Here is a 144,179-nt window from a genome sequence, read left to right on the forward strand (position 1 = left end):
CAAAATGTGCGACGTCATGAGCATCCGCCATGATGGTGGATCTACAAAGTAATTAGGATGGCAGCTGCTGAAAGCGTGTCTGTAAACAATGTTGAATTTTCTCAGTATTACCACGATCTGAACCAACGAGCGAAGATTTGATACAAAGAGAAGATACACTACCGTTCAAAAGTTTGGGGTCACTTTGAAATGTCCTTATTTTTGAAAGAAAAGCACTGTTCTTTTCAATGAAGATCACTTTAAACTAATCAGAAATCCACTCTATACATTGCTAATGTGGTAAATGACTATTCTAGCTGCAAATGTCTGGTTTTTGGTGCAATATCTCCATAGGTGTATAGAGGCCCATTTCCAGCAACTCTCACTCCAGTGTTCTAATGGTACAATGTGTTTGCTCATTGCCTCAGAAGGCTAATGGATGATTAGAAAACCCTTGTACAATCATGTTAGCACAGCTGAAAACAGTTTAGCTCTTTAGAGAAGCTATAAAACTGACCTTCCTTTGAGCAGATTGAGTTTCTGGAGCATCACATTTGTGGGGTCGATTAAATGCTCAAAATGGCCAGAAAAATGTCTTGACTATATTTTCTATTCATTTTACAACTTATGGTGGTAAATAAAAGTGTGACTTTTCATGGAAAACACAAAATTGTCTGGGTGACCCCAAACTTTTGAACGGTAGTGTAGATATGTGTGGTTTTGACCCATATTATTTAAAAAAGTCAGACTTTTCTGAAGATAAGATGCTTCTACCAATCATCGAGTACGGATACAGGTCATTTCATCCCATGACCATTTCGTCCAAAGCCTTTTTCATATGCACTATCAGTTATTTTATATTTCAGGTATTCATTTGTTAGAAAAAAGGAGGAATTCTTAATGGAATTTGACCGGAGCAAAAGACATTTTTGTAAAGCAAATGAGTGCCATAGTATGGATCATATTAAATCTTTAGGCGCCGAGCAATGCTCTCACGGGGGCTTCGTCTGCGAATCCCAGGCTGAGGCACGGTCCTACCGCCCCGAGACCATGCATTTTCTAAAGGGGAGGCTTAGAGGGAGGTGTCGGTCAAATTTGGCTTTGCTGTGAGCTCCGTTGGCCAGGTTATTAATTTTTTAAAGCCGGCTGGATCATGTTAAATATTTAGGCGCCGAGCAGCACTCTTGCGAGGCTTTCATTTGCAAACACAGGAATATATTAATTGATAGTGCGTCTGAAAAAGGCTTTGGACTGAATGTCTTAACTATTGGATGAAATGGTCATTGGACGAAGTGTCCTGATCCCCTCGTCTCCTCTCCGTATTAAGCCTCAGAGTTTCCTTGCCCTATTTCCGAATCACTGACGGAATTCTAAAAAAGCAGAATGTGCCATGGTCACGAGTACTGTTATGACCACAACCATATACAACACAAAGATATGGCATAGCTAAAAGAACGTTTAAAGCAGTGGAAAAACAAAGAGAGTTGTGCATGCGTGACTGTTTTGTATGGAATGTCGCTTGACCCCGCATTTGTATATCCATCAACATGGCCGACATCCGGGTTTCTATTTTGCTTTGACGTCACTTGCAAGTCAAGAATTCTGCCTTGGACATTTCAGTCGTGTAATTTTCAAATTTCTTTGAGCTTTTGAACCAATCTAAAAAAAATTTCAACAAATTTTAAAGCTTCAAGATGAAGAATGTAAACAAACCGGCAAAATGACAGTAGCAATTTGTGAAAATGCTATAATAATAATAATTCTTGAAAAAAAAATGTTCTTACCATCAAAGACTTTCATTCCATATTTTGTTGCTTATTTTTGTTGCTTTTTTTTGTCCTCGGTTGGTTCAGCAAAATGCTCTGCCATTTTGTTTTTCTCTACTCATGGTATTGCTGGGTTTCACGTGACGTCCCATCCACCTCATTAGTTGTTCAAAACTTTAGCTGGTGGTCAACCAAAGCTCAGTTGACAAAGTGTTTGTACGGAGAAGGTGCATTGCTCGCATGAAAAATGCCTTACGTTTGCGTTGTTTGTTTTAGGTTGTTCGAATCGATCAAACCGTGAAACTGATAAAAGTTTCTTCAGGGTTCCCCGTGAACTAATAAAGGGTGAACGAACACAGGATTTCACAAAAAGACGTTGAGAAAGGTGGTTTTTGAACCCCTCACTGAAATCGAAGGGAGTCGAGTCGAAGCATGTTCGAGTTTGCAGTGATCACTTGGTGAAAGGTTTGTCTCTCCCTCTCGGCTATGGCCTTAGTGTTTTCCAAGTACTTTTCTTGCTATGTGTCGTTATTTTACGGTACTTTTTTTAGTCATGAAGCGCTAAAGTCCCCAGCTGTTTCTTTGTTCACTCCTCACAAAGTCCATATGCATGAAGGTCATGACAAAATTCTTCCCCAGCCGTACAGTTACAATGCGCCGTGATCACTTCTCCGTCTTGTTTAACTGAGATCCAGGTCTTTAAAGGGGTTTCTGATGATCTTTGTGAATGATTTAGCTGAGAGATAAGAGGCAACACAAGTGAGAATCAAGCCAACTGTTGTTTGTTTACACTTCAACTTGCAGCGCTTCGTTGTAAAGACGCGAACAAAGAAAGCTTTAAAAACCATACTGTACTTACACAGGCAAAAACAATACAGGATTCATTTGGCAGTGACTTGATATCGAGGTCCTTTACCCAGCCACATAGAAAAAAGTTGTAAGCCTCCATACTCTTCCACACTTTCATCTGTTTTGCGGTGTAGAAGGACGTCTGCAACACCAGATAGTTCGAGATGTCGGGGAACTCGACTGAAGGGTAGTTTTTGAGATCGTATGACAAATCCTTCTTTCCCAGACTGTACGGGTCGATTCCATTGAACATAGCAATTTTCTGAATATATCTAAAGCGAGCAGTGGCTTCTAGATTACGAGTGTACTCTGATAAGTTATCGCTAGTTGTTTGCACTACGGCAGCTGTTTAGACCACCAGCTATTTCACTTCCGGTAAAACCACTAAAAAAAGTCACGTGACTGAAACCCAGCAATACGAGCTGATAGCCTAGTAGTAGAGTAGCCAATCAGAGCATGTGCTTGCTCATATCCAGTGAATGTGGATAGAATATCATCAAATAGTGTATGAGATTTCATGATGTGTTCTTGCACACGGTGTGTTTGGAGGTTTAATCACTTTGTGATTGGATTGTGATGTGCCAAATGTGTCTGGAGGGCATGAAGAATGTTTGGCAGAGCATTGTTTTACAGTAATTATGTACAAGTCTGTATTTTAATACATTTAATATGGATATAGTTACATCTATATATTTAATGTATTAAACATGTACAGCAGACGACTACCAAAATTTTTTATACTGGATTTTTTTATAATGCATATTCTAACACCCCTTCTTTATGCTTTGATTTTCAGTGTGATGTGTCTCACATGCCAAGGTCAGTTTCTTTAAGAAACCATGCAGAGATTTTTGCTGTCTTGCTGCAAAGAGAATAATGAACTCCTAACATTAATATTGTACTTTTAAGGATTTCTTGATTTGTCCTGTTGGGAGAACTTTTAGACTGTTAGAAATAGGGGTACAGTAGGAGTCCATTTCTGTTCCCCATGGTACAATCTACACTATTGTACGGCTTAGGGATCATTATTGGAGCTCAAGGTAACTGTGTGTACCTTTCTAGGACCAAAAACGTACATACAGTGCCTTGTATTCATCCCCCTTGGTGTTTGTCCTGTTTTGTTGCATTACAAGCTGGAATTAAAATGGATTTTGGGGGGGTTAGCACCATATGATTTACACAACATGCCTACCACTTTAAAAGTGCACATTGTTTTTTTTATTGTGATACAAACAATAATTAAGATGAAAAAACAGAAATTTGTAGTGTACATAAGTATCCACCCCCCCAAAAAAAAAATAAAGTCAATACTTTATAGAGTCACCTTTTGCTACAACTACAGCTGCAAGTCTCTTGGTGTTTGTCTCTATTAGCTTAGCACATCTAGCCACTGGGATTTTTGCCCATTCCTTAAGGCAAAACTGCTCCAACTCCTTCAAGTTAGATGGGTTGCGTTCGTGTACAGCAATCTTCAAGTTATGCCACAGATTCTCAATTGGATGGAGGTCTGGGCTTTGATTAAACCATTCCAAGACATTTAAATGTTTCCCTTTAAACCACTCCAGTGTAGCTTTAGCAGTGTGTTTAGGTTCATTGTCCTGCTAGACCATGAACCTTCATCCGAGTCTCAAACCTCTGGCTGACTCAAACAGGTTTTCCTCCAGAATTGCCCTGTATTTAGTGCCATCCATCTTTCCTTCAGTCCTGACCAGCTTTCCTGTCCCTGCAGATGAAAAACATCCCCACAGCGTGATGCTGCCACCACCATGCTTCACTGTGGGAATGGTCTTCTTAGGGTGTTGGATTTGCGCCACACATGGCATTTCCCATGATGGCCAAAAAGATCAATTTTTGTCTCATTTGACCAGAGAATCTTCTTCCATGTGTTTGGGGAGTCTGCCACATGCTGTTGGGCAAACCCCAAACGTGATTTTTTAAGCAGTGACTTTTTTCTGGCCACTCTTCCATAAAGCCCCGCTCTGTGGAATACATGGTTTAAAGTGGTCCTATGGACAGATACTCCCATCTCCACTGTGGATCTTTGCAGCTCCTTCAGTGTTATCTTTGGTGTCTTTGTTGCATCTCTGATTAATGCACCCCTTGCCCGGTCTGTGAGTTTTGGTGGACAGCCTTCTCTTGTCAGGTTTGTAGTGGTGCCATGTTCTTTCCATTTTGCTATAATGGATTTAATGGCGCTCCTTGGGATATTCAAAGTTTGGGATATTTTTTATGACCCAACCCTGATCTATACTTCTCCACAACTTTGTCTCTGACCTGTTTGGAGGCTTCTTGGTTTTCATGTTGCTTGCTTAGTAGTGTAGCAGAGTCAGGGTCCTTCCAGAACAGGTTGATTTTATACAGACATCATGTGACACTTTGATTGCACACAGGTGGAGCTTAATTAACTAATTATGTGACTTATGAAGTGAATTGGTTGGACCAGCTCTTATTTAGGGGTTTCATACGAAAGGGGGTGAATACCTATGCACATGCCAGATTTCTGGGGTTTTTTTTCATCTTAATTATTGTTTGTGTCACAATTTAAAAAAAAAAAAACAATTCGCACCTTTAAAGTTGTAGGCATGTTGTGTAAATCAAATGGTGCTAACCCTCCAAAAATCCATTTTAATTCCAGCTTGTAATGCAACAAAACAGGACAAACACCAAGAGGGATGAATACTTTTGCAAGGCACTGTATATGTTCCAAAGCAGTATATAAAGGGTACAAATAAACACCTTAGAGGGTCCTCCACCAATGACAAGCCATTGTACCCCTAAAGGTACAGTAATATACTTTATTTTCTGAGTGTGTAGACTGTATATAAAACACTACTCACTTCAACAGAAAATTCGGAAAATGTTCCTATTGAGAAACCTTGAACAGTTTAAAAAAAAAAAACATGGAGGAATAATTTTTTCTAACAATGGAGTTTGTTAAAGTTTTGGTAAAGTTGGTTTAATCTAGCATCCTGGGGTGTTCTTTGGTTTTTCCCGTGAATGAACCCTTCAAATGTAGAATCTTATGATGCAGTCCCTGAACAGAAGAGTTTATAACTTTGCATTTGCATCTCTCAGAGAATCATTTAGAGAAATATATCTAGCGTGCAGACACGGTGATCAACATGGTTGTTGTTCTGCGCAGCTTGACAAGTACCGGTCTCATAAGGCTGTGATTCTTGACTTTTCGTTCTTATTTTGTGCCATGATTTCACAAACATGATGCTGAAGTGAAGACTCTAGGGGTGAGTAAACAGACCTGTAACACTGACGCAAGTTTATTGAAGTAACTCCATAAATAAGATGTATTCATTCAAGAACTGGATTCATTTGAAATACATGATTTGCTCCCGTAGTTTTATTCATATTCATGTTTCATTTTTATCTAATTAATTTTACACCGTCCTTTTAAAAAGTGTGGTGGCCTAGGAAAACCTTTCACATGATGAAATTTGGACATCTACAGTACTATATCGAGTTCTGAAATCTACACACTTTCCTGAACTGAAATGAGGATTTCTCCTCGTTTTTCTACCATAAGGAAAGTTATAATCTGGTCCGTTTATATCCATAATTGCATTTAAAGTTTTGATTCTGACTGTGGCGCTGGTGCATCATGGACATTTTGACAGCCAGTATCTGATTACTAACTGCACTGAGTCAGATTAAGTCCATTTTTGTGACTTTCACTATGTGAAGAAATCTCATAAGCTTGTAAGGTTTTAGACATATTTAGACAGGCTGACTGTTTTTACCACCATTTTGTCTGTCCCTTTATGTACCTAATGTGATCACTGCAGGAATCCTAAGCAAATTTAATCAAAAATGCACATCATTTTTGTGATATTTATGTTTTTGAAAAGGTGTTAAATTATGTTATACGCAGAATCTCAATTTCGGCTGAATTCAGCCTGTTCATCTAACAGATTTTCCCAGGCGACCATGCAATTATTTTACTTTACTTAAATTTACCTTATTACCCAGATGGAACTTGGTAAAGAGAGCAACTCTTAGTATAGTTATTTTTCTGGCCTGTAGGTGCAAAAGAAGGCAATTGGACTTGCTTGGAATCCTTAAAGATGTTTCACCTCTCATCCGAAAGTCTTCTTCTTCTGTCTGACTAGTGGGGAGTTCCAGGTATTTATCTTCTAGTGGACCAAAAGCAATCCTAAGGAGAGTTGTTGGAAGTCACATGGGTCGTTGACCGTCTCAGCCATCCTGTAGGTTGTTAGGGTCACTGGAGGCCAGGAGTGAACGGTGTTAGCAGCCTAGAGGGGTTATTAGGGTGATCTGTGGGTCGTTGGCTCTCTCTGCCATCTTGTGAGTCATTGAAGTCAGCTGAGTCTTGGTGTGGATGTGTATTTATTTTTCTGGGGATTACTGGGGAGTTGTCCCATAGGTCACCCTAACGACCCTCTGGGCCGCTAATACCCTTCACTCTCAGCCTCCAGTGACCCTAGAGTGGTGCTTGAAAGTTTGTGAACCCTTTAGAATTGTCTATATTTCTGCATAAATATAACCTAAAACATCATCAGATTTTCACACAAGTCCTAAAAGTAGATAAAGAGAACCCAGTTAAACAAATGAGACAAAAATATTATACTTGGTCATTTATTTATTGAGGAAAATGATCCAACATTACATATCTATGAGTGACAAAAGTATGTGAACCTTTGCTTTCAGTATCTGGTGTGACCCCCTTGTGTAGCAATAACTGCAACTAAATGTTTGCGGTAACTGTTGATCAGTCCTGCACACCGGCTTGAAGGAATTTTAGCCCATTCCTCCGTACAGAACAGCTTCAACTCTGGGATGTTGGTGGGTTTCCTCACATGAACTTCTCACTTCAGGTCCTTCCACAACATTTCCATTGGATTAAGGTCAGGACTTTGACTTGGCCATTCCAAAACATTAACTTTATTCTTCTTTAACCATTCTTTGGTAGAATGACTTGTGTGCTTAGGGTCGTTGTCTTGCTGCATGACCCACCTTCTCTTGAGATTTAGTTAATGGACAGATGTCCTGACATTTTTCTTTAGAATTCGCTGGTATAATTCAGAATTCATTGTTCCATCAATGATGGCAAGCCGTCCTGGCCCAGATGCAGCAAAACGGCCCCAAACCAAGATACTACCACCACCATGGTTCACAGATGGGATAAGGTTCTTATGCTGGAATGCAGTGTTTTCCTTTCTCCAAACGTAATGCTTCTCATTTAAACCAAAAAGTTCTATTTTGGCCTCATCCGTCCACAAAACATTTTTCCAATAGCTTTCTGGCTCGTCCACTTGATGTTTAGCAAACTGCAGATGAGCAGCAATGTTCTTTGTGGAGAGCACTGGCTTTCTCCTTGCAGCCCTGCCATGCACACCATTGTTGTTCAGTGTTCTCCTGATGGTGGACTCATGAACATTAGCCAATGTGAGAGGCCTTCAGTTGCTTAGAAGTTACCCTGGGGTCCATTGTGACCTCAACGACTATTACATGCCTTGCTCTTGGAGTGATCTTTGTTGGTCGACCACTCCTGGGGAGGGTAACAATGGTCTTGAATTTCCTCCATTTGTACACAGTCTGTCTGACTGTGGATTGGTGGAGTCCAAACTCTTTAGAGATGGTTTTGTAACCTTTTCCAGCCTGATGAACATCAACAACGCTTTTTCTGAGGTCCTCAGAAATCTCCTTTGTTCGTGCCATGATACACTTCCACAAACGTGTTGTGAAGATCAGACTTTGATAGATCCCTGTTCTTTAAATAAAACAGGGTGCCCGCTCACACCTGATTGTCATCCCATTGATTGAAAACACCTGACTCTAATTTCACCTTCAAATTAACTGCTAATCCTAGAGGTTCACATACTTTTGCCACTCACAGATATGTAGTATTGGATCATTTTCCTCAATAAATAAATGACCAAGTATAATATTTTTGTCTCATTTGTTTAACTGGGTTTTCTTTATCTACTTTTAGGACTTGTGTGAAAATCTGATGATGTTTTAGGTCCTATTTATGCAGAAATCTAGAAAATTCTAAAGGGTTCACAAACTTTCAAGCACCACTGTAACAACCTACAGGATGGCTGAGAGGGTCAACGACCCATGTGACCCCAACGACTCTCCCTAAGGGTTGCTTTTGGTCCACTAGATGATAAATACCTGAAACTACCCACTAGTCAGACAGAAGAAGAAGAAGAAGAGGAGGCCTTTTGGATGAGAGGTGAAACGTCTTCAAGAATTTCAAGCAAGTCCAGTTGCCTTCTTTAGCACCTACGGATTACGATGACCTGGATGACTGAGAACCTTCACAGACATGTTTTTCTGGCCTTTACCTAGAGAACATGTCAATTACCAAACCTAAGAAGAAAAAAGCTAAGAAGGAAATCGATGGAGTGAAAGAGTTGGAGGGTAAAACCATGTCACGTCTATTAATTTTTTAAACATTTTCCTAGTGAGCAGCCAAGCTAAAATTGTTCCTGATCAGTTCACTATGGATTTCTAGATATTTACAGTGTGTCTTTCTGTGTTCTGCGAATATGATTGACCTGTCTAGAGGAGACAGGGCCTGCTGTTGAAAAGGCAGAGTTAGCAAGCTGTAATCCACCTGAAAGCAAGGATGCTCTTTCCCCTGAGCCTCATGACATTCCACTACACAAGAAGAAGAAGAGAAAGAAGATGGCAAATACCTTTGGTAATCAGTTTAAGTGAACACCATGAACTTTCCCCCTCATTTTTATGTCGTATTTATTACATTTGTCTTCATAGATATGGAAAGTGAACAGCAAGACCTTGTGAATGGAGACACACAAACGTCACCCGCAGACAGAGAGGAAGTTACGAGGAAATCTCGACGAAAGAGGTGAGAATGGAAGGAAAAAACAAAAGCTCATCTAATATTTGATTTCCCTGTGATGAACAGAATCCAGTTTCTCAGTAAAAGACAAAATGAATGAACTGAAAATGAAATGCATGTGGTCAGTTTTTACTGTGCTGCGTTTCTTATAGAGTCATATTCTCTCTGTAGGAAGTCTAAGATAACAGAGAATCAGCATAATACCAGTGTGGTAGAGGATGACAATGTCGTCACCGATGCACATACTTCTATCTCTCATCGTTCGCTGTTTTCTGCCCCTCTGGGTCATAGCCAGTCTCTCAGCAAAGTGTTTGTGGAGAGAAACCGTGAGTTCTTCATTCATTAAAAATAAATCACTACAATATCTGGCTCATTGCTTTGTTTGCTAATGTAAGGATGTGAGAATTACTTATTAACAAAATTAATATAATACAGAATCCATCATGGTGGTGTAGTGGTTAGTACTGTCGCATCACAGCAAGAAGGTTCTGGGTTTGAGCCCAGTAGCTGATGAGGGCGTTTCTGTGTGGAGTTTGCATGTTCTCCCCACGTCTGCGTGGGTTTCCTCCGGGTGCTCCGGTTTCCCCCACAGTCCAAAGACATGCAGGTTAGGTTAACTGGTGACTCTAAATTGACCGTAGGTGTGAATGTGAGTGTGAATGGTTGTCTGTGTCTATGTGTCAGCCCTGTGATGACCTGGCGACTTGTCCAGGGTGTACCCCGCCTTTCGCCCGTAGTCAGCTGGGATAGGCTCCAGCTTGCCTGCGACCCTGTAGAAGGATAAAGCGGCTAGAGATAATGAGATGAGATGACAGAATCCATCATGGTGGTGTAGTGGTTAGTACTGTCGCCTCACAGCAAGAAGGTTCTGGGTTTGAGCCCAGTAGCTGATGAGGGCGTTTCTGTGTGGAGTTTGCATGTTCTCCCCACGTCTGCGTGGGTTTCCTCCAGGTGCTCCGGTTTCCCCCACAGTCCAAAGACATGCAGGTTAGGTTAACTGGTGACTCTAAATTGACCGTAGGTGTGAATGTGAGTGTGAATGGTTGTTTGTCTCTATGTGCAGCCCTGCGATGGCCTGGCGACTTGTCCAGGGTGTACCCCGCCTCTCACCCATAGTCAGCTGGGATAGGCTCCAGCTTGCCCACGACCCTGTACAGGATAAGTGGTTATGGATGGATGGATGGATGGATGGATGGATGGATGGAGAATCCATCATTTCTTCATTAGTCATGAAGGGTTTTTTCTGCCTCGAAATGTTTTCTTACCTGGAAAAAAGTACTTCTTTGTAACTAGGACCAGTGACGCATGTCTAGTTTATCTCAGGGAGCATTCTCCTATCAGGACGGTTTCAGGCAACAGATCGTCTGGACCTGGGCCATGAGCAGGTGGAAGAGTTCATGGAGGTCAGATCCACGTGGAACACACGAGATGTTGCCTTAAGAGTTCACAGTGGTTACAGGTAAGAGAAGAAGTAGGAAGCCACACCGTTATCTACTGAATCTCCAATCTCATTTATAAACATTTGGGTATTAGTGATTTGTAGTTATGTGAATTTAAATCCCAAAGATTTTAAAATTCTTGGTAAATTTCAACACAGCTACTGAGTTTACCATCATACATCATGTTGGTCTTTTTGGTTTGTTTTCTGTAGGATCATTGGACTCTTCTGTCATGGGTTTCTGGCAGGTTATGCTGTATGGAACATCATTGTTATTTATGTTCTGGCTGGAGAGCAGCTGAAAACACTTTCAAACCTGTTACAGCAATACCACAGCTTAGCAAACCCTGCTCAATCTCTACTGTACTTTCTGCTGGCTATTAGCTCCGTGTCTGCCTTCGACAGGTATGTGTATTTAATATCGGGCATGATCATGTATTAGGACCAAGAACATCATGGTATCTTGACTGCCTGCACTAAATTACCAACAGTGGGCCCAACAGTGACTATGGGAGTCCTCTGATTTGATCCTGCAACCAAACCTTAATCACTGAGTTACCAGTGCAACCTTAAATGCTGAGCTACCATTACTATATTTCAAAATATAAGGGTCCTGTTCCACCTGGGGTGGCATGGTGGTGTAGTGTTTAGCACTGTTGCCTCACAGCAAGAAGGTTCTGGGTTCGAGCCCAGTGCTCGACGGGGGCCTTTCTGTATGGCATTTTCATGTTCTCCCCGTGTCTGCATGGGTTTCCTCCGAGTGCTCCGGTTTCCCCCACAGTCCAAAGACATGCAGGTTAGGCTAACTGGTGGCTCTAAATTGACCGTAGGTGTGAATGTGAGTGTGAATGGTTGTTTGTCTCTATGTATCAGCCCTGCAGTGACCTGGCGACTTGTCCAGGGTGTACCCCGCCTCTCACCCATAGTCAGTTGGGATAGGCTCCAGCTGGTCCGTGACCCTGGACAGGATAAGCAGTTATAGATAATGGATAGATGTTCCACCTGGATGGTTGCAGGTTCGAATTCTAAAACTGTCAGTGTCACATATGGGTACTTGAGCAAGGTGAATGTGTCGATTACATTCCGCCTCACCTGTAATAAAAACATCTGCTAAAGGAATACCAATAACAGTATACCTTGCACATGAACACCAACATCATATCTTTAGATTTGGGGCTCCTGGCATGGCATGTTCTCAGTTTTTTGTGTCCTGGCTTGTCAGTAGCGGATGAACTTCAGTCCAACCGTCAACATCACTTCCTCAAAGCTCTAAAGACCTAACTCTTCACTTGATAGCTGGTGTTACAGTTCTTTGTATTCTTACTTTTTCGTGTGTGCAAAGCACTGCTTTGTGCAAGCAATCATACCATTGTTCTTCTTAAGTTTATTTATTATTCCTGTTCACGCGTTTTTTTTTTGGCACCACTACTTCTCCTAGAGCTTTTGAGATAGCAACACAGTTCCTACTCTGACATATCCATCCTGAACTGGTGTGGTGTGCTTGTATAAATCTTTATATTATCTCCTGTTGTTCTTTTGTTATTGTCATTTTTCATCCCTCTTTTTTGCCACGAAGATGAATAGTGGAATGTTGGCCCATTATGGTTGAACACCCTTGCTGGCTCGCTGCAGTACAATGTTTAGCTCTGCCGATCCCACTCAACACGCTGTTTTGTGCTTGCATAAGCAAGCACACTTTTCTTAAAGCTAGACGGCCTTTCGATTTCATAAAACCGGTGAAATGACGTTCTCTCTGAAATTTGGTCATTGTGATATATGTTTATTTCTGTAATATCTAAAAACAAAAAAATGCCATTCTGTGGCTGGGAAGTTATTTAATTTGAGGGGATTATTTCCCTAGCAAATAATGTGCATGAAATCATTCACTTCATGCAGTCAAGCAGACAGAGGAAGTCCGTATGCGCATACGCAGGTTTACCTTCTTCTTCTTTTGGATTTTACAGCAGCTGGCATCCACAGTGTTGCATTACTGCCATCTACAGGTTTACCTTTGACCGTGCACTGACAGTTACATCATTCTGTCGCTAAATGAACAGCTGATCACACCAAGGTGCTCGCTGACCGCCGATATTTATTAGTTTGGTCCTGCGTTTCCTTTCCTTCACAACATAATGTCTTTTCTTCTCACTTTCCGTTACTGTAGTCGGTCTTTCACGTTTCATTCACACACATCCTCCATTTTTCTCTCCTGTTTCAAATTTGTATCCCACAATACCTTGCACGAACAGGAAAAGCCCACCATGTGATGCATGACATAGTATCTTGAATTGGGTCATGGTGAAGCAGGAAAAAATAGTGGAGAATTTAGGGCCACGTGGCCCGAAATTCATTAATTGTTCTATTTTTTTTTTTTTTTTAATCTAAAAAATCAGAAGTCTGTGATTTTGAATTCAGTAGCTTTCGGCCCACTAAAGAAAAATAATTAGGTGTCGGGGAAAATTATTTTCATGACATACACTTGAAAAATCTGAAAGGCAGTCTAGCTTTAAGTTTACTTTATTTATTACTAGCAGGTTACCTGGCGTTGCCCAGGTTTTGCAAAATTTTGGGTTGTCCCCAGACTTCCATGTCAAATTTGGTGAAGATCCGCCGAGAACTGATGTTAACCCAAGACAAACAAAAATCCAAACATCCACCACCTAGGGACCCACCGGGGATCCCCTGGAGCCCAAATATGGAATTTCTGAGTTCTGCCAAATTGTGGCTATCTCCTGTAACTATGTGCCAAGTTTAGTGAAGATCTGTTGAGAGTTTGTGTTGATAAATGTAACGTGAAAGGCACTGAGGGAGGGGGTGGGTGGATGTTGTGCCTCCCAGGGACTTCCCTGGGGGCCCGTACATTAATTTTGTTTATATCTGTAAAATTCCGGGTCATCCTCGGACCTACTTGCCAAATTTGGTGAAAATCCGTTGAGAAACGGCGTCGTTAGCTCAAGACAAACAAACAAACATTGCCACTTATTATGTAGATTAATGTGCTTAAAATGCACAGTTCTCATGTCTGATCCAGTTGGTGACCCTCTGCAACAGCTGAGCAAACACACTTTGCATTTTCTCTGCAGAAATGCAGTCTAGTTTTAAGTGTCTCTTTTTTGTATAATTTGTTTTTCTAAACTTCCTAGTATTTGTTGTTTACACGCTTAACCATGTCTCCACTTTTAAATTTTTCTTTTTCGCTAGAGACGAGACCATTCTAGCACTGATACAAATCAGCTAATCTTTCTTCTCCCAGATAATGAATCCTTACAGATTCTCCAAGTAATTTATATCTCTGTGGTGCGGGTTTGGAGCTAGAGTCTGTCCCAGGAACACTGGGCATGAAGTGGGAATACACAATGAATGGGACGCCAATCTATCACAGGAAACACCTTCACACCTAGAGGCAATTTAGAGTAGCCAGGTCACCTACTGGCACGGTGGTGTAGTGGTTAGTACTGTCTCCTCACAGCAAGAAGGTTCTGGGTTCGAGCCCAGTGGCCAACGGGGGCTTTTCTGTGTGGAGTTTGCATGTTCTCCCCGTGTCTGCGTGGGTTTCCTCCGGGTGCTCTGGTTTCCCCCACAGTCCAAAGACATGTGATTAGGTTAACATGGGGCGGCCTTAAGCTGAGGTGCCCTTGAGCGAGGTACCTAATGCCGCTTTTCCACTACAAACGCGGCTGAGTCGGGCTGAGCCGTGCCGTGCTGAGTCGAGCTGAGTGGGGCTGTTGGAGTTGCATTTCGACTACAACCGCGCTGAACCATGCTGGCTGGAAGTGGGTGGACACATTGGGTGGAGTTAGCGAAAGTGGGTGGACGTCACGTGATGTCGTTAAGCAGCGCAAACAGTGACATCAGTGAGCTTTTAAGCGGTAGTCTCACGACCCGAATAGTAAACAATAAAACATGGAGGACATGGAGTCGTTAGTGTTGCTGGTCTAGGTTCTGTGGCTTGTTGTCACCGACAACGCCAACAGATACTGGCAAGAGCGTATAGATGAGGCGAGGCGCATAAGGCTTCATAATTCTCGTAATTCGTAATTCTCCTTCTTCCGGGTTTACGGAGTTTACAGATCCCAGCGTGCTCGCGGGGCGTGTGTGGGCATGTGAGGACACTCCTCCTCATCAATCAGTGCACAGGGGAGTGTCTGCTCACGCCCCCAGCCTCACTTGGCACGGTTTGGCTCGCTTCAGCCCCACTCCAAAACGGTGCGAGTTTTAGGGGCTAAGCAGGGCTGAAGCGAGCTGAGTTGTGCTGTTTTTTGGTAGTCGAAATGCGAGCCGTGTCGGGCTGAAGTGAGCTGAAGCGAGCTGAAAAAGGGTAGTGGAAAAGGGCCATAACCAAATGTTCCCCAGGCGCTGTAGCATGGCTGCCCACTGCTCTGGGTATGTGTGTGTATTCACTGCTGTGTGTTCAGATGGGTTAAATACAGAGAGGAATTTCACAAGTGTACGTGTGATGAATAAAGTTGTTCTTCTTGTGGGAGCTGAGGTTTTCTGACTGGCACACTCTTCTCTGCAGGGTGAATCTAGCCAAGGCCTCTATGGCTCTGAGAGGGTTCCTCATGCTTGACCCAGCAGCCCTTGCATCATTCTGTAAGCATGCCTGACAACAGTACCTGTAGTACTAGAGCTAGAAGATTCTCTTCTATGTGAAAATGTGCATTCTGTATTTCTAGTGTACTTTGCAGCCCTTATTTTGTCTCTGAGTCAGCAGATGACTTGCGACCGCATCAACCTGTACCCCATAGCCAATGAGTCACTGTGGTGAGCATGTACCAATTACTCCTTAGTATGAAAAAGCACCTGGTTTATATCATGCATTTATTCACTGATTATTTATTTAGCCTATATCTTTCTCCAAAATTTGCCTGTAAAGAATTACAAATATCGTAGCACATTTCACAATTATAACAAGATGAATCAGAAATAGAAAAGTTGGAGCATATTGTACAGTAAATGACAACATTTCCCGACATGACAGAACAGCATGTGCAGCAGTGGTGTTTTTACTGTTTTTATTTCAGGCCTCCAGGCTCTGAACACCAGATTCTGCAGCCCTGGATTGTGGTGAATCTGGTTGTAGCCTTACTGGTTGGACTGGCCTGGTTTTTCATCTCCACCAGACCTGATATGGACTACACAGAAGGTAGGTGTGGGTGGGCACACTGTCAGGAATAGTGGTACAGTCGGAGTCCATTTCTGTTCCCCAAGATACAATCTACACTAAAATACCCCCTAGGTCTCATTATTGGACCTCAACATAGCTATGTGTACCTTTTTAGGGCCAAAAAAGGACATCTGTGTTCCCAAGCAGTATATAAAGAGTACAAATAAGTACATTAGAGGGTCCTGGCCCAGTGACAAGCCATTGTACCTCCTAAAGATGCAATAATGTACTTTATGAGGAAGTTTCTAGTAATAATCTTCCACTAACATCTTATTCTCATGTTCCACAGAGTCCTTACTATCAATGGAGATAGATGACTATCTACAATACAAGGACAAATCAGAAATCCCCTCCTGAAAATCTCAGACACTTATTGGGACAATGGGAATCTGTGTTTCTGAAGCATAAAATATCGTAGCATTGGCAACAAAGCATTGTAAAAACAAAGCACTTGCTCTTTTATTAGAAAACAGACACTAGGCACAGGCATAAACTGGCAAAACCCACCATCCCTGCAAACCCTGACCAGAATAAAGCAGTTCTGTTAATGAACAACTTAATATATCTCATCTCATCTCATTATCTCTACCCGCTTTATCCTGTTCTACAGGGTCGCAGGCAAGCTGGAGCCTATCCCAGCTGACTACGGGCGAAAGGCGGGGTACACCCTGGACAAGTCGCCAGGTCATCACAGGGCTGACACATAGACACAGACAACCATTCACACTCACATTCACACCTACGCTCAATTTAGGTAGGGTTTACATTAAACCGTATCAGCGGATCATCAGATTAACGTTTTTAAAACGATTAGCGTGCACACAGCAACACCAATACACGATTCGCGTACACACAGCAACGCCAATACACGGATATGCTCGGCTCCGCAGGCATCCTGCGCTCCAAATCACCCCACCCTGAACAGCGAGTGCCCTCTGGAGGGTGCGCACTCCGGCCCTGCGCAGCTCACAGAGCGCGCGAGTATAGCGCACGAGCAGTGATTCGGGACTGAGCCGCTGTGTGTGTGATCCCAGTGTATATCACTTACCACTTGCAAGTGGAAGGATGGCAAGCCTAAAGACAATCATAACTACACAATGGGCAGTATTTGCATCAGTATTTGCAGTATTTTCATACTTTTATACTCTTTAATGAAAGGTGATACAAGGCGGAAGTCCACGCCGTTTTTCAGCAGTCGCGTCACATGACCAATGCCAGCGAATCAGGAAGGTGGATGTCACAGTGACGTTATCCAATGACGACGCCAGCTAGAGCTCAGCACAGCGTATCCGCGTATCCTCAATGTTTACACAGCACCGGACCAGACACGATCTGGATTGAATACGTGGTCCCTGGCGGATTCCCGTTTCCCGGCGTTTCCAGGCGTTTTAATGTAAACGGACAGTGCATCCGCAAAGAAAACGAGACAGATACGGTCTAATGTAAACTTGGCCTTAGAGTCACCAGTTAACCTAACCTGCATGTCTTTGGACTGTGGGGGAAACCGGAGCACCCGGAGGAAACCCACACGGACACGGGGAGAACATGCAAACTCCGCACAGAAAGGCCCTCGCCGGCCACGGGGCTCGAACCCGGACCTTCTTGCTGTGAGGCGACAGCGCTAACCACTACACCACCGTGCCGCCAACTTAATATATGTTTACTGATAAAGTCAAGGCTAGAAAATTAGGATTTGTTACATAAATTAGGCTATTTATATTCATATTATCCTGTTTTGTGTACTATATTTCACATTATAACCACTTTGTCCACTTTTAATGTTTTGGTCGTGTAACAGTTTAATAGTAGGAGACTTGGGACAAGTTTTCAGCTTTTGTAGATTGTGTGAAAGTCTTTGCACGTAGCATCACATTCGTATTGCATTAGAGCGTATTTACTATACCCTCTTACCACAACATTAGTTTCTCAGCTTGTCACATAGACTGGCCTTCAGACTTCACTTTTTCTGTCATTGTTTTTTACAAGGAGTCATGAGACATTGAGCGGAGACATGGGACATTATGTTGGGAAACATGGGACACTATGGGGAGACATGGAACAAAAATAAAATACCGAGGCCTACATGTTTAATTTTTATTTATCATCAAAACTTGTAACATATGAACTGTATGAACACACCATGCTGGTACAGCGATAGAAAAATGTCAGTTTACCCAAAACCTGACAAGACAAAACAGCTCCGTTCTCAAGAAGGAATTAAATAAGCTTAATCCTCATGCAGGTACACGCCCACATTTTTAACAAAATGTTTTAAACAATTTTATTTTTGTAAACTACAAGAAAAACCTGTAACATGATGAACTGTCCCAATTCTCCCCATCTGGCCATTTTGGGGGAAAAAAAATCCTTTAATGTTGTCCCCCCCCAGAATATGAGTTTAATAAATAATGCTATATATGGTAACTCTAGGCGGCACGGTGGTGTAGTGGTTAGCGCTGTCACCTCACAGCAAGAAGGTCCGGGTTCGAGCCCCGTGGCCGGCGAGGGCCTTTCTGTGCGGAGTTTGCATGTTCTCCCCGTGTCCGCGTGGGTTTCCTCCGGGTGCTCCGGTTTCCCCCACAGTCCAAAGACATGCAGGTTAGGTTAACTGGTGGCTCTAAATTGACCGTAGGTGTGAATGTGAGTGTGAATGGTTGTCTGTGTCTATGTGTCAGCCCTGTGATGACCTGGCGACTTGTCCAGGGTGTACCCCGCCTTTCGCCCGTAGTCAGCTGGGATAGGCTCCAGCTTGCCTGCGACCCTGTAGAACAGGATAAAGCGGCTAGAGATAATGAGATGAGACATTACACCATAGAATGGAGGTGGAGGCGAAGTAAAAAATACATGTTTTGGTTGAATAAAATATTGAACTGCACAAATCTTACTGCAGTGTCCAGCTTCATGGCTCCAAAGGAAGTCGGTTACTCTAAGGGGCAACATCTAACTTCTGATGGAATCTCAAACCTGATTGGTTGAAATTAATTTATTGGAATACAAACTGTCCCAAGTCTCCCTGCTCCCCCCCATAAGCAGGCCTGACCAAACCTCACATTCACAAATTTCACTTGATAAGGAATAAAGAAAATTTATTTATTTGTTCATCAGAATGATCTTTTTTTATTGTATTCTAACTCACTTGTAAAAGCATCAGCCAAAGAAATAAATGCAAATGTGAATATAAATTGCGGTTGTCACACAGGAGTGATTATTTCAAAAGTTTTCAAAATAAGGCAATTGTATGGCAGAATAAGACAGAGCAAAATATGAAAGTGATAGAACAGTTTTTTTATTTTTAAACTTTGTTTATCAGGGACTAAGAGAGTAAAAGACTATACAAGGGCTCTCCTATAATCACAGCATTGATTTAATTTGAAGAATTTTAGGTCAGATAAGCGCAAATGTAGATTTCAAATGGCGGCCATTTTGAATTCCAATATGGCGGACATGAAGAGAGAATTCCGAGTGGCTCAATATCTGAAAATGTTCGCCATATGTCAATGTACATTTGTGCCAAATTTGGCGCTTGTATCACAAAATGCACAATAGGTTAGCTATGCTGCCCCACTATATCAGTAATATCACTTGTAAAATGATAAAGAACACTTATACTGTCATTCTGTGCACACTGTATACTTTATATTTATTTAACTATTCCATACTTGACTTACCTGGATTACTTTGCACTATGCACCTATTTTTGTTGTTGTTTGTTTGTTTTGTGTATACGCTTTTTTATCTGTTTTGTACTATGAGAGCTAAGTGAACCGGAGTCAAATTCCTCATGTGTGTCCACATACCTGGCAATAAAAGTGTTACTGATTCTGATTCTAAGCACACAAGTCGTTCTACCAAAGAATGGTTAAAGAAGAATAAAGTTAATGTTTTGGAATGGCCAAGTCAAAGTCCTGACCTTAATCCAATGGAAATGTCGTGGAAGGACCTGAAGCGAGCAGTTCATGTGAGGAAACCCACCAACATCCCAGAGTTGAAGCTGTTCTGTATGGAGGAACGGGCTAAAATTCCTCCAAGCCGGTGTGCAGGACTGATCAACAGTTACCGCAAACGTTTAGTTGCAGTTATTGCTGCACAAGGGGGTCACACCAGATACTGAAAGCAAAGGTTCACATACTTTTGCCACTCACAGATATGTAATACTGGATCATTTTCCTCAATAAATAAATGGCCAAGTATAATATTTTTGTCTCGTTTGTTGAACTGGGTTCTCTTTATCTACTTTTAGGACTTGTGTGAAAATCTGATGATGTTTTAGGTCATATTTATGCAGAAATATAGAAAATTCTAAAGGGTTCACAAACTTTCAAGCACCACTGTACTTCTCATTACTGTTTTTGTTAAAATGGCAGGTAAAGTAGTCTGGGAAAACACCTACAAAACCACTCTGCAGCCGATATGTACAATACAGAAAAGAGCAATAAGGACAATAAACAAAACAGGATACAGAGATCACACAAACTCACTATTCATAAAATCACACATGTTGAAATGTATGGATCTGGTCAAATTCAGAACAGCACAAATAATGTACAAAACAAGAAATAATCTATTGCCGAAAAATATACAAGGAATGTTTAGTGAGAGAGAGGGGGGATATAATCTCAGGGGAGACCTAAATTTTAAAAAACCAAAGGTTCGAACAAATATGAAAAACATGCGTATCGAGCTGTGGGGTGACTTTATGGAACAGACTGGAGACAGAAATAAAACATTGTGCAAATATAAATCTGTTTAAAAAAAGGTACAAAAAATATTTTTAAACAAGTATATAGAAGAGGAAGTATGTCAACGGAGGATGATGAGGGATAAATAGAATAGGGTTGATTGTTATATTAGAACTAACTTAGTATCTCATCTCATCTCATTATCTCTAGCCGCTTTATCCTGTTCTACAGGGTCGCAGGCAAGCTGGAGCCTATCCCAGCTGACTACGGGCGAAAGGCGGGGTACACCCTGGACAAGTCGCCAGGTCATCACAGGGCTGACACATAGACACAGACAACCATTCACACTCACATTCACACCTACGGTCAATTTAGAGTCACCAGTTAACCTAACCTGCATGTCTTTGGACTGTGGGGGAAACCGGAGCACCCGGAGGAAACCCACGCGGACACGGAGAGAACATGCAAACTCCACACAGAAAGGCCCTCGCCGGCCACGCGGCTCGAACCCAGGACCTTCTTGCTGTGAGGCGACGGCGCTAACCACTACACCACCGTGCCGCCCTCTAACTTAGTATATGGTATATATTTATTTATGGGGATAGTTTATATCTTCATATTTACAGGGATAGGTATGTAGTAGATATTTAGTTTTGTAATTATATATTTATATAGATATTTATGAAGTGTATATATGGTATATAGTATATATATATTTTTGTAATTATATATTTATATAGATATTTATGAAGTGTATATATGGAATGTAGTATATATTTAATTTTGTAATTAAATATTTATATAGATATTTATGAAGTGTATATATATGGTATGTAGTATATATTTAATTTTGTAATTATATATTTATATAGGGGGCGGCACGGTGGTGTAGTGGTTAGCGCTGTCGCCTCACAGCAAGAAGGTCCGGGTTCGAGCCCCGGGGCCGGTGAGGGCCTTTCTGTGCGGAGTTTGCATGTTCTCCCCGTGTCCGCGTGGGTTTCCTCCGGGTGCTCCGGTTTCCCCCACAGTCCAAAGACATGCAGGTTAGGTTAACTGGTGACTCTAAATTGACCGTAGGTGTGAATGTGAGTGTGAATGGTTGTCTGTGTCTATGTGTCAGCCCTGTGATGACCTGGCGACTTGTCCAGGGTGTACCCCGCCTTTCGCCCGTAGTCAGCTGGGATAGGCTCCAGCTTGCCTGCGACCCTGTAGAAGGATAAAGCGGCTAGAGATAATGAGATGAGATGAGATTTATGAAGTGTATATATGGTATATATTTTTATAGGTGTATTAATGTAGTTTGGATTTAGGGGTAGTTAAAAAGGGGTGGGAAATTAAAAAAAGTATTGTACTTCTCCTCACTCCTTTTTCGAACAATGTGCGGTGTATTGTAATGTCTGAGCTCTTTATGTTATTTTATTTATTCTTTTTTTGTCACTTTCTCGTTTTCTTTCTTTTGTATGTACAAATAGTTACATACATTTTTTTTATACATGTTCGAAATAAATTCATTCATTCATTCATTCATTCATTCAAGTTATTTATACTTTTTTGGGGGCAATGAATTTTAGACCAATCAACCCATCAATTAATGATAATTAAATAACATTTCCATAATATCTTTCTGAAAACACAATATCTTGGGTCTCATTTCCTGTTCTGTGATATCGCGGTTTACCGAGCCAAAGCTCTCCAATGGGCTCAATCCCAAACTCCGCTCTAACTCCCTTACGAGTGTGTACTGGGACGCGTATGGAATCCTATCCTGTTCCCTCAGTGTAGTGCACTCGATGTCCATTCCGGGGTGGTTGAGGATGAGCCCGCATGAATAATAGGAGGTGAAATCTGCGCTTCCTGCGGCTTCCTGTGCGCGGGAGCAGAGCGCTCGAGCATTAACGCGCGCGCGTATATGTGTGTGTACGTGAAAAAAGCCAAGCCGTAAAAAAGATGTAAAAGATGGCGGAGCTACAGATGCTCCTGGAGGAAGAGATTCCTGCCGGACGGAGAGCTTTGCTGGACAGTTTCACGAACCTCGAAAGAGTCGCTGAATACTGCGAAAGTAACTACGTTCAGGTAATCCGGAGGAACGAGTTAATGAGGTGTTTTTTTAAACTTGGTCAAGTCGCGCTAGTAGTGTGGGAATACATAACCAGCTAGCCGATTAGCATCGAGCTAACTGACTGAGGTTTAACGGCTGCTCTGGTTCAGTGGAGTCGCGGATCTGCTCCTGGACTCCTTCTGCCCTGCACGGTTTCATGTTTGGCAGTACTTCCTCAGAATATCTGTTCCGACTACAGAAATGTCGTGCTGAGTGAACTAACTCGTGGTGTTCGAGCAGGAGAAACTCCTCAGTGTGGTAAAACCTCCCGTGGAGTGGGACTGAGGGCTCGGTCTGTCCCAGTCCCAGTCTGTCCCACACGGCGCAGGACAGCAAACTGTTGGCATCAGAAAAGTTAAAAAGTTAGTTAACTCTGACTGTGTGAGCGCTGTGTTTAAATTCAGCAGCTTTGTGTGGCTCGTATCTCGTTGTTTTTGCTGTTACAGATAAGAGTGATGGTGTATATAATCAGAAACCGGACCGCTTACAGTACCGGGTCTTACAGTACCGGGTTTGTTTTATTACTCTGATTGAAATCAAAACTATCCACAGGTCATGGAGTTATTTCACTGTTTGACTGGTCACTTGAGTTTAATGACACTAATCCAAACCTTGATAACTCAAAGAGCAAGAGGTAATAGCTTTTATTTATTTATTTATTTATTTATTTAAAAATCATCATACAAAATATGTAGTGCATGCAGAATTTATTATTTTGAGATTGAAAACTATAACTGGAGCGGTGGCTACAATTATCGACAGCTTAACGATCTTTTGGCCGTTGCAAAAGTAGAAAAGACTTTTTTTCAATATGTAAATTGTGCATGAATAATTGCTCAAACTTCCACTGGGGAAAAAAACGAGTTGATTCCCTATTATTTAGCATATCCGATCACATTATCGACGCCCTTTGTTCATGGTTATCGACACCGTTTGTTCATGGTTATCGAAACCATTCCACGGTTATCGACGCCCTTTTGTCCACAGTTATCAAAACTGGTCCACGGTTATCGGTGCCCTTTGTCCACAGTTATCGAAACCATTCCACTATTATCGACGCCCTTTGTCCACGGATATTGGTGCCCTTTGTCCACGGTTATTGAAACTGTTCCACAATTATCAGTGCCCTTTGCCCACGGTTATCAGTGCCCTTTGCCCACGGTTATCGGTGCCCTTTGCCCACGGTTATCGAAACTGTTCCACAATTATCAGTGCCCTTTGTCCATGGTTATCAGTGCCCTTTGCCCACGGTTATCGAAACTGTTCCACAATTATCAGTGCCCTTTGTCCATGGTTATCAGTGCCCTTTGCCCACGGTTATCGAAACTGTTCCACAATTATCGGCGCCCTTTGTCTACGGTTATCGGCGCCCTTTGCCCACGGTTATCGAAACTGTTCCACAATTATCAATGCCCTTTGCCCACGGTTATCGGCACCCTTTGCCCACGGTTATCAGCGCCCTTTGCCCATGGTTATCGAAACTGTTCCAAAATTATCAGTGCCCTTTGTCCATGGTTATCAGCGCCCTTTGCCCACGGTTATCGAAACTGTTCCACAATTATCGGCGCCCTTTGTCCATAGTTATCGGCGCCCTTTGCCCACGGTTATTGAAACTGTTCCACAGTTATCGGCGCCCTTTGCCCACGGTTATTGAAACTGTTCCACGGTTATCGGCGCCCTTTGTCCACGGTTATTGAAACTGTTCCACAATTATTGATGCCCTTTGTCCACGGTTATCGAAACCATTCCATAGTTATCTGCGCCCTTTGTCCGTGGTTATCGGCGCCCTTTGTCCGCGGCAGGGCTTTACATTAACTTTTTTGCTCACCGGCCACTGTGGCTAGTGGTTTTCCTGAGTCACTAGCCGTTCAGCCTTTTCACTAGCCACAATGTTGTTGTCAGGAAATCGCAGTTTTTTCTTCACCATGATGCGTTAAAGTTCGGAAGATCTAGATTTACTAATTATGAATGGCAGCGTATAATGTATCTCTACAGTAGCACTCAAGTATTCAAGTGTTAAGGTAGCTCCCTATATGGAAACATGCAACCAATTCAGACAAGAATATAAACAGAGTATTCTGTTTACTGAACTCAAATTCAAGCCCCTTACAATATGAAATATCGTATAATATGAAAAATAACATTCAGTACAACTGAACTGATTCTAATATTAAAAGTCCAATTCAAAACATTTATCATTGAAAAACATTTGATGTTTTTATATGCAAGTATTATGTGTATTATTATGTATATTATGTATTAACTATTAATAGTGTGTGTGAACATGTGTAGAGAGAGACATTAAATGTCCTCATTGCATTCATTCATCATCAGATGAGTCTGATTGGTCCGTGAAAAATGGTCTTCATGACCTGAGGCTTCCAGCATGCCATAAGTTGATAGCTGGGGCGGATCAACTTCTTTCCAATCGCCTGAACGTTTCTAAACAGCAGCTCCATCCTCTCCAGCTCAGCCAACTTCATGACAGCCAGGGACTGAAAGCAATGCTGTCCTGTAGTGAACCAGCCATCTTCGCCTGTTTTGATGTTATAGTACTGATGTGTGCATTTGACTTTTCATGGTCCTTCATAGTTTCGAGTTTAAAATTACTGGTGCCTGTCTTTGCCAGACTTTCTACAGCCTTCGCAGTACATGGTATTTTCGGTTTTGCTATGAACTAGCCAATCTCGCCCGAACTTCCATTTGTCATTGAATTGCCTTATCTTCCTATTAGCGTCTTGTTCATCTCCATGGCCGTAGCCAACTCTGAGGCCCCCGCGGTCCTGACCTCGGTCATTTTTAAGAGCTGAAAATACATTTGTACGCTAAATATTCAACTGGATAAAAAAATAAAGAATAACATTAAAACGTCTCCGTAAAAAGTGCATTGTTAATTATGTTAAACGCTGATTCTGTCTTCTGTGTCTGTTTCGTGCGCTCGGCTCTGAGACCAAGAACACAAACGCGAATGAGCGCACGACTCGGGGAGGAACGCAGTGCAGCAGACACGGGGTTTCCATGGTAACCATCAGCGCACTTTCATCAAGCTGTTCAATTTACATTTTCGAAGCAGTGCAGTTGCAGCCTGCCTTGTTTGTGATTTTAAAAATAAATCATTCGATAAGCCAAAGCAATAGAGTGGAAAGTTTCAACTTTGCCTTGGATAACTTTGCCTAAAACATGGTGGTGTATACTGATTTTTTTTTTTTTTTTTCCCCCCAGAATTTTTTTTTTTTGTGCAGGTGTAATGGATGCCAGATTGTTAATGTATCTTAGTTACATAGGCTACATGGTGAGGGTATCTCTTGTCCTCATTGCTTGGGCCAGATCAAACCATTAAACAAGCTTAAATTATTCTTACTCTTGCCACATACATGATTTTTTTTTTTTTCCCCCAAAACTGACGATATTCAGTTCAAACACCATTAAAAGTAATTTCAGGAATAGATCTCTTGTGTGGTGTGTAATTCACCCCTCTCGTTTAAATATGTCGAAAATTTTTCGGCACGCGCTTTGTGCATCGTAGACCTCGGTGATTTTAAAATGCTGCTCCAGCCCTGCTCATCTCTGCCCCTTTTTTCCTGAGCAGCAGGGTTTGAAACTCCAGCCATATGCCGCCACATAGTGCGCTTGTCAGTCGTCAGCAACTTTGTTGTTTCGTTCGTTAATCGCAGGTTACCATATCATTGACTTTTCTGAGACGTTAACGAGTGTTCTAAACAATTCTAACATGTTGTCAATGTTTATGCAGGTGTTCATGGGAGTTGTAGGCGTGTAATATTACATTGTAATGCGTTTATTATATCAGATGCCTTCAGAGAAAACTACAATTAAAGTATATTGTACCACAGAATAAACCACCCGCCAAAGTGGCTAGTGGGACTAAAAGTCATTACCTGCCAAAGCCGAATTTGACCTGCATTTGGCGGGTGGGCGGGTGCTAATGTAAAGCCCTGGTCCGCGGTTATCGGCGCCCTTTGTCTGTGGTTATCAAAACCGTTCCATAGTTATCGGCGCCCTTTGTCTGCTGTTATCAGCACCCTTTGTCCACGGTTATTAAAACCGTTCCACAATTATCTGCGATCTTTGTCCGCAGTTATCAAAACCATTCCACAATCACCGACACCCGTTGTCTGCTGTTATCGACACCCAGATGGTTATTTATTAAAAAAAAAAAAGTATTTATTTGGGTCATGATTTTCATTGAAATGCTCCTGTGCACTGCACTTTTTTGTGCAAAAGTAAAGCTATATGCTTGACCGTTTTTATTAAGAATCCAATTTAATTAAATGCATTGAATATTTTTAAATAAGAGTGACATTATACAATTCTGTTCATCTTTGTTTGATTCCATATCTATTTATTCACTGTATTACACCCTTAAGCTGGCTGGTGGGCAGATATACAGTATATTGGGCTTGTGCCCTTGTTCAGTTTCTCCATATTGTGCAGTTCAAAAGATCATAACAATCCTGCTCTAACTGCACAAGAGTCTGTTGGCATGAAGGGCAGAAGGCATTAGTTTTTCACACTGCCCTCCTGCTCTGAGAATCACATCCTCACACTTGTTGTGCTACAGCATCCATCTTGGCACAGGGGCATGTGCTACATCTCGCGTCCACCTCGTCCCTGAAACAGATCCTGAAGCTCTGCCATGATGCAATAAGTCCTTTCGCCATATGGCTGCTTAATCACAGATTTGTTGTGTTGTTGTGTTTGACTAGTGGACAGTGTTGTATCCTAATTTAAACACCGTCAGGTTATATATCACTTGAAAAATGTCTGGGTTTAAGGTCTGTAGATCTTTTTAACAATCATTCCATGAAATCGAGTCGTTCATGAGCTGGCTATCAGCCATGTATGACGAGATTGAGTGGAATAATTGTTTTATTCTATCCGCATTTGCTGGATTTTGAGAAATGGAGCATTTTTATTTTTTGCAAATTCGATAAATAAAAACTTTTTATACAAAACATCCGACAGAATCATTTCCGCTTAGAATGTCAACAAACTGGCGAAATAACGGTAGCAATTTGTGAAAAATGCTATAATAATAGTTCTTGAAAAATAAAAAGAGATGTTCTTACCATCAAATACTTTTATTCTGTATTTTGTCGATCTTTTTTTGGGGGGGGGGTTGGTTTTAAGTAGAGCTTTTATTTCGTCCTTGGTTGGTTCAGCACCATGCGCCGCCATTTTGTTTTTGTCTACTTACAGTATATGAACTGATATCCTAGTAGTAGAGTAGCCAATCAGAGGGCACAATTGCTCATATCCAGAGAATGTGGATAGAATAATAGCAGTTATTCCTAGTTTTGATTCTCATCTTTTGTATAACAGTTGAGTTCACAATAAGGAGTGCTGTATAAATAAAGATGATTTATATTAATGATTCTGAGCATTGTGGGCGGTAGCCATTTAAAATTCTTTGTGGCATTTCAGTCTTTAAGCCCTAGTGCAGTGATTTTTGGTCGTAGGTACAATAGCTGTACAATAGACTGTGATCTTCAGCGTGCACAACTTTACCACTGAGTATGCTTCGTGCTGCTCTGAATGTCTTTACAGGTTTGATGAAGAGTAGTGTTTGTGTTTGTTACTTGTTGTTGTGGTTAACTTTGAGTCAGTAACATAACTTGTTAGGCATCATACTGGATATAACCTTTGAGCTAGAAAGGGTTTGGACTGGCTCACACCGACCAGGAGGCGTAGGGAAGAATATCCACCAGGATAATTTTTTATACAAGAACTACATAATGTTATGTATTGTTTCTCAGTCGTTAGCAGTATTGTAGAGTGTTTACAATATCATAGAAGGCTGCAAATGAGCACTCGACTTTTTATTGTGGTCAGTGATTGTGTTTTGATAAATTTGTTCATTCACAAAATTTAAATTATAATAACATTGGTTAAAATAATGCAGTTTTACCCCTTCACCAGTTTCACTAGCTTTTTGTGTTGTATTGAAAGGCATTTTGCATCCCTTTTTATACTAACATATTTAATTATGTTAGCTTTGGGAGGATTCATTGTATGCTCATTTTGTTTTTGTCATTTCATTCCTTCCTGATGCTGTGATGTTTTTAAACCTTTGCCTTGTTCCTTTGATTTCTCAGCGATGAGGTAATACAAGCTGCACCATGTGGTGTCCCCTGAGATGATGGTGATGAAGCTTTATTTTGTACTTTGGAACGGTTCAGTCATCAAATCTTTAGTGGCTCATCACAGCCATGCCGTTGTTTTAGGGGCAAAGATATATCAACTAGATAATTTTTGTCAACTTTTGTTGGAAGTTTTTCCATATGGACCATATCCAAAGCTGTTTAGGGATTTTAAAACATTAATATAAGACGAGTTAAGGTTAATCGTACCTTCATCGATAGCACTTTATTAAAAACGGACATATGCCAATTGGTTATGAGCGAATTGCTGCATAAATCTGTGTAGATTTGCTATTGTCATTGTAGCTTCATGTACTGTAAATAAATTTTTTTATTTTTTTCGCGGTCCGGTTTCCATCAAATTCTGCGCTCTGATTGGCTGGCAAGCGGGTCCATATCCTACGGTACGGACCCTCTGGTGACTCGCTTGTTCACAACAACAAACATTGTAGCAATTTTTGTCAACATTTTATTTTTGCATTTCTCAGGAGAATAGCATTCATTTTACATCATGGATAGTGATAACAGTGTTCACAGCGAAAGCAAGTTTTACTACCCTGCGGAAGAAGAAATAAAAGAAAACTTTTCAGGAGGAAGCTAAAAACCTGTAACTTGCTAACGCCGAGCAAAAACATGGCTAAATCCTCATCTCATCTCTCATCTCATTATCTCTAGCCGCTTTATCCTGATCTACAGGGTCGCAGGCAAGCTGGAGCCTATCCCAGCCGACTACAGGCGAGAGGCGGGGTACACCCTGGACAAGTCGCCAGGTCATCACAGGGCTGACACGTAGACACAGACAACCATTCACACTCTCATTCACACCTACGGTCAATTTAGAGTCACCAGTTAGCCTAACCTGCATGCCTTTGGACTGTGGGGGGGAAACCGGAGCACCCGGAGGAAACCCACGCGGACACGGGGAGAACATGCAAACTCCACACAGAAAGGCCCTCGCTGGCCACGGGGCTCGAACCCAGGACCTTCTTGCTGTGAGGCGACAGCGCTAACCATGGAAGTGCCATGGAAGTGCACTTGTATACCAAGGAGGAAGCCATTTGCATGACAGCCGTGAATGAGGATTCAAAATGGCGGCTGTCCTTGGCTCGGTTTTCCCTTTCGGGCGTTCTCGTTTTCTGTTAGAATTTGGTAAAGAAAAAATAAATATATTATTTACCAGCTTAAGGTCGGTCCGTATGGTGAAATACCGTGACCTCGGCCTTAAATACTGACCTCGGCCCAGAGGGCCTCGGTCAGTACTTTCAAGACCTCGGTCATGGTATTTCACCTCCCAGCTGGTAAATAACATGTACAGTATGTATATGAAGGCTGTATCATGTTGCGTAGTATAGGCTCTGTTCTGTAGAATTGCAGCAGAGTGACAAGAAAAGTGCAGTTTGTTAGGTCATAAGCAACATGACTGATGGCAGTTGTGCTTGGCTGGTTATTGGTCTTTTACACATTTGCATAAGACGATCAACATGCCCCTCCACACTAGGATATTGAGTCATAAATATTGGGCATGTTTAATATTTATGATTTTTAAATATTAAATTAAGAGGAAAAACACTAATCTCTGTAGGGCTTGAGCCTATTAACTATACACACATTTAAAACTGAGAATTTAATGCATGTTTCAGTCAAAGTCCCTCTCATGCCAGAATCTGGTCTTCCCAGGCAGTCTCCTGTTCCAGTGCTAACCAACTCCTTAAGGTGCATGGGTTGGCGCTGATCTCCATTTCGATAGCCTTCGGCCTCTTGCCTACAGCTGGGGTTACAGTGGGGGGGGGCTAGTCCTCTGGTAACTGCGAGAGTTTGACGTCCCTATTCATATCTGTATTGCAGCGTGCCTTGCCAAGCAGTAGTAGGTACCATTTTTATGATGGTCTTCGGTACGACCCGACCGTGAATAGAACTCTCAATCTCCCGGTCAAGAGGTGGACACGCTAATCACTAGGCCAACTCACGGTGCATGTTTCAATAAGTGTTAGTAAAAAATCCATAATATTTTACATATAATATTTAAGTTAGCTTCTATGGGATGTGATTGAAACTCTCATGCTCATTTCTCTGCTCTTTGCTGGGCTAATTTGTCATCAAGCTCACTCAGAAGCATCATGACCGATCATTTATCTTTAAATAACACACACGCATGTTATTCTGTATGTGGTGTTAATAGAGTTTCAGCACAGAAGAAGGGGAAAAAAGAGCATTGATAATGTATTGATTAGATACACTATACGAGGTGTGTCAGAAAAGTGACAGGACTTGGTGTGCTTCTTCGATGTGAGGGGTATCGTCCACGTAGAGTTCTTGTCACAGGGCCAGATGATCAACTAGCACGTCTGCAAAGAGATCCTGCGGCGTTCAGTGCGCAAGAAGAGGCGAGAGTTGTGACAGGATAACTCGCGACTGCTTCACCATGACAACGCCCTGAGCATCCGGCAGTTCCTTGCTGAGAAGAACATCGCCGTGCTGGAGCAACTTCCCTACTCACCCGACCTGGCTCCGTGTGGTGATTTTTTTTTTTTTTTTTCCTTCCTTTTCCCCAAGCTCAAGGGGGTCATCAAGGGGACCTGTTTCCCGGACGTGGAAGCCATCAAGAGGGCCGTGATGACGGAGCTGCGGAGAATCCCAGGAGAATCTTTCCAGGAGTGCATGGAGATGTGGCGGAGAAGGTTGGGAAAGTGCGTTAGACTCGAGGCGGGAAGGGGAAAACTTGTAGTTTGGATTTGACAATTTTTTGTGACCCCAGTCCTGTTTCTTTTCTGACACACCTTGTATGCCCACAGTATGTGGACGCCTGGTGTGGTTCTTCCCCCAAACTGTTCTCACAAAGTTAGAAGCACACAATTGCATGGGATGTCTTTATATACTGTAGCATTACAATTTCCCTTCTCTGAAAATAACGAGCTTAAACCCGTTTCAGCATGGCAAAACCCCTTTTCAATAAAAAGGAAAAGGGTCACTGCTGAACACCTTTGGGATGAACTGGAACACTGACTATAGACCCTTTTCAGTCACGTGACCTTCGTAAACACGACCGCCATTTTGGACATGTAGTGGACTTTGGCTCGAATCGGTTTGAATGCGAGGAAGGCGACAAACAAAAGAAAAAGGAGTGAGATGCAGAAAACTGTATTTACTAGTTTACTGTAATTATGATCTGGCAGCTATTTACACCAGATCCAGTATAAATAGCTGCCGGAGCCAACGTCCGAGCTTGCCGGAGCGCGCTCCGGCCGGCCGCGAGCTAGCGCGCTCCGGCCGGCCGCGAGCTAGCGCGCTCCGGCCGGCCGCGAGCTAGCGCGCTCCGGCCGGCCGCGAGCTAGCGCGCTCCGGCCGGCCGCGAGCTAGCGCGCTCCGGCCGGCCGCGAGCTAGCGCGCTCCGGCCGGCCGCGAGCTAGCGCGCTCCGGCCGGCCGCGAGCTAGCGCGCTCCGGCCGGCCGCGAGCTAGCGCGCTCCGGCCGGCCGCGAGCTAGCGCGCTCCGGCCGGCCGCGAGCTAGCGCGCTCCGGAACCTCGGACGTTGGCTCCGGCAGCTATTTATACTGGATCTGGTGTAAATAGCTGCCAGATCATAATTACAGTAAACTTGAATGGAATGTTAACAGCAATGTAATGCCTTTTCTGGCTAATTTTATTCGTCTTACCTCCAACAAAGTGGTCACTACACAAGCGTTGGTATGCCGCTATCCATCTTCTCCGTCGGTCAGCATCTACCGGGATCCGATAAAATGATAACCCTTGCCTTGTTTGTTGATGGTTACTACATCCAGGTGCACAACAATATAGTGGCATGATGGAAGTCTTGCTGAAAATAAACACTTTCTTTGCTGCCGTTCCTCAATGTTGGCTGTGGTAAACTACTGGTAGTACATGTCCAAAATGGCGGCCGCGTTTGTCGTGACGTCACGTGAAAAGGGTCCATACCTGAGGCCTCAGTCAGTGCCTGACCTCACTAACGCCCTTGCGGCTGAATGGACACACATCCCAACAGCCACGCTCCAAACTCCAGTGGAAAGCCTTCCCAGAAGAGTGGAGGTGGTTATAATGGCAAAGAGGGCATTAAATCTAGACTGGCACGTTCAAAAGGCACATATGGATGTAATGGTTAGGTGTCTGCAAAGTTTTGGCTATATAGTGTATCTCGTAATTGTACAAGTCTAAAATCACAGGAAGCAAATGAGGTCTAGTCAGTCGAGCAGTACGATTAGTTAACCTTGAACATATCTCGAATGAAAGTTTTATCTGCGGTTATTGTAGTGCAATCATTCTGACGTGTGCTGTTTGATATTCTGGAGTGTTTTGACTGCATATGACTGCAATTTCCCTTGCCTCCCCAGAGTTGATCGTGCCACTTCCCATGACTTGTCTGTGTGAGTCATGGGATGCACTGTTGAGCTGTGTGTTGTGGAACGACGTCCTCCACCTCCAGCCTCATGCAGCTGGTTTTGGTTAGCCAGTGCTGAGCATAGGGCCACAGGTAATTAGAACCATGTTCGTCTGCTCGAAGCAGTGTGTGGTTTGGAGAATTCTGATTGGGCCTGAGAACATCAGGGATTTCAGGAAGGAGTGGTGTTTCTAGCATGTTTGTTTGTATCACCACCATGGAGACAGTATGACCCATACATATTTTCTCAACACTGTATAGGTGAAGTATTCCTTTTTGGATCAATCCGTGATGGATAATTAAACTCTGTACAGGGCACCTTTTCATATATGAAAAAGACAAAGCAGGTGAGAGGAACTGTTGAAAGGTTCAAGATCTTTTTTTTTTTTCCAGTGAAGCCAACAATGTTTATCATACAAAAACGTAGCCTTCCTAATTATGGTTTGACTGATCCTCCTTGAAGAGGAGAAGTCTTCAGTAAGTTTAAACTTGTACCCTATTCACTATTTTGGGAAGTTTGACCTTTTCTAGTTGTCCTGGAAAATATCCAGTGTGCTCATGTAATGGGTAATAGGCAGTAATGCGTGGGCACTACTTCACGTACAGGGGTTGACTAGAGCTGAAGGGAATGTATTGCCTTTGACCATATCAAGACAAAATGTAACTTTAAATTATTCTGTGTGACAGCAGAGATTTTTCATTTAAACTTCTTTAGCCTTTTCTTCTTGCCAAACAGCATTTAAAAGGGAACTGAAGTCTTTTTTTGGATATTTTTTTTGGGCTTTTTTCACCTTTATTGGATAGGACAGTGTAGAGACAGGAAATGAGCAGGAGAGAGAGAGACGGGGAGGGATCGGGAAATGACCTCAGGTCGGAATCGAACCCGGGTCCCCGGATTTATGGTATGGCGCCTTATCCACCTGAGCCATGACGCCCCCCAGAACTGAAGTCATTTTTAAACTTGCTTTATTTCTTAATTAACATGTTATTCAATTATGTTTTCAGTTTCAGTAACCTTATGTCATGACTCATATCGGCAATTAAATATTATACTTATCGGCCTATTCGGTTTTTAGCCATGTTGAATGTAGTTCGTTTGGTCCACAGCAGGCGTCGCTTATCCACGCAATCTTCACCAGACTTGTGCGAGACTTCGAAACGTGAAGTGTCAGCCAGGTGTCATTTTGAAAACTGTTTTCCAAACGAAATATTCAAAAACGAGTTTAAATGATTACTGCCTTTTTTTTTTTTTTTCCCCTCCAAATTTTCCTGACTGCTATCAAAACAAACAACTAACTAACTTCCGGCTTGATTACGTCAGCATTCGAAAGAGGGCACGCGCGTCTTTTGACAACGTTGGCAGATGTCGGTCACTTTGATTTCCGCTGTACGTTTTACTTCCATCCTGCGATGTCTCGCACAGGTCTCAACGAATCTCATTTACAGCCATTGTTTTGACATATGGACTGATATATTACATAGCATATTTCAAATACTCATAACTTGTTATAGCAGTGACAAAATAGCTATCAAAATGCATTCCGATATTTAATAAAATGAGAAATATAATTTTGATAAACATTCGCCTTCAGTTCTCCTTTAAGTTTTCGTTTCACTGTAGGAAACTAACTACATCCAACTGAAAATTATTGGTGAAGCATCAGAAACAGTAACATTTCATTGTAGTTTATGCAAACATATACTGGTGTGCCAGGCTAATAGCCCCCAAGCTTAACTACGTCATCACTTGTTTACTGCAGTGCATTGTGGGGGATAGCCAGGGTCGGTAGTTGAGCGATATGACGGACGTCAGATTAATTTTACGTGAGAGCGAGGCGAGAGGAGCGATTTTTGCCATGCTCTGTTGTGTAAGACAATGAAATTGATGAGTTAAAGAGGTGGATAACATGTCGCGGGTTTACAGCAGGAATATCAGAATCCAAATCAAGCTTGGTGAGAAGGTAAGAGTCTAGACCGAGTCTAAGGCCCAATCCCAATTCTAATTTCTACCCCTCCCCCTTCCCCTCCGCCTTCCCCTTGGCCCTTCCCCTTGAAACTGAGCTACAAGGGATAGGGCTTGAAATTCAACCCTTACGTATTGGGATAGCCCTTCAACGATCGCATACGTCATCGCGTACCTCCGTCAGCGTTTACGTTAGCAAAACGCGACCAAATGCGTCATTGGCTGCGACCAGCCGCTACAGTCAGAGCCAGAGGCAGAAATCTCTGCTGGCAGGGTGTGATTTGTTAACTAACACCACTGAATGGGATATCTTTGGCGCTTCGTGCACCACATCCGACAGAATGAGGTGTCAGAACACTCATGTAAACAATAAAAGCGAGAATAACAGAACAAAACGTACGCAGTAAAGCAACCGAAAACAATACTCACTCCCAAAGCTTTTTAGCAGCAGCTTGGATTTCAGAAATCGCTGCTCATTCTCAGCTCGAAAGCGAATCAAGCGGCGTGTTTCCTCTGGATAACAACTTAAAACACCTAAATAATGGAGAAAATACATTTATGACAATCTTTCGCCGCGGGAACCGCCATCTTTCTGAAATCCGCATGAAATCTCGCTGAAATCCGCATGGCATTGTGGGAAATCACTCAAACCCCTTCGTTCGGAGTCAGCTCCAGGAAAATCTCCGTTTGGAGGGGTACAGAAGCCCTCCCCCTTCCCCTACCCCTCCGCGTTAACTGGGATTGGGATACCCCTACCCCTTCACGTGAACGCGCAAAATGGAGGGGAAGGGCCAAGGGGTTGGTCCAAGGGGTGAAATGGGATTCGGCCTAAGATTGCTTTGTGATCCCAGGCCCAGATGAACAGCATCAAAACATTTATAAATGAGTGATTTTAGTTAAATAAAACTTCATATCAGGAAGCATTACAAAAAAAATATTTGGAAACCCACTGATCTGCTGTGTCATGTTCAGTATAAATGCATTTTCTTCTGTTTTCACAGACGATGGTTTTCTGAAGTGTTCCTGAGCCCATACAATGATTTTCCACTGTAGACATGTCTGTTTTTAATGCAGTGTCTCCTGAGGGCCTGAAGAGATCACAGGCATCCAGTGTCAGTTTTCAGCCTTGTCTCTTGCAGACAGAGATTTCTCCAGATTCTCTGAATCTTTTAATGATCTTATGGACCGTAGATGATGTGATCCCCAAATTCTTTGCAGTTTTACATTGAGGGACGTTCTTAAATTGTTGCACTGTTTGCCCACGCAGTCAGGGCCGTAGCCAGCATTTTAAAATCACCAAGGTCCGTGATGTGCACGCAAAGCGCGTGCCAAAAGATTTTCGATGTATTTAAATGAGAGGGGTGAATTACACGTCACATGAGATCTATTCCTGAAATTACTTTTAATGATGTTATAGCCTATTTAAATAAAAACCTCAACCTTTACTACAAGGCCAGAGCCATGTCCAGATCATTTCTACATGTGTCACTGTCAGCCTTTTATATTTTACACCACAGCAAAATCAAGTCAGAACCTTTCTTACAAATATTGCTTTGACTTACCGAATGATTTAAGTTCACAAACAAAACTATACTGCTTCGAAAACCTGTAGTCTAAATTTTAACAGCTTTATGGAAGTGCGCTGATGGTCATCATGTACATGCTCTAGAATGAGCGCTCGCAGTGTCTAGAACTGTGTTCTTTTGGGGGTTGCACTCGCGCACACTCATAGCCTGCCCTATCTTGTTGTGGGTTTTTTTTCCCCTCTGTTCTTGCTCTCCCACGCACGCAAGCTACAGACGCAGAGAACCCAATCCCACCAAGATCCTCTTACCCTCTCTAATATCACAGGGCAAAATTATCCAAGGCAAACATAAGTTGAAACTTTCCACTCTATTGCTTTGGCTTATTGAATTATTTTATTTTTAAAATCACAAACAAGGCAGGCTACAACTGCGCTGCTTCGAAAATGTAAATTTAACAGCTTCATGAAAGTGCGCTGATGGTTACCATGAAAAAAAACCATGTCTACTGCACTGCGTTCCTCCCCCGAGTCGTGCGCACATTCGGTTTTGTGTTCTTGGTCTCAGAGCCGCACGCACGAAACAGACACAGAAGACAGAATCAACATTTAACATAATTAACAATGCACTTTTTACGGAGACGTTTTAATGTTATTCTTTTTTTTTCTTTTTTTTTATCCAGTTGAATATTTAGCGTACAAATGTATTTTCAGCTCTTAAAGGAACAGTCCACCGTACTTCCATAATGAAATATGCTCTTATCTGAATTGAGACGAGCTGCTCTGTACCTGTCTGAGCTTTGCGCGACCTCCCAGTCAGCCAGACGCAGTCAGACGCGCCGTCACTCCTGTTAGCAATGTAGCTAGGCTCAGTATGGCCAATGGTATTTTTCGGGGCTGTAGTTAGATGCGACCAAACTCTTCCGCGTTTTTCCTGTTTACATAGGTTTATATGACCAGTGACATGAAACAAGTTCAGTTACACAAATTGAAACGTAGCGATTTTCTATGCTATGGAAAGTCCGCACTATAATGACAGGCGTACCAACAACTTCTGCGCGCTTCGGCAGCGCATTGATACGGAGCTCAGATATCAATGCGCTGCCGAAGCACGCAGAAGGCGTTAGTACGCCTGCCATTATAGTGTGGACTTTCCATAGCATAGAAAATCGCTACGTTTCAATTTGTGTAACTGAACTTGTTTCATATCACTGGTCATATAAACCTATGTAAACAGGAAAAACGCGGAAGAGTTTGGTCGCATCTAACTACAGCCCCAAAAAATACCATTGGCCATACTGAGCCTAGCTACATTGCTAACAGGAGTGACGGCGCGTCTGACTGACTGGGAGGTCGCGCAAAGCTCAGACAGGTACGGAGCAGCTTGTCTCAATTCAGATAAGAGCATATTTCATTATGGAAATACGGTGGACTGTTCCTTTAAAAATGACCGAGGTCCAGTCCTCAGTGGCCTCATTGCGTGCATGGCTGTAGCCAGCTGTCTTTCACAGACTGTTGAACCCCTCCCCATCTTTACTTCTGAGAGACTTGGTGCCTTTTTTTTTTTCTTTACACATTTTCCAGTCTTTTGTTGCTGCTGTCCCAACATTTTTCAAACATGGTGGCACTAAATTCAAAATGAGCATATTTAAAAAAAAAATTAAAAGCATTTATGTTGTCTTTGTACGATTTTAAATTAAATATAGGGTTTCCATCATTTGTAAATCATTACATTTTTTGTTTTTATTTCCATTTTACACAGTGTCCCAACTTTTAATGTAGAACATGTAGTGCTCACGGCCCTGATGCAGGCATGGCTGACATTATGCAGTGTGAAGGATTATAATTATGCACCACCGAAGTGTTATTGTAACACTTTTCAACCACAAAAAGATTTTAGTCTTTGTCCACTGATGAATATATATTCAAGTTTTCATTTGAGCTCTGCTGTTCATATAAACTAGACTCGTTTACATTAAACATCTTTGTGCTCTGTGTAAGGGAGACAAATTACACCGTGTAAATGCTGTAATTACAGCAGATGTGCCACCTGAACGTTCTGGCGCAGGATGGAAGATGCTCAAAAACTGTCTTCCTTTTTTATTTTGCTGTGGCTATGGTCACGGCTCACCGAGATGAGGGAGTGTATAAATTATCATGATACTTTCATGATGCACAGTAGAACAGTAATTTATTTGGCAATAGCAAAACTACCTCATTTACAACAGAATATGAGAGAATTTCCTTTTTGCGTTCATGTTTAGAAAACCATTTTTAGCAAAACTTTTATTGCAATATTGATTATACAGTTGTGGTCGGAAGTTTACATACAGTGGCATGAATGTCATCTTGGATATGAATGTCATGGCAATATTTGGGCTTTCAGTAATTTCTTTGAACTGTTCTTTTTCTGTGGCAGAATGATTGTACAGCATACATCTTTAATCTTTTTTTATTTCCGTTTCCGGTTGAGAGTACGTCATGCGCATTCTGGCTGCCGCTTCTCACCGGAGCTGCTGCTTTTTTTTTTTTTCTCCGTTTATTTATTTATTTTTTTTTCTGTGTGTTTGTGTAGTTTGATGTTTGAGTGTTTTGTCTGCCGCTTGTGGTGTAGCTCCGGACCCAGTTTTGGGCGTCGGTCCCCTCCAGGCCTTGGTTCGCTGTGGGTGATGCCTGTGCTCCCAGCTGTGGACTGCAGTGAGCTCATTGCTCATTTTGACATCATGGTTGTCCAGCACTCTGTGCTTGAATGCTTGGCGTGATGTTCCGGGCGATGTTGCTTGGTGGCGTCGCGGCGGCTGTGCAGGCGGTTTGGGACATGCCAGCGCTCTGCGTGGCGGTGCTTCTGTGCTCGCTTTGTGGATCCATGGCGTAGTGTTCGAGTGATGTTGCTGGCGGCGTCGCGGTGGCTGTGCTGGTGGTGTAGGACTTGTTTTTGTGCGCCTTTTGGTGGGACTGTGGCTGCTACGCCACCTGGAATTACATCCTGACCCCTATTTGGTGGCTGCTTTTTTTTTCCCCTGTCTATAATTGTAAAGCGTCCTTGGGTTTTAGAAAGGCGCTATATAAATTGAACCTATTATTTATTTATTTATTTATTCATTCATTCATTCATTCATTTTTTAATTAAAAAAAGAAACGCTAGAATTTGGTGCAGAAGTTTTAATTTTCTTTGGGTTTTCTGAAATCAACACAGTGTCAAAAATATACATACAGCACACCTAATATTTGGGTAAAATGTCTCTTTGCAAGATTCACCTTGACCAAACATTTTTATTTACCATGAACAAGCCTCTGGCAGAATTCTGGTTGGATATTTCACGACTCTTCACGGTAGAATTGATGGAGTTCAATTAATTTTTTTTTTTTTCTTGGCATGGACTTGACTTATAAGCCCAGTCCATACACTTTCAATAGGGTTGAAGTCAGGACTTGTTTTAAGGTAAATGTTAGCCTGCTTTATCCTCCACAACCAGCTCTGATGCGTGTTTGGGTTCATCGTCCTGTTGTAACTCCCAAGTCGTGTTCAAGTTTCTGATGGTTTATGCTGAAGAATTCTGAGGTCGTCCTCCTCCATTATGGGTTGTTTTACAATCAGGGTACGCAAGCTAAAAATCACATTTAACACTTATCTTCAATACCAAAAGGCTTGACTAAATAAACTTGGTTGTTTATTGTAGCCCTGTGATAGCTCTATTTACCATGCAAAAAAAAAATTGGTGATAACGTTATTTTTGGTGAATGTATGGCAATATATGTCATATTTAGCAAAATTACTCGTGTCATTTAGAAAAAGTGCTTTTTTTTTTGACCACAGGTAGCTCCAAAAGGGATGCACTTAAATCATTCTTTATACCATAAAACAAATATTTGGTTCCATATCATTGGAAACATAGTTAAGTTTTAATGTTGAATGGCAGTAAGTTTTCAGACTATTTTGATCAAATTAGTCTGTAATTGTGTCAAAAAAAATGTCCTCTCCGAGACAGCTAATTTTTCAATATAAAATAACATATCTAAAATGATTATTTTCATCCTAAAATGTGGTCAAGATATTGGGACATAAATATTAGAGACAACTAACACTATGGAAGTAGTGGATTCTGAATTGTCAAAAAAAAAAAGTCCTCTCCGAGAATCACTTCATTTGTTTCTCCCAGCCCTGCTACACTTATAGCAGATTACACAAAACTACCATACACAAAAAATTACCTGAAATCTGTTCTTTAACTTGTCCTTCACTTAAAAACTGGTACAAGAACCAGTTTGAATCAATTTGAATTTTGGACCCCTGTGACACAAACTTTGTACCCTGATTGTAAAACAACCCTTATTCCATCCACTTTGTGCAATGAACCAGTTCTACTGGCAACAAAACAGCCCCAGAGCATGATGGTCCTACCACCACCACCAGCTGGTACAGTGTCCCTCTGTACATGGTGGTCATTGTGGCTAAACAACTCAATCTTTGCCTCATCTGACCATACAGCTATCCTCCAGAAGGCTTTTTCTTTGTCCATGTGATCAGCTTCAAACTTCAGTTAAGCTTGAAGGTGTCAGTTTTGGAGCAGAGTTATTTCTTGGATCACAGCCTCTTAGTCCATGGTGATTTGAACTGTAGATTCATCAGCTTCCAGTTCATTGCAGGGTTGTGCCATGGTGGTTTTCTTGAAGCAAAGTGAGTACACCTCTCAATAACTTGCATATGATTGTTTGAACTGCTCTTGGAATTTGTAGTTGTTTAGAAATGGTTCCAAGAGACATTCTGGAGTTGTGTACATCTGCGATCCTCTTTCTCAGATCTGCACTGAGCTCCTTGGACTTTCCCATTTTACTGTGTGTTGGTCAATCCGATGAGTGCTGTAAACAAACCCTTTTTATGAAGGCACAGAGAAGCGACCAGCTGTAGTCAATCATGATCACTAACAGGAAGTTAAGAGACCTCGGCCTTGGCAAGATAAGAGACATTTTGGAAGTTTCAGCATCTCTGAATTAATAATCTAAGTGAGCGTGTGTAAATTTGACCCTGTATGTATAATTTTGACCCTGTGTTTTGATTTCAGAAAGCCCAAAGAAAATTAAAATTTGTGCACCAAATTCTAGAGGGGTGGTGTGTGTGTGTGTTTTAAATTAAAGATGTATGCTGTACAATCATTCTGCCACAGAAAAAGAACAGTTCAAATAAATTACTGAAAGCCCAAATATTGCCATGACATTCACATCCAAGATGACATTCCAGTCACTGTATGTAAACTTCCGACCACAACTGCATATTGGAGTTTCAGCCATGCCGAGTACATGCTTAATCTTGTGTAATGTCATTTCATGTGTGAAGAGGTGGAAATGTCTATCACAACACTGAAGCTTTATCTAGTATATCTGCCATCAGACAACATTGACAGAAATCAGGTTTGGGTTGTTGTGTGGGTGTGAGAGTTTCTCTTTTTTCCTCCTCTCCCCCTGTGGGTTAAAGCCATTTCTGATGTTGATCTGTTGGTTTCAGCAGGGTTGGAAACGCAGGGTTGGCAATATAAACAGAGGAGACGGTTTATTGGAAAAACCATCTGTCCTTTTAAGGTAAGGGTAGCAGTTGCTTTCACTTGTGGGCATTTTGTGTTGGCAGATTTAGGGACATCATGGTGAAATAAAGAGAATGATAAATCACAAGATTTATGTATTATATGGTTTTCTACCTTTCTGTTTCTTATGGTTTGTTACTGAAAGGTGATCCCTGTATCCGAGTGTCTCTATTGCATCGAATGCTCAGAAGTGCTGCAGGCGAAGCCATCAAACTGCGCCTTTGTGCAGAAATGCAAAATGTTTTTGGATATTAAAAGCACCTTCAAAATGAAATATTTCACAATGATTTTGTGCTTTAGTAGCTGTTCTTGATTTACATTGCTTTATACCAGTGTCTGCTGAGCTGCGGTCATTCTTTCACAGTTGCACGGCTATTGATTTGTAATAACCTTTTAAAAACATAAGTGGAATTGACTTGACTGACTTTCTCATTGTGCACAGGGAACAATAAAGCAGCGTGAGCAGAACTGTCAGACTTTAGTGGCACTCAATCTTAAGTAGCTTGCAGGAAGAGAACTTTATGGTCCCTTTAGTCCCTCACTTGGAAAAGTTTGAGTCATTGGTTTAGTGGGTACAGCATAGTTTTAATAACCGTTTGGGTTTAGATCAGTACAGTTCTTAATTCTAAGATGCTGGGGTGAGGTTTGACGTCGGTTGCTCAAGGAGTCTTTTCTAAAGGTGCATATGTACTTCACTTTCCCCACGCACATGCATGTGCATGCAGCTGCTACACCGGGGGTGGGCAATTATTTTTTCCATGGGGCCACATGAGAAACCGAAAATCAGGGTTTTTTCTAGAAAAATTTAGTATGAGGGCGCTCACCATAGCAGGGGGGGGAGATGGTGCCGGTTGTGTGCCCCCCCCGCCGTGCAAAGCCTTTGAAAAATGCTCCAATGAGACATTCTGAGGCTATCTGAGAGGGAAATTGTAACAAATTGTCTGTCAACATTGAAAAAGAAAGAAGTAATCTTCTGCCCCGGACAGTCTTTGGCTTTCTTCCGTTTCGTGCCGCGGGATGACATCTTTAAATGCCCAAGTGTCAACAAAAACAACTCGCGAACTCCTTCTGTCAAAAGCTCCCGCGCCGGTGGGTGAAAGGTCATTCAGTCTCGAGAAATCTCGCTCTACAAGTCAGCTGACCTTGTATGTAACCCATGTCAAATCTCGCAGTCACATTCACCCCAAAACACAATAAAGACATCACAATATTGTCTTTCTACTCCGAATATCAAGCAAGATACATCATATTATAATAATGATGCCCACATTTGTAGATTAATCACCTCATTTGGTGCTTTTCGCCGGAGATCGGCTCCGGCGCCTGCTGGTGACGTCACACGATGTGATTGGCTGGACCGTTTGAAGGATGACGTACAAGTTTGTGGTTGGTCTGGACAAATTACGGAAGTAGTTATCGCGGGATTAGGTTTCGTGGGATTTCATGTCGCGCGCATTGCGTTTTTGTTGAACACAACTTCAAAATAAAAGCAATGCACATTCAGTCCATGCATGAGGTAAAATTAGAAAATACGTTTATTTTGTAATTTCTCATTAACCTTACGCGGGCCAGTCAGAATGAACCAAAGGGCCGGATGCGGCCCGCGGGCCGTAAAATGCCCAGGTCTGTGCTACACGAACAGCATTGTACTCGCTTGTGTATCAATGTAAATCTGGATTAAAAGTGATAGAACGTCGGAGCCAAAACATCTGATGGTCTGGTTTTCGATTAGAGTTGGAAAGTTTAGCGAGTTCATGTGCGGAGATGTTAGACCGATGAGCTCTGTTTCACTCGAAAACTTTCTGCTGTTGGTATGATTTGTTGTAATTGGGCTGTGTCTCAATGCAAAAACCTTCACCATACTTTTAAAAATGTTTACCAATCTAGAGAAGTGCGATGCTCAAAACAGTCCTTTCGGTAGGAAAACCGTTCTAGAATAGCACACAAGTATGCAATTTGAGACGTGACCTTACTTTGTTTGTTCAGTTGTGGACACAATCACAGGGTGTTATACTGCCTCCAGTATCTCACTATGTGGACGTGTTGCATTAATTTCTCAGGATGTGTATAGGCAGCATGCCAAATGACCACAGGATATGTGCAGCAGCCTTCTTATGCATGTGCGCATGTAGTTAACAGCAAGTAAAATTCAGCTTTAATTCTTTGACCTCTGTACTCAATGATTAAATCTGCGGGCACACACCTGAGACACTCGGTCTCTCCACCAGATGGAGACTGAGGGAGGGCAAGTTGGGTAGAATAATATTAACTGGTTTATGATAGCCTGTTGGCTCCTGCTAACGGTTGATTTTAAAAATGTTACACAAACTGTCATTGTGTAAAACGGTGCGAAACAACAGCTATACTAAGCACTTCCTTCCTCTTATCTCCCAGAATGATGTTACTCCCAACCCTGTGCTCTTATTGTCTAGTTGCCCATGCTTCCAAGATCTACATGAACTTGGTGAGAAGTGAATTTGAGGTGTTGGATGCAAAATTAACCGCAGTTGGAAGCATACGTCTTTTTATCCTGTATGCTTCAATTAGTGTGTGCTGCCTTTAATTAAAGATCTTTTAAGAAAGTGGTTTATACATACACTCACCAGCCACTTTAATAGAAACTTGTTCTTGGCTGGCAGGAGTGGAACCCAATGTGGTCTTCTGCTGTTGTATGCAAAGGTGCTTTTCTGCCCACCACGGTTATAAAGAGTTGCTACGAGTTACTATATCCTTTCTGGCAGCTCGAACTAATCCGCGATGGGTTTCCCAAAAGCCTCTTAACTCTAAAGGCCAAGTTATGCTGACAACACAGTCCTCGCAGATAGCGTCTGCGTAGCCCCCCCACCTTTGCAGACGCTCTGCGCGCACCTCCCAAAAATTGTGACCACCGCAGAAGCCTCGCAGACAAGAGGGCTCTGATTGGTCCACTCTACATCCGCTGTACACGCACTTCCGCTTCCCTACTTTCCCGGTTTGTTTTGTTTTCATGACCGCCATTTTTAAAAACACGAGCGAAGATGGAGCAGCACGAAGAGCGGTTGATCGAGGAAGTACGTACATCTATACAACTCCAGTTCTAGTCACTATAAGTAACCGGAGGATAAACACTCCACTAACCACACCCACCAACTACTCCTAGTGATTTCGCGACTTCGCACCCCCTTGCGTTGTGGCAGTGAATAACATCGCGCACGCCTATTACTCCCCGCTCAACAATAAATTACAACTGTCTGCGAAATTAAAGCTATCTGCGAAAGCCTTGTCGCAAGAGCATGCAGAGGCCCTAAGAGCGTCTTAACTAGGAGAGTGTGTGTTCATTGTGCTGCTCGTGCTACCATTTAACGATGATCTTTGTGCTTTGATGCTTTTGGGAAAACCACCCCTGGCCATTTTCCTCTGACCTCTCTTATCAACAAGGCATTTCCACCCACGGAACTGTCGCTCACTCAGTGTTTTTTGTTGCACCATTCTAGACTCTTGTGTGTGTGAAGACCCAAGGAGATCAGCAGTTTCTGAAATGGGTCTGTCTCAGAAACTGGGTACTGTGGGGGTAACCCAGTAAATATACTTAGGCTACATCCACACGACAATGGCAACGAGATTTTTTTTTTTTAGCGGGTAAAAAAAATATCGCGTCCACATGGGCAACGGATCAGTAAAATATCAGGTACATATGGCAACACAACGCTTGCTGAAAACGATGCAATACACATGCCACACCTCTACGTGCGCTGTAAGACGGTCCCATCGGAGACACCAGAACAATAGAACAAGTAGGACGCATGTGCATAAACCCCTTCTTCTACCCGGCGTGAATGAGTGAGTGCTGCTTGTTCTAGTCAAGTGGTTGTGATGTCATCGTAAACAAATCCGTTCTACTCATCCAGACGACTTCGCAACGGTGCCGTTGCCAGATTTTTCCACTCTGGAAACCGTTCTCAAAAAATATCGTTTTGGGGCACCTAAAACGCCGGTGCCGTGTGGACGCCAGGCCGAAACGATAAATTTTATCAGATTCACCTGAATCCGTTGCCGTGTGGACAGGGCCTTAGTCAATAAACTATACGGTTTTGAACGGTGATGTTGGTTTTAATTTGAAATAAAATGATGAAAGAAATAATACAGATAAAGCTAAATCTTTGTGAATATTCAATTCAGAATTTGGCAAAAATTCTGCAAATTTGTGGAAAAATGGCGGCTTGATCTGGGACATGATAAATGGTCGACTACATCGCATTCCCGTAAAAAGGTTGTAGTCCACTGAAAAGTCTACAGTTATCACTAATTGTATTTTAAGTTGTAACTTTATACACCTAAGGATCGGTGCGCTCACAGAATAATCATAACCGTAATAAAACATCATGCAAAATATTTGATCACCGTTGTAACTCCATTTTCCGCATACCCAAAACCAATACGATCGTGTGTTTCTGATCTAAATGGAAAGCCTCAGGGTCAAGGTCACGACCTCACCAAAAGTAGTAACTTAAATTTTTATATGGTGTAGTGATTTTAGTTATAAATCTGCAATTTTGTTTTTTAAAACGAAAGCTGAAAGTTAGGTATAGAATATGTTTCTTACAGAATATGTTACGATGGTAGCTGGTCTTGTATGAATTTCTGAGCTATAAAATGAGTTGTGGTCTATTTTTTACTGTAGCGTGTTATTTGTGTGCGGGGAAGGACACGCATTAACAATCTGCATGTGTAGAATGGAATTTTCCACTCCAACAGTTAGAAGTTGATCGTGCTTCCATTTGCGGTCTTTCTGTTACGCGAGTGATCTGTTCGGACGTTATTGCCGAAAAGGTGAGTTTTATTTTGTTTTAGTCTTGCAGTATAAGGCAATAGAATGTTTCTTTTTCATCCTACTTTCATATTTTGTAGTGTTTGCGTATTTTTGGCCAATATTTTGCAACCATGGTCAATTTAGATTGAACTTTTGATAGAATCTACGGCCAGTCATTTTGCCCCGCCCCCGCCTCGCGCTCCGTCCGGTGCGGTAGTGATGTCCCGTTGCTCGCATGCTGCAGCAGAGACCCGCGCGACCTTCAGCCGGTACAGTCGCTGTTCTTTTACCACCGCCGTTATTCTCATCTTTCCGGTGTGTTCTTGATGTTTCCATTGTGTCCTATTTCGCCATATCAAATACCCAAACTGTATCATATTATTCATATTTAAGTGAATAATCAATTCAGTCATCATAACTTGGCATTTTTTTTAACCCAAGCAATCAGAGGAAATTTATTCAATATTTTCACTCCTCTGTGAAGGAGGGGCTTTAATTCTTCATGATGTAGTTATTTTATATGTAAATTAATTTTACAAAAGCATTTGAATTGTAATAAAAAAAAATTTCCACAGTGGAGGCCAGATAAAGCAAGATACTATCTTTATTCTTATTAAACATGACAAAAGAAACATTGAGTGTTGGGTAAATGCAAAAAAAAATAGTAAAATTAGAAAATTAATTTTTTGACCATAATGTCCCAACGGACCCAAACACTCAAACCAGTCCATCTGGCTCAAACCAACACCCATGCCACCGTGAAAGAAAGTCACACACTGAGATCTGTTTTTCCCCATTCTGATGTTTGAAGTGAACATTAACTGAAGCTCTTGATTTGTATCTGCATGGTTTTATGCATTGTGCTGCTGTCAAGGGATTGGCTGATTAGGTAACTGTGCAAAAAAAAAAAAAAGTGTGTATGGGTGTACCTAATAAAGTGGCCGGTGAGTGTATATGCAATTAGGGCTGTGCGATATGGGAAAAAATGAATATCCCGATACATTTTCTCCATTTCACGATATACGATATATATCTCGATATATTTAAATCTCCTCTAAAGGACCCCATGAAATCTAACTTTTACTCTTTACTGTTTTCACTACAATCCCTGCAGATTAAATAACATTCTTGGTTAACTTTACAGGTGGTTTTCAACAACACATTTTACATTTTCATGTTAGCGATTAATCACAATTGAGTTGAAATAAGACTATTTTTATTCAACAAAGATGTGGCACAAACCAATAAAGTGCAAGCTCAACACTGAGAAAGCCATTTAGCCTAAATAAGAAAAGTGCTCTTTCATTAAATTATTTAAAAAAAATAGATCTCCAAGCTGGGCGGCACGGTGGTGTAGTGGTTAGCGCTGTCGCCTCACAGCAAGAAGGTCCTGGGTTCGAGCCCCGGGGCCGGCGAGGGCCTTTCTGTGTGGAGTTTGCATGTTCTCCCCGTGTCCGCGTGGGTTTCCTCCGGGTGCTCCGGTTTCCCCCACAGTCCAAAGACATGCAGGTTAGGTTAACTGGTGACTCAAAATTGACCGTAGGTGTGAATGTGAGTGTGAATGGTTGTCTGTGTCTATGTGTCAGCCCTGTGATGACCTGGCGACTTGTCCAGGGTGTACCCCGCCTTTCGCCCGTAGTCAGCTGGGATAGGCTCCAGCTTGCCTGCGACCCTGTAGAAGGATAAAGCGGCTAGAGATAATGAGATGAGATGAGATCTCCAAGCTATTAACCTGACTACTGAGAACCACTGGAACATTCACAATAGAGAGAGAGATTGAGGGAGAGAAGAGAGAGATCTGCAAAACATCATTTTTCTCTTTGCACACTTTTGAACTGAATGTTTTCTGGCTCTGCCTCTCAGATGTGTATAATTCCGGTATTGCCTTCTCTGTAAAATGTCTGCGACCAGGCAACTCATGTTTGGGATCGAGTGTGTTTAGTAATTTTTGGAAGCCTGGTTTTTTCACTATACTAACTGGGATCATGTCTTTGGCAATGAAGTTAGTGATTGCATCCGTTATAGCTCTCCATCTCTGACTCGGTTTCTCATATGGGGGGGCTTTGGAGAACGAGGCCGCTATGGTTGTTTGTTTAGCTTGTGGGGGGTTTTAGCTCGTGGGCAAGTAGTTCGGAGTTTAAGAGACTCTGCATACTGTACCGGGTGAGTTTCAGGTGATGGAACATATGCTGCTGCCTTTCGTGATGACAGGTTGTTGTTTTTTTTTTTGCACACTTTACAAACTGGCATTTGCTGTTCCACGTCCTCCTCGCGATATCCAAAAAATGCCAGCTGACTGACCCCTTACTAGTTCTTTTAGGAAGTAATTTGTTGCTGAAATTGACAGAGCTTACACGGTAGCCTATGCAACACCAGCGATTGCACGAACTGAGTCAGCGCTGTAAACCGGAACCAGGAAATCTTCCCGCCGGCAGTGTTGCCAGATACTGCTGACGTTTTCCAGCTCAAAATGTGTTCAAAACCCGCCAAAATGCACTTAAAACCGCCCAATCTGGCAACACAACCGAAACTAGAAAATCTTCCCGGAAGTTCCTTTCAGCACCGAGATGTCGCCCGGGATTGGTTGGCGAGTGCGTGACGTTATTGTTTTCTTTACCCTTAGGCAGCCTCTCACGTTACTGCCTGAGGGACAAGGAGAAAACCACCGGGAAATGTTTTAAACAAACACGAAACGAACGCAAGTCGGAAGATGACCATAAAATACTCAATAGTTACGATATAATAATTTTATGTATCGCACACAGAATTTTCATGATATATCGAGTATATTCGATATATCGCACAGCCCTATATGCAATATTTTTAGTTTGAAGCACCCGATGGTGTAAAATGCAGATGGTCATGTTTAATTCACAGATGTTGCTTTCTCAGTCAAAGCAATTCATGAGCTGTGTGTTCATTCTTAATCTTAAAGTATTCAAGAGCACTAATATTTCATAATGTTTCAGAATGCCACACATGGCAGCACTGCTCATGAATAATGCAAATAACCCCTTGCTTTTCAGTTTGCAGTGATTTACCACCTCAAAATGATTATGAAACCCATGTTAACTGAGGTGATGTAGGAGGCTCTATTAGACTTGTCTGTGAGCAAAAAAAAAAAAGTGTCATGGCTGTTGGGGCGGCAGCACTTGAGGGAATAGATCTGTAGAACATTGTGTTCTATGTTTTATATGATTTCATTGTTTATGCTTTTGTCGCACTTCACGTTCAGGAAACGGCACACCGTAAACGCAAAACTTCACAGAAATCAAATACAAATCCAACAGCTGACTTTTTTTGTGGAAGAAAGACTATAAAGGGGCAGATTTGGATTCAGCATGTGTAGTCAAGATTTAAAAAAAAAAAAAAAAGGTGCAGTTGTAACCAGTATTAAAACCAAGGCATAAATTTTATCTCGGTGCATGTTCTGCTGTTGGCAGAGGTGGACTGTGTTTGTCTGAAATCGTCTGTGATGGAAAAACAATAGCCTGGGACCCAGTACCCCGATAGCTAAAGTTAAAGGGGTACCAAATATAATATATATAGTTGCTGATGTGACAAAGTAACGTATTCTTAAGTATTCTATCAAATTTATATACTAGAAAACAACGAAATATCTTGGTAATTGTAAATATAATACTTTATACGCTAAACCGCACAAGAGTCGCCATTTTTAAAAGACCGTGACGTCAGCGCTACCCACTGCACTAGCGGAACTCTCCGAAATAGAGGAGATAAGCGTGTAATCATGGCGTCGGGCGCATCAAGTGAAAGCGACAGCTCTGTCGAATCATACGAAGAGATCCCGCAAGACACACTGCAAGCAGGCTATGGCTTAGAAGGGTACCAGTTTGAACCTAGGAGAGGTACTCTCGACTCCGGTGATGAAATAAGAGAAGAAAGCTCGGATGACGGCGAGGATGAGACCGATGCTGACCATGGGCATGGCGAGCGTGGGGCAGAGCGTCTGCGTGCAGGTGACACGGCGTGGTGCTCGTGCGGAAAATGTAACATGGAGTTGCTCACGAGTCCAGCAGAATTTATTTGCTGCAATGAGACAGGCGCCACCCGTGGACTTGCGAAATCGTCGCAAGAGGCAGAAACAGGTATTTCACACGTGCTATTCCCAACCTCAATGAGCCAACACAACTGGGCACATACATACGTCATGAGTGTTACGCAGAGAAAATGAACGTGCATTCTGATTGGATAAAATTAATATCATGGTGGGCTGTTCAAACTGCGGAAATAGTTTGCTCGAGCTGCTTTCAAAACACTACAACTTTCCAACCTTAGAACAAAAAACTTTTGTAAGTCTTGAATAAGGTTCGTTAATGTGTGTTTTATTGTTATATTTACTCTATATATTGCCCTCTGTTCCCCTTTAATGATGTTTTACATTATAAGGTTTTTATGGGACGAAATGACGACACAAAAAGACAAGCATTTTATAACCAAAGTTGTCTCTGTAATTTATATTTTTAATCCACGCGCAGTTTTACTCTGGCAGTCAAATAAACTGAGCCTGTGACGTGTGCCTCAGCTAGACAGTATTGTGTTGCTTGCGTTATATTTGATCGTTATTTAAATCAGTAATGTGGTACTTATTTATTCTGAATCCTCAATCATTTGCAGCAGTTGATGCTCACAGTCTCAATACTTGCACTTCAGTACATTTAACAGTGTGAAACGACTCTGAAGCCCCATAAATGCTTTCCTGTTTAAGTGTACTCTTAAGGTGAGAATATCGTGCTGATAAAATAGGGTCACTAACCATAAGACTGGGTGTACACTATAATATAACATGGTGAGAGAGAGAGAGAGAGAGATGGGCCAGGTCCAGGCTGACTTATTTCGTCTTTATTGCCTCTTTTACACCAGGACATTGCTGGTGAGGAGCCAGTTCTGCCTTGGTGCCTTTTGAGAACCGGCCCCAATTTCGACAAGTTTGAGAACTGAACGTTACGTAGCAGAAGTTGGTTATTTCTGTTGAAATGTTTCCAGGGTAACATTTGTCTTTGGACGCAGTAAAGGAAAATATCCAGGCTCTTCACGCACAGGCGGATGGTGCAGAGGAGCACACGCTGAGCCTTGATTTTTTTTTTTTTTTCTTTTTACCATGTCCAAGAACAGTACACCTGCCATTTTGTTTTTGTTTATTTTTTCTGTTTTGATGCAAAAAGATGAATAAAAATGAATTTAACTGAAGAAAAAAACAAGTTATAATGTATGTCACGGTCTATTAAAAAAATACAATCTTTAAAAGGTCTGTTAAACTGAACTTGGATACGAGTGAAAGTAATGACTAAAGGCCTCTGCATGCTCTTGCGACAAGGCTTTTGCAGATAGCTTTTCGCAGACAGTTGTAATTTATCGTTGAGCGGGGAGTAATAGGCGTGCGCGATGTTATTCACCGCCACAACGCAAGGGGGCGCGAAGTCGCGAAATCGCTAGGAGTAGTTGGTGGGTGTGGTTAGTGGAGTGTTTATCCTCCGGTTACTTATAATGGCTAGAACTGGAGTCGTATAGATGTACGTACTTCCTCGATCAACCGCTCTTCGTGCTGCTCCATCTTCGCTCGTGTTTTTAAAAATGGCGGTCGTGAAAACAAACCAAACCGGGAAAGTAGGGAAGCGGAAGTGCGTGTACAGCGGATGTAGAGTGGACCAATCCGAGCCCTCTTGTCTGCGACGCTGTTTGCAAGGCTTCTGCGGTGGTCACAATTTTTGGGAGGTGCGTGCAGAGCGTCTGCAAAGGTGGGGGGGGCTACACAGACGCTGTCTGCGACACCATCTGCGAGGACTGCGTTGTCAGCATAAATTGGCCTTTAAAAAAGTTGATAGGAATGAGACTTTTTTTATTTTATTTTTTTAAATAACATTGTTCCCAATTCCAGGGTAACATCAGTGGGGGGAAAAATCATGGCAGATTGAATGCATTTGCTTTTGCCCCCCCCCCTTATTTATTTATTTATTTATTTATTTTTTAATAAATTTAACTTTTAAATTCATTACATCTTGCATATTATGGTTGCCTGTGTAACGATTTCTGATTTTGCTCATGTTTTATCAAAGTGGCAGCGTATTATTATTATTATTATTATTATTATTATTATTATTATTATTTTTATTTTATTTTTTTTTTAAGACAGCCCCTCCCATAGCCACTGCTGTCACTGGTTCCAAGTTGGGACCAGCAATTTTGTGGTGCCGTGCCAGCTTTTTGGCACCAGTCTTTTTGTTTTTGTTTTTTTTGGTTGAAATGCATGGAACCGGTTCTAGATGAGGCATTGGCACCTTGTTGGTGGAAAAGGGCTTTAAAGGGGAACTGAAGTACTTTTTAAACTTGCTTTATTTCTTAATTAACCTGTAATTCAATTACGTTGTCGGTTTTAGTAACCTTATATCGTGACTCGTATTGGCAATTAAGTATTATACTTATCGGCCTGTTCGGGTTTTAGCCATGTTGACTGTAGTTTGTTTGGTCCACGGCAGGCGTCACTTATCCGTGCGATCTTCACCAGACTGTGCGGGACTTCAAACGTGAAGTGTCCGCGCCGCCATTTTTGAAAACCGTTTGCACAGCGGCCAGATCGCAATATCATTCCAATTTCGAGATTTGCCAGCTTCATCAGTGATGGAGTGTCAGTCCTGCGCGCTGTGGCGCGCGCACCTGAAGGCACGCCTCGGGCTGCGCACGCGCCGTGAACAAGGCACACCTGAGCTCAATTAAGGAACTGTGTGTTTGCCTATTTAAGGACTGTGCTGATGCATTTGCATTGCGAAGTATTAAGATGCGCATCTACGCATTACCGAGCCTTTCTACCCGATGTCTTGATTTCCTGTTTCACGATCCTTGTGAAACACTTATCCGGACAATCTTCCCAAGACTTGTGCGAGACTTTGAGACATGAAGTGTCGGCGCCGCCATTTTCAAAACTGTTTTCCAAACAAAATATCGCACAAAAACAAGTTTAAATGACGATCACTGCCTACTTCTTTTTCAAACTTTCCTGATTGCTGTCAAAACAAACAACTTCTGGCTTGATTACATCAGCATTCGAAAGAGGGCGCGCGCGTCTTTTGACAATGTTGGCAGATGTCGGTCACTTTGATTTCCGCTGTACGTCTTACTTCCGTCCTATGATGTCTCACCAGGGTTTCCGCGGAGTCTTAAAAAGTCTAAAACTTGATAATCCTAATTTAAGGCCTTAAAAAGTCTAAAATACGAGCATAATTTGCATTGTAGGTCTTAAATGTAATTTTGTGAAGTCTTAAATCCTTACGTCCATTTACCCCATTCGCTTTTTTTTGTTAAATGCGTTGGTGATTGTAATGGAAATTTTTAATAAACCCTTCAGAACGCTTAACAGTTGTCTTTTCAGTCATTTATTATAGTAGATCATATAAAGATATATAAAATAGGAAAAGAAAGAGAAGAATAGAAGACATCATTTTCTATGAAGCTTTGTTAAAGCGTGCACCTGGGGTGCTCTGGTATGTGCAGGCGGATGCGAGTTAGGGAGAGCTCAAGCTCCCTGCTTATCACCACCAAGGTCAGGAGAGGTGGTTACATCATGAGAAGATGCAAGCTAGGATGAACTCAAGCACCCTGCTCATTACCACCAAGGCCACAGAAAAGCGATTACAACATAGGAAAAAACATCTTTCTCAGTATAGGCCACTTGAGTTCAAGACACAGAAACACAGAGAATAATAATGTTCATCCATTAAAAATTCCCTCACAGTGATATAATTAGTCATATAGGCTAGGCCTACTTAGGCCCTTTTCCACTACCCTTTTTCAGCTCGCTTCAGCTCACTTCAGCCCGACACGGCTCGCGTTTCGACTACCAAAAAACAGCACGACTCCGCTCGCTTCAGCCCTGCTTAGCCCCTAAAACTCGCACCGTTTTGGAGTGGGGCTGAAGCGAGCCAAACCGTGCCGAGTGAGGCTGGGGGCGTGAGCAGACACTCCCCTGTGCACTGATTGGTGAGGAGGAGTGTCCTCACATGCCCACACACGCCCCGCGAGCACGCTGGGATCTGTAAACACTGCAAACCCGGAAGGAGAATAATTACGAATTACGAGAATTTCTGAAGCCTTATGCGCCTCGCCTCATCTATACGCTCTTGCCAGTATCTGTTGGCGTTGTCGGTGACAACAAGCCACAGCACCAAGACCAGCAACACTAACGACTCCATGTTTATTGTTTACTATTCGGGTCGTGAGACTACCGCTTAAAAGATCACTGATGTCACTGTTTGCGCTGCTTAACGACATCACCTGACGTCCACCCACTTTCGCTAACTCCACCCAATGTGTCCACCCACTTCCAGCCAGCACGGTTCAGCGCGGTTGTAGTCGAAATGCAACTCCAACAGCCCCACTCAGCTCGACTCAGCACGGCACGGCTCAGCCGCGTTTGTAGTGGAAAAGCGGCATTAGTATCAGTAGGCTACGCTGCAAACTACAAATGAGACACAGTGGAATCCGGCGTCTAGCCTGGTTGGCATGGTGATGCACAGGGCATGGCACGCGCACATTTAGACAGTAGAGCCTAAAAGAAGCGAGGGAGATTGTCATGGTTTGTAGCAAAATGGGCAAATGCAAGTTTAACGACTGCTGGCTTGAACGCAATGATTTCGTAGACTGGTTAAAACGTGTACCTAACAATCCGTTTGAGGCGTACTGCACATTGTGCAAAAGAACACTCAAACTCGGCACCCTGGGTGTAAAGGCACTGGAATCACACGCGAAAGCGGAGAAGCACCAGGCTGCCCATAAAAGTCTGCAACAATCGCATGCCATCACTCAATTTTGTTCACCATTGTCAGGTCCAAGCACATCTCGAGACGGTGTATCAGCTAACGCCATGCGAACTGTAACGTTACAACACACAAACCGTACAGAATCGAATGCCTCATCCTCAAGTGATTTGCGGGATGTCTTTGGCTCCACTGCAACTTTAGTTCCTCATTAATGTAAGAGCGCACTCTAGGGATGTAATGAGTTCATTGGTGAATGATAAATTTTGTTATTTTGAAAGTAATTCAGGCTCTCCCAATTTTCTTTATTTTTTTGTGCGGCATAAGTCTTAAATTTAAACTGTTATGGGCTTAAAAAGGTCTTAAATTGAACTTGTTCAAGCCTGCAGACACCCTGTCTTGCACAAGTCTCACTGAATCTCGTTTACGCCCATTGCTTTGACATATGGAGATATATACTGGGTGCGATTTGCTGGGGGGGATGGTGGGGATCATCCCCCCCCCGGTTTTTATCTCTGCTGAAAAAAAAAAATCCTCGGGGACAACCCCGTCAATAAAACAAACAAACCAAAAAAAAAAAGTTGACATGACAGGCATGTTGTGAGACAGTTTTCTATGGTCTACATCAGCGGTCCGCAACCACCGGTCCGCGGACCGGTACCGGTCCGCGAGACATTCCGAACCGGGTCGTGACATTGGGGGGAAATGCCAAAAAAAGGGGGGGATTTTTTTATATATAAAAGAGAGAGAGGTGTAAATAAAACATGGGTTCATTTCACGTTAGATAAGTATGCGTGGACTTTTGCATTCGGAGGCCGATAGCACATTTTATTTTTTTCAATCATGATGACTGTCTGACCCGCCCTCAACACGTAGGCTATTTTCCCACAGCGCTGCCTCAGATCAGCTCAGTTCTCACGGTCAGCGACAGTGTATATTAGCTACAATGAGCAAGAAGCAGCAAACGTCCTTAGAAAGTTTCTTTGGTTTGGGTAAGGGTGAAAAGAGGTCCAGCATCGATGACAATAATGATCCCGGAAGCAACCCAAATAAAAAGAAGGGATCTTTCAATAGGAGATATGATGATTCCTACCTAAAATTCGGCTTTACACAGACCGGTGACTCGCATGCTCCTAATCCGTTGTGTGTGGTGTGCGGGGACAAGCTGTCGAATGAGTCTATGAAGCCATCAAAGCTCATTCGACACCTTGAAACTAAACACCCCACACTTAAAAATAAACCTCTTGAATTCTTTGAGCGCAAAAAGCAGGAGCAAGATTCACAAAAACTCATGCTAAAGACAACTACTTCTGTGAACGTGGCTTTGCTAAGAGTCTCGTACAGAGTGGCGTGTCAAATAGCTAAGTCAAAGAAACCATTCACTATTGGAGAAGAGCTAATTCTGCCTTCTGCCCAAGACATGTGCGACGAAGTGCTTGGGGAGGCAGCAGCCAAAAAGATAGGCTCGGTACCTCTTTCTGCCAGTACTGTGCAGAGGCGCATTAATGATATAGCGGAGGATATTGAGGCGCAGTTGTTGCAGAGGCTAAAAGGGTCGCCGTGGTTTGCAATTCAGGTAGACGAGTCCACTGATGTGGAAAACAGGGCAATACTTCTCGTTTTCGTGCGGTACATTTTTGAGGAGGATGTTGAGGAGGATCTGTTGTGTGTGCTCTCCCTTCCAACAAACACCACAGGTGCAGAGTTGTTTCGGGCGTTGGATGGTTACGTGTCAGGGAAATTAGACTGGTCCTTCTGCATCGGTGTATGTACTGATGGGGCTGCGGCGATGACTGGGCGGCTGTCTGGTTTCACTGCGAGGCTGAGCGAGGTTGCACCTGACTGCGAACACACACACTGTGTCATTCACAGAGAAATGCTGGCCAGCCGTAAATTGTCACCGGAGTTGAATGCTGTATTGAACGATGTCGTTAAAATGGTCAACTTCATCAAAGCACACGCACTCAACACCCGGTTGTTTGAGCAGCTCTGCGAAGAAATGAATGCAGAGCACAAACGCCTTCTTTTGCACGCAGAGGTCAGGTGGCTGTCGAGGGGGAAGTCACTGGCCAGAGTGTTCGAGTTGAGAGAGCCTCTGCAGGCATTTCTGGCAGGAAAACAGTCTGATCTGGCTGCGCATTTCAGTGATGAACACTGGGTGTCAAAACTCGCCTACCTCTGTGACATTTTTGCTTTGCTTAATGAGCTCAACCTGACACTTCAGGGGAGAATGACGACTGTCTTTAAAGTAGCAGACAAAGTCGCTGCATTTAAAGCAAAGCTGGATCAGTGGGGGCGTCGCGTAGACAAGGGTGTATTTGACATGTTTCATTTATTAGTGGGGCTATTGGGGGAAACGGAGCCAGCGCCAGCTCTATCACAGTTGGTTCGTGACCATCTCGTTGGGCTGTCGAAAGAATTCGACCGCTACTTCCCAGCCTCCCGAGATCCGCGTGATAAGAATGAATGGATCCGCAATCCATTTGCAAGAATTCCTGACCACCTGTCCGTTCAGGAGGAAGCGCAGCTGATCGAGCTGGCAAATGACGGTAGTCTTAAGACTAAATTTGACCAAACAAACTCTCTGCCTGCGTTCTGGGTAAACGCCAAACGGGAATATCCGGAAATAGCCGTAAAAGCGCTCAAAACGTTGCTGCCCTTCCCAACTACTTATCTTTGCGAGGCCGGGTTTTCCGCAATGACAGTGACCAAAACAAAACTGAGAAACCGATTGGATATTTCAAATACATTAAGAGTGTCACTGTCCAACATCACCCCCAGATGGGACATTCTAGCTGCAGGGAAACAAGCGCAGGGCTCACATTAAAATTTAATCGGCTTATGCCATAATAAAATTAGGCCTTTAATTTGTTTCAGCACCTATTCCTATTGTGTTGTGCATGTTGTTTTCATGTTCCTAGTTCAATTTTGTCATTCAAGTTTATGTTCCTGATTCAGTTTTACTTACTGTTCATAGCTGAAGTTCGCTACTTTTAACGCATGCACAACACCAGATATGGAACCAAAACGATCACCAAAATTGTCCTCCAATTCAAATAATCAATTATTCTAATTTGTAAAAGCGTCAGCTAAATGCATTCTCCCAGTGTCTGCTAAACGTAGACACCCCGCCCCCCAGCTCGCGCGTGTGAGACCACGCCCCCCCCCCCCACACACACACACACACACACACACACCGGGCCGCAGCAAAACAATGCTGAACCAAACCGGTCCCTAGTGCTGAAAAGGTTGGGGACCCCTGGTCTACATTGCACTCACTTTCAAAATGACCCGAAGTGGCAGCTTTGATGTTCACGAACGTCCCCAGCAAATAGATACATTGTAGATAATAACAATATCCAGAGTGTGAACATGGATTTAGCGCCATGAATCACATCCTTACTGATGAGCGCAACAGAATGAATGTATCCACACTGACAGCCTTCTTTTCCTCGCTGTCAATGGGCCAGACGTGCGTCCCTTCCTTGCTGAGAAATTCGCAGAAATGTGGATTAAAGAAGGGTGAAACGCGGCGGATAGCGCACCGATGGGAAAGCAGAAAAGGCCACATGAACTGCGCCATCCGAGCAAACTGTTCATTTAGTAGTCGTGTATTTTAGTGATTTTCGAGTCACTGTCCGGAGGGAGAGAAACATCACAGCAACGCGACAAGCAATGAGAACTTTGTTGTGTGTTAGTGTTTGTGTATTTAGTCAGAGAGATAGGAAGATGTGTTCGTTTTCATTTAGTGTTATTCATTTGATATCATCGGATGTTATTGAGCTGTTAGCCTATTGTTACCTTAATTTTGTGACGTTTTATGATTAAAAAAAAACCATCCCCCCCTTCTGGTTTTTTGACAAATCGCACCCTGTGTATATATGTGTATATAATATATATTAGGGATGTTAACCGATGACCGTTTGACCGGTGGTTGACCGAATCAACGTCAACCGGTTAATTTTTTTTGGTTGTCGGTTAAAAAAAAAATCAATCGTTTTGAAGCTGCCGATTTTGGAGCGGACAGCTGACAAATCAGAAACACCCATTCAGTCATGTCCCACGCAGTCATGTGCCACTCGGTGAAAGAAAAGTGTAGACACCGGCTTTTTAGCTTACAAATTACTATTGTGTTTTTGTTTTTTGTTTTTTTTATTAGAAGGCACATGGAGTTTAGTCCTGCCTTGGCCAGTGCATTCTGAAAGTATGTTTCGGTCTGTAGCCAACAATGCATGTTATTGCAGATCGTATCTCTCCACACAAACTAAAGGCGCAGATGCTGACTTTTTTTTTTTAATCGCGCAGATCCGTTTTTTTTTTTTTTTTTTTGGGGGGGGGGGGCGTTGGAGTGTCTGATTGTAATTTCAAGGTGGATTCTGTATTTAAATTTACTAAATAGGCGGGTGCCGTTGCAGTCCATGAGGCGTGGGGTGTGTGAAAGGAGGGCAGTGGATCGGGGGGCTGCGCGTGTTTGCGCGGAAGCTGCGCAATCAGTAGATCAGAATGCGCACATTAAATTTTGCGCGGCTTCAGCGCGCGTGGCTTTCTGATTTGCTGTTTTCTTCTCGTGCTTGTACTTCCTGTGTTTCGTGGACTGTGGCGGCATTTGCTTATATGCAGAATTTGCTTTGATGAAGTTGTGGTCGGACGCTCCAACGCCCCCCCTTGGGAAAGGAAGGTCGGATCTGCACGATTCAGCCGTGGAGAGGGTGGCATCCGCCAAAAGGCGTGCCGTTTACATCCCTGTAATAATTCCAATTCTAGAATTTTAAACTCATAGGTTAACCGACTTTAACCGGCTAATGAGGCTCGGTGGTCGGTCAAGATTTTATACATTTTTTTATATATATATATATATATATATATATATATATATATATATATATATATATATATTAGGGTTGGGCGGTATCCAAATTTTGATACCTTTTAAACTGTCTGTGTTTTCCCGGGGTATACGGTATTACTGAGAAAAAAATATTTTTGTTTCGGCCTACTGTGTAACGTGCGCCTATACTGGCGGACCTTGTCCAGACCTGCGCCTATGCCTCAAATGTACTATTTAAAAGCAGCATAGCGAATTATGTGCATTGTGGTATGGATTAAGCAGCAAAGCGAATTTTGTGCATTGATGAATGGATTAAGAGAGATTTCAAAGCATCACGCAACTCTTCCTTCATCTTGAAAATAGCATTCAACTGTCGTTTACACATGTGTGCGTTGAAACGCCATTTGCAGCACTATTTCACCTACTCCATCAAAAAAAGTACACGATGAGCAGGATCATACCCTTTCAAGCATGGGAAATAAAAAAAAGAAAAAGAATCAACCAACACCCAAGTCCGTTTAGACTGCGCGATAAACCATATTCTTCAGCGCAAATGAGGCGAACCTAATTCAAATGCCTGATAGCTGCACAAGGCAAAATCATATGGGCCCACATCATGCCATGGCGGGGAAATTAATAATCAAATGGCCTTACCTTGCTTAAAACGTTGTCTTGATCACATAACTCCTTACAATTATTCTACTTAAATCCATACGGTTTAACACACCCAACAAAGATAGCAAGCGCATTGCTAATTCCCACCAGAAACCTAACAGTTTACGCTACGATGTTTTCTTCCGTTTCTTCAGTAGATGACATTTCAAACGTTTATTACCCACATCCCAAATGTCATACGTTATATTATTTTACCTTGTTGTTACTCATGTAACCTACTCAAAACACAACTCATTGGAGAGATCTCGTGGAAGTGGAGTACCCCAGGCTATGGTGTGCCTTAGGGGACATATTAGATTTTTTTTTATTTTGCGCGGTCATTTACATTATTGCTGGCTCTTCCTTTTCGTTTGGTTTGAAACCAAAATACTGCCACACTGCCGATGTTGTATTTTTTTTTTTTTTTTTTTTTGCCACTAACTCATTATCTTGACTTGCCATCTTTCAACCGCGGTCTCAGTCTCTTGCGAAGCTTTCTGTCAGACTCCAAATGTCACGCAGGGTTGCCATGGTAACGACATAAACAACCCTGCACGCGATGAGAACTTCTTTAGGAAATTGATAGAATTAGTGAAAATACGATCACACAGTTATTCGGGATGATCTTCAATTTATTATTTTATATTATGACCTCATGTACTCCATATTTATTTAGATATTATATATTTTTTTAAAATGACGGTAATGAGACCGATACCGTTGGTACTTTTGGATACCTCGGGATACCTTCTTCCTTCTTACCGTAATACCGCCCAACCCTTTTTTTTAATATATATATATATATATATATATATATATATATATATATATATATATATATATATAAAATAATATATTACATAGCATATTTCAAACACTCATAACTTGCTACAGCAGTGACAAAATAGCGATCAAAAATGCATTCCTATATTTAATAAAATGAGGGGTAGAATTTTGATGATAAATTTTGCCTTCAGTTCTCCTTTAAAGTCTCACATCTTCCTTGTGCTGGATTCTTCCCCTCAGGCAAGAGAAACTGAACCTCCAATTACCTCAGGGTCAGTGGAGCCGAAGAAGAACAGAGGACTGAGACTGTAGAGAGGGAGGAATGGGATGACTGAGACAGACGTGATACGGAGACTGAAGGGCAGAAAGGGTGCGGTATACAAAGCGAGACGGAAGTGTGAGAGACTTAAAGGAAAGGAGAGGATTAAGTGGACAGGGGCATGCTGTATAGTAATGCTCCGCTGTCAGTGGTTATAACTGTCTAGACTTCTGAAAAGCCCTGGGTTATGGCCAAGCACAAGAAGCATCGCAGTAGTGTATGGCTAGTTTTTAAGTGTCTTGAAATGATCATCAAAGCAGACTTCAGTGTTCTGCTCTAAAGAGTCCTGTACGTAAACAGCAATGTAAGCCTAGTTATCCAGACTGAGAATTCAGAATGCAGCTTGGGAGCATTAGCAGAAACTGAAAGCTTTGACCCTTTACACCCCCCCCAGGCTCTCAGGCCTGTGCGTTAGGATGCATTCACATTATATGCAGGTTTTAGTATTTTTTTGAATCGATGCCGATGTGTTTTTATCATTGATGTTCTTTAGGCAGGTCAGAACATTGCAGTCACACTCTGGTCTAGACCAGAACAACTGATCCTAGCACAGTTCGATTGCAGTGAGAAGATGGTTTGACCCTGAATTAACCAGCTGCAAGAACTAAAACCAAATATTTTGGTTTGTACTGTAGGTGGTATTTTCTGTTGATGTGAGCTGCTAAATTGAGCTGCAAGCTGCAGACTGAGCCAAAGGAGAGAGCTGAAAGGCCGTGGAAATGAAATGTGTTCTAGAGGTTTGAACTGGCAAACATGCAAGACACTTAACACTGGATGTGATACTCAATGTGTAAACTAGCTGTTTGTCATTATATAGTAAATATTGAGTGGTTGCGTCATGTTGTCCGTGCTCCGGCGATTATGAAGGTGACCAAATCGGTGAAGATTTGAAAATGTTCGAGTGCACCAAGCTTTGTATGAGTAGGCCACTGGGACCAGACTGCTATCAGGTGTCTGTCTTGCTTCCACTTTCAGTCTTACAAATATAATTTTGTATTAATTATACGGCATGGGTCCTCTGTAGAATAGTGTTGGATTTTTTTTTTTAAACTAAAATGCTCTAGCATTTCTTCTGGCCAAGTTCTAACAGCGCTCTGTGTGGGTGTATGTGTGGGGGTGCAGCATTATTAACTGGCCATGCACTGCTGCTAGCTGTTCGCTGAATGTGCTGCGCTCAGGTCAAGTTAGACTCATTCTCTCTCTCTCTCTCTTCAATTCAGATTGGGTTTGCTTTCAAAGAGTTGATGAAGAGAGAAGGTCTGTAAAACATATAGCAAAATGTGTTTTAAGATTCTCAATTTATACCGCTGTAGAAACGGTAAGCTTTGCCACAACACAGACTTGGTGTTACTGTTCATTCTGGATGGCTGAGAGTCAAGACCACCATTGAGAGACTTTCTTTCCTTTGTTTTTGTTCTCTGGTGCCTAGACTCCCACTGCTTAAGAGTGTTAAGGTACTACTGTTGCTGTAAGAGTTATGTCTGTCACAGGTCTTCTGTGACCGAGCAGCCAGCAAGACAAAGTGAACTCCATATGGTGATCTGTCATTAACATGTAATGACTCCATTCATGTCTCAACCCTGCATCATAACATTGTCTTCGCTGAAATTTTGGTTTTGTCTATACCAGGCATAAATTGACTTAAGTGTATATTATTATCTCATCTCATTATCTCTAGCCGCTTTATCCTTCTACAGGGTCGCAGGCAAGCTGGAGCCTATCCCAGCTGACTACGGGCGAAAGGCGGGGTACACCCTGGACAAGTCACCAGGTCATCACAGGGCTGACACATAGACACAGACAACCATTCACACTCACATTCACACCTACGGTCAATTTAGAGTCACCAGTTAACCTAACCTGCATGTCTTTGGACTGTGGGGGAAACCGGAGCACCCGGAGGAAACCCACGCGGACATGGGGAGAACATGCAAACTCCACACAGAAAGGCCCTCGCTGGCCACGGGGCTCGAACCCGGACCTTCTTGCTGTGAGGCGACAGCGCTAACCACTACACCACCGTGCCGCCCGTATATTATTATTACTATTATTATTATTATTATTATTATGATGCCCCGCTCTGAAGGAGGGGGGTATACTGGCTTACCTCTGTCTATACTTCCGTCCGTCCGAAACACCGTTTTTCTCAGCAACCACAAATCATAGCCACTTGGTACCAATCTTCAGCTTGGGGTTCTATACCGTGTGTACCGTTTTTTCAGGTCTTTCACACATCGACTTCCTATTTACCGACAATGTGTTTATGAAACGCACAGCATGGATTTACACAATTTTCATAACATTTTTCTCAGCAACTACAAATCACATCTGCTTGATATTTGGTACCTAGCTTCAGCTTGGGGTTCTATTGAGGTTTTTCACCCACGTGACCAAGTCATGTGAGGCTGCCATTTTGGACGTCATGGCTCGAATCAGTTTGAATGCGAGGAAGGTGACAAACGAAAAATATAAAAGAAAAAGGAGCGAGATGCAGAAAACACCTTCACTATCCAGCGGCGTAGGGCATTTACAGGGTGAGCAGAGGGAGAGGTATTTGCAAAAATTGAGGTTAGCAGGCTTCGAGAACAACGTTTACCTGCTTCCACCAGGATTGTTCACTGACAGCTAAGGTTTGTTCACATTTTCATTTACTTTCGGTCCTCAGGATAAACAAAATGTTATTAAATGTCATTGAAATAACTTCTTAGTCTGTTGAGACATGGCCTGTTATAAGTTTTTCCTTTACTGTGTTTACTGAGCTAGCGCGTTCCGGGGCAGGCTGGCGCTAGCTAGCGCGCTCTGGGGCGGGCTGGCTCTAGCTCAGTAAACTAGTAAATACAGTAAAGGAAAAACTTGAGACTGAAAGGTTTTAACAGTCATCCAAATGACTGAACGTAAACATTGCTACAGTAACATACTAGGTACTATGTTGACATTAGCTAGCTTGACGTTCAGAATGGCGGACACCTGGGCGTCACGTGACCCTGTGACGTCAGGTGAAAAACCTCAATACTGTGTGTACCATTTACAGGTCTGTCGCACATCGACTTCCTGTTTACCAACTGAATGTATTTACGAAACACATACGGTGGATTTTGACGCTATTTCAAAATGACAGTTTCCCAGGATGCTATTTGAAATCCCTGGGGAGACACACTGCTCTTTACTTCCTTGTTTCAGGGTTAATTACCGTATTTCTTGAAGTCAGCATTCATAATAAGTGTCCTATTCCTTTAATTGCTTGCATTCTGATATCAGCGAGAGCAGAGGGTATACGTAAGTGAGCAGTAGCTCACGGTTGATCTTGTTGAAACTATTAAAATAAATGCAGAAAAATGATAGAAATATTGTAATTGCAGTAAAAATGAAGGACAGAAAATCGGGTTGACTGATTTTGGATGGTGAAGGTTGATTTACCTGTGTAGAGTGTAACTTCAAGGCTGAAGTTCTTTAGCAATGCTTTTCTGCAGGCAGTTTGCCCATTACAGTACAGCACCTTTTGGCATCTGAGCAGCAATATTGTGACTAAATAGAGCTTGGTTTTAAGGCTTATGTATATTTAAGGCATTTTTTCCCCCTTCATGGTCATTTTCCTATCATAGGTTTGCTCATCTCCTGCTCTTTCACCCACTTAAGGCTAAGCCAAAGCCTGATTATTTAGGCTACGTTTACACTAGACCGTATCTGTCTCGTTTTCTTCGCGGATGCACTGTCCGTTTACATTAACCCCCCTGAAAAAGCGGGGAAACGGGAATCCGCCAGCGTCCACGTATTCAATCTAGATCGTATCAGCTCCGGTGCTGTGTAAACATTGAGAATACGTGAATACGCTGTGCTGAGCTCTAGCTGGCGTCTCATTGGACAACGTCACTGTGACATCCACCTTCCTGATTCGCTGGCGTTGGTCATGTGACGCGACTGCTGAAAAACGGCGCAGACTTCCGCCTTGTATCACCTTTCATTAAAGAGTATAAAAGTATGAAAATACTGCAAATACTGATGCAAATACTGCCCATTGTGTAGTTATGATTGTCTTTAGGCTTGCCATCCTTCCACTTGCAAGTAATAAGTGATATGCGCTGGGATCTCACACACAGCGGCTCAGTCCCGAATCGTGGCTTGTTCACTTCACTCGCGCGCTCTGTGAGCTGCGCAGGGCCGGAGTGCGCACCCTCCAGAGGGCACTCGCTGTTCAGGGCGGAGTGATTTGGAGCGCAGGATGCCTGCGGAGCCGAGCGTATCCGCGTATTGGTGTTGCTGTGTGCACGGCTAACGGTTTTAGTGTAAACGCGAATCGTTTTAAGAACGTTAATCTGATGATCCGCTGATTCGACGTAATGTAAACGTAGCCTTAGAAGGTCATTATCTGAGTTTCCTGCTACTGGGTGTGTGTGTGTGTGTGTACACACTGTGTAGCTTTTGAGAGTCCATTGCTGAGGACTCGTTACACTCAATAACCATGTAATTACTCTGGAGCCCTGCTGCCTGTGTGTGAGACGGAGGAAGACAGGGGAGTAAATTACCTTTGCTGCAGTTATTGTAGCACTGCAGTAATACCATTATTGTCGTTCCTGCAGAGAAGAGGGCTTTCATAGTGCCATCAGTATTCAGAGAGGAGTCCCATTGTATCCCACACCTGTAGCCTGTCTCTGATCTGAGCCCAGGGAGAGGCATTTGGCAGTAGGTTGACCTGGCTCATCTTCATTTAAAAACCTTGACTCTTCCCTCACCTTTTTCCCCTCAGGTGATTCTTTGACATCTGAATGAATTCAAAGTAAATGAGGGGTAACTGGATCATGCTTCTTTCGTTCAATGACACTTCAGCATTCAGGACAGAGGATTCTGATGAAATTAGAAGCGCTTTTTGAAAGTACAGCAGGCGTACAGTTTTGTAGCTCATCTTCATCCCAGATTGGATTATTGATTCCCCCCCCCCCTCCTCCAGTACATGTATCGTTTTCAGCAGTATAGACCCTTTTCAGTCACGTGACCTTCGTAAACGCGACCACCATTCTGGACATATAGCGGACTTCGGCTCGAATTGGTTTGAATGCGAGGAAGGCGACAAACGGAGAACATACAAGAAAAAGGAGCGAGATGCAGAAAACACCTTCACTATCCAGCGACGTAGGGCATTTACAGGGCGAGCAGAGGGAGAGGTATTTGCAAAAATTGAGATTAGCAGGCTTAGAGAGCGACGTTTACCTGCTTCCGCCTGGATTGTTCACTGACGTACGGAAGTACACGAAGCCCTCGTCTTTACCTGACTTCGGCCCACATGATCTGTATACCTATGTCGTTAAAAACCCATCGCCATACACAGGTATTGATCTGAAAACTCTTGTTTGAACACTTATTTGTAGGCAGTGCTTAATTTGTAAAGTGGGAGGTCCCGGAGCGCAGAGGATGAGCGGCTCCGGTGCGGAAAAAAAGAGGTGGAGAGGGGGGCGCGGCACTGCGCTTCTGGGCATGTTTTGTAATAACACTGCAAATTAAGTTCATCTGCAGATATTTTGTGGATGTCGTTTCATGAGAGAAATCACCAAGACATATCAAAATCAGACATTAACACTAAATAAACTTGCATTTTTTATTTAAATTTTTTTTTTTACATAGTCAAAAGAGGTGTCGGATCACCGGATCCAGTGTAAATAGCTGCCGGAGCCAACGCCCGAGGTTCCGGAGCGCGCTCCGGCTTGCTCCCCCTCAAATTAAGCGCTGTTTGTAGGACACTGCCTCTGATCTGTCCTACAGTCTACCAACAGCAAAGGAACACAACGCTAGCTAATGTCGTTAGCTAATAGCTACTACAGAAGAACAAAGCGGTTACAATGGGTTATTTTAGCCTATTTGGTTACACACTCGCCGCCACAGAATCTTAACAGCAATGTAATGCCTTTTCTGGCTAATTTTATTCGTCTTACCTCCAACAAGGTGGTCACTACACAAGCGCTGGTATGCCGAGGGCTGCCAATCTTTCCTGTTTACGGCCGCTATCCATCTACCGGGATCCGATAAAATGATAACCCTTGCCTTGTTTGTTGATGGTTACTACATCCAGGTGCACAACAATATAGTGGCATGATGGAAGTCTTGCTGAAAATAAACACTTTCTTTGCTGCCGTTCCTCAATGTTGGCTGTGGTAAACTACTGGTAGTACACGTCCAAAATGGCGGCCGCGTTTGTCGTGACGTCACGTGAAAAGGATCCATAGAAGGAAGGTGTGTGAATATCAGAGTAGTGGTGGCTGAGTGGTTAAAGTGCATATCCTGGACTAATTTAGTGGGTTTTTTTTTTTTTTTTAATATGAAAGTATGTCCCTTTACACACTCATCCAAAAAGGTAATTTTGCACAAGGCCATCTGTCTACAGCAGAAGAAAAATAAAATTAAACTCGTCTGGAAAAATCCCAAGGGTGTCTGGAGCCAGATTCGTGACGTCACGTGCGGATCTGCCAGCAGGCTGCGAGAGCTTGCATGGATTCAGTGCACAGCCTGTGTAGACCAAGTTTAGCAGCGAGCGATTTTGCATTGAAATATGGAATTGTCGCCCGAGCTTCTAAACCCATGGATTTATGTATCAATGCTCATCTATCTATTGTTACATAAATCATATTTTTTCTAATTATGTATTTATATATTTCTTCATTTAGAAGAGTACTGGCTACTGTAGGAGAAAGATTTCATAAGCTACACACATGGAATCGGCTAAGCAGGGTTGTATATGAGTGATTCCACGCTTATGGGTACTGAAATGGGGACATGAACTTATTCACCTAAAACCATTTCTTTTTTTACCATCAGGTCACAAAACATGTAATCTTTAATGAATGATATGTTAAAATATAACTTTAATTTTCTGAGATGTAATAAAAACATATTTATATGCCAAAGTCAAGCCTATGAGTTCCAAAATGATGTCTGTTACATTACTTCTGTTACGATTGTCCATCTCGCGTCTGTTACAAATTAATTACAATCTAGCTATATACCATGTTAATCTTATTGAAAGAATGTGTATGTTTATTCTACTACACATGTTTATTAATTATATTTGCTAAAACATCACCTTCCTATGTTTCAAAAAGTAATTCTACATTGTTAAAATTGAGAATATATATGTCCACAACACTTCTGTTACGTTCTGACTTTGGCATATAAATATGTTTTTATTACATCTCAGAAAATTAAAGTTATCTTTTAACATATCATTCATTAAAGATTACATGTTTTGTGACCTGATGGTAAAAAAAAGAAATGGTTTTAGGTGAATTTTTAAAAATAAGTTCATGTCCCCATTTCAGTACCCATAAGCGTGGAATCACTCATATACATTTAATGTGTTTGACAGGTCCCAAGATCTCAAGCCCTGACACGCATATCCCTTGATACATGTGAAGTAAGTGTATTATCGCCCAGCGCTTTCGTGTTGTTTACTTTTGTGTGTGTCAATAAATAACATTATCCGTGTACCACACAAACACAGGAACACCTAATTTAGAGTACAGTCTCTCTTATTTCTTACTCTGCCAACAGTCAACTTGTGAATTGCCGATTTTCTTGGACTTTTTCTCGGCTCTGCTTGGTCCTCGGCTTTTTCCGGGTGCCTCGCACGAAGCGCTCCCATTTCTCTCTCATTGTCTGGTCTTTTGGAAAACGATGAGTACTAATCCCATCAAGATTGGTGTTGCTACACCTGCCTATGATACATCTGTTAACCATTTTAATAATTACGTGATAACGTTGAAGAAATTTGCAGAAAACCACCAGGTCGTTTTCTCGTAAACAAACCAGCGCTGACATAGAATTCAGAGGGAGGTGTCCTGCACGTGACGTCACGAAAATCAATGTTTGCCGGGAAATCCAAATGGCAAGTTTTTTCAGAGGCGGACCAATTCACCTTAAATGGCTTGATTTCAACTGACTTTTTCTAGTATTGCGCACGGTAAAAAAAAAAAAAAATTGTGCAAAATGTGACAGATATTTGACCAAAGTTTAATATAAAATAAGAGAATTACATTGATCTTGCTCCTAAATATACCCAAGATGTGCACTTTAAGGGCCTGGGTGACTGATCAGAAGGTTGGGGGTTCAAGCCCTGCCTCCAAGCTGCCGCCTTTGGGCAACCTTCTCTTGGCTCCTTTTCCACCAGGATGGTGCTGGTGAGGAGTCAGTTCTGCCTTAGTGCCGTTTAAGAACCAGCCTGGTTTTCGATAGGTTTGATATCCAAACATTATGTAGTGGAAGTTCGGGCAGTGCTGGGCAAACCGTCCAGGTATGTTAAAGTCCGCTAAAGTATGTTTGGTGACCCAGATTGGCAAATGAAGAATGAGAGTGTTCTGTGAGTGATGGATAAATATTAATGAACATGATGTATACTCTAATGCGCTAAAAGGAACTGCGTTGTGCTGGAATAATTGGCCAAATGGCTGACCATGTAAACGGAGAGCTTTCACACTGTCGACAGTCTTGATCAGTATGCATCTTACATGTTCTTGTCAATGTTACCATGACAACATGGAGCGCTTGAGTCCAGAAAGCACGTTCAGCTTTGTAAAAGCGCTTTTGGTCTAGCTTGTTTAACTAATTATTAACAAGACAATAAGAGTCCATGTAAATTTGGTCATTCCATTTTCATGTCAGAAATCACTGATACAAAATTTAAAAGCAAAGTGTGGGTTTTTCCCCCCCCCTTCTTTGAAAGTCAAAATTGGAATTGTAAACAAAATAAAATAAGAGTCCGTTTTGTCTGAAACCCGTGGTTGTCACTGATGGAAAGAAAACATTTGTGCGAGCTGAGCAGATTTCATTGCGATCCAAAATCATGACAGACCGTTTTTGTGTCGGCAGGTAATACCGACACTTTCCACAGGCTATCACCGCAAACAGCATTCATAGCAGATGATTATGTTCCAGTCAACGGGTAGGTCCAAATTTCTTGTCATAGCCCCTCCATAGCCACGGACGTCAGTGGTTCCAACTTTGGAACAAGCAGTTTTTGCCATGTTGTGCTGGTGCCAGCTTTTTGGCACCTGCACCAGTCTTTTTTTTTTTTTTTGGTCAAAATGCATGGAACTGGTTCTAGATTAGGTACCAGCACGTTGTTTGTGGAAAAAAAGCTTTCTGCTCCAGGGGCACTGTATGATGGCTGACTCCACACTCTGACCAACTTCCTAACAAGCTGCTTTACTGTAATGTGAATGCAACAAAAAGGCTTTTTTTTCTGTACATATGGGGTCTGTTTCCTTTTCTATTCACACAAACCCCTTTTACACAGCCCATTTAAGGCAGGAACCTTGCGCCTTTATTCCGCCTCCTGTTCTGTGTAAAACGTCTGAATGCAGGACAAGTCGGTCTGTAGTGTTTCTCCGCTGAGCTGGAACGATTGACAGTAACGGAGCATAGTTTGATTGATGGTAACATATATAGAACATTATGTGGTGGGACAGAAATATGAAGTTCTAGTGTTGAAAAATGTATCCCGAATGAGCATTCGCTCAGTCATGATGTATACGTTTGACACTTGAAGATAAAATTCATATGTGGGACTCCATCAAGGATCTGCTTTGAGTCCTTTTTTGTTTGCCATAGTGATGGATAGCTTGACGGACGAAGTGAGGCAAGAGTCACCATGGAACATGTTTGCGGATGATATTGTGATATGTGGTGAAAGTAGAAAGGAGGTTGAGTTTGGAGAAATGAAGGTATGCATTGGAACGAAGAGGAATGAAGGTGAGCAGTAGCAAGACAGAATACATGTGCATCAATGAGAATGGGGATGAGAGTGTAGTGAAGATGCAAGGAGTAGACGTAAAGAAAGTTGGTGAACTCAAGTACCTGGAGTCAACTGTGCAGGAAAATGGGAGCTGCGATAGTGAGGTGAGAGAGAGTGCAGGTAGGGTGGAGCAGTCCGAGAAGGAGTCATTTGTGATAGGAAAGTCCCAGCAAAAGTGAAAGGTAAGATGTATAAGACAGTAGTGAGACCAGCTGTGATGTATAGATTGGAGACCGTACCCTTAACAAAGAGACGGGAGGCAAAGTTGGAGGTGGCAGAGTTGATGTTAAGGTTTGCGATGGGAGGTTGGACAGGATAAGGAACGAGCACATCAGAGGGACAGCACATGTGGAGAGCTTGGGAATGAAGCTAAGAGAGATGAGACTGAGATGGTATGGACACATCTTGAGAAGAGATGCAGAGCATGTGGGAAGGAGAATGTTGAGGATGGAGCTGCCAGGCAAATGAAAACGAGGAAGGCCAAAGAAGAGATACATGGATGTGGTGAGAGAGGACATGAAAATGGCAGGTGTGGTAGAGAAGGATGCGGAAGACCGGGAGCAATGGAGACGAAAGATCCACTGTGGCGACCCCTAATCAGGAGCAGCCAAAAGAAGAAGATAAAATTCAGATCTTCGTGCCACCACGTAATATCCTCTACATATGTTACCCTAGACACCGATGCTCTGTTGTGTTCATCACGTCTGTGGTTGAAGAACCTCCGTGCACTGTGTAAAAATGCACGCCGGGCTTTATTTGGTTCAGTGTAAACAACCCAAACTGGAATATTAAGGAGGCTTCTTTAAGGGATTATTGCAGACAATCTGTGTTTTAAAAAAAAAAAAGGCTATAGTTAGTGTTGGCCACTGTTCTTCACAGTGTAGGGGATGTGAATATTAGTGTCAGCATGTGGCCTGGGAGAGGAACCAACACACTGACCTACATGCCTTCTACACACTGCAGGGGTAAGAGACAACCCCATGATGCATTATCTGACCTTTTACATTTGTTTAAATATCAACCCGATCTGCTTTTAAAAAAAATTGGAGAATGTTTTGTATGTATGTATGTATGTATGTATGTGCAATACTTTCAGCTGAGTATTGCTCATGATAACTAATTGTTTTTAAAGGCACAAAGTCTTTATACTGTGGGGAAAAAAAATCAAAATTTTCCCCATATCAAAAATACCAAAGGAATAATAATTAAAAAAAATTTGCATAATTACAGTACTTTCTTGTAGTCTTTTGTCAGCTGGAAAATATCATGACAAATATGCAGAGCTCCAGAGAGCACCACGTCTGAATGATCTCAACATGATATCTTCTGCATTTAGATGAGTGTACCGATTTTACTTTTATTTATGATTTTATATAGTATTGTGAAAAATCTGGTTATAGTCACATGTTGCAATGAGATCATTCGTGCAAGATTTCAGTGTACAGAACCCTGGGTGAAGTGAGAGTTGAATGTCCCCTCCTGTCACAGCCCTGTCACAAAGATGAGGATTGTGTTTTTGCACGCACGCACGCACGCACGCGCGTGCACGAGTCACTTCGGTAGCTCCGTTCAGGATTCAAAGCACCCAGTCATGTGATGTACTGAAAAAAAGTGCTGAGATCCTGACATTCCTCACGACATACACATACAAAGCAACACTGTTGTGTAAGCCCCCCTCCCCCGAATCCTGTATTTTGTGTGTCTGAAAGATGTTTAATTGGCGAGGATCAAGTCTGGCCTTTCTTTTGCTCGAAGATCATCTTAAAAGCCTTTTTGAAGAGACTGTATGAATGTTTTTCACCGCATTAATTTCTGGTGCCACTAAATCAGGACTAGGAGGCGTCTTTTTAAGAAAAGGCTCTGGTGCACAGCTACTCCAGTGTCTATCATAAATATATGGCAGTTAGGGTTTCATTATGACCAGAAATTTTGGGATGTATACCTATCGCACATAGTACATCACATTTTAAGTACCAGTCAAAAGTTTGGGGACACCTTCTTATTCATAGATTTTTCTGTATTCTGACTATTTTCTATATTGTAGAAGTAAACTCTGAAATAACACATGGAATTGTGGTAAAAAAAAAAAAAGTGTTCTTCAAAGTATCCGGCGTTTACCTTGATGATGCTTTGTACACTATTGGCATCATCTTAACCAGCTTCATGAGGTCGTCACCTGGAATGCGTTTCAATTAACAGACGTGCCTCATCAAAAGTTAATTAGTGCAATTTCTTGCCTCCTTAATGCATTTGAGATCAAAAAGTAAATAATAAAAATACAGTAAATAGCCCTATTCTACAACTGTAGTAATCCATATGTCAAGAACCGCTCAACTAAGTAAAGAAAAATGACATCCATTATTACTTTAAGACACGTGTAGGGCTAAAATATTATCTTAGCCCGCTGCTGTCCTATAACCAGTGACAGAATATGGGGACAGCCAAAGGTAAATGTGCATTTTAACTTTAGGACTAAAATATCTGACTCCAATAATTTTAATTACTCAATTATCCTACTCCAAAAATCGTATATCAAGTTATTGCTAGAAGTGAATTAACTGAGTGTTCCATAAACATTTAATTTACAGCAGCTTACAGAACTACTGAGCAATTAGTGATAAAGTAACAAGTGGGTTTATTGTACAAAATTCAGATATACAATGTATAGTAAAATAGAAATTAATACAGCTTGCAGATTTGCAGGTGTAGGATGTGTGATGGTATTTCAGTAGTGTAATGGAAAATACTTGAGTGCTTGATGGTAAAAAGCCTTCTTTTTCTCCCTTACAGTATATAACGCATAAACTTTTATACCCCTGAGACGCTTTTGAAGTGTATAGTGACCAGGTGATTAAAATGAAAGACACGCAAAGCATTTTACTGCTGGGTGGATCTCCCACCGTTAGTTCACCCTCCTGTATGTTAATGTTAATTACATTACTTTGTGGGGAAACAAAGACCAAAAGGTTTCCCGTGGAGGCCAACGTTTCGGTCAAGCATTGCAACATATAAAACTGTATACTATAAAAGTTATTTCCCATCCTTATATGATGGTTATGATGTTACCACATTGTTCACCATGAACACCTTAAAGCAGATACGCAGAACCTTTATTTTTAAATAAATTTCTGAGTGGATACTATCTCCATCCTTGACTCTTGTATGCTGCATAAATAGGAATAAAAAAAATATATTTTTGAGAGTTAAACTTGACCGCAAAGTTGGCATTGGAGCTGCCCCGCTGAGCCAGCCAGCCCTGAGTGCATGATGTCACGGCGGGAACCGGTTCAAAGGCCGAGGCCTTTGACAGCTATAGACCAAAGTCATTTCAATAAAAATTTATGATGAAAGTAAGAAATACCGTTACCGACTTGCTCAACTAAGACTGATTTGACTTCATTGATTGTGGGTTGACTCTCATTAAAACAGGATGGGTGTTATAACTTATGCAACGTACATGTACATGCATGCATTTTCACTGATAAAATGTAAAAGGCTAATTAAATAATCAGATGAACTGAGACGATCACATTCTGAAGCAAATTAAATAATCTTATACCAGTAACTTAAACACACAATACAAGTTACATGTATTAATCTAAATGCAGGTAAACAACATGGTGTTTTTGTTGTTTTTGTATCCAGATAAGAGTCGGAGCTTACCCGTCTGGGTTCTCGCTTCTTGAAGGCCGATCTTGTGGCCAGTTGTTTTGAAACAATCTGACTTTCAGTTGTGTGTTCGGTTCTCCGTTCATTCACTTCTTCCACGTAAGGGCGAGTTGGCAGCAATATCCAGCGGAGAAATCAGACGGCTGCTCCACTCATTCTCCATTTTCTCTATACAGAGTACTCCGCCATTACTGCTCGGCTCAGGCAATTACTAAAACCCGGGACGAGACATCACGTCACCGGTTTTAGCAACAACTGCGGGGAGGTCACTGCCCGAGCGATATGTCATGTCCCGTTCCGTCCCGGGTTTTACCAGCAACCCTTGGCTCATACTCCGGGAGAACTGGTGCAACTGAACTTGCTTTACATTTTTAAAATAAATACTTTCCTTTTCTTGTAGATTTATTTAATTGTTGGTACTGCACCCTCTTTCAGTACGGGCGTATAGCCAACACTCCTCAACAGATCAGAGGTCTCATACGAGTCTTCAGTAAAATGTGCAGAGGAGAGACCACTTCGTAGGCGCCCAGTGTGCCCGTGAACAACTCGCAAAAGGAGTCCAAATCTTTGCAGTTTGAACATTCTTGGGCCATGAATGCAACGTAAATCCACCTTCTGTCATGTTGCTGTACCTGCCAGCAACACATCTACGTGGCATGGCGATAAGTTAGCTCAAAATGGAGGATCGTTGCAATCAGCTCTGTGTTTTAGTATAGTGGAAATGGCGAGGAGACCGACAGACTTCCTGCTGCGACGTTACAGACATCATTCACTCGGACCGCTACCTATATAAATCACTTTAATCGTAAAAATTACAATATTAGATTTATTGTTAATCCTTAAAACTATTCCTGTGCCATTCTTGAGGTCTCAAGGCATTTATAAACGAAAGTGAGTCCATGGTTCTGCATATATGCTTTAAAGTAGACAGTGATTTTCCGCTTCGTAATTCAGGATCTTTCAGTTTTACTAAATTCCATTTCAACAACAGTTTCAGGTTTTCTTGTATGACACACAAATTTTAAGGGCTTAGTACTGCTTTATAACACTGTGTGGTAGATATAAAACAAAGAAATACACTTGTAAATTACATTTTGATTTATATTTAATGTTTAATAAATACTGAATTCATAAAATTTATCAAAATTGCTAAATTGGCACATTCAAAAATTCAACAGAGTACTTATTTTCTACTTTTGATACAAAGATTTTTGTAAGTTTATTGATTTTCAAAGAGTCGTTTTGGTGAACTTTCGATTCAGTTCCCCGAACATATATGATGTTTTAAGCATCACCTGTCTTGGCCCATCACCAGCATCCATGCCACTGCTAATGCTAGGCCTGGTCTTGAACTTGGATTCTTTGGATCATTGGTGTTTGACTTTTCAAGTGGTCTTTTATCGTGTCAAGGCACAAATAATCTATCAAATGTCGACAGTATTTGCAAAATAAAATGCCGTTGTCTTCATATAGTTAATCGGGAAATTGATTCACTCTTGATGATGCATTTACTGTCCATACAGGCGCTGGTCATTTCACGCGGTTAAATGCTGGTCCGGTCGCCATTTTTGTTCACTTCGGTACGGCAACATAAATACCGGTCTGTGTATGAGAGCAGTGAAGCTATTGGCTCGGACACCCAGCTCATATACCAAACAGCCAATAGGCACACGCGATTTATGCACGCTATGGGCGAGCCTCGGAAATCCTCTAACGAAGTTAAAGGTGAAGTCTGACACCGTAATGGCTTATTTGATACAAAACATATTTAGTTTTAATTTGTGCGAATAAACTTTTAGGACATTCCATTTCAAATACTGGATTCCGTGTTTTCCGTCCGTTTACCACGATTGCGGAAAACCGTTGTCTCTACTTTAAACAGGGATGAGAATTTTCCGCGGATCCGTGGAATTCCGAGCTTTTCCCACTGAAAATGTCATTTTTATGAAACGTGTAAATCCGTTGAGAATTTCGGGGGGGGGGATAGAGGTCGGCGCGAGGCAAGGCCAAGGTTCCCGCGGGTCCTTAAAAAGTCTTAAATACAACTTTCGGTTTTCAAGGCCTAAAAACGTCTTAAATTGTTTGGAATGACTGGAATTTTCGAAAGGGAGGTATTAAATTTAATATTAGACCGAATGAGTGAAATGTTTCCATCCGGTTTGAGGTATTTTTTTAACTGTAATTTTAAAAGTGACCAGCGTACCTTTTGGGGGCAGCATTGGTTCTGTGCATTCCGTAGAACAAGAGCTAACGTTAGGAGGCTACTGGAGGTGGTGTGGTGTGAAGAGTGAGAGATGCGCAGGTAGCTTACGTGGGCGCTAGAAAGCGTTGATAATTATGGAAAGATGTCTGGGGTTTTTTAAAGATTTTTTTTTCTGGGCTTTTTTCACCTTTATTGGATAGGACAGTGTAGAGACAGGAAATGAGCGGGGGAGAGAGACGGGGAGGGATCGGGAAATGACCTCGGGTCGGAATCAAACCCAGGTCCCCGGATTTATGGTATGGCACCTTATCCACCTGAGCCACGACGCCCCCAAGGAAGATGTCTGTTTAACGACAAGTGGTTGGGGGATGACAAATACCCCCAAAATAAGGAGAAGAATCGTTTGCGATAAAAAGCGCTGGATTGCACAAATGTGTGTAAAGACGGTAGCGCAGCGCTGGGGACACGGCGGACTGGGAAAATGGCTTTTCACGGACACGAGCCGCGCGCGTGTTAGAGGTCAAGTGCTCCGGAGTGAAACGCAGGGGGGTTCGCGCATGCGCACAAGAGTCAGGTGGAAAATGGGGCTTATAGGAAATAATAATGATTAGCATCATTTTTTTTACATAATTAACATTTGTTTATTGTACCTAGTTTAATATAAACAACCTTTATTTCAAAACTCAATTAAAAAGAACTCCAGAAAATACAATAATTGTAAATATAGTACAGTATAAATAATTTGTACAAAAAGTTTTTTAGTTTTATTACTTATCGTCTACAACAGTGTTTTTAATATAATAAGAATAATATTAACAACCACTAAATAATTTGAAAACATTCTCACACACACATATATATATATATATATATATATATATATATATATATATATATATATATATATATATTAAAAAAAAAAATCTTCTCACCCCCGGCGGGGGGGTGGTGGTATCCATGTCATCCTCAAGCTCGGGTCCTCTACCAGAGGCCTGGAAGTTTGAGGGTTCTGCGCAGTATCTTCGATGTTCCTAGGACTGCGCTCTTCTGGACTGAGGCTTCAGATGTTGTTCCTGGGATTTGCTGGAGCCACTCTCCCAGTTTGGGGGTTACTGCCCCAAGTGCCCCCACTACCACGGGGACCACGCAACCCTTGACCTTCCACATCCGTTCCAGCTGCTCTTTCAACCCTTGATACTTCTCAAGTTTCTCATGTTCCTTCTTCCTGATGTTGGCGTCAGCTGGGATCGCCACATCTATCACCACCACCCTCTTCTGCTCTTTGTCCACCACCACTATGTCCGGTTGGTTAGCCAGGATCTGTTTGTCAGTCTGGAAGCTGAAGTCCCACAGAATCTTGGCCCTGTTGTTCTCAGCCACCTTCTGTGGTATGGCCCATTGGGACTTGGGTATTTCTATTCCATACTGGTTGCAGATGTTCCTGTATACTATCCCAGCCACTTGGTTGTGCCTCTCCATGTACGCTGATCCAGCTAGCATCTTACACCCTGCTACTATGTGCTGGACTGTTTCAGGGGCTTCTTTGCACAGTCTGCATCTTGGGTCTGATCTACTCTGGTAGATCCTGGCCTCTATGGCTCTTGTGCTTATGGCCTGTTCTTGTGCTGCCATGATTAGTGCCTCTGTGCTGTCTGTCAGTCCTGCATTATCCAGCCACTGGTAGGATTTCTTGATATCAGCCACTTCCTCTATCTGACGGTGGTACATGCCATGTAGGGGTTTGTCTCTCCAGGTTGTCTGTTCCTCCTCCTCCTCTGCACTCTCATCAGGGTTCTGCTGCCTGAGACATTCACTTAGCAGTTCATCCTTTGGGGCCATCTTTCTGATGTATTCTCGGATTTTCGATGTTTCATCCTGGACCGTGGTCTTGACGCTCACTAGCCCTCGGCCTCCCTCTTTCCGCTTAGTGTATAGTCTCAGGGTGCTGGACTTGGGGTGGAACCCTCCATGCATGGTGAGGAGCTTTCTAGTCTTGATATCTGTGGCTTCTATCTCCTCCTTTGGCCAGTTTATGATACCAGCGGGGTATCTGATGACTGGTAGTGCGTACATGTTGATGGCTCGGACCTTGTTTTTACCATTCAGCTGACTTTTCAGGACCTGCCTTACTCTCTGGAGGTATTTGGCTGTGGTTGACTTCCTTGTGGCCTCTTCATGGTTTCCATTAGCCTGTGGGATGCCAAGGTACTTGTAGCTGTCTTGGATATCACCTATGTTGCCCTCTGGTAGGTCAATCCCTTCAGTCCGGATCATCTTGCCTCTCTTTGAGACCATCCGGCCACACTTGTCCAATCCGAATGACATCCCTATGTCATCGCTGTAGATCCGGGTGGTGTGGATCAGCGAGTCTATTTCTCGCTCATTCCTGGCATACAGCTTGATGTCATCCATGTAGAGCAGGTGGCTGATTGTTGCCCCACTACGGAATCGGTACCCGTAGCCGCTCTTCGTGATGATCTGACTGAGGGGGTTCAGGCCTATGCAGAACAGCAGTGGTGATAGCGCATCTCCTTGGTATATGCCGCACTTGATGTTGACTTGGGCAATGGGTTTTGAGTTGGCCTCTAGGGTTGTCTTCCACATTTCCATTGAGTTCTGTATGAAGGTCCTTAGGTTCCTGTTGATCTTATACAGTTCCAGACATTCCAGTATCCATGTGTGTGGCATTGAGTCGTAGGCTTTCTTGTAGTCAATCCAGGCAGTGCACAGGTTGGTCTGTCTCTTCTTACAGTCTCGGGCGACTGTTCTATCGGCCAGTAGCTGGTGCTTGGCTCCTCTGGTGTTACTGCCAATTCCTTTCTGTGCCTCGCTCATGTATTGAGCCACATGCTTACTCATTTTTGCCGCAATGATGCCTGACAGGGCCTTCCATGTTGTGCAGAGACAGGTAATTGGCCGGTAGTTGGATGGGATGGGTCCCTTCTGGGGGTCCTTCATGATTAGGACTGTCCTGCCTTGGGTTAGCCATTCTGGGTGGGTTCCATCCCTCAGCAGCTGGTTCATCTGTGCTGTTAGGCGTTCATGGAGTGCAGTTAGCTTCTTCAGCCAGTACGTATGGATCATATCGGGGCCTGGTGCTGTCCAGCTCTTCATCTTTGACACTCTTTCTTGGACGTCTGCCATTGAGATGGTTACTGGTTCTTGTTCTGGGAGGTTGCTGTGGTCAGCTCTTAGGTCCACTAACCATTGGGCATCGGTGTTGTGTGATGCCTTTCTTTCCCATATGTCTTTCCAGTATTTTTCCACCTCAGCTCTTGGTGGGTCTGACCGGTTGTTGTTCCCCTGCCATTGAGAGTACACCTTGGCTGGTTCAGTGGAGAACAGCTTGTTTATTCTCCTGGCCTCTCCTTCCTTGGTGTATCTCCTCAACCGGGTGGCCAGAGCTGTTAGTCGCTGTTTGGCAGTTTCGAGTGCCTCTGGTATGGAGAGTGAGTTGTACTTCCTGGGCGCCCCTTTATTCACCATGTTCCCTTTCTGTAGTTCAGCTAGCTGGCTAACTTCTCTCCTTGCTGCCTTTATCTTGGCCTCTAATCGTCTCTTCCATGGTGGATACTGTTTGTTATGTCCCGAGCCCACCTTGTGTCCAAGCATCTCCATGATTACTGTTGCTGTACTGTGTATCAGCTTGTTGGTCTCAGTGATGGTTCTTGTGGAGATTGTTTTCAGAGCAGCATTCACATCTACTAGTAGATCTTCTGAAGGTACTTGGCAACTCAGCTTCGGTATTCGTCGGGGGCTCCAGGTTTCCAGTTGGGTCATGATCTTCCTTCTCAGGTCAGCAGCTCTTGTGTTGAGGCTGTTAGCTGTTGGGGCTTGGTACCCAATCTCTGGTTGTGGGGATGATGACATCTCCCCGCTGACCTGTCTTCCTGGCTCCCCCTTGCCGTAGCATCGTTGTTGTATTTCATTAATCTCTAGTTGTGATAGTTGTGAGATATATATATATATATATATATATATATATATATATATATATATATATATATATATATATATATATAAAAAATAAATAAAATGTGTGTGTGTGTGTGGGAAAGTTGGCAGACATTTCAGAGTTTTTTTTTTAAATGTCCCATTCTCATCCCTGTTTAAAGAAATTGCTACGACAAATTATAAATCTACTAATAAAAATAAAGAAAAAATGTTGAATTATTGGGGGGGGATTATATTTTGTGTAGACGTTTTTAAACTGACCATGACACAAAATGTCAATGCAGTGGGGGAAGGCTTTAGTCAATATGGTACTAAAAAGTTCAGGAGAAGCGTTCACAAAAATTCTAATCGTATTGCTTTTCGAACTGACTGTTCTTTTCCTTTCTCATTGTCTTTCATTCCAGTCTCCAGATAAGCACAGAGCGCTAGAAGAAACAAAAAACTACACTACTCAGTCTCTGGCCAGTGTCGCCTACCTGATCAACACACTTGCGAATAATGTGCTGCAGATGCTGGATATCCAGGCGTCACAGCTACGCCGCATGGAATCTTCCATCAACCACATCTCACAGGTAAGCTCAGAACTCCGTCATTATGAGGTAGTGCTGCTCCAGCAGTATCCACACATCATTCATGGCCTGATAGAAAAACAAAAGGCCTAAAACGGTGCTCTACAGCAGGGGTTATTAACTGGCTGGCCACGGTGCAGATGTGGACCCAGCAGAGTGTTCTAGCACACTGAACCGTTTACCGTACTTAAATATATTGTAGATGAGCATATAGGTGGAAAAACTAGCCATAGTTCAGCAACTCTAAATATGGACCAGCTTAGATTTTGTAGCAGATCCCTTGTTCTAGCCCTTGGTTTATGAAATCACATGCATTTATGGAAATTTAGTTGAAGGCAACTTATCTGACCAGAGACTAAGTACAAGGCTAGAGGCATTAAGTCAAAAAAGGGCAGAGTTTTCACAGACTTTGATCAGTTTTTCATAGTTTACCCTTTCTGGTCTGTTTATGGAATGATGACATGGGTCGTTTAAAAAAAAATACCTTCAATAAAAGAACAAAGAAGTGTGTTTTTATTCTCGCTAAACAAATTAAGAAATGGATGCATCTGTCTAGGGTCGCTACTCAAAAGTGGTACTGTGAACATTAATTCGTTCATTTTCTATGCTGCTTATCCTTTGCGGGTTGCAAGTGGAGGCAGGGTACACCCTGGACAGGTCGCCAGTCTATCACAGGGCTAACACAAGCCTTTTTTTGCACAGGGATCCCACAATATTGCCTTAAAGCCGGAATATTGAGGGCTATTCCTTTGTGTTTACGCTGAACAAAATAAAGTCTGCATAAAGCTGTGCCAGTGTGTGTTTTTACACAGCATGACGCGTGACCCAGCAGAGCTTTGGCATCTAGGGTGACGTATAACGCATGCGTTGGAAATACAAATGTTGCTTCCAAAGCAACAATGACAGGCGAACTGAATGTTGAGGTGCTTTTGTTAGCTGTGCACGTTTATCCCACTCTTCAATCACAAGCACATTTGCTGTGTGATCAGAAATATCCTGGAGGAGAAAATGAAGAGAAGCAGGAAGCAGTTTGAAGCAGAAGAGCGCGCAGACCTTAGAGTGCCATAGACGGATGTTTAAATTCACGCTAGTCTTGGAAAGAAGAATGTGTCAAAAAAATGTCACACCCCGTTCCGCAATGCTGGACGTCCTTTTTACATAGACGTTGATCCCGCATCTGTTGCCATCAATTGTTCTGGCTCAGCAGCGGAACAACACATTTCTGTATTTGGATGTTTTACACAGAATGTGAGGCAGAAAAAAAGGGTAAGAATTCCACCTTAAAGGAGATACACAGAACCTTTTATTTTTAAATAAATTTCTGAGTGGATAGTATCGCCATCCTTGACTCTTGTATGCTGCATAAATGGGAATAAAAAATATATATTTTTGAGAGTTAAAGTTGACCACAAAGTTGGCATTGGAGCTGCCCCGCTGAGCCAGCCAGCCCTGAGTGCGTGACGTCACAGCGGGAACCGGTTTTAAGGCCGAGGCCTTTTACAGCTATAGACCAAAGTCATATAAATAAACATTTCTGGTGAAAGTAAGAAATACCGTTACCGACTCGCTCAACTAAGACTGATTTGACTTCATTGATTGTGGGTTGACTCTCATTAAAACAGGATAGGTGTTATAACTTATGCAACGTACATGTACATGCATGCATTTTCACTGATAAAACGTAAAAGGCTAATTAAATAATCAGATGAACTGAGACGATTACATTCTGAAGCAAATTAAATAATCTCATACCGGTAACTTAAACACACTGTACAAGTTACAGGTATTAATCTAAATGCAGGTAAACAACGTGGGTTTTTTTTTATCTAAATGAGAGTCGGAGCTTACCCGTCTGTGTTCTCGCTTCTTGAAGGCCGATTGTTTTGAAACAATCTGACTTTCAGTTGTTTGTTCAGTTCTCCGTTCATTTGCTTCTTCCACGTAAGGGCGAGATGGCAGCAATATCGAGTTTAGAAATCAGACGGCTGCGCCACTCATTCTGTCCATACTGTGTACTCCGCCATTACTGCTCGGCTCAGGCAATTACTAAAACCCAGGACGGAACGGGATGTCACCGGTTTTAGCAACAACCGCGGGGAGGTCACTGCCCGAGCAATATGTCCCGTCCCGTTCCGTCCCAGGTTTTACCAACAACCCTCGGCTCAAGCTCCGGGAGGACTGGTGCAACTGAACTCACTTTTAAATAAAATAAATACTTTCCATTTCTTGTTTTCTTTTTCTTTAATTGTTGGTACTGCACCCTCTTTCAATGCGGGCTTATAGCCAGCGCTCCTCAACAGATCAGAGGTCTCGTACGAGTCTTCAGTAAAATGTGCAGAGCAGAGGAGAGACCACTTCGTAGGCTCCCAATGTACCTGTGAACTTCTCACAAAACGCGTCCAAATCTTTGCAGTTTGAAAATTCTTGGGCCATGAATGCAACGTAAATCCACCTTCTGTCATGTTGCTGTACCCGCCAGCAACACATCTACGTGGCATGGCGATAAATTAGCTCAAAATGGAGGATCGGAGTTGCAGTCAGCTCTGTGTTTTAGTATAGCAGAAATGGCGATGAGACCGATAGACTTCCTGCTGCGATGTTACAGACGTCATTCACTCGGACCGCTACCTATATAAATCACTTTAATCGTAAAAATTACAATATTAGATTTATTGTTAACGCTTAAAACTATTCCTGTGCCATTCTTGAGGTCTCAAGGCATTTATAAACGAAAGTGAGTCCATGGTTCTGCGGATATGCTTTTAAACAAGCTGTGTAAAATGGGCTACAGAGAGACAGACCGCCATTCACACTCGCGTTCACGTCTATAGCCAATTTAGAGTAGCCGGTTGACCTAATCCACATGTATTTGGACTGTGGGAGAAAACTGGAACACACTGAGGAAACCCACACAGGCACGAGAAGAACATGCAAACTCCACAAAGGCCCTGTTGTGACCAGCAGGTTTGAACCAAGAACCTGTTTGCTGTGAGACAACAGTGCTAACCACTGCACCACCGTGCCGCCATGTGTAGCATCACTATGAAACCAAAGCACTTATAGCCACAGACTGTTGGTTATATTAAAACACAACTGTTGCTACGATTCAGTTATGTTGGTCGCTTTTCTGGACCTTTTGTAAGGAATTTTAGGTCACTGGACCTAATTGAATAGCCCTGCTCTAGAGCATGGCATTGTTGGCACTCTTTCAGTTCGTTGCACACAGTTAGACCGGACACCTGTGTGAGGAGGTGGCAGCAGTGACCAATTCCCTTAGCTGCCTTTTTTTTAAATTTAACAGCTGTCAACAGCATGCTATCTAACAGGATTATAAAGTGCCACACTGCTGCTTCTCTACCACACTAATCAGCTTTATCTTTTCATCAAGCCTTTTCAACACAAGCTTTTCTTGTGCATAGGGATTATACATGGCCTTGCTGCTGAATAGTGTTATGTGCAAGTGTATGTATTGATAGATTTATGGCATTACAAGAAATGTTGAAGACTTGTGTTGGACAAATTCACTGCCTCACTCTGTCCTGTGGTTTTCTGCTATGGAAGTGCTTCCAGTCTAAAGGGACATGTGTGGTGTTTTTTTGCTATCCTACAGACAGTGGATATACACAAGGAGAAGGTAGCAAGAAGGGAGATTGGCATCCTGACAACCAATAAAAACACCTCCCGCACCCACAAAATTATCGCTCCAGCCAATCCTGAGCGGCCGGTGCGCTACATACGGAAACCCATCGACTACAACGTGCTGGATGACATTGGCCATGGAGTAAAGGTACGATCACATGATACAAAAATTTAAGAGTTTTCTTGCTTGATCAGTGTGGCAGCGGGGGGGGGCGTGGCTGAGCATCGGTTTGTGAATGGAGGGCGGATTCAGGGAAGGTGAGTGGCCAAATCGCTACGCCTGTTGTCAATTTTAATGTGTGTCTCTCTTGTAGTGACGGCGCTGCATAAAAGGAGCGAGAGAGCAGAGGAGTGGTAGATTGGGACTAGAACACAACGGTGTGTGTGATTGTCCCAGTTGGGAAAGTGATGTGCTGAAAAGCAAGCAAGCACAACTTTATTCATCTCACACTTACGAAATTTCCTCTCTGCATTTAACCCATCTGAAGCAGTGAACACACACGTGAGCAGTGAGCACACACGCATACCCAAGAGCAGTGGGCAGCCATGCTAACAGTGCCCGGGGAGCAGTTGGGAGTCAGGCGTCTCGCTCAAAGGCCCCTCAGCCCAAGGTCGTCCCATATTAACCTAGCCACATGTCCTTGGACCATGGGGGAAACCGGAGCACCCGGAGGAAACCCACGCAGACACGGTGAGAACATGCAAACTCCACACAGAAAGGCACCCGCCGGCTGCTGGGCTCGAACCCGGAACCTTCTTGCTGTGAGGCGACCGTGCTAACCACTACACCACCGTGCTGCCCATAAGTGTATCCATAAGCATAAGTGTATCTACAGTGGTGCTTGAAAGTTTGTGAACCCTTTAGAATTTTCTATATTTCTGCATAAATATGACCTAAAACATCATCGGATTTTCACACAAGTCCTAAAAGTAGAGAAAGAGAACCCAGTTAAACAAATGAGACAGAAATATTATACTTGCTCATTTATTTATTGAAGAAAATGATCCAATATTACATATCTGTGAGTGGCAAAAGTATGTGAACCTTTGCTTTCAGTATCTGGTGTGACCCCCTTGTGCAGCAATAACTGCAACTAAATGTTTGCGGTAACTGTTGATCAGTCCTGCACACCGGCTTGGAGGAATTTTAGCCCATTCCCCCGTACAGAACAGCTTCAACTCTGGGATGTTGGTGGGTTTCCTCACATGAACAACTCACTTCAGGTCCTTCCACAACATTTTGATTGGATTAAGGTCAGGACTTTGACTTGGCCATTCCAAAACATTAACTTTATTCTTCTTTAACCATTCTTTGGTAGAACGACTTGTGTGCTTAGGGTCGTTGACTTGCTGCATGGCCCACCTTCTCTTGAGATTCAGTTCATGGACAGATGTCCTGACATTTTCCTTTAGAATTGGCTGGTATAATTCAGAATTCATTGTTCCATCAATGATGGCAAGCCATCCTGGCCCAGATGCAGCAAAACAGGCCCAAACCATGATACTACCACGACCATGTTTCACAGATGGGATAAGGTTCTTATGCTGGAATGCAGTGTTTTCCTTTCTCCAAACATAATGCTTCTCATTTAAACCAAAAAGTTCTATTTTGGTCTCATCTGTCCACAAAACATTTGTCCAATAGCCTTCTGGCTTGTCCACATGATCTTTAGCAGACTGTAGACAAGCAGCAATGTTCTTTTTGGAGAGCAGTGGCTTTCTCCTTGCAGCCCTGCCATGCACACCATTGTTGTTCGGTGTTTTCCTGATGGTGGACTCATGAACATTAACATTAGCCAATGTGAGAGAGGCCTTCAGTTGCTTAGAAGTTACCCTGGGGTCCTTTGTGACCTTGCTGACTATTACACGCCTTGCTCTTGGAGTGATCTTTGTTGGTCGCCCACTCCTGGGGAGGGTAACAATGGTCTTGAGTTTCCTCCATTTGTACACAGTCTGTCTGTCTGTGGATTGGTGGAGTCCAAACTCTTTAGAGATGTTTTTGTAACCTTTTCCAGCCTGATGAGCATCAACACTTTTTCTGAGGTCCTCAGAAATCTCCTTTGTTCGTGCCATGATACACTTCCACAAACATGTGTTGTGGAGATCAGACTTTGATAGATCCCTGTTCTTTAAATAAAACAGGGTGCCCACTCACACCTGATTGTCATCCCATTGATTGAAAACACCTGACTCTAATTTCACCTTCAAATTAACTGCTAATCCTAGTGGTTCACATACTTTTGCCACTCACAGATATGTAATATTGGATCATTTTCCTCAATAAATAAATGACCAAGTATAATATTTCTGTCTCATTTGTTTAACTGGGTTCTCTTTATCTACCTTTAGGACTTGTGTGAAAATCCGATGATGTTTTAGGTCATATTTATGCAGAAATATAGAAAATTCTAAAGGGTTCACAAACTTTCAAGCACCACTGTAAATGCTAACAACTGTGCTCCCGGGTTTCGGCACCACTGTAGAAGCTGCCCAGATGTGGGTGGAGCACAGAAGTACGGCAGGCTGTTAGCGTTTAGATACTTTTAAAAAAATATTTTTTAAAATTATTATTATGCTGCTTTTCAGCACACCACACACCGTTGTGTTCTAGTCCCAGTCCACGACTCCTCTGTTCTCTCACTCCTTTTATGCAGTGCCGTCACTGCAAGAGAGAGACACATTAAATTGACAACAGGTCTAGTGATTTGGCCACTCACCTTCCCTGACTCCGCCCTCCATTCACAAACCGGCGCTCGGCCACGCCCCTGCTGCCACAGATGGCTAATGATGGAAAGTCAGTTAAAGCATGACAGCGCTGTTTTCTAATTAAGAGTGGTGTTTTGCTTATACTAACCTATGTTGTTGCATAACCAAGCGTCTAAACTGTCACTAACCTGTGCTTCTGTGCTTCTCCCTGGCTTCTTTTCTCTGCTTCATTCTTGATTTAAGTGGTTGCTTAGGTTCAAGGTAAGGGCTTTATGTGGTGTGTTGTGAGCAGGTCAGCTGATTTAGGGGGGAAATGATTTCTTAAATTTGACACATGGAAGAACCTTTTTAACAACCAGGCTTTTATTTTCTTCAATGGCCTTTATCTTTGCAAATTATATATCTCAAACCAAAGTAACATTTCTGTTTTCTTCTATGTAATAAGTAAGATCACATTGAATCAGACTCCAAGTAATCAGCCTTTACCATGAGTTTGTTTGCTTTTTATTTATTTATTTATTTATTTATTTTCTTGCCCACCTTTGCTTAAAGTAAGTGAGAGAGTGCATGTTGTATATTTCATGATTCATACACTGGTACTTGTGTGCCTGTTGCCCATATGTTAAGCTGCCAAAGTGGCATAAGCTGCTTCCTGTCTCGGTGTGCCTAGATGATTATTTCCTTGCCAACACGGTGCCAATGGGAACGTTCACACTGATTTTGGATTGGTGTCAGGAAAGTGGAGTGGCAAGAGTGTGTGTGGATATGTCAGGGGCAGTTCTAGGATTGTTTTTTCATGGGGGCAAAGGGATGCAAGGTGGCCTTGTTGAGGTATTAATACGGTGGTCCAGCTTAGGACTTGCAGTACATGTACCTCATGGAGAAAAAGCAACAGCAAAAATGGCAAACAGTAAATATTTACCTTTATGATTTCTTGTTCAGGAAGCAGTCTTAATGCAACAGCATGCTAAATGTAGCAATATTAAACTATTAAAGGGGAACTGAAGTCATTTTTAAACTTGCTTTATTTCTTAATTAACGTGTAATTCAATTACGTTTTCGGTTTTATTAACCTTCTATCGTGACTCGTATTGGCATATTATATCACACTTATCGGCCTATTTGGTTTTTAGCCATGTTGAACGTAGTTCGTTTGGTCCACGGCAGGCGTCGCTTATCCACGCGATCTTCACAAGACTTGTGCGAGACTTCAAATGTGAAGTGTCAGCGCCGCCATTTCGAAAACCGTTTACACAGCGGCCAGATCGCCATATCATTCCGATTTAGATTCATTTCGAGATTTGCCAGCTTCGTCAGTGATGGAGTATCAAAGTCCTGTGCACTGTGGCGTGCGCACCTGAAGGCGCGCCATGAACAAGGCACACCTGAGCTCAATTAAAGAACTATGTGTTTGCCTATTTAAGGACTGTGCTGATGCATTTGCATTGCGAAGTATTACGATACGTATGTACGCATTACCGTGCCTTTCTACCCGATCCTCATGCCTGTTTCTCATTCTTGTCCTCGCTTAGCCTTTGATGTACTGTTTGCGCCTCGACTGACCTTTTTTTCCTGTATTCTCGTTTTTGATCTTGCCTGTTGTTTTTGGATTGTTTGCCTGTGTATATATTGTGTGTGTATTCTTCACTTTATTAAACTGTATACTTCTGCACATACATCCCCCTCCCTTTCGTACGTAACATGGAGATTATTCCATACAACTTTGAACTAACGTGGAGTAGAGAAGAGTTGGAAAGGCGACAGAATAAGGACTAGTCCTTCACGCTGGTATTTACAGGACATCATTACTGTCGCACAATTAAAACGTGCCAGATCAGGCAGCTGGTGGGTTTTCAAAATAATAAATACATATTTTATTTACCAGCTGGGAGGTGCATATGGTGAGATACCGTGACCGAGGTCTTGAAAGTACTACTGACCGAGGCCCTCTGGGCCGAGGTCACAGTATTTCACCATACGGGCCGACCTTAAGCTGGTAAATAATTATATATAACTTTTTTTTTTTTCTTTACCAAATTCTAACAGAAAACGAGAGCGCCCGAAAGGGAAAACCGAGCTGAGCCACCATTTTGAATCCTCATTCATGGCTGTAATGCAAATGGCTTCCTCCTCGGTATACAAGTGCACTTCCATGGCAGGAAAAACTACATTTTGCCACCTATTTAGTCCCCTATTTATACAAATAGGAGTCATTCAGGATTCAGCCATGTTTTTGCTCAGCGTTAGCAAGTTAGAGGTTTTTAGCTTTCTCCTGAAATGTTTTCTTTTATTTCTTCTTCCTCAGGGTAGTAAAACTCGCTTTCGCTGTGAACACTGTCGTTATCACTATCCATGATGTAAAATTAATGCTATTATGCTGAGAAATGCTGCCAAAAATTTATAAGATTTTTGATAATCTTATAAATAAATCTTATTTTTAAAAAAAAGAGAAATGTTGACAAATTCTACTATGTATGTTATTGTGAACGCGCGAGTTGCCAGAGGTCCGTAACTGGAGTCCATATCGTAGGATATGGACCCACTTGCCAGCCAATCAGAGCACAGGATTTGATGGAAACTGCACAGCTAAAAAAAAAAAAAATGCATGTATTTTTGTGATAAACACATATTGTACTGAGATCATTTCCCACATAATCCTCGCTAAGGTTTTGGACAGCACTACAAAATGGCATCCCCACTATATAGTGCCCTATATAGGGCCATCCTTTAAAAAAAAAATCCGTTTCCTGTCCACCGGGTGAGCAAAAAAATTTTCAGTCGGGAGGGAGGGATTTTTTTTTTTTTAAATATATGGATGGATAAGAAATCGCAGTGCTGTGTTTTGCTTTTTCTTTCAGTACTTTTTTATTACAAAAGCAGACACATTTAATAAAATGAGTTTAATCAACTGAAAAAAAAGTACAAAAACTTTTGTACAAAAACTTTAAGTTAGCATTTTAAATGCTGACTGCAACATTTGCAAAACTTTTACAAAGGTACTTAAAATGTCCGACACACGGACTTTTTGTAGTTCTAAATCGACCCTTAGGCCGAGTTCGGATGAAATTACACTATTAAAATGATCACTGAATTATTTGTTTTTCTGAATCTTTACTATTTTGTTGTTCGCTAGAATACCATTTTGCGATTTCACACTTAAGCGAATGTTTGAAAACTCCGGATCGCCTTCCTTCATGGTGGCTGCCATTTTTTTGTGCCGCACAGCGCATGCGCAGAACTGATTCAGTTCAGAGTGCGCACGCACTCGGCGGAGGCAGTAGTGTGTCGGAGGGAACAGAAGCAGAGATGACGCTTATTTTGTCTCCGGTAAACCAGTCTTCTCTCGTTCAATTACGTGCTGGCATCAAAAGACACCGCTGGTTGTAAATTAAACCAAACTGAGTGGTTGGAGTGTATTTTCATACACAAATGGAGAAATGTTCACGGAGTGTTTAATTGTGTAGCCCCACTGCAGACCGTTGTCGTTGTTAATTCATAGCATGCTCAGCTGCGTGAATGTGCCATGCACCGAAAATAAGAGATTTACAAGCCAGGAACGCCTCATGATGCAATACGCAAGAAAAGAAAGAAGATTTACTGCCATTTTACTTTGTATTTGAGTAAAGTGAATAAATAAATGGTCTGTAGAAAATACATTTAATCCTGGGAACTGCGTGCACAGGAGTTTTTGTGTTTACCCCCCCGGCTGGCTACTTATTTGTCATGGCTGGCTAGTATGAGCCTTAGTGGAAAGCCCTGGGAATGCGGAAATGTCAAGTTCGATTTTAGATTTATGAACCCGAAAAAAAAATGTCGAAAAACCAGCGTTAAAAAAAACGGCACTCACCCGGCCGGTGGACCGGAAACGGAACATTTTTTAATAATGGCCTAGTGATTAGAGAGCGATTTCGGACACAGGGAAAACTTCCGGCTTGATTACGTCAGCATTCAAAAGAGGGTGCGCACGTCTTTTGACAACGTTGGCAGATGTTGGTCACTTTGATTTCCGCTGTACGTTTTACTTCCATCCTACGATGTCTCGCACAGGTCTCAATGAATCTCGTTTACGGCCGTTGCTTTGACATATGGACTGATATATTACATAGCATATTTCAAACACTCATAACTTGCTATAGCAGTGACAAAATAGCTGTCAGAAATGCGTTCCTATATTTAATAAAATGAGAGAATTTTGATGATTTTAAAAAAGTTTTCCTTTAACATATTGCTAGAATGATCTGTTGATGTGTACTACGCTAACTTTTTATTTTGCGTTTTTCTTCAGAAAGCTAGTTAAATTTTCAGACTTGTTTTCTTGTTTGAAACAACTGTATATTCATTCAAGCAAGAAGTGCAACTGCCCTGAATTATGGACGTTCTAACTTGCTTGATTTTTTTTTTTTCTGTTCCGTTTCTCCTTTCCCTTGACTTTGGGCTTTCTTTTTCCTGTTGTCACCTAACTCTCACCACTTTGTATGTATGTTTGAATTTATTTTACACCCATGAAAATAAAACTAGTTTTGGAGTCATGTAAATAGCATGAGTATTTTAAAAATGAGTTAATCAGACAAAAAAATACATATTCAATCTTACCACTCAGTGATGAGTTCTCCTCCCCTTCAGCTGCCTCAGTGTGTTTTCAAAGCCCCTTCCCTAAAACTGCCCTTGAAGTATCGGTGTTTGAGAGTTTGTATGATGTATTGCATATTTAGCTGCATTAGCATGTGTATGATGATGACTTTTTGTATTTATTTATTTATTATTTTTTTAAAATATATACTTATCCTGTAATTTTATCTCTCATCTTTGTGCTTCAGGTCGGAAATCAGAGCATGAAGATGGGGGGTCTTCCTCGGACCACCCCTCCGACACAAAAACCTCCGAGCCCTCCAATGTCCGGAAAGGGAACCATAGGGTATGTGCTGTACTTCAAGAATATTTGGGTTAATAACAGGACTAGTTCTAGCTTTATTGACGAACACAAATTGTAGTCAGAGTAAACCTGTGTCGTGATGACGTTGGCACACTTGGGACCGGAACATAAAGTGTAGTGTGAGCGCAGGCCAGTGGGGGAAGGGTGTGTGTGTGTGTGTGTGTGAGAGAGTGAATGAGTGACACATTCACTCTTGGGTGCGGTACAAGGCGGTCGGTCCTAGTGTGAGTACACCCTGATTTTCATCCCTTACTCGGTTTACTATAATTATTTTAATGCTGATTATCAAGTTTTCCTTTAAAATATTTCGTCTTAAGTATGTATCTGTATTAAATATTTGTGTTTGAATTTAATTCAAATCCAATGTGTTCTGCTTTCAGGCTCCTCTTTCTCCTTCAAGTGAAAATTAAATATTACTTTGGTTTATAATCATGTACTGAAATCCCATCAGAACATTATGACTTAGACAAGCTTTATTGTCATTCAGTATGCAACGTGTACACAATGAAATTTCGTTGCAATTCGTCTCAGCACAGAATTAAATATGAAAGTTTATTTTTTTTCGCGGTGCGGTTTTCATCAAATCCTGCGCTCTGATTGGCTGGCGAGCGGGTCTGTATCCTACGGTACGGACCTCTGGCGACTCGCTCGTTCACAACAGCAACAAACATAGTAGCAATTTTTGTCAACATTTATCTTTTTTATAAGATTTATTTATAAGATTTTTATCAAAAATCTTATAAGTTTTTGCCAGCATTTCTCAGCATAATAGCATTAATTTTACAGCATGGATAGTGATAACGACAGTGTTCACAGCGAAAGCGAGTTTTACTACCCTGAGGAAGAAGAAATAAAATAAAACATTTCAGGAGAAAGCTAAAAACCTCTAACTTGCTAACGCCAAGCAAGAACATGGCTGATTGACTCCTATTTGTATAAATAGGGGACTACATAGGCGGCAAAATGTAGTTTTTTCCTGCCATGGAAGTGCACTTGTATGCTGAGGAGGAAGCAGTTTGCATTACAGCCATGAATGAGGCTTCAAAATGGTGGCTCGGCTCGGTTTTCCCTTTTGGGCGCTCTAATTTTCTGTTAGAATTTGGTGTGTGTGTGTGTGTGTATATATATATATATATATATATATATATATATATATATATATATATATATATATAATATAAATTTACCAGCTTAAGGTCGGTCCATATGGTGAAATACCGTGACCTCGGCCTTAAATACTGACCTCGGCCCAGAGGGCCTCACTCAGTACTTTCAAGACCTCGGTCACGGTATTTCACAATACAGACCTCCCAGCTGGTAAATAACATGTATGTATTAAATTATGCAGCAGCAAAAATATTATAAAGTACAATAGTATAAAGTGACCTGTGGAATTAGGAATTGTTCAAGTATAAATAAAAGTTTAGAGTTTGGATTTGGAGTTCAGCAGTCTAGTGACCTGGGGGGGAGCTGTTACAGAACCTGGTGGTCCTGCACCGAATGCTGCAGAACCTCTTTCCAGAGGTCAGACGGGAGAACAGTGCATAGTGAGAGATCACTGATGATGATGATTCTGGCTTGGGACTTGCAGCGCCGTGGTGCAATGTCCTGAATGGAAGGAAGAGAGGTCCCAATGGTTTTTCTCTGCTGTCCTCACCATTCTCCTCACATTCTTCCAGTCAGAGGCACTGCAGCCTCCACACCACACAGAGATGCAGCTGGTTAGAACACTCTCTATGGTGCTTCTGTAGAATGTAGTGAGGATGGGCGGGGCAGGAAGTGCAGACGCTGCTGTGCCTTCTTGACCAGTGACGCGGTGTTCACAGACCAGGTGAAGTTGTCCATGATGTGCACCCCCAGGAACTTGGTGCTATTGACCACCTCCACAGCCGTGGTGTTGATGAGAAGTGGAGCGTGGCTGGGCTGGTTTTTCCTGAAGTCAACAATGATCTCTTTTGGTTTTGTCCACATTCAGGATCAGGTTGTTTTCTCTGCACCAGCTGCTCCACCTCCTCTCTGTAGGCCAGGTCGTTGTTGTCCCTGATGAGGCCCACCACTGTTGTGTCGTCCGCAAACTTCACAATGTGGTTGATTTATGGGATTCTTGTCTGATTTTATGTTGCTTTTAAATACAAAGAAAAAAGTGATACAGTGGCTAATAATACCAGAACATCTAAACATTTTGCGAGCTTTGGAAAGTGCCTTAAAAAGCCTTCACTTTTTTTTTTTTTTTCTTTCTTTCTTGTTTGAAATTTATGAATCGTCATTTCTCCCTGCTCCTGACAGGAGACACTCCCCCTATAGGACACTGGAACCAGTACGCCCACCTGTGGTTCCTAATGACTATGTTCCCAGCCCGACACGCAACATGGCACCTGGGCAGCAACAGAGTCCAGTGCGCACTGCATCACTGAACCAGAGGAACCGCACGTATAGGTACCCATGCTGTCTGCCTCATGCCTGTGTGCCAATCTACCCTCTCTCTCTCTCTCTCTCTCTCTCTCTCTCTCTCTCTCTCTCTCTCTCTCTCTCTCTCTGTGTGTGTGTCTCTGTCAAAACCATCCCTTTTCTGCTGGCTAACTTGTACATGGCTTGCGCATTGTGGTTGCTCAGGTGGTAAATAAAACACACTTCAAACATTTGTGTTGTTTGCAAACAGTTTTACCTGGAGCATTCAAAAATCCAAATCCAAAATGTTCCCAGAACTGTTCCACCGGTTGTATTTAGCCACACACTAGAATATAAACAGACTATCAGTGGTGAAGTGGAGCTTCTAATGCACTGCCAGGGGAAACTGACAGAGGGACTACGTAAGGGTTCTAAGGCTGTTTGGATTCAGTAAAATGACTCATCTGTTAGGTTTTTTTTTTTTTCCCCCTGGTAGGAATTGTGAAATGAAAGACTTCTGCCTACTCCACTACTTTGCTTCCCTCTTTGAAAGCATGAGACATTTCCACTGTGTCTGAGTTTATGTAACTGTGCTTTGCCAGCTCGGTCTGTTAATGTGCCATCTGCCATGTCCACCCTCAGTGCACTCCAGAAAGATACAGCAGAGAATGCCGATAAAGGCGGATTTGCATGTTTAATCACGTTCACAGACTCTGTCCTGCATTAGCATGCGCACACGTTTTCTGATGAAGATACATACCCTCTTTAACACCTGTGGCATCGATGCATCAGTCCTCCCACTTGGTTTACATGGATGCCTCTTTACTCAGGATTCTCTATCAGAAAAAGTGCAGTTAAGTTTCCCCTCTTGCTCCTTTTTTCATGTTAGTTGCAAATGTCACAAAACATCTTGAGCGATGAGCATGAAGAAAGGATCTTCTTTATGCATCACAATGTAAACACGCCACAGAAATCCTACAGCATGATGCACAGTAACACACAGTTTCCTAGACATGGAAATGAATGAATATTCAGGAAAGGTGGGGGGAAAAAAGAATTTAAGTCAACTTTATTGTCAAATATGCTATACATGCTCGACATACAGTACAGGTGAAATATCAGTCCTCCCTGACCCACGGTGCAAACAGGCAATGCAATAAATAAAAATAGAATAATTAAAATATATATATATATCACAATATGTGTGTATATATATAATTTTATTTTTATTTATATATATATATATATATATATATATATATATATATATATAACTGCTGTCAAGTGATTAAAATATTTAATCTCGATTAATGTCGCGACTGTCAGTTAACTCACGATTAATCGCAATTTAATCACACATTTTTGTCACATGAAAAACCATTGTAATTCTCTTATCAGCATAAAGTGAATGGGCTTGCTTTGTACCAATTTTTTTTTATTATTATTATTGCAGAGCATAACACGTCTTGTCACAGCCACTGACATCCATAACTTCCATATTAGATGAGAAAACCAAGGGATGAAAAATAAAGTGCATATCACTGAAAATAAAAAAAAATTATTTTACTCTTCATTAGTTTCTTTTGAAGAGAAGTATTTGCCATAAAAGAAGAAAGAAACAGATAACAAAAATAAAAACATTCATCATACGTTCAAAAACGTTCATCATAGTGTGGCACTGTATTCTCTAATTCTCACTGCTTATAACTCTACACCTACCCGGTGGAGATGAGCTGGGAAACTAAAGACTGAAGGAACAGTATTGAAAAGTATTTTTCCAGTCTCACCTGTGAAAGGTAATCCCATGTGATCTCGTTTGGACGGTAAACCTGTTGGTACAGTTAAACGCAGCACATGAATGAGGCATCTTTATTCTCGGCTACTGTCTAGACGGTTGAAGAATCTCCACTTTGCCCCATCCAATATGGCGGCGAGGATGTTTATATGTCTATGCCTTTCTCCATCACTCACACGTACTCTTATTGAAGCAGCGCGCGACAAGCCTCAACAGGAACTACGGGTGACTCGCAGGGCCAAATTAGAATTTGCGTTAACGGCACTATTTTTTTTTAATCGCGTTAAATTGAGATCGCGTTAACTTTGACAGCACTTGTGTGTGTGTATATATATATATATATATATATATATATATATATATATATATATATATATATATATAGATAGATAGATAGATAGATATAGTGTTTAGTCTACGTCTAGTTCATATCTAGTGTTTATACTGTTTATATATATATATATATATATATATATATATATATATATATATATATAACAGTATAAACACTCTAGATATGAACTAGACGTAGACTAAACACTCATATTGGTTCAAATAACCAAACAGTTCAAGGGCATTTGAGGTATAGCAGGTAAACATGAAATAAGCAGTATAAACAAACTAGCAGCTGTTAAGATGAGGTAGTGCGGAATAGTGCAAATGAGCGAGGTAAAGTGAGATGTGCGGTCCCTGAGTTCAGTGCGTTAATGAACAATGAGATGGATATGTGTGTGTGTGTGTGTGTTGGGGGGGAAACACACACACACCTCATCAATTTTACGTCAGTCATCAAAACATAACGCTTTGCTTTGGACTTGATTGTATTGTCACTCAAAATTATAGGTCTAGCTGAAGCTCAGCCTCAATAATATGGAATCCCAGACTGTAAAAAGCTTTATCTAAAGCGGGTGATTGAACAGGCATAGATTGTGTACTAAATCTCTGATATGCGATAAGCTGAAAAGGCAAATGTTTAACTGCGTCTCTCTTATCAGTTGTGCAAAGCTTCGGGTTCATACTGGCATCTCAGCAAGTTCCCTGTCTCTTAAGAATGATGACCCTCATGCTACTCTGCTTTCCTAACACATTTCTCTACAGTTGGTACTCTAGATGGGTTTTAGATTTCCTTATCGACTATATAACAGTTGTCACAGCGGTCACGCATAAATAATAACGAAGTAAAATAGTGATGAGGACTCTAGCGCATAAGTGAAAAACTAAGAACTATTATGTTTATGGATTCATTGCTGCTTCTTAATTTATCGTGGCATGTTCGGTCATTTCTTCTGCCTTGTGAAGGCTGTTTCTTTTCTTAGCAGGACAGTGTGTGGGTTAGTGAACTTTGTCTATGTGAATTTGCCTGGGCTTACTATGTAAAATAGTTATGCTGTTTTTATACTTTTTTTGGGATTTGAACGCTGTCTGTCGGAAAAGAGGGTGTATAAGCACTTGTGTTGTCTACAGTGGGAGCAGTGGAGGCAGCCATCCCAGCAGTCGCAGCAGCAGTCGAGAAAACAGTGGGAGTGGCAGTGTGGGAGTGCCAATCGCTGTGCCCACTCCCTCTCCTCCTAATGCATTCCCAGGTAAAATGTCGTTACGTTTATACGCCCTGCTGATTATCTTATCTTGTAAACTGTTTTCAGTTAATTTGCAGAAATTACCCTTGAAATGAGCGGTCCGTATGCGAACAGACTCCAGTACTTGCTCTAATTAAGTGATCGTTTTGTGCATGCAAGTTCTTCTAGCATGCTTTTTAATTTTTCTTCTTTGTTGTGAATTTGGAGCAAGGAGAAAGAAACCCAACATAAGCAGTTTCTTAGCAGTGTTCTGCCTGATATGTTGCAATCCAACACCCTCATAATATCCCTGTAACCAAAAGACAAAGGTATAATTTCCTTCGGGGTCCTCTTTCATTATCTTTTACTGTCCACCTTTTGTCTTTTCTCAACTCCGAAGCCTCTGCGGCTGGTGCCACCAGCTGTTGTTCTGCTTCATTTAACTCCACCCAACCTTCTGCTGCCTGCTCCAAGTCTGCACCCACCCAGTCCTTAACCAACCTTACTGCTCCTGCTGAGCTTTCCCCCATGTCCCCCTCTACTGCTGAGGCTATAGCTGAAGCCTCTTCGGCTCAACCCCTTACTCCTGCTGCAGCTCCTGCCGCCTCCTCCTCTTCCTCTGCCTCTTCCTCATCATCCTCCTCTACCTCCACTACCCCTGCACCAGGTGAGTACACCCTATCAAACCTCAGCTTATATCATTCTCCATCCCTGCTTGCTTGGGCCATCGGAAACCACGATCATCTCTCAGACCGTGTTCTGATTCCATGGTGTTCAACAAACCAACACCAAATCTTTCCACGCTCCTTTTCATTTTGCCTTTCGCTCCTCTTGTGCGACAGCTGTTTTTTTTTTTTCTGTGTCCATTTTGTTTTCATTAGCACTGTGTTAAATACACCTAGCAATACCATGTTATGTAGTAATGAACTGGACTGCAGCTTTTAACAATGTACTGAGTCCTCCATTGAGAAAACCATCATCCACTAAATCGAATGTCTGCCCACTCATCCCAGTGTGAAAGCAATCCATTTAGGACTGACCTCCCATGTTGTGTCCCACAGAGTGCTGACTAGCTCACTTTCATGACCCTTCTAAACATTAACATGTAAACCTGGGCTGTTTTCTGGTCACCGCAGCATTAAATTTTTTTTTAGGCTAAAAGTGAAGGCTCTCCGATTCAAAGACCTGTTCTGTATCGTACTTCATGCTGACTACACAGGTTATCTGGTTGTAGTTATCACCTCGGTCCTAGCTTTCTCTTGATGTTAATGCATGCATGTTTATGGGCTTGTCCATGTCCTACTGGGTGATTACATTGGCTTCCATTTGTAGGCAGTTACATTATTTGTTTCATGCTACTATTTATCTAAAGGAATGATTCCCATCCCTGGTCCTCGAGTCCTTCTGCCCCACACATGTAACGTTTTCCCCTGCTTTAACACTTCCACATGGACTCAGAAAGGGCCTACTTAGAGTGGGGACAACAATAAATCTGCAGGGCATTCCTAATCCAGGGCTGGAAACCAAAGCTTTACATTAAGGTATTATGAATGTATGTGAATACCTTAAAGGAGATACGCAGAACCTTTTATTTATAAATAAATTTGAGTGGATAGTATCTCTATCCTTGACTCTTGTATGCTGCATAAATGGGAATTTAAAAAAAAGTATTTTTGAGAGTTAAAATCGACCGCAAAGTTGCATTCGAGCTGAGCCAGCCAGCCGACGCCTTTTACAGCTATAGACCAAAGTCATATAAATAAAGATTTATGGTGAAAGTAAGAAATACCGTTACCGACTTGCTCAACTAAGACTGATTTGACTTCATTGATTGTGGGTTGACTCTCGTTAAAACAGGATAGGTGTTATAACTTATGCAACGTACATGTACAGTGGTGCTTGAAAGTTTGTGAAACCTTTAGAATTTTCTATATTTCTGCATAAATATGACCTAAAACATCAGATTTTCACACAAGTCCTAAAAGTAGATAAAAAGAACCCAAATAAACAAATGAGACAAAAATATTAGACTTGGTCATTTATTTATTGAGAAAAATGATCCAATACTACATATCTGTGAGTGGCAAAAGTATGTGAACCTCTAGGATTAGCAGTTAATTTGAAGGTGAAATTAGTCAGATGTTTTCAATCCATGGGATGACAATCAGGTGTGAGTGGGCACCCTGTTTTATTTAAAGAACAGGGATCTATCAAAGTCTGATCTTCACAACACATGTTTGTGTATCATGGCACAAACAAAGGAGACTTCTGAAGACCTCAGAAAAAGCGTTGTTGATGCTCATCAGGCTAGAAAAGGTTACAAAACCATCTCTAAAGAGTTTGGACTACACCAATCCACAGGCAGACAGACTGCGTACAAATGGAGGAAATTCAAGACCATTGTTACCCTCCCCAGGAGTGGTCGACCAACAAAGATCACTCCAAGAGCAAGGCGTGTAATAGTCGGTGAGGTCACAAAGGACCCCAGGGTAACTTTTAAGCAACTGAAGGCCTCTCTCACATTGGCTAATGTTAATGTTCAGGATTCCACCATCAGGAGAACACTGAACAACAATGGCGTGCATGGCAGGGTTGCAAGGAGAAAGTCACTGCTCTCCAAAAAGAACATTGCTGCTCATCTGCAGTTTGCTAAAGATCACGTGGACAAGCCAGAAGGCTATTGGAAAAATGTTTTGTGGATGGATGAGACCAAAATAGAAATTTTTGGTTTAAATGAGAAGTGTTATGTTTGGAGAAAGGAAAACACTGCATTCCAGTGTAAGAACCTTATCCCATCTGTGAAACATGGCGGTGGTAGTATCATGGTTTGGGCCTGTTTTGCTGCATCTGGGCCAGGACGGCTTGCCATCATTGATGGAACAATGAATTCTGAATTATACCAGCCAATTCTAAAGGAAAATGTCAGGACATCTGTCCATGAACTGAATCTCAAGAGAAGGTGGGTCATGCAGCAAGTCAACGACCTTAAGCACACAAGTTGTTCTACCAAAGAATGGTTAAAGAAGAATAAAGTTAATGTTTTGGAATGGCCAAGTCAAAGTCCTGACCTTAATCCAATCGAAATGTTGTGGAAGGACCTGGAGCGAGCAGTTCATGTGAGGAAACCCACCAACATCCCAGAGTTGAAGCTGTTCTGTACGGGGGAATGGGCTAAAATTCCTCCAAGCCGGTGTGCAGGACTGATCAACAGTTACCGGAAACATTTAGTTGCAGTTATTGCTGCACAAGGGGGTCACACCAGATACTGAAAGCAAAGGTTTACATACTTTTGCCACTCACAGATATGTAATCTTGGATCATTTTCCTCAATAAATAAATGACCAAGTATAATATTTTTGTCTCATTTGTTTAACTGGGTTCTCTTTATCTACTTTTAGGACTTGTGTGAAAATCTGATGATGTTTTAGGTTATATATATGCAGAAATATAGAAAATTCTAAAGGGTTCACAAACTTTCAAGCACCACTGTACATGCATGCATTTTCACTGATAAAACGTAAAAGGCTAATTAAATAATCAGATGAACCGAGACAATCACATTCTGAAGCAAATTAAATAATCTTATACCGGTAACTTAAACACACAATACAAGTTACATGTATTAATCTAAATGCAGGTGAACAAGTGGTGTTTTTGTTGTTTTGTATCCAAATGAGAGTCGGAGCTTACCCGTCTGTGTTCTCGCTTCTTGAAGGCCGATCTTGTGGGCGATTTATTTTTGAAACAATCTGACTTTCAGTTGTTCGTTCAGTTCTCCGTCCATTTGCTTCTTCCACGTAAGGGCGAGATGGCAGCAATACCCAGTGGAGAAATCAGACGGCTGCTCCACTCATTCTCTATTTTCTCCCTACTGAGTACTCCGCCATTACTGCTTGGCTCAGGCAATTACTAAAACCCGGGACGGGGCGTCACTGGTTTTAGCAACAACCGTGGGGAGGTCACTGCCCGAGCGACATGTTCCGTCCTGGGTTTTACCAACAACCCTCGGCTCACTCCGGGAGGACTGGTGCAACTGAACTCTCTTTCCTTTAAAAAAAAAAAAACAAACTTTTTTTTTTTCCTTGTTTTCTTTAATTGTTGGTACTGCACCCTCTTTCAATATGGGCTTATAGCCAACACTCCTCAACAGATCAGAGGTCTCGTACGAGTCTTCAGTAAAACGTGCAGAGCAGAGGAGAGACCACTTCTTAGGTGCCCAGTGTGCCCGTGAACAACTCGCAAAACGTGTCTAAATCTTTGCAGTTTGAACATTCTTGGGCCATGAATGCAACGTAAATCCGCCTTCTGTTGTGTTGCTGGCGGGTGCAGCAACACATCTACGTGGCATAGCGATAAATTGGCTCAAAATGGAGGCTCGGAGTTGCAGTTAGCTCAGTGTTTTAGTATACCGGAAATGGCGATGAGACCGATAGACTTCCTGCTGTGATGTTACAGACGTCAAGGTCATTCACTCGGACTGCTACCTATATGAATCACTTTAATTGTAATAATTACTATATTAGATTTATTGTTGACGCTTAAAACTATTCCTGCGCCATTCTTGAGGTCTCAAGGCATTTATAAATGAAAGTGAGGCCATGGTTCTGCATATCTCCTTTAAGGTTGTGGCTCCTGGACACAGTGGAACTTTATGATGTTTATTTGCAATTTAATTTTTAATTTTTTTTTTTTTTTAATTCACCAGAATTAAACTCAGCAATCATCATGTGGCGCCTTTTTGTTGTCCTGTTCTTTGCTGTCTGTCAACACAGGCACTGCCCCTCAGTTCTACAGTATGAACAGGCCTGTAACTAGACAGATCACGCCCCCTGTTGGTGGCTCTCTGCCTTACCGCCGCCCACCCTCTGTCAGCAGCCAGTCCACTATGCCTCCCAGCCAGCAGAACGGAGGACCATACTACAACCAGGGACAAGGTAGGGGGTTTCCAGTCTAAGGAAAACTATTCAGTGAACACATCCATGGCACTGTGCACTCTCTGCTGGTCACTGCAGTAGGCACTTGATCATGTGAGAAGCCTTTAGATTCAGAAACATTTACCTCTTCACCCATTTAACTTCACTTATTCTCAGCCAAGCTATGCACACGATACAACATAGGATCTCGCTGTAGTTCTTTGGTTGGTGTGGACTGCAACTGTCTGTGTGTTTGAGTTCTAATTATTTCATACACGTTTGTCCGCACACTAAAATAACTACCTATTCTTTCTCCTGTGTGTCTGATCTTCACTTGTCCTTCATCTGATGTGGTTTATCACCCGCCACACTCTGGCCCTTGCTTTGTTTCATACACTTGCTCTACCTTTGTCTGTCTCTTTCCTCCCTGTCTGGTGTGTGTGCTGAAGCCTCAGTGGCACCCCCTCCCCCCTCCATCCTGCAGATTACTCCTCAGCTCCCTCTCACTGGCTTCGTGGCTCGAGTTCAGGAGACCAGTAAGTGGCTTTGAGCTTCACTGTTGTGCAGATCCTTTTAAACTCTCCAACAGTCCAGCCTTTTTTTTTTTTTCCTGCTTCACAGAGATCAGAGTTGTTCCTCTGTCTGTCAAAAAAGGACGAAAATATATATACACGTTTGCTTTATCTGTTGACCCCAGGAACACCCGTGCTGCTGGTGTATTGATTTGTCATTTATGGTATTGCTGTCTGCATGTGTATCTGTGTGCATTCTTGAAGCATGTGATTATACCCACAACAAATGTAGATTTGTTGTCCTTCTGTTAGAACTACTCTTGTATCTCCTGCATGGATAAGCTTGCATGGCATTTCTGTTTTTAAAACACTCTTAAGCTGCTTTTACACAAGCAGCAGGAACAAGTTGCACCCGGAACAAGTTGTGCCCACTTCCCTTCGTGTTTACACGCTCACACACTATCAGTGGCAAACCGGAGGTTAGACAGGTGAACAGAAACGTGCGCGTGCGCAAATCATTGATCAGAAGCTTGTTTTTAACTTGCTTTGTCATCTTGCTACTCGTTTCTGTTTAAATATTCAGCGATTCGGCGGTTTTGTCCAGATGATAAATGATCCAGATGAACGCTACCGCACACGTGTAAGCCCTCCTACTTGCTACCAATTGTGTTTTACGGCTGGGCGATATGGAGAAAAAAAAAATCTCGATATACGATATATATCTCGATATCTATGCAGGAAAAACAACCCCCAAAAAACAGACACACCAAATTCAGCAAGGTGTTTTTTTTTTTTTTTTTTTTTTTTTTAATTATTATTGAAGTGCAAACAGGTAGGCAGCCAAGTGCCTAGAGGTAGACAGGTACTAGTAACAAAGTGCTTGTGCACCATTTTTAACATGAATTATCAAACCAAGGAAGTAGTGTATTGCCTTATTTTAATTACAAACATAAAACCTGAGGGTAGGCAGTTCTTATAAAGTGCGTCTTAAACATTTAAGTAACAAAAAAACCCCATCATTTCATAAATATTAATTTGACTTATAGAAATAATACATATTGCCTTCCTTTTCCTTAAAAACAAAACTCATCTCACCGCATTAACTATCAGCCTGGCACACTCCTCGTACAAAAGTTTGTGGCGTACCTGTAAATGGTTGAACAGGTTCGTGGTGCTCGACGCTTTGGTTGCCACCAATTTCTTGCATTCCCGGCAGTAGACCTCTTTCTGTTGTTCATCCGACGGTTTAAAACCAAAATATCTCCATATAATGGAGCCATTTGTCCTTTTTTTTGGTACGAGTTCTGCCGCCTCCGGGCTTTCTGTGGGCGCCGCCATGTTGAACGAGTTAACACGCCGCCTACACGCGAGGGGAGGGGGTACAAACACAAGAAGGAGGCGGGGCGGGCAGCACCATAGCACAGTGAAGGAAATTAAGCACAGTGGCGAAATCATATTAATTTAGAGCATTATCTCGATATACACGATATGCCAAAATCTTTTTCGTGTTCATAAAACATATCGATATATCGCAAATCTCGATATATCGCCCACCCCTATTAGACAGTAAGTGGGAACAAGTTGCACTACCTCATAAAGTGGAGCAAGTTGCGCCCACCGGTGTCAAATTCTTCCGGAACAAATCATGTATAGACGGGCAGTTGTGCCAGGGCAGCTTGTTCCGGCGCAAGTGCCTGTGTAAAAGCAGTTTTAGACTTAGCTTTGGGCCTCCATTTCACAATTCTTCTCTTTTTCAGTTTCAGATGCTCCTCCACCTCCTCCTACAGAGGAGAGTATGTTTCAAGAAGTGCAGCCTCCTCCTCCACCTCTGGAGGATTATGAAGAAGAGGAGTCCTCAGTGGTGGAATACAGTGACCCATACGCTGAGGAAGACCCGCCTTGGGCTCCATGTGCTTACTTGGAGAAGGGTAATTAAAGAAACTGTTTCTTTACATTTTATACGTAAAAGGACACACATTAAGTAGTTTTTCTTCAACTGACACATTATATTTCAGATTTTTTTTTTCTGAGATAAAGCATGATTAATTTTACATACTCGAAAGATAATTCAAGTGAACAGTAGGTATACATGAATGAATGAATGTTTCTTTTTATTGTTGGATACTATATAGATCTATTTTTAAAAAAAAAAACACCTCAGTTACCCCTTTTCCACCAAATCAGTTCCAGGGCTGGTTCGGGGCCAGTGCCGGTGCTGGTTCACAGCTCGTTCAACTTGCGAGCCAGCTGAGAACCGGTTTGCTTTTCCATAGCTCGCGGTGCTAAGGGAAGCCACGTCATTACGTCGCTGTATACGTCAGTTACGTCGCTACAACAATAATAATAATAATGGATGACTTCGCGTTTGTACAGCTGCTGCTTCTCATCGCTTAAAAATGAGTCTTGAGTCGCGGTCTTGTTGTTGGTCTTAACACACACACACCCCCGCTGACGTAAGCGGTTCTTTCCTCTGGCCCAGCAGAGAGTTGGTGCTAGCCTGGAACCGGTTTTTCTGGCCTCAGAGCCAGTTCTTTGTCAGTGGAAACAGAAAACCCGGTTCCAAACTAAGCACTGGCCCCGAACCAGCCCTGGAACTGATTTGGTGGAAAAGGGGCATGTGTTGATCACACTAATTAGGCACTTCTAAACAAAATACACTCACTTCTTTCCTTTCTTTGGCCCTTTTGTCACGTGTATCTACGGTATACACTGTCCAGCCAAAAATAAGTCACTGTTTGGCTTTAAATAAGCAAATCCTTAAGAGTCTTTAATTTGATAATTAGTGATTAGTGTGTTTTAGCTGGCAGCAATTCTTTTAACCCTAACTAATGCAGTGAGTAGCTTCTCATTTCTGTAACAACCATGTTGGAAGACGTATCCCGTGGTCATGGAAAAGATGTTACTGTGTTCCTGAAGGGTCAAATTATGGCCTGCATCAAGCAAAGAAAACAGCTCAGGAGATTTGCTGAAATGACTGGAATTGGGTTAAGAACTGTCCAATGCGTTATTAAAACCTGGAAGGATGGTGGTGAACCATCAAGTTCGCAGAAGAAAAGTGGTCAGAAAAAAAGTCTCGACGGATCGGAGATCATTTTAATGCTGAGTGAAATCGAATCATCATAATTCATTACATTAATGTCATTTAGCAACAGTAGAGCTCATGGCTGTGTTAATAGTGAAAGTAAGATTATTTCCACACTCGTGATGTGATGAGCTCACAGGATTGGGAATAAAGTGCTGTGTAGCCATAAGAGAGCCATTTGTTAGGAGGCTGATCAAAAGAAAAGGCTTCAGTTTGCTAGGGAGCATAAAGATTGCACTTTGGAGCAGTGGGAAAAGGTCATGTGGTCTGATGAGTCCAGATTTAGCCAGTTCCAGAGCAATGGGCGTGTTAGGGTAAGAAGGGAAGCACATGAAGCAATGCACTTCACCAATGCACATGAACCAATGGCCACTGTACAAGCCTCTGGAGGCAGTGTGGTGATCTGGGTTTACTTCAGTTGATCAGGTTGAGGCTCAGCAGTGTTATGGGGCAATAAAATGAAGTCAGCTGGCTACCTGAATGACCAGGTTCTCACACCAGGATGAGAGTTCCAGGATTCATCAGGACCACGTTGTGAAAGAGTGGTTCAGGAAGCATGAGGAAACGTTTTCATGCGTGAATTGGCCACCACAGAGTCCTGACCTGAACCCCACTGAAAGTCTTGGGGATGTGCTGGGGAAGACTTTACAGAGTGGTTCAGCTCTCTAGTCGTCAATACATCATCTTGTGGGGGGGATTATGCAACTCTGGATAGAAATAAATATTGTGATGTTTCATCAGGGTGTTGAAATAAATGTATTAGGGATAAAAAATTTAGTTCATATATTTAAAGTATTTTTCTGTAAAGCTGCTTTGCAGAAATGTCTATTGTTAAAAGCACTGTACAAATAAATTGACTTGACTTGGAAACTGCCACAGCGAATGCACACTGTAATCAAAGCTAAAGGCGGTCCGATGAAGTATTTGTGCACGCAACTACTGGTTTTTTTTTTTGTTTGTTTGTTTGTTTTTGGCTGGACAGCATAGGCGGTAACCTGTTCTTAATAGTGATATTAAAGGAGAACTGAAGGCAATTTTTTTTAATCAAAATTCTCTCATTTTATTAAATATAGGAATGCATTTTTGATAGCTGTTTTGTCGCTGCTATAGCATGTTTCAAAGACTCATAACTTGCTATGTAATATATCAGTCCATATGTCAAAGCAATGGCCATAAACGAGATTTGCTGAGACCTGTGCGAGACATCGTAGGATGGAAGTAAAACATACAGCGGAAATCAAAGTGACCGGCGTCTGCCAACGTTGTCGGAAGACGCGCATGCCCTCTTTCGAATGCTGACGTAATCCAGCCAGAAGTTTTGTTTGTTTTGATAGCAATCAGGAAAGTTTGAAAAAAGTAGGCAGTAATCGTCATTTAAACTCGTTTTTGTGTAATTTCGTTTGGAAAGCATTTTTCAAAATGGCTGCGCTGACACTTCATGTTTCGAAGTCTCGTGCAAGCCTGGCAAAGATCGCACGGATAAGCAACACCTGCTGTGGACCAAACAGGCCAATAAGTATAATATTTAATTGCAATTGATTGCCAATACGAGTCACGATATAAGGTTATGTTAAGGAAATTTAGTGAATGAATATTCCTATTCTGTGTTTGTGTGTTGAGCTCAAGTGGCCTAGTGTACTGAGAAGTTGTTGTTTTTTTCCACATGCTGTAATTGGCTGGTGATAAGCAGGGTGTCCGAGTTCTCCCTAACCACGCATCCGCCTGCACATACCAGAGCACGCCAGGTGCACGCTTTAACAAAGCTTCATAGAAAATCTTGAGCCAATCACGTGAAGACACAAGCAGTAAGCGAATATCTTCAGAGTATAATAGATAACATTTCTAAGACAACTCGGAGTGCACGTACTCTCGGCATCACTGAAGTGGTGTCGTCTTCTCTTCTTGTTCCTTTCCTATCTGTTTTATATGATCTACTATAATAAATAACTGAAAAGACAACTGCTAAGCGTTCTGAAGTGTTTATTAGAAGTTTCCATTACAGTTACTAAAACCAAAAACGTAATTGAATAACACGTTAATTAAGAAATAAAGCAAGTTTAAAAATGACTTCAGTTCCCCTTTAAGGGATTCCAATGTTACTTAACCTGATATGCTTGTGGGCGTTGCACTAGTCTGTAACTGCCATGTCAGGGTCGACACCTGATAAACTGGCCATTGGGGGAGTTTGTCTTACATTTGAGCTATGGGTTTATCTACTAGTTTATCATCCAAGTGTATTAATGAACTTGATTTCCTTCAGGATCGGAGATGCTGACTGTTACTTGCCAGTTTATAAATTAAATTGTTTGTCCAATTTGTATGCATTTAAATAAATCTGTCTTAATACTGGATTTATTTATTTTTTCCCCCAATTATGTCAGTGGTGGCAATCTATGACTACACACAAGACAAAGAGGACGAACTATCATTCCAGGAAGGCGCAATCATCTACGTTATCAAGAAGAATGATGATGGTTGGTATGAGGGTGTGATGAACGGCACTACTGGACTCTTTCCTGGTAACTACGTGGAGTCCATCATGCACTACACAGAGTGAGGCATGAACCAGTGCGATCAGCACTGAAGCCAACACGCAGACAGCCGTTACAGCAGATGGATTGGATCAAATGTTCAGGCAGGAGCGATAGTCATTTGTGAGAAGAGCAAACGTCAGTGGTCGAGAAGCGGACAGTGTTGGCTTTTCACCACGGACCGAAGGGAAGAAATGCAATATCAGAGTATAATAAAATGTACTAACATTAAAATCTTGTTACTCTTCTGTTTGATGAAGGATTTGGAGCACAACCACTATTTTTCTGTTTGACTAAGAAGAAGAGATGAAGTAGTTTTGTGATTGAAGATAAGATTCATATTCTAAAGATGGCAGTGCTTTAAAAAAAAAGAATACCCTTCTCTATTTTTACATAACTTGTATATTTCATTCTCAGCAGATGTCCTGGAAGTGTTAAGAAGATCACAGGTTTTGAAACAGAGAACACTACATCCATATTGTGTAGGAGAGCAGATGAAAAATGTTGAAGGAACGACAGAATGTTATAATTAGTGCAGCAGAAAGACAAGTGACGTCGAGCTCATGCAGATGAAAATTGCTTGAAACGTGGGTACTAATGGATTTAAAGGAACAGTCCACCGTACTTCCATAATGAAATACGCTCTTATCAGAATTGAGACGAGCTGCTCCGTACCTCTCCGAGCTTTGCGCGACCTCCCAGTCAGTCAGACGCGCTGTCACTCCTGTTAGCAATGTAGCTAGGCTCAGTATGGCCAATGGTATTTTTTGGGGCTGTAGTTAGATGCGACCAAACTCTTCCACGTTTTTCCTGTTTACATAGGTTTATATGACCAGTGATATGAAACAAGTTCAGTTACACAAATTGAAACGTAGCGATTTTCTATGCTATGGAAAGTCCGCACTATAATGACAGGCGTACTAACACCTTCTGCGCGCTTCGGCAGCGCATTGATACGGAGCTCAGATATCAATGCGCTGCCGAAGCGTGCAGAAGGTGTTAGTACGCCTGTCATTATAGTGCGGACTTTCCATAGCATAGAAAATCGCTACGTTTCAATTTGTGTAACTGAACTTGTTTCATGTCACTGGTCATATAAACCTGTGTAAACAGGAAAAACGTGGAAGAGTTTGGTCGCATCTAACTACAGCCCCCAAAAATACCATTGGCCATACTGAGCCTAGCTACATTGCTAACAGGAGTGACAGCGCGTCTGACTGACTGGGAGGTCGCGCAAAGCTCGGAGAGGTACGGAGCAGCTCGTCTCAATTCTGATAAGAGCGTATTTCATTATGGAAGTACGGTGGACTGTTCCTTTAATCCTTAAGCAGGGACTAGTTATCTGATAGAGGGTTTTGGGTAATATTTCAACCCAGGATACAGAGGACTTTTTTTTTTTTTTTTTTTATAATTTCACTCTGAACAGCATTTTATATATGAAATTAAAATTACGATCATCGTTCTTGTAAGAACAGTTCTAGGTAGAGGCGAATGTGAAACGATGGGAACAAATGATCTTGCAGAGAGGGGCTCTCCTAACCTTCACAGAGTGAAATTATTAAACAATTACTGCCCTCTAATGTTTGTTTCTGCCTAAACAGTGTTACATTTGCGAGATTACAGCTGCACATCTCGTCAAGCAAAATGCACCATGGTAACAAATCCGAAAACCCCAACGCATGCATGTTCAAGGACACCCCCATATTTTTTCCTTTTTTTGTGTGTGTGTATATATATATCATTATTATTACGTGGTGATACTAACAAACTAGCAGAGTTTTGATGTGTAATGCTACATAAATTGCTTGCTCGATAATTTTTTTTTTTTCCATTTAATTATAATTTCCCAGCAATAGTTTTACGCTCCTGCTAAGAATTTCCACAGTGTGAATTTGCAGTCAGGTGCCAGTGACGTGTTTATATATTTTTGTGCCATGTTGAAATTTTTTATAATGCCTGACATTTCAGCTCACCATTACGTCATCCTCTGTACCCTATTAACTTTCTAAAAAGATTTAGCTCATTTTCAGCTCTGGGATGAATAATGTTCCCCACGTCATAAAGCTCAGATTGTGTGTAAATAGGAAAGGAAAGGGCAAAGTAAGAGCAAGATTGAGGAGCAATAAAATGGCAGCACGGTTCTATTCCGTATAAGGACTTGCAATAATACCTGGTGAAATGCTGTGTTTCAGGGTGTTCATTTTGTATTTGGTCAGTATTGAAAGCACAGTTTTGCAGATGGGATGAAAACTGCTTTGTTTATGCAAACGTTTATATTTGAGATGGGACTGAAAATTGAACACAACAGATGAATGAAAAACCAAGGCTGAGTTTAGTTTCTAGAGGTTTTCAGAAATCATACATTTGTGCATCGACTGCAGGTACATAAATAACAGTATATATTTCTATTTCTGAGTGCAACTGTACCAGTGCAGCTGTGTTAATGTGCTGCACTTTGCCTTTACACTGTGCTTAAAGTGGATTAATTTGGTATTTGCATGCTGCTCTTCTGTGCATTTGTTCACATGTATGAATAATTCGTGCTGTTTTTGCACCTTTATCACTCTTGTTTGGGCAGCAGTCGATCTGCCCTGAAGCTAAAACACTAACGCAGAAGTGTGAAATGTCACAAACGGCACTTAACACAAGCCTGTAAAATGGGACCATTAAACATTATAGCTCACTGGCGGTGGCACCATCCAGGCCTAACAGGACACAAGAACAAGATGGATAAAATGTATGATAATAAAACAAAAACATTGGATCTGATCTTATGTTGCTTATTTTTCTTCACCAGTGAAATATTTTTTGAATAGTAGTTATTTGCTGGAAGGTCTAAAATTAAGTATTTATTGACTCAATAATGCACAAGTCATAAAATCTCAGACAAAATTGTAGAAATGTGATTTATTTATTTTTCAGGGATTGCAAAAGCTATTCTGCTTCTTGTAATCATTATTCTCTGTAATGAGGGAGAATAGTGATTTACAAAAGCTATTCTGCTTTTTATAATCTCCCCAAAAATCCCATTTTTACAATTTTTGTCTTAGATTTTATGACCTTTGTGCATTTGTCAGTAAAAACATCATTTTAGAGTTTCCATGTTATGTTTCCAGCAAAAAAAAAAAAAAGTTTGTATGTCAGGAAAGATATTACTTAATGCACCAGAGAGAAAAACTAATGCCGGTTGTCAGGTTTTACCTGCAGAAACCGAAGCAAGTGTGAAAGTCTCCACAAGGACCTGTTGCATATTGGCCAAGATCTCATTCTCATTATCTCTATCCGCTGGAGCCTATCCCAGCTGACTGCGGGCGAAAGGCGGGGTACACCCTGGACAAGTCGCCAGGTCATCACAGGGCTGACACATAGACACAGACAACCATTCACACTCACATTCACACCTACGGTCAATTTAGAGTCACCAGTTAACCTAACCTGCATGTCTTTGGACTGTGGGGGAAACCGGAGCACCCGGAGGAAACCCACGCGGACACGGGGAGAACGTGCAAACTCCGCACAGAAAGGCCCTCGCTGGCCACGGGGCTCGAACCCAGACCTTCTTGCTGTGAGGCGACAGCGCTAACCACTACACCAACGTGCCGCCATATTGGCCAAGATGCTCGGTAAAATCTACCAGGCAATTTCCTTAAAACAGCACAAAGCGTACCTGAGACTACTTATGCATTTTTAAAAAGCAGAAGGTTGTCATGACAAATATTGATTTAGTTGACTGCTCTTTATAGTGTATGTTTTTGTGTGGAAAATTTTTGAAGGCATCTTTGCTTTAGCATTTTACACCTACCTAAGACTTTAGCATGGCTGTATATCAACATTTAAGTCTCTCATGGAATTATGAGACTATTAAATGTAGATGCTTTGAAATGGGAAAGTTTTTCTTAACTGCAATGTACAGATTTCTCTAAAATCCAGCTCAGGTTCGACTCAGTCATGTTTTATAAATCGGCAGAGATCAAGCTCCAGATTGTGAGAAATTTAAGCGGTGTCTGGGCAAATACCTGATACTGGTCCTCATCACAGGAACCCAGTGGCTCTGCAAGCTACATGTTACGTAAGTTTACAGTCTCTTCAGTGGACCAGAAAACATCAAGTTTAATCAGACACTGACCCAGCATTTCAAACTGATGCTCAGCACGCACTATGTGACTGGTACATCAAATGTTTATATCGGAATAGGAAAAGGTTCAGGTAAACTGCTTAAACCACAAACTTTGCTTCCACAGACAACATATTTAACTTTATAATGCTTACGTTCCAGACGGACCGATTCTCACAGGGAACAATGGGATATCTCTGAAAGGTTCACAGTTGTAATTCCAATGTGTTGTACACTGCAATTTCACAGTCACAAACCAGCAATTAACTTTTATCTCCACGGGGTCTGAACACAACCTAATAATTAAACATGCTTTGGAAGAAAACAAAAATAATTCTCATGGTGGCTTAACATTTTATGAAAACAGAAATTTTTGTATGCCTTTCTAAAAGCAGTCTTTGCGATATCGTACAAGGAATACACACTGCAGTAACATTCACTACACTATTATTATAATTGATTAAATGTCTGATAAAAGCACAGTTCATGTACTATTGAATGAGGATGTTGCGCATTCACTTACTGCACATTTATCGAGCCAGTAGGGACCACAAGACACACTGCTGCGTTATACAGTGCCTCCATAATAGGAAATCATTCAAATTTTCCATTCAAACAAAAGTTTTAAGAATTGGAATTGCTTTTCAAAATTGTTCATAAAAAACATGCAAAAATAATTACCGTACTTTTGTTGCCTATAACTATGTATTTTCTCTTGGGGTGTATATATGAGCTTGCACACGTAAAAATCCCTTTCCATGAGGAAAACCAAAGAATTCCAACACAAAAGGAAACAGATGGTAGTGGACTTAAATAAATTCTTCAAAGGATATTTAAAGTAAATAAAAAAGAGCAAAAGCTAGCAGAACACCATTAAGCACAATTACGGTTAAAAAAAAAAGTTTCACGTTTGCCTCCCCCCCACACAGTGAAGAGGAAGATAATGAGAGAACAAACAGCCCTCAAATCACAGTTATAGAAATCACTCACTTTAGTGGAACAGTTAATTCCCAGTTTCATAGGAACAAGCAGTTTGGAACCATCAAAAGAAATACTTCAAGAATGAATCTCACAAAATGCAGCTGCTGAACATCAAGCATCATTACAACTCCAACTGGCAGTGGGGAAGCCAAAGGTTAGAGAAGCAACTCTGGGACCAAAAGGTCGCCGGTTCGATTTCCTGGGCTAGTAGGAATGGCCAACGTGCCCTTGAGCAAGGCACCAACTGCTCCCTGTGCTCACATCCCTGGGTTAAATGCAGAGAAGGAATTTCACTGTACTCTAATGTACATGCAGTGAATAAAGGCTTAACCCCCCCAATAAATAAAATAAAAAGCCCCATTGTGGAATGTACAGGAGCTCTTCTGTAGGATTGGACCATATGGGCGAGCTTTTGACACCCATGGCCCTGTCGCCGGTTCACCGGTTGTCCTTCCTTGGACCACCTTTGAAGATGTGTCATTTTGTTTTTGCTCAGACCCACTCATCTAGCCATCACAATTTGACCTTTGTCAAAGTCACTCAGATCCTTACGCTTGCCCATTTTTCCTGCTTCCAACACATCAACTTCAAGAACGGACTTCTCTTGCTGCCCAATATACCCCACCCCTTTGACAGGTACCATTGTAATGAATCAGTGTAATTCATGTTACCTGTCGGTGGTCATACGGTTATGGCCGATCAGCGTATAAGCCCAAATTTTGGTTTCCTCTAGCTGGAGGTTCAGATTTGCCTATAAATAGAGCTTTCAACAAGAGAATGAGCCAAACATACCAAATTAACACAAATTCAGTAAATTTGCAACGGCAGGCTCAAGCTATGGATTTGAACTCTACTGAAATGCTGTGTGCTTAATTGAAGATAAAGACTCCAGACGGGAAAAAAACCTAATATAAAGATGCTTAAAAGATCCATCTACATGTGTCTTGTTAAACATTACAGGAAGAGACTCTGTGCGTTCTCCAGGGCAGTCTTTACAAAATATCACTGGTAAGGGTGCTGATCATTTTGGATGGCATGGTGGTGCAGTGGTTAGCACTGTCGCCTCGCAGCAAGAAGGTCCTGGGTTCGAGCCCAGTGGCTGACTGGGGCTTTTCTGTGTAGAGTTTGCATGTTCTCCCCGTGTCTGCGTGAGTTTCCTACGGGTGCTCCGGTTTCCCCGAAAGACATGCGGTTAGGTTAACTGGTTACTCTAAATTGTCCATAGGTGTGAGTGTGAATGGTTGGGCCCAAGTGCGGAAACGGGAGGGTTGTGGCAGGAAGGGCATCCGGTGTAAAACTATGCTCCAATTAATAGGGCATGGCAGCGACCACACACACCTAAGTGGGACAAGCTAGAAGAAGAGCACTGATAATTTTGAAACAACTGTTTTGTTCAAAATCTTTAAAAGTTTAACTGTAGTTTAAATTTTAAAAATAATACCATATCCCTGTATGGTTGAGCTCAAACTGATTACACATTCTTTTATCAATTATTAACCATCATCAGTGTTTGCCCATTTTTACGACAGGCACCAAAAGGCATTGAACTGGTGAAATAAGACCATCAATAGGTAGTTTCTCTGACCCACAACATCCTCAGGTAAGTCACAGGGCTTTAATTAACTCTACAGGCTGTTCACTGGGTGGTAAATTGGAGCTTGGGCAGCTCTTTGATCGTCTCACTGAGGGCTGCCGTTCAGTCTCATACACTCGTGTGGAACTGAATGAAGAGAAGAGATTCAGACAGATGGGAAAATGAGATCAGCTGTGATTATTCTTGTTTTCTTGCAATACCACTGCGTCTCAGGTAGGTCAGAACATTGGTGGTTTTATAGTCTTGAACAGTAAATATAGTTTTAAAACCTCCAGCTTTAGAGGTGTAGCAGCTTTGGGTAGTTTAGAACCACAAAGGATACAACATGCATAACTGCAGAACCTCAGTTGCAAATTATTATTATTATTATTATTATTATTATTACTACATTTTTTATTCGCACTTTGAACAGTAAATACTAGTAACTATGGTTGGGTAATACGACAAAATTATCACCACAATACTCAGACATTTCTAAGAAACACAATATGTACCATTACACAGACGCTAACAAATCTCCAGCAAAACATTAGTGCTGCACTAAAAAAAAAAAATTATGTCACACTCTTCTGATTTGTTATATTGTAAAAATAATATTTGATTAAAAACATTTTAACCCATAGGCGGCACGGTGGTGTAGTGGTTAGCGCTGTCGCCTCACAGCAAGAAGGTCCGGGTTCGAGCCCCGTGGCCGGCGAGGGCCTTTCTATGCGGAGTTTGCATGTTCTGCCCGTGTCCGCGTGGGTTTCCTCCGGGTGTTCCGGTTTCCCCCACAGTCCAAAGACATGCAGGTTAGGTTAACTGGTGACTCTAAATTGACCGTAGGTGTGAATGTGAGTGTGAATGGTTGTCTGTGTCTATGTGTCAGCCCTGTGATGACCTGGCGACTTGTCCAGGGTGTACCCTGCCTTTCGCCCGTAGTCAGCTGGGATAGGCTCCAGCTTGCCTGCGACCCTGTAGAAGGATAAAGCGGCTAGAGATAATGAGATGAGATTTTAACCCATGGGTGGCACGGTGGTGTAGTGGTTAGCGCTGTCGCCTCACAGCAAGAAGGTCCGGGTTCGAGCCCCGTGGCCGGCGAGGGCCTTTCTGTGTGGATTTTGCATGTTCTCCCCGTGTCCACGTGGGTTTCCTCCGGGTGCTCCGGTTTCCCCCACAGTCCAAAGACATGCAGGTTAGGTTAACTGGCGACTCTAAATTGACCGTAGGTGTGAATGTGAGTGTGAATGGTTGTCTGTGTCTATGTGTCAGCCCTGTGATGACCTGGCGACTTGTCCAGAGTGTACCCCGCTTCTCGCCCGTAGTCAGCTGGGATAGGCTCCAGCTTGCCTGCGACCCTGTAGAAGGATAAAGCGGCTAGAGATAATGAGATGAGATTTTAACCCATGGGTGGCACGGTGGTGTAGTGGTTAGCGCTGTCGCCTCACAGCAAGAAGGTCCGGGTTCGAGCCCCGTGGCCGGCGAGGGCCTTTCTGTGTAGATTTTGCATGTTCTCCCCGTGTCCATGTGGGTTTCCTCCGGGTGCTCCGGTTTCCCCCACAGTCCAAAGACATGCAGGTTAGGTTAACTGGTGACTCTAAATTGACCGTAGGTGTGAATGTGAGTGTGAATGGTTGTCTGTGTCTATGTGTCAGCCCTGTGATGACCTGGCGACTTGTCCAGAGTGTACCCCGCTTCTCGCCCGTAGTCAGCTGGGATAGGCTCCAGCTTGCCTGCGACCCTGTAGAACAGGATAAAGCGGCTAGAGATGATGAGATGAGACATTTTAACCCGGAAAACAGGTTATCAAAGATGGGTTTGAACAATCATGTATTAGATTGAGAGCATTAATATTAACCTACTGTTCGTTACAGCCAGAATTAACGGTGTTCTTATACAAAAATACTGACCAATCAGATCATTCAAACATGCTGTGGTATAAATTATCATATCGCCCAGCCCTAATAGTAAGCCTAACTACTAGTTCAATAACCTGTTAAACAGAGAAATGAATCCATACAGAACTCTAAAGCATACTATATTTTATGGCACACATTGCATTTCACTTCCCCCCCCACAAACAAAGCTAATTCTGTTGATTTCACAGGATGGCCTCTGTTGAATATCGATCTCGCTGCAGACTTGGCATTATCAGCATCTATCGACGACATGAATGAAAGATCTCTTACCTTCAACCTGTACAGGGCGACCCACAAGGCTGTTAGTCAGGTAATTTTCATGGCAGGGTTCTAATATAAATATAAATGTAGTACTGGGATAGGAGATAACATCTTATGAGGCTAACAGCAGCAGGATTAGGGTGTTGAGGGCCCCTGGACTTTAACCACTGTCGGGTAATAACCCCGTGGGCGGCATGGTGGTGTAGTGGTTAGCACGGTCGCCTCACAGCAAGAAGGTTCCGGGTTCGAACCCAGCGGCCAGCGAGGGCCTTTCTGTGTAGAGTTTGCATGTTCTCCCCGTGTCTGCGTGGGTTTCCTCCGGGTGCTCCGGTTTCCCCCACAGTCCAAAGACATGCAGTTAGGTTAACGGTGGGGCGGCATTCGGCTGAAGTGCCCTTGAGCAAGGTACTTAACCCCTGACTGCTCCCTGGGCAGTGTGGCTGCCTGTGCGCGTGTGTTCACTGCTTCAGATGGGTTAAATGCAGAGGATGAATTTCACTGTGCTTGAAGTGTGCACGTGACAAAGTTTTTTTTTTTTCTTCAACTACTACAACCAGACAAAAAAAAAACAAGGCGAATACAAAACAGTGGCTCAGGGATGCTTCCATCACCAACAAGTGTCGTCCTTCTTGTCACCAATTAGAATGTCTCAAATACTCTAAAAATACAGTACTGTATATACCTTCCCCATGTTTGGACCAGTGCCAAATTCTAATCAGTTCATCTGGTGGTAGCAGGGACACGATCCCCTGGTTAATTAATTCTGCAAACGCCTAATAATTGACAGTCAGTTGAATTTGTGATATGATCAGCAGTGACTTTAGTTATTTATGAAGGTGCCCACAATTCAAGGTTTGTTATGGCTTAACTACAAATATCCAAAGACACCAAAGAATCAGATTTTCAGTCCATGTTTCAGGGATCAACAACTGATCCTTAACATGGACAGCAGCAGAAATTCCGGCTTCCAGTCCCTAAGCAATCATAATAAACCCTTTCCTATATCAAGATAAGTATTTTTTTTCGATTATTGTGACCATAATCCAGAGTTGTGCTTAAGAACAGAGTTGTGCTAAGAGATTTTTGTGCTAAATAACCGGATACCGCAGGGACAAGTCCAAACAAATCCTACACTTAACCACTTATTTTTGAGATATTACACCACCAAGAACTTCCTACCCACAGACTGATAAATGGACCAATGACAAAAGTTGACCTTAAGTTCCTCTGAAAGTGAAATGGTAAGTAACATCTCTGTATGCACTGCAAAAACCCGGCTTACAAAAACAAGAAAAAAAGTAATAAAATGAGGAATATTTTACTTAAAATAAGCAAAATTATCTGCCAACAGAACAAGAAAATTTGACTTGGCAAGATTTTTAAAAACAAGTAAATATATCTAGCTTTAGAAACCCCACAGATGTCTTAAAACTAGTGTATTTATACTAAAAACAAGTAAAGTTGTACTACTCATTTTAACATGCTAGATACTTTGTCCCCCAACCAACAGTTTGACTATTTCATCTGGGCATATTGGTGTGCTCTGTTTAAGTAAGTGTTTATACCAACTGAGACCGCCAAATAAATCAAAATCAGAACAACAAACCAATCCATTTTGTCGCCTATTTTTGTTGCCAGATTGACAATACAACAATTCATTTAATTTAGTTATCTGTTTTGTGTTAAGAGATTAAAAGAAAGGATAAGATGCTTGAAATAAGAAATTCTGACTTTGACAAACTTGTCATGGTTAATATAACACCGATGAAATTATGTTAATTCTCATTTTAAGACAGAACTTACTCATAACCAGTAATAAAATCTCAATAGCAAGTTATAATACCTTATTCAGATAATTGAGGGAAAAAAATGCTTAAAGTACGTGAAATACTCTTACACAAAACCTGCCTGGAAAGGAGAATTATCTTGGCAGACAAATAACAAGCATATTGTCTTGATTTAAGATATTTAATCTTGGTTAGATTTTACTTTTTGCAGTGTGATACAGGAAGGAAGTTCTTGAAGAAAAACTATTGCTGGGTTTCACATGGCGTCACATCTGCATCATTAGTTATTCAAAACTAAAGCTCAGCTGACAGTGTTTGTACGTTGAAGGTGCATTGCTCGCATGAAAAATGCCTTACGCTTGCGATGTTTTAGGCTGTTTGAATCGATCAGACTGTGAAACTGATAAACGTTTCTTCAGGGTTCCCTGTGAACTAATAAAAAAGGGTGAACGAACAGAGGATTTCACAAAACGAGGTCGAGAAAGGTGGCTTTTGAACCTCAAACTGAAATCGAAAGGAGCCGAGTCGAAGCATGCTCGAGTTTGCAGTGATCACTTGGTGAAAGGTTTGTATCTCCCTCTCGGCTATGTCCTTAGTGTTTTCCAAGTACTTTTCTTGCTATGTGTCGTTATTTTATGATACTTTTTCTAGTCACGAAGCGCTAAAGTCCCCAGCTGTTTCTTTGTTCACTCCTCACAAAGTCCATATGCATGAAGGTTGCAACAAAATTCTTCCCCAGCCGTACAGTTACACTGCGCCGTGATCACTCCTCCGTCTTGTTTAACTGAGATCCAGGTCTTTAAAGGGGTTTCTGATGATCTTTGTGAATGATTTAGCTGAGAGATAAGAGCCAACACAAGTGAGAATCAAGCCAACTGTTGTTTGTTTACACTTCAACTTGCAGCGCTTCGTTGTAAAGACGCTACAAGTTGAAATGCTTAAAAATAAATAAAATAAAATTTAAAAAAACATACTTACAGTACATGGGCAAAAACAATACAGGATTCATTCGGCAGCAACTTGATACCGAGGTCCTTTACCCAGCCACATACAAAAAAGTTGTAAGCCTCCGTACTCTTCCACGCTTTCATCTGTTTTGCGGTGTAGAAGGACGTCTGCAACACCAGATAGTTTGAGATGTCGGGGAACTCGACTGAAGGGTAGTTTTTGAGATCGTATGACAAATCCTTCTTTCCCAGACTGTACGGGTCGATTCCATTGCACACAGCAATCTTCTGAATATATCTAAAGCGAGCAGTGGCTTCTAGATTACGAGCGTACGCTGATAGGTTATCACTAGTTGTTTGCACTACGGCAGCCGTTTAGACCACCAGCTATTTCACTTCTGGCAAAACCGCTAAGAAAAGTCACGTGACTGAAGCCCAGCAATTACAGTTGTTTGATCTTGAGCAAATTCTTTGTGTGTGCATCAGACAGAAAAAATGGAAAGATAAACTGCAGCAAATTTAGGGGGGGAAGAAAACACAACATAAAAATTCAGCAAGCATCAAAGTGTCCAAATTAAGAGTGATCATATTCTGGAAAAAGTTGCACAATATTGTACAATTTATTTCAAAATAATATAGTGAACCATTGTTCCAATACACTGGAACTCCCCCCTTTACATTACATTACAGGCACTTTGCAGATGCTCTTATCCAGAGCGACGTACAACATACCCAGCCTGGTGGAGCAGTTGAGGGTTAGGTGCCTTGCTCAAGGGCACTTCAGCCATTCCAGGGACTCGAACTAGAGCCCTGCACTCCCGCGGGACCCGACGCAAAGGAGTGCGGCGCGGGACAAATTTTGAAAGCTCATTGCGGGCGCGGGCGGGAGGGGGAGTGCACAATGCGGGCGCGGGCGGGAGAGGTGATAAGCTGCAGTCCCGCTAACTAAAAACATGTTTAAAATAAAATTTATAAATTATTAATTTATGTCCATCGTATATAATTTGTGCTGGATATTTTATTTGGCATTAATAAAAACATTTTAAGATGCCTAAATTTGCGGATGTGGTCTAATCTCGCGTACGTTTCCGATTCCTTTCCGCTCTTCCGTGTTTGAGATCTCCGATCATGGCAGAAGAGCAGAGCTCCTCTAGTGAAGCTCACAGTGCTTCAGAAGCAAGTGCTGCTTTAAAAAGAGGTACATTTACCGTTAAAAAGTCAAGAGTATTAGTCCTAAGTATTAAAAAGTATTAAAAAAAGTATTAAAAAGTATTAACTAGTATTAAAAAGGACTGTGTATCGCACAGATTGTTCAGTTTAAAGCTAGAAATAGACAGTGTATAATCTGAGGAGCTGGCTGTGGTTGCGCAGCACTTCATATGAGAGGAGAATGAAATTGCGGTTGGAATCATAACGCCACAGACTCGGAAGTGGGAGTGCGAGTGCGCAAAGCGAGAGCTGTCAATCAAAGCGAGAGCTGTCAAACATGAGCGCATGCAGCGCTCAACTTGGAATGTGTCAGCAGAATGTCAGAGTCTAAACAATAAAAACTTACAATAAATGAAGGATCGGTCAGTGGAGAGCTCAGCTAAGCTCAGCATGTTTAATTCCCCAAGCCAATGACAGGAACTTTCGTGAGAAATAACACGAACGTCTGCATCATGCGGGATTTGCGGGCGGGAGCGGGACTGAAAATCATAATTCTTTGCGGGAGCGGGACTGAAAATTCTGTCCCGCGCAGACCTCTAACTCGAACTGAACCTTTTGGTCCCAAAGCTGCTTTTCTAACCGCAACAAACAAACAGTTCAAGTGTCCAAAGTCTCATCTCATCTCATTATCTGTAGCCGCTTTATCCTGTTCTACAGGGTCGCAGGCAAGCTGGAGCCTATCCCAGCTGACTACAGGCGAAAGGCGGGGTACACCCTGGACAAGTCGCCAGGTCATCACAGGGCCGACACATAGACAACCATTCACACTCACATTCACGCCTACGGTCAATTTAGAGTCACCAGTTAACCTAACCTGCATGTCTTTGGACTGTGGGGGAAACCGGAGCACCCGGAGGAAACCCACGCGGACACGGGGAGAACATGCAAACTCCGCACAGAAAGGCCCTCGCCGGCCACAGAGCTCGAACCCAGACCTTCTTGCTGTGAGGCGACAGCGCTAACCACTACACCACCGTGCCGCCCGCGTCCAAAGTCAAGGTGCATAATACAGTCCAAGTTATCTTGGACCAACATTGTGATATTTTGTGTGAGGTTGACAGTGATCTGGGATTAGCAGACAATCAGTGTCAATTATTAATAATCATAATTACTTAAAAATCCACTACTTATTACAACTATGAAGTTAAATATGACCAGACTAGTGGGTGTTTTACAGCTAGTTTTAGAGCTAACGTTCTAATGATATGTGCAACTTCTTTACCACTGAACATTTCAGTTTACAGCGCGTATACGGCTACTGAAATCAGGCGGTTGTTTGTGACAAGCCTTTTTACATTTTTCTTTCTTAGCCGCACTTTAAGCGACGGTCCCAAACATTTCAGTGGTGCTGATCAGAAATGCTTTAAATGTCTGAATATGAAATAATGATTGATTACAGATGTACAAGAGACACAAATGCCAGCTCCTTAGCCTCATTAAACTTCTATACTTAACTCACACAATACACTCCAGTGTACTGGGACAGCACTGTGGCCCATGAAACAAATCCCACAGGAAAGCTTGTCCAAATTAAACCACTAAAATAAAACAAAAAAGGGGGAGTCTTTATCTTTGAGCACTTATACTATCAGGATGTATAATATTTGTAGCAGAGTCCTTGATGTGGTCAGTAAAAATTCCCTCCTTCACCAAACACAAAGCATATTTCTCTGAAAACCTAAATATTGAGCCATAGTTCTGATTAATTTGGGCCTCATTTCACCCTGACTACATAAATCTGGCCACTGAAGCCAAATGTCATAAAACTCAATTTGTTACTTGGCATCAAAGATTAATTTATAATAATCTGGCTGTCCTATAGGACACTGCTGCCCTCTTGTGGTGTTCTGGAGTATTACAGCTTCTCTCTTCTCCAGGCAACACGTTCTCAACCCTGGTTTTGGAGTTCCCCATGTCCTGCACATTTTAATGTTTTCCTGCACTTACGCACCTTATCCCCTAATTAACAACCCTTCATGGGTGGAAATGGATGTGTTTGTTAGAGCAGAGAAGATGCTAAAATATAGATGACAAGGTGGTAGAACAGGATCTGTGCTCTAAACTAAATATGATGTTTCAATGTCACGTTGAATTGGAGCCACATCATGTTTTATCATTGTCACAAAATCTGTTAGGGTGGCACGGTGGTGTTATATACAGTAAGAATGTGTTTTTTTTTTGTAAAGTGATTTTAACAATGGCGGCACGGTGGTGTAGTGGTTAGCGCTGTCGCCTCACAGTAAGAAGGTCTGGGTTCGAGCCCCGGGGCCAGCGAGGGCCTTTCCGTGTGGAGTTTGCATGTTCTCCCCGTGTCCACGTGGGTTTCCTCTGGGTGCTCCGGGTTCCCCCACAGTCCAAAGGCATGCAGGTTAGGTTAACTGGTGACTCTAAATTGACCGTAGGTGTGAATGTGAGTGTGAATGGTTGTCTGTGTCTATGTGTCAGCCCTGTGATGACCTGGCGACTTGTCCAGGGTGTACCCCGCCTTTCGCCCGTAGTCAGCTGGGATAGGCTCCAGCTTGCCTGCAACCCTGTAGAACAGGATAAAGCGGCTAGAGATGATGAGATGAGATTTTAACAATGATTTAGCATTTCCTATCCATTTATTGGCCAGTTTCACGTTCCGGTGGCCCCCCACCAGGGCTCCGCCCCTGGCCCCCAAACCCCTGCCACCACTTTTATTTTTGAAAAGTGGAGAACCTTGGGAAGATGTCGAGCCGCTATCCATACACTACCAGATAAAGCTGATTTGGCCTAATCATTGTCCAACATCTTGACAGCTCGCAACATGAGATGAAAGAATAATGCAAAGACCACGTCATTTTCTCAAATGTATTTTTTCATTTACAAACCTGTGGGTATGTACTCAGGCTGCCAGTCAATGTGTGACCTCCCCTTTGAAAAATCCTAGCTACGCCCCTGTAGTGGTTAGCACTGTCGCCTCACAGCAAGAAGGCTCTGGGTTCGAGCCCAGCAACCAGCGAGGGCCTTTCTGTGCGGAGTTTGCATGTTCTCCCCGTGTCCGCGTGGGTTTCCTCCGGTTTCCCCCCCAGTCCAAAGACATGCAGGTTAGGTTAATTGGTGGCTCTAAATTGACTGTAGGTGTGAATGGTTGGTTGTCTCTGTGTCAGACCTGCGATGACCTGGAGACTTGTCCAGGGTGTACCCTGCAGAACAGGATAAGCTGTTCTACAGGGTCGGCTATAGATGATGGATAGAAAAAAAATCTGTTAAATGTTTTTTTTCCTTCTTCCAGATTAAGCTAGTGGACTTCAATACTTACGACCTCACCCTTAACTTTGACATAAGGGAGACGATGTGTCTTAAACCTCTGGCAATAATCCCTCAACAGATGTCAGTTCAAATGGGGCATGTCCAAGGTAAATCATAACATCTTCTCTTCTTTCACTTCACTTATACACATCTACTTATTTGCAGTGAGCCACACCTGATCTTTTTTTTCCCTTCTCTCTCTAGCCTGAGCAAAGGTGTCGTAGTTATGTCCGTGTTTCTTCTGGGTTCGTTTCTCTGAAGGGGATGAGCTGTAGTGTGCATGCAGTAAGCACCAGCAGTGAGGAGATATTCTTGCAGTAAGAGACACAGACTGATCAACTCAACATTTGCCCTGAATGTTGCAGCTGCCCAGATTGCTGTTGACCAGATGCGTCTCTGAACTTAAAGTAAGAAATACAACAAGCAGCTATGAAATTCAACACCCTACTGAAAATGTTTTTTGGGCATGTTTCCTTTAGCTTTTGATGCGTTGTGTGTTCCAGCACCCCCCCCCCCCCCTTTTTTTTTTAAAAAGCATGCATATTAGCTTAAAACCTGCCTCAGTATGCTTTAGAGCCTATACAATTGTATACAAATGTTCACACATCCTTAGGGGAAGATAAAGAAGACACTGTATGTACACTTTATAGCAATAAGATATCTAGTGAGTTATGTTTCATACATGTTGCTTCATTATCATAAGTAACAAAATAGTCAAATATGTTTAATACAGTGGTGCTTGAAAGTTTGTGAACCCTTTAGAATTGTCTATGTTTCTGCATAAATAGGACCTAAAACATCATCAGATTTTCACACAAGTCCTAAAAGTAGATAAAGAGAACCCAGTTAAACAAATGAGACAAAAATATTATACTTGGTCATTTATTTATTGAGGAAAATGATCCAATATTACATAGCAGCAGTTAATTTGAAGGTGAAATTAGAGTCAGGTGTTTTCAATCAATGGGATGACAATCCGGTGTGAGTGGGCACCCTGTTTTATTTAAAGAACAGGGATCTATCAAAGTCTGATCTTCACAACACGTGTTTGTGGAAGTGCATCACGGCACGAACAAAGGAGATTTCTGAGGACCTCAGAAAAAGCGTTGTTGATGCTCATCAGGCTGGAAAAGGTTATAAAAACCATCTCTAAAGAGTTTGGACTCCACCAATCCATAGTCAGACAGATTGTGTACAAATGGAGGAAATTCAAGACCATTGTTACCCTCCCCAGGAGTGGTTTACTAACAAGGATCACTTCAAGAGCAAGGCGTGTAATAGTCGGCGAGGTCACAAAGGATCCCAGGGAAACTTCTAAGCAACTGAAGGCCTCTCTCACATTAGCCAATGTTCATGAGTCCACCATCAGGAGAACACTGAACAGCAATGGTGTGCATGGCAGGGTTGCAAGGAGAAAGCCACTGCTCTCCAAAAAGAACATTGCTTCTCGTCTGCAGTTTGCTAAAGATCACGTGGACAAGCCAAACAGCTGTTGGAAAAATGTTTTGTGGGCAGATGAGACGAAAATAGAACTTTTTGGTTTAAATGAGAAGCGTTATGTTTGGAGAAAGGAAAACACTGCATTCCAGCATCAGAACCTTATCCCATCTGTGAAACATGGTGGTGGTAGTATCATGGTTTGGGCCTGTTTTGCTGCATCTGGGCCAGGACGGCTTGCCATCATTGATGGAACAATGAATTCTGAATTATACCAGCGAATTCTAAAGGAAAATGTCAGGACATCTGTCCATGAACTGAATCTCAAGAGAAGGTGGGTCAGGCAGCAAGACAACGACCCTAAGCACACAAGTCGTTCTACCAAAGAATGGTTAAAGAAGAATAAAGTTAATGTTTTGGAATAGCCAAGTCAAAGTCCTGACCTTAATCCAATCGAAATGCTGTGGAAGGACCTGAAGCGAGCAGTTCATGTGAGGAAACCCACCAACATCCCAGAGTTGAAGCTGTTCTGTACGGAGGAATGGGCTAAAATTCCTCCAAGCCGGTGTGCAGGACTGATCAACAGTTACCGCAAACGTTTAGTTGCAGTTATTGCTGCACAAGGGGGTCACACCAGATACTGAAAGCAAAGGTTCACATACTTTTGCCACTCACAGATATGTAATATTGGATCATTTTCCTCAATAAATAAATGACCAAGTATCATATTTTAGTCTCATTTGTTTAACTGGGTTCTCTTTATCTACTTTTAAGACTTGTGTGAAAATCTGATGTTTTAGGTCATATTTACGCAGAAATATAGAAAATTCTAAAGGGTTTACAAACTTTCAAGCACCACTATATATTAATAAATTTATTAAAACTGAAAATATCAGTTCTGAAGACTGCATCTCTCTGAATGTGACAGAAACATTCCCCAATAACTTGTATACGCACCCTTTATTTTTTACAAGTCCCTCCAAGCTCTTTTGTGTCTTCATTTTCCACCCAAGAACTACAAACTAAACTGACGTCCGTGTTCATCATGTACGGTCATGAGTGTGAAGTCAGACTCACGAGAAAGTTCTAAAATTCCCACATATTTGTGTCATAAGTACCAAAAGAACAGACACATGGAAGAAAACACCACTGGCACAGCTTACTGCATGATTTACATATTTATATTTTTCAGTTTAAATGTAACATTTACTCCCCTATGCATCTTATCTTGAGCACTCCTGACTTTAACAACCATCATTAGCAATGTGCACTCATGGCTTCAATAGTTTAGTCATTTTCCTTCTTGTTTTAGGCAGCCAAACACCAAAATGGATATTAAATGATGCCAATGAATTGCTGTTGCAACACCATAACATTATGAGATCATAACATCCTATTTCTTTTTCATTCAGTGTGCACCATCTAAAGTGACCACTCAAATCATAAATAAAGTCAGTAAAAAGTGATACTGAATCAGGCTTTGTTATTTACCTTCATTTAAAGAAAAATGCAAGCGCATCACCGCTAGATCAACCGCTGATAGAGATTAGCAATTTGAAACAATACTAGGTTGTGCATGCAAAATGTATTATTTTCTTATATTCTCTGGGAAAGAGAAAACGTGAGACCCAGATATGAGCAGAACTTTGGTTCGGTACTAAAGGCAGGTGTAGTGAGAGGCAATTTCTTCCCGATAGCCACAAAGCTAACATCAGATGTTAAAGTCAGGAAGAGCTGCAGTATGTACAGATAGGCATCAATTTAACCAACAGAGAGACAGAACACATCCAATTCCAAACACAACCAGGCTAAAGAGCGAGTCACAAAAGTAGTGGGTTCTAAGTGTCTGAAAAACTCTGTAAAACAAAGGTCCTATCTTGAACATAAGAACAAGTTCTTCAGAAATTATTTTTATCCAATTCTATAGTAGTAGGTTTGCAACCTTTTATGGACTTAAGGAAAGTTTTCAGATTTGCACATTTAATAGAGGATAACTGAGGAAACACTACCAAGCCTTTGCTTTTTTTTTTTCTGAGACTGGATCAACCAAACCACTCAGACCCGACACACACACACACACACACACACGCCTCTTCATTAATCCTGATTTCTATTCACGTTTAACGCATACAGTCAAGGGTTTAAAAACTAAACTTTAAAATAAGAATATATTTCAGGTATTAAATAATTTTATATAAAAAAGGTAAAAGCTCCCTCCCCACCCCAAAATTCCAAATACATCTTTTAATATACACGTATTATTCCCCTGTCCCCACACAGGAGTCCATGCAGTACCTATTTATAATAATGGCAGAGTTTCTTTTTCTCACTATTTTGTATAACTGCTTACACGTAACTGCAAAGCGGCACAAACACGCAGAGAAGCTTATAGTGTAGGTGACTTGGCTTGCTTTTTCATAGTGTGGTAATAACTTGGGTTAAAATGAGGAATAGTATTCTTAACATAGTCAATCATGTTAATGTTATGGCCTGTGAGCATCTATAGTTTGTACTAGAGAAATGCTGATGATCAGCACACAGCTTCTAGTGCATGCTTCATCTACCACTCTCTGGTCAGTTTGGTGTTTTGGTCCCGTTTGGGTGGTGCTGGCGGTGGACCCCGCCGTAGCGTTGCATAGCCTGAGATATTGGCACTCGTGTAGCCTCCCTTTTTCTGCTGGCCCAGCAGCAGCTCTGGGGGAGGCGGTGGGAGTGCCATGTCGTCCATAGTGGCCACAGGGTCCATCTTGGCTGAGATGCGGGATGAAGTCAAGGAGCTGTGCCTAGACATGGACTTTCTCTTTAAAGTCCTGTTAAGGTCCTCGAGAAAGTTGGGTTGGATGGAGAGGTTACCTTTGGGGGATGTGGGGGGCATCTGAGAGGTAAATGGGGTAAGAGGGATCTGTTGTGGTGGGGGTGAAAGGGCCAAGGGCTCAGGGGTTCCGCTGCTGCGACGCTGCATAGTCGGAGGTGGTGTTTTTCTCAAGGAGCTTTGCTTCCTTGCTGAAGTGTTGGAGAAAAGCTGTGGCTGGGGGTTTACTACAGCCACTTTGGGAGCTCCAGTATGCAACTCCATAGGTGGTGGAGGAGGCAGGAGCTCAGAGTCTGGAGGTGGAGGGGGGAAGTCACAATCAGGAGGAGGAGACGGAAAGTCCGAGTTGGGCTGACGAGACTGACTGGGTTTCCCCTGTAGAGCCAGTGGGAGGTTTGCCAAGTTGAGCTTGCCTGGTTTCATTGATGCTCGGAAACTGACTGGGGAGTCTTTGGATGGTGAGCCAGTTGTAGAAGATGGAGTGGAGAATGAACTGGGGGAAGACTGGCTGGGCTGAGCAAACATGCTCACCAGGTCTTCCACTTTTTTTGGCTCCTGGTACTCAGCAGAGGTGTTAGACTTTATGCTAGAGTTTCGCTGTGGGGTTGGAGGAGGCCTCTTAACTGATGAACTGTTTGAAAGGTTCGAGGAAGTGGAAGGGGATTTCTTCATGGGTGACCCCATTTTGGAAGGAGGAGGACTTGGATCAGGAGGTAAAGGTGGGGGTGGAGGAAAGTCTAGGCTACTTTCAGGTGGAGGTGGGGGGAACTCAGGAGACTGGGGCTGCACCTGCCCTCCTAGCTGCCATTTGGGCTTGGTTTTCACCACTGGAGGAGACACGGGACTTTTAGAACCATCTAGAGTTCCAGGAAACTGATTTGCAATCTGTTTGACCAGAGATGATGTTGGGGAGATGGCAGTAGATAAAGGTGGTGCTTTTGAGGGGAAACTGTGCTGTTTGGGCAAGGTAGGTGGAGGCTGGTTGGGGCTCTGGCTACCAGAGAAACTCTGCTGCTTCTTCATGGAGGTGGGTGGTGTTGGGGACAGAGGTGGACCTACAGGGGAGACAGGAGACATGCCATGTCCAGATGGTTTGGGTGCTGTCTGGGGAGGAAAACCTCCAGTAAATGTTTTAGGTGGGGCAAGAGGAGGCATTGTCCCCTGTTGTGGAGGTGGGGGAGAGAAACACACTGGAGGTGGTGGTGGAGGAGGCTCCTCATCTTGGCTGAGAGGAGCAAAGTCGTAGTTCATATGGGGAAATTTCTGAGCCAAGAACTCTTGGAGGCCATTGGTGCTGAGTGGTGGAGGGCACTTAAATTGCTCTGGGGGTGGTGGGGGAGGCAACATGCCATTGCTTTGCATGTGATCCAAGGGAGGAGGTGGTAAGTTTTCTTCCTCAGGAGGTGGAGGAGGGATAAACTCTGGCTGAGGACTTGGAGGGCCGAACTTGAGCACCGCCATGGCCGACCCTGGCATGGGCATTGACAGAGGAGGAGGTGGTGGTGCTGGAGGTGGGATGCTGGGACTTGCCGCTATATTGTTCGCTCCTGGTTTCACAGACTGGGGGGGAGGGGGTGGAGACACTGACTGTTGTTGCATTGCTGCCATTAGAGGGGTCTGTTTGAAGTGATTAGGGGCCTGGGAGATGTTATGAAGCCTTGCAATGGTGCTGTACTTCGTGAACTTGGTGGGTGTGGAATGGCAGGTAGGGTTGGGCAGGGGAGGAGGAGGAGGGGGTGATGGTGGAGAAGGAGAAGACTGAGGTGATATGCTTGGATAGCTTCCATGGGGTAGGACAGATTGGGGCATCTGGGGCAGATGGGGAAGTTGGAGAGGGTAAGAAGCTCGACTCGGTTGTGCAGGTGGAGGTACATCCATTCTCATCTGTGGAAGAAAGGAAAGAGTCAAGAGATTAAAATCATTACTTACATTATCCATGTACAGCTAAACTCAATACGCATACAGACGTTAACAGATCCGTTTAGAAGAAATAGGTAGGGAACGAAGTAACGGGTATAAAAATAGCAATAAGACAACAATTATTGACATGGCATGAATGAGGGAGTGACTTCATTCTATAAATCACATGTGCTTGGCTGAGATCAGCATGGCTGGACCTGTACATTTTGAATAACAAAAATGTCTTACTTCTCTTTGTGATTAACAAATATTAAGTACTTACAGAACTCTTAGTGTTGATTATTACCTTCGAGTTTACCTCTCTGAAGCACAATCCCATTCTTGCAAGCACACGTAATTCTTTGTTAATACAATACAGTGCACTCAAGCTACACTTTACTGCATTAATCCTACAATATTACACTAGTGCTTTGTGGGAAAACTAAAAGTTAACACAAGCCACTAACACCAGTCTCTCACACCACATCCTGATTAGGCTGCATTCACCAAAAACACACAAGGAGTAAACAGCTAGAGCACTAACAGAGTGGTTAGTGGCCTCCAAGTTATGTTAAGATAAGAGAATACACTAGTGTTATGATGGCTTTCACACCCTAACCTCAATCCCCACCAGTGCATAAGGGTATGGCCTTGTGAGACTTGAATTTTGCACCCTAAGAGAGGAGAGGAGCACAGAAAATCAGCAGTCACCAGTCACAATGCACTGGCCTACGTGCATTTGACGTGCCAGTATATCACACCAGCTCATAAGACTGATGAGCATACTAATCTCTGACTTCTGAAAGCTGCTTCATCTGAACACAATACAAATATGGATGTGATCAGAAGCAGCAGAGCTAATTACTGCAATTGAACTGAGAAGCAGCTCATTATACAACAAGGATCTGACCGTGAACTCTGACAATGTTTCAACACTGCACTCGTTCACAAAACGTACAGACGGTAGCTTCTTTCAAGCATCATGTAACAAACCTGACTAAGGTTAATGGAACATTCTATATTAATCAGAGTGCAAGTGTTAAGCTGATACTATAATAATATTAGATAATAAGGCCACGATCAAAGAATTTTTCCACAGGACAGAATCAGGATGAGACAGACTAGATGGAAGACGAGAGCAGATGAAGAGGGTAAAACAGCTCATGATGACATGTTTTAGGGCACCTTGGATTCCTCTGCCTGGTTGCCTCTCTTCCAGGCCTCAGAGAAGATGGAGCTGACCACACTCTGAGAGCGAACATGTCCAGAGGAAGTGGTCTCTGACACGCCACTGTCCGAATAGTTGGACTGGGATTCTGGAAATAAATAAATAAATAAATAAATAAATAAATGAGATTCAGTGTGGACTAATGGTGTGCATCAGGACTAGGATCACGTGGGACCAAACAAAACATCGCAGGAGGGAGCAAAGTGTTCCAGCTTGCAGGACAAAGAAAAAAACATACTGATTAACACGCGGTGTGGTGCAATTGGACTTCACGGATTCATTGATTATATTGTTCACTCATCTTCAGTAACAACTTTATCCTTGTCAGGGTAGCTGTGGTTTAAATCACATATATATTTTGTGAAATGGTACCAACTAAGTGTATTAGAAAATATAACAGGTCAGGTCAGGACAAAAACTGTGTGGGATTGGTCAAGCGCACACATATCTTGTGTGACTCACCTCTGGGCCACAGAGACTTAAATTTCGTAAGTTCATGAGACACTGCATTACATTACAAGCATTGAGCAGATTCTCTTATCCAGAACGACGTACAACATACCCAGAGCAGCCTGGGGAGTAGCGGGGGGGTTAGGTGCCTTGCTCAAGGGCACTTCAGCCATTCCTGCTGGTCCAGAGAATCAAACCGGCAACGTTTTGGTCCCAAAGCTGTGTATGTACAAGACACTCAGTGCGTTTACATGCACATCCAAATCGAGCTACTGTCGGTAATCGAGCTAAGGGTCCCAGCAGGGGTGCCAGAGAAATCCAATCCTACATGCACACAAGGAAATCGAGCTATTGTGTGAGGTACATTGTGCACCCGAGCCACAGGTGGCGCTACACGCCCCATCGTGTTGGCACACTTCCGGTTGTTGTCATGAAGAAGAGGAGTGATTTCCACTTTACATTCACACCACATGTCATTGCCACCTGTTGGCTACAAACTGTCCTGCGCAGACCACTGTTTTGTAAGACAACTTATTTTTGCACAATTGTATATTTTTCTAATGTCCATTTTTTGCTTACAATTTAACTTATGTCTTAATAAATACACAAAAAGTTCAATTGTTTTTGTTTTTTGTCTCCTTGTTCCTCCTGACCTCTTCTGCTGCTCGCTACTACTACTGTTGTCATGCCGACCAAGGCTGTTGTGTTTCCCGCTTGTGGTCTCGTCACTCATCACTTCCGGAAGGGAAGTAAGTAGCTTGACTACGTAGCTCGATAGGGTTTACATGCACCAAGTAGCTCGGCTACAATCGCATAATCTAGGTCGCGTAGCTCGATTACGAGAAATCCAGTTCGGTTCGATTTCAGCCGTGCTAAGGTGTTTCCATGGCATTTAGAACTTCGATTTCAGTCGAGCTATGGCAGAAATTCGATTTTCTCTATGTGCATGTAAACGCACTGAGTATGTCCTCATACATGGATACTGGATGAGAGTACTGTATTCTCTCCTTTTTACTTTTACCCTTTTTAACTGTATCTGCTCTTTTTACTACTTCCTTTTCTACGACACTGTTTAAAGATAGACTGCCTTTCAGATTTTTCAAGTGTAGGTCATAAAAAGAATTTTCCCCCGACACCCAGTTATTTTTGTTTAGTGGACCGAAAGCTACTGAATTCGAATCACAGATTTCCAATTTTATTAGTTTTTTTTTAAAATAGAACAATTAATGAATTTAGCACCACGTGACCCTAAATTCTCCACTATTTTTTCCTGCTTGACTACGTCATGCATCACGTGGTGGGCTTTCCCCATTTGTGCAAGGCATTGTGGGATACAAATTTGAAACAGGAGAGAAAAATGGAGGACGCGAGTGTGCGAATGAAATGTGAAAGGCCGACTACAGTAACAGAAAGCGAGAATAAAAGACGTTATGTTGCGAAGGAAAGGAAACGCAGGACCAAACTAAGAAATATCGGCGGTCAGCGAGCACCTCGGTGTGATCAGCTGTTCGTTTAGCAACAGAATGATGTAACCGTCAGTGCACCGTCAAAGGTAAACCTGTAGATGGCAGTAATGCAACATTGTGGATGCCAGCTGCCGTAAAACGCAAAAGACGACGATGTGCAAACCGGACTTCCTCTGTCTGCTTGACTGCGCAAAGCGAGTGATTTCATGCACATTATTTGCTTCGGAAATAATCCCCTCAAATTAAATAACTTCCAGCTACAGAATGGCCTGTTTTTTGTTTAGTTAGATATGACAGAAATAAACATGCATCACAATGACCAAATTTCAGAGGGAACTAAATTTCACCGGTTTTATGAAATCGAAAGGCCGTCTAGCTTTAATTTATCAGTTTTACAAGGGGGAAATTCAAACTGCACAAAAGAACAAAGTACTGTTCTCAGGAATTTAATTCCATTGTGACCTCAAATCACCTGCCACAATCCGGGCTCACCTGGCAGACTGGATGAGCTGGAACCGGATTTCATGCTGGAGCTAGAGAGAGATGACCAGTCATGGGCTGCTTCAGTGCGCTTCATAGCTTCCTGGTAGTTGAAATACAGCTGCTTTCCATACTACAGAAAACCACACAGGCCATGTCAGATACTTGTACCAAAAGTAAACTACACTACCGTTCAAAAGTTTGGGGTCACTTTGAAATGTCCTTATTTTTGAAAGAAAAGCACTGTTCTTTTCAATGAAGATCACTTTAAACTAATCAGAAATGCACTCTATACATTGCTAATGTGGTAAATGACTATTCTAGCTGCAAATGTGTGGTTTTTGGTGCAATATCTCCATAGGTGTATAGAGGCCCATTTCCAGCAACTCTCACTCCAGTGTTCTAATGGTACAATGTGTTTGCTCATTGCCTCAGAAGGCTAATGGATGATTAGAAAACCCTTGTACAATCATGTTAGCACAGCTGAAAACAGTTGAGCTCTTTAGAGAAGCTATAAAACTGACCTTCCTTTGAGCAGATTGAGTTTCTGGAGCATCACATTTGTGGGGTCGATTAAATGCTCAAAATGGCCAGAAAAACGTCTTGACTATATTTTCTATTCATTTTACAACTTATGGTGGGAAATAAAAGTGTGACTTTTCATGGAAAACACAAAATTGTCTGGGTGACCCCAAACTTTTGAACGGTAGTGTACCTCATGTCAATGTCACCATCCATAAACAAGCTGATACCTTGGCAATACGTATTCCATTGACCCACATATGTAGAGTCCTGACATCTTCACAGCACAGGTACTTGATGTACTGAGACTTCTTCTGAATCTGAGGGTGCTGAAAAATAAAACCAGACCATAACGGAACCGATTGGAAAACGCTACCAGCTTTAAATTTGTTCACATCGCTACAGGGGGCAGTACAAATCCATGTTTTTAAAGAGCAGCATTTCTACCCAGTTTTTGGGAAAACATAATATTCACTGACCTATATTAACCTCATCTACAAAAACAAACCGTGACTTTGAAATTAAGCAAAAGAAAACCATAGCCAAATAAAGCCTTGAAAAAGACTTATGGCACCAGAACTACATATTTTAGTATTTTTAAAATGGTTTGGATCACTGTTTTTATTTTAGTTCTCCAGGAGAACTTTAAAAAAAAATCATTTAAACTATTCATTTATTTTATTTCATGGAACATGACATAAAACTCTGGACCCAAAGCCCAAACTTGAGAACACAGTGTACCGGCGTCCTTGTCCATCAATCAACACACATGCACAGAATCGCTTATTACTTATTATGATCCTGCTTCACATCTTAGTGTTAACAGCATACCAACCGTGATCGTATTATTACTAACACCTACTTTATTTATGTATCCTGACAGCTTTTTAGAGCTTGTATGGGCAGGTTTGAATTTTGGCATCTTGGTTCCATAGAGTTTGCAGACTCGCTGAGCCCGCTGTATATTAAGGCGACTGTGTGGGATCAGTTTTTTTATTGCACTTACTTTCATGAGTGATTTAGTTTTGGTACTTCGGTTTGCGCTGGATATTAAAGCTGCACTTTTATAAATGCTTTTTTAAAATACTGTTTATGCAAGCATTTACACCAGCTGAGTTATTGAGTCTGTTTATTATATGTGATGTGTTGAAGAGGAGTACTCAGACTTATACCTAAGGACTGAGTGTACAAGCAGCATACTGTACAACTAATATGAGATCATTTCTTTCTTTATTTTTTGACGACAGTTTTAGATTCTTGCTGCTGTAGCTAATCTTCTCATGTACAACACAGACCAACGTCAGACACATTTTCATGTTTTAATTCTGATTTATTTACACAACCAGGCACACGCTAGATTGAATATTTATTTTAATTGGCTTATAGACATTTTGACAAAGGCTTATTTAGCTTGAGCTCAACCAAGGAACTTTACAAAAAGCCTTCAGGCTGACGCTCCCTCATGAAGCTAGCTGAGAAGATACTAATGGCCCTTTTCCACTACCCTTTTTCAGCTCACTTCAGCTCGCTTCAGCTCACTTCAGCCCGACACGGCTCGCGTTTCAACTATCTAAGAACAGCACGACTCAGCTCGCTTCAGCCCTGCTCAGCCCCCAAAACTCGCATGGTTTTGGAGTGGGGCTGAAGCGAGCCAAACCGAGCTGAGTGAGGCTAGAGGCGTGAGGAGACACTCCCCTGTGCACTGATTGGTGAGGAGGAGTGTCCTCACACGCCCACACACGCCCCGCGAGCATGCTGGGATCTGTAAACACCGTAAACCCGGAAGAATAATAATTACGAATTACGAGAATTATGAAGGCTTATGCGCCTCGCCTCATCTATACGCTCTTGCCAGTATCTGTTGGCGTTGTCGGTGACAACAAGCCACAGCACCAAGACCAGCAACACTAACGGCTCCATGTCCTCCATGTTTATTGTTTACTCTCCGGGTTGTGAGACTACCGCTTAAAAGATCACTGATGTCACTGTTTGCGCCGCCTAACGACATCACCTGACGTCCACCCACTTTCGCTAACTCCACCCAATGTGTCCACCCACTTCCAGCCAGCACAGTTCAGCGTGGTTGTAGTCGAAATGCAACGCCAACAGCCCCGCTCAGCTCGACTCAGCCCAACTCAGCACGGCACGGCTCAGCCCAACTCAGCCGCGTTGGTAGTGGAAAAGTGGCATAAGAGTGCGCAAAGCTTTTAGCCAAGAAAAATTCTTGGTCACTGGATAATAACAGATGTGTTGTTTCATAGTGTTAACGTCTTCATTATTACTCTAAAATAGTAGAAGTTAGTAAAAATGAAGAACATTTCTATCCGTGGGTGTCCAAATCTGGGAGTGTATATTTGTATACATTTTACATGTACTGTATGTATATTTAACAATTATTCCACAAAATTGAGTCATACATGAGCTGATAGCCATGTACGACGAGATTGCGTGGAATAACTGTTTTATTCTGTCCACATTCACTGGAGTTTGAGAAACAGAGCATTTTTATTTTTTGCAAATTCGATAAATAAAAACTTGATACAAAACGTCCGACAAAATAATTTCCGCATAAGCGGACTTCTTAAAAACTTATCGATGGCTGCACAAATTGACTTTAGGTGTTGTTTTTTTGTAGAAAGTGCCATCTTGCTGTTGTGCCAAGGTATAAAATAGCTTTCAATATTTATACAAAGGGGAACTGAAGTCATTTTTAAACTTGCTTTATTTCTTATTTAACGTGTTATTCAATTACGTTTTCGGTTTTAGTAACCTTATATCGTGACTTGATCGTGACTTGTATTGGCAACTAATTGCAATTAAATATTATACTTATCGGCCTATTCGGTTTTTAGCCGTGTTGAATTTAGTTCGTTTGGTCCACGGCAGGCGTCGCTTATCCGCGCGATCTTCACGAGACTTGTGCGAGACTTCGAAACGTGAAGTGTCAGCCAGGTGTCAGTGCCACCATTTTGAAAACTGTTTTCCAAACGAAATGTTGCACAAAAACGAGTTTAAATGACGATTACTGCCTGCTTTTTTCAAACTTTCCTGATTGCTATCAAAACTTCTAGCTTGATTACATCAGCATTCGAAAGAGTGCACGCGCGTCTTTTGACAACGTTGGCAGATGTTGGCCAGTTTGATTTCCGCTGTACGTTTTACTTCCGTCCTACGATGTCTCGCACAGGTCTCAGCGAATCTCATTTACGCCCGTCGCTTTGACATATGGACTGATATATTACAGTGCTCAGCGTAAATGAGTGCACCCCCTTTGAAAAGTAACATTTTAAACAATATCTCAATGAACACAAACAATTTCCAAAATGTTGACAAGACAAAGTTTAATATAACATCTGTTTAACTTGTAACGTGAAAGTAAGGTTAATAATATAACTTAGATTACACATTTTTCAGTTTTACTCAAATTAGGGTGGTGCAAAAATGAGTACGCCCCACAACAAAAACTACTACATCTAGTACTTTGTATGGCCTCCATGATTTTTAATGACAGCACCAAGTCTTCTAGGCATGGAATGAAGAAGTTGGTGACATTTTGCAACATCAATCTTTTTCCATTCTTCAACAATGACCTCTTTTAGTGACTGGATGCTGGATGGAGAGAGATGCTCAACTTGTCTCTTCAGAATTTCCCATAGGTGTTTGATTGGGTTCAGATCAGGAGACGTACTGTACTTGGCCACTGAATCACTTTCACCCTGTTCTTATTCAGAAATCCAACAATGGCCTTAGATGTGTGTTTAGGATCACTGCCATGTTGGAAAAGTGCACGACGACCAAGGGCGTGGAGTGATGGTAGCATCTTCTCTTTCAGTATAGAGCAACGCGTCTGTGAATTCATGACGCCATCAGTGAAATGCAGCTCCCCGACACCAGCAGCACTCATGCAGCCCCACATAAGGACACTGCCACCACCATGTTTCACTGTAGGCACCAGGCATTTTTCTTTGTATTCCTCACCTTTGCGACACCATACAGTTTTGAAGCCATCAGTTCCAAAAACATTTATCTTGGTCTCATCACTCCAGAGTATAGAGACCCAGTAGTCTTCATCTTTGTCAGCATGGGCCCTGGCAAACTCTAGTTGGGCTTTTTTTGTGCCTGGGCTTTAGGAGAGGCTTCTTTCGTGGACGGCATCCATGCATGCCATTCCTCTGCAGTGTACGCCGTATTGTGTTACGGGAAATAGTCACCCCAGTTTGGCTTTCTACTTCTTTAGATAACTGCAGTGAACTTGCATGCCGATTTTCGCTCCTGTCGAGGTGTTAACTTCCGTGGACGACCTGGACGTCTCTGTGAGATGGTTGCAGTTCCATCTTTCTTAAATTTTTGTACCACTTCTGCTGCAGTATTCTGACTGATAATTAAAGCTTTGCTGATCTTCTTGTAGCCTTCACCTTTATGGTGGAAATACATTTTTTGGGGGGGGAATTCTGAAGAGACAAGTTGAGCATCGCTCTCCATCCAGCATCCAGTCACTAAAAGAGGTCGTTGTTGAAGAATGGAAAAAGATTGATGTTGCAAAATGTCACCAACTTGTTCATTCCATGCCTAGAAGACTTGGTGCTGTCATTAAAAATCATGGAGGCCATACAAAGTACTAGATGTAGTAGTTTTTGTTGTGGGGCGTACTCATTTTTGCACCACCCTAATTTGAGTAAAACTGAAAAATGTGTAATCTAAGTTATATTATTAACCTTACTTTCATGTTATAAGTTACAGACGTTATATTAAACTTTGTCTTGTCAACATTTTGGAAATTGTGTGTGTTCATTGAGATATTGTTTAAAATGTTACTTTTCAAAGGGGGTGCACTCATTTACGCTGAGCACTGTACATAGCATATTTCAAACACTCAACTTGCTATAGCAGTGACAAAATAGCTATCAAAAATCTCATCTCATCTCATCATCTCTAGCCGCTTTATCCTGTTCTACAGGGTCGCAGGCAAGCTGGAGCCTATCCCAGCTGACTACGGGCGAAAGGCGGGGTACACCCTGGACAAGTTGCCAGGTCATCACAGGGCTGACACATAGACACAGACAACCATTCACACTCACATTCACACCTACGCTCAATTTAGAGTCACCAGTTAACCTAACCTGCATGTCTTTGGACTGTGGGGGAAACCGGAGCACCCGGAGGAAACCCACGCGGACACGGGGAGAACATGCAAACTCCGCACAGAAAGGCCCTCGCCGACCACGGGGCTCGAACCCGGACCTTCTTGCTGTGAGGTGACAGCGCTAACCACTACACCACCGTGCCACTCGCTATCAAAAATGCATTCCTATATTTAATAAAATGAGAAATAGAATTTTGATTAAAAAAATTTGCCTTCCTTGAATGTTCTTCCTTGGACATTTCAGTTCTGTAATTTTCAAACTTCTTTGATCTTTTGAACAAGTCTTTAAAAAAAAAAAAAAAAAAAACCAACAACAAATTTTAATGTTTAAAGATGAAGAATGTAAACAAACCAGTGAAATGACAATAGCAATTTATGAAAAATGAGAATTCTTGGGGGGGAAAAATATATATATATATATATATATATATATATATATATATATATATATATGTTCTTACTATCAAATACTTTTATTCCATATTTTGTTGCTTGTTTGTATTTTTTGGGGTTTTGTTTTCAAGTTTTTATTTCATCCTCAGTTGGTTCAGCAACACCTTCCATCATTTTGTTTTTCTCTATTCACGGTATATGAGCTGATAGCCTAGTAGTAGAGTAGCCAATCAGAGCATGCGATTGCTTATATCCAGTGAATGTGGATAGAACAAATGAATTTATACATCTTAAAAATTTATACGTCTGCTAAATGCTTGTAGTGTAATGTCATGAAATACACACAACAATAAGCAGTAAGAACCTGCCCTGTTGTTAGGTTTAGTCATGTGACAGTGTGTATGACAGAAAGCACTCTCGGTGTATTGCAACACTGATTTTGTACCTTGAGGGCCATGCAGTAGTCAGTGGGAGCCTTGTACTTGCTACGGTAATCACGCCCCAGATACACGTTCACGTGATCCAGCTGCAGGAAGCATGCCAGGTCTCGAGAAGTCTGTAGTGGATGACATGGAAGGAGATGTACAGAGAACTTTAACAAGCTGCAAAAGCTCTAACCAGTTGAACAAGTTGCAACGTAACTGAGCTTTAAATGGCAAATAGATATTCTTACAATAAGTTATTGTTCACCCAGAACAGGGATTTCTACACAAGAGTGTAGGTGATCCTTTTAGATTTCAGGAACCACTGTACAGTTTAGATTACTGAATGTATAAATGTACTGAAATTATAATATACATAGTAGGGATGTTAACCGATGACCGTTTGACCGAATCAATGTCAACCGGTTAATTTTTTTTTTGGTTGTCGGTTTAAAAAAAATAATAAAAATAAATAAATCATTTTGAAGCTGCCGATTTTGGAGCGGAGAGCCTGGAATTCTGTGTTGTAAACGCTTGGGGCATGCCATGCGGTGTAAGGACGACAGCTGACAAATCAGAAACACCCATTCAGTCATGTCCCGCCCTCCCGCCCCAGTTGAAGACAGCTGCCACTCGGCGAAAGAAAAGTCTCAGTGTTGGATTACATTTTACTACGATGTTAACCAGGTACGTAACATCAAGGAAATTCTTGACTATCAAAGAAACAAGAACACGGCGCATGAATGAAGTCGATGGTTGATTAGTCTGGTGAATATTAATGTCAACGTAATAATAATACACAAGATCTGAACTAAAACCTGGTTACTCACTGATGTTACTTAGCATCAGACAGTTGCTATATTAGCTTAGCGGCTAATCAGCTCAGCTCCAGCTATCCCATTCCCAATGGCTGTCCACAATTAGCAGCCATGTAACCGTAATATCAGTAGCTGGAAAACAATTGCAGTATGAGGTCTCTGTGGCTCACTTCGAAGAAAAGTGCCTAGTCCGTAGCAGTATGCTTCAGAGCAACTTCAATACCATGCAGTAATGGCGT

General features: G+C 42.2%; 3 protein-coding genes across 8 annotated transcripts in view; 2 read left to right on the forward strand and 1 right to left on the reverse strand.

Annotated features, from left to right (window-relative positions):
- Nucleotides 1-3,396: 3,396 nt before the first annotated feature.
- Nucleotides 3,397-16,641, forward strand: tmem237a (transmembrane protein 237a). Of its 2 annotated transcripts, XM_060928827.1 has the most exons (12): nt 3,397-3,413; nt 5,823-5,836; nt 8,922-8,993; nt 9,139-9,276; nt 9,351-9,444; nt 9,610-9,764; nt 10,780-10,897; nt 11,090-11,281; nt 15,396-15,469; nt 15,553-15,640; nt 15,901-16,022; nt 16,333-16,641. In XM_060928827.1, exons 1-12 carry the CDS (start codon nt 3,406-3,408, stop codon nt 16,398-16,400), a joined length of 1,143 nt encoding a protein of 380 aa, XP_060784810.1. In that variant the 5' UTR covers nt 3,397-3,405; the 3' UTR covers nt 16,401-16,641. The 2 variants fall into 2 exon arrangements, with proteins under 2 accessions (XP_060784810.1, XP_060784811.1); XM_060928828.1 differs by lacking the exon at nt 5,823-5,836 and having other exon boundaries at nt 3,401-3,413.
- A 5,930-nt stretch (nt 16,642-22,571) lies between these two features.
- On the forward strand, nt 22,572-111,040 carry abi2a (abl-interactor 2a). Of its 3 annotated transcripts, XM_060930157.1 has the most exons (11): nt 22,572-22,795; nt 82,587-82,754; nt 86,362-86,538; nt 93,914-94,011; nt 96,316-96,465; nt 99,677-99,795; nt 100,169-100,435; nt 104,541-104,702; nt 105,131-105,217; nt 106,951-107,121; nt 110,657-111,040. In XM_060930157.1, exons 1-11 carry the CDS (start codon nt 22,679-22,681, stop codon nt 110,830-110,832), a joined length of 1,692 nt encoding a protein of 563 aa, XP_060786140.1. In that variant the 5' UTR covers nt 22,572-22,678; the 3' UTR covers nt 110,833-111,040. The 3 variants fall into 3 exon arrangements, with proteins under 3 accessions (XP_060786140.1, XP_060786138.1, XP_060786139.1); XM_060930155.1 differs by lacking the exon at nt 100,169-100,435 and having other exon boundaries at nt 22,576-22,795; XM_060930156.1 differs by lacking the exons at nt 100,169-100,435; nt 105,131-105,217 and having other exon boundaries at nt 22,576-22,795.
- An 18,430-nt stretch (nt 111,041-129,470) lies between these two features.
- raph1a (Ras association (RalGDS/AF-6) and pleckstrin homology domains 1a) overlaps nt 129,471-144,179 on the reverse strand; it is a 172,897-nt gene continuing 158,188 nt past the window's right edge. For all 3 annotated transcript variants that reach the window (XM_060930159.1, XM_060930160.1, XM_060930158.1), the window contains 5 exons: nt 143,146-143,256; nt 137,395-137,493; nt 136,655-136,775; nt 134,204-134,334; nt 129,471-133,003 (listed from right to left, as the gene is read on the reverse strand). In XM_060930159.1, coding sequence (XP_060786142.1) covers nt 130,868-133,003; nt 134,204-134,334; nt 136,655-136,775; nt 137,395-137,493; nt 143,146-143,256 — 2,598 coding nt within the window. In that variant the 3' untranslated portion in view covers nt 129,471-130,867. The remainder of the gene's footprint in view (nt 133,004-134,203; nt 134,335-136,654; nt 136,776-137,394; nt 137,494-143,145; nt 143,257-144,179) is intronic.

This window comes from Neoarius graeffei, chromosome 9, assembly GCF_027579695.1.
Source record: "Neoarius graeffei isolate fNeoGra1 chromosome 9, fNeoGra1.pri, whole genome shotgun sequence".
In the NCBI taxonomy this organism is placed as follows: Eukaryota; Metazoa; Chordata; class Actinopteri; order Siluriformes; family Ariidae; genus Neoarius; species Neoarius graeffei.

Excerpts from the sequence above, each read along its gene's own strand:
- abi2a (XM_060930157.1), top strand. The coding sequence starts at position 22,679 with ATGGCGGAGCTACAGATGCTCCTGGAGGAAGAGATTCCTGCCGGACGG. Across the intron at positions 94,012-96,315 it reads TCCGGAAAGGGAACCATAGG|GAGACACTCCCCCTATAGGA; the intron begins GTATGTGCTGTA and ends TGCTCCTGACAG. Across the intron at positions 104,703-105,130 it reads ATACTACAACCAGGGACAAG|CCTCAGTGGCACCCCCTCCC; the intron begins GTAGGGGGTTTC and ends TGTGTGCTGAAG.
- tmem237a (XM_060928827.1), top strand. Across the intron at positions 9,765-10,779 it reads AGTGTTTGTGGAGAGAAACC|GACGGTTTCAGGCAACAGAT; the intron begins GTGAGTTCTTCA and ends TTCTCCTATCAG. Across the intron at positions 15,470-15,552 it reads AGCAGCCCTTGCATCATTCT|TGTACTTTGCAGCCCTTATT; the intron begins GTAAGCATGCCT and ends CTGTATTTCTAG.